Source organism: Rousettus aegyptiacus, unplaced genomic scaffold, assembly GCF_014176215.1.
Source record: "Rousettus aegyptiacus isolate mRouAeg1 unplaced genomic scaffold, mRouAeg1.p scaffold_m13_p_3, whole genome shotgun sequence".
Classification (NCBI taxonomy): Eukaryota; Metazoa; Chordata; class Mammalia; order Chiroptera; family Pteropodidae; genus Rousettus; species Rousettus aegyptiacus.
This window is the reverse complement of record NW_023416306.1, coordinates 13,774,244-13,918,422: the sequence shown is the minus strand read 5'-3', so window position 1 is coordinate 13,918,422 and position 144,179 is coordinate 13,774,244. Positions and strand designations below refer to the sequence as shown.

Genomic DNA, 144,179 nt, shown 5'->3' with positions numbered 1-144,179 from the left:
GCATTGTTATAGACGTGAAAAGATACTCAAGGTCACTAATCATCAGAGAAATAATTGAATGTATCACTAAATGTTAAAATGGGATAAGAGAAACTTTTAACCAGCCTCAGGGCCCAAGATTTAAGGAATGCTGGAAAGGTCCATTTCAATGGTCAAGAGACCATTTCATTGAGTCCTGGCCTCCATTTAGCAGATGAATACATTAGGACTTAGCTGCTTCAGATTCCCTGGTCAGAATTGTCTCAATAGGACCATGCCCCTCCCTCCAAGAAAGATTAGGACAGACGGTATAGTGATTCAAGTTTTTCCAAACGGTTGGAAGCTTGGCCCAAGCTACTTCAATATGTAGCTGCCTACCTGGTGATGAATGTTGTTACAGTGTTCATAGCACTTGCCATCCAGTACTTCTACAGACTTCCCTCTGACTCATTTCTACTCTTTGCTCACTTCTCTCTCTCTCTCATTCTCTCTCTCTCTCTCTCTCATATCAGTCTAGCTGTACCTCTGTCGAAGGGAAAAAAGGGGAATAAAGGGATGGTAATTTTATTTTGGTATCTGTAATACACCAGGCACTGGACTGTATACTTTTGTTTGTCTTTTCATTTAAGCTGCACGATAATGCTGATAGAGGTAAGTTACCACATTTACAAATGAGGAAATATGCCCAGAATTCAGAGAGTTGGTAGGTAAGAAAAGCTCATCAAATTCAGCTCCATCTGACTCCCAAAGTGTGTTCTTTCCATGTAGCCTCATTTATATCACTCTTCTCCATCTGTTCAATAGATGTTCTTGCTCCTTGTCTTGGGTGTGTAAGAAAGCGCATTCATTTAATAAACACTGAGATTCTATTATGTGCTTTAAAGAACTAAGGAATCAAAAATATATAAAACGGAGTGCCCACCCTCAAGCAGATCACAGTTGGTATATGCATGTATGCTTGGGGCTTGGAACTGATTAAGAATGCACATTAGTAAGTAAGTATCTTTTAAGATAAAATGTTTATTCATTCATTTATTCATTCATTCAGCGAATGTTTATTAAATACCTATTCTGTGTCAGGCATTATTCTGTGTCAGTGTTTATCAATCCTGGCTGCATATTAGGATAAACTTGTGCATTTAAAAAACAAACAAACAAAAAAGACAAAAAAAAAAAACAAAAAACAAAAAACAAAAACGAATCCCTGGCCCATTCAACTAATTCTATTAAATTGAGGTAGGGTGGGGCCCTGGCATCAGAATGCTTTTAAAACCTCCTAGGGAATTGTAATATGCAGCTGAGTTTGAAGAAACACTCTTCCAGGCTCTAGAGATGCAGCAGCAAACAAAGAGGTGAAGCACTCCAGGCATTCATAGGGTATGTTTTGTTTTTGTTTTTGTTTTCATTCAGATAGAGGAAGTGGTAGATAAACAAGGAGAGGGGAAGGTAAAGCTGGCATGTCCAGCTTGCACATAAATTATCTTGGGTCTTAAATTCAAGGCAATTTGGATGATTTAAAGCAGGGGGGTGACGTGAAGGCTGAAGTACCTTCTTGTTCTACATTTCTGTGATCAGGAAAACATTTCTATGGATTGAATATGAACCAACTGTTTGAAGAGTTTTGATCAGACTGATTAATACAGAGATTTGCTATAGAAAAGGAGCAGACTAACTTTTCTGAGAATAGGGGTCATTCATGTAACATAAGTTCACCTTCAGGTGACTGGGTCAAAAGGGAGTAGGAATTATTAAGTGGTTGGGTTTCACACTAGACCAAGCCAACAAAGAAGACTGAGTGAAAGTGGTTAAATCTTTCAATTTTACCCTTATTTAAACCATGATTTTCATTTTGTTTATGCCAGTAATGGCTTTGGAATCTGACAACTGTGAGTTTGACTTCCAGTTTAATTTTGACTAACTGAGTAACTTTGGGCAAATGATGTAATCTTTTAGTGCCTCAACTTTCTTATCTAAAAGAGGAATTTAAAATAGTACCCACTTTCTGGGGTTTCTGTGAGGGCAAAAGAAGATAATGTACCTTCTGTAGTTCTAGCTTAGAGTAAATACCTTCTTAATATTGGCTGTCATCCTTATTACCTCAGTGTTTGTTATTATGGCATAATTTGTAATAAGTGAATGTGTACAGATAAGGAGTGTGACTAAGTTTGCAAAAGCAAGGGAATACGTGAGTGCAAACAAACGAGGCATATGCATTTAATCTACCTTAACAGTTACTATACAGGAATCACTTTCAATACATTTGATAAAGATCAACTTCACATAACTCTGACAGGGTATATCTTTTTACCTTTTATTATAGAAAAAATTTTAGAGAGAAATTTATAACGTATAATGAACTTCCATGTACCCATCCTTCATCCTCAGCAATTATCAACATTTTTCCAATTTTGTCTTATATATGGATTTCTACTTATTTTCTATAAATCTAGGACATTATGCCATTTTTACTTACAAATATTTTAGTATGCTTATCTAATGGATCACTGCATGTGTATTGCCTGTCTGTCTGTCTGTCTGTCTGTCTATCTATTATCTATTTATCTATGTACCCTATCTACCTATGATCAGGCTGTTAATACAACTACAAAAATTAACATTAATTCTTTAATACTAAGGACTCTTTCATATTAAAATTTCCTCAATTGCCTCAGAGACATATTTTTTACACATGCTAAGTGGTATGAATTTTATCTTCAACCTCTCTCTACCTTCCTGCAAAATACCACAGAAATTCTCCAATTTTCAACTTGCAAATAGCTGGTTCCAGCTCACTCCAAAAGGTTTAGGAAAAGGTGACTTAAAATTTGTCCTCAGATTTTTGGAGACGTGGTGGTGAATGTGAAATTTAGAAAAATACATGCCCTTGGCTCTAGGTCTTCTCATTCATTCATTTGTTCATTCCAGGCATTTATTGGGCTATCTCTGTATTTTGCACTGCACTATGAACTATGGGTACAGAAATAAATAAGAAAATTTCTGTCTTCAAGGAAATTCCAGTCTAGTGTGCTTACTGAGGATGGAAAAGGAGGAATTGCAATGAAACGGTTCTAGTGCAGCAGGAAGTACTGAGTTAGAGGGGACACAGCGTGTTTTCGGAACATCTTGCTCTGATGAGAAGCACATGATGGGAAACGTCTAAGTGCCAGTTTCGCAGAGTCACTATAAGTGAGTGGCTGGGCAGGAAGAGAAATGGAGGAAGGACCATAAAGGCAGAGGAAATGGCATTTGTGAAATGCAGAGGAAGAAGAAATATGGGCTGATACAATTTCTTGAAGTAGTTCAATCCCTCTTGAACTCAAATGTGTGAAGGGAGAAACGGAGAGATTTATGGCTAAAGAGGATAGCAGGGCATAGTAGCCCTCACAGGCTACGCCAGAGAGTCCCTTATCTTGAAGGCAATCTTTTCGAAGGGCTGTAATGTGACATGATCATATCCACACTAGAAAGTTTCCTCTGTTCTGTGGATAATGATGGTGGTTGAAAGAGGATGGAAGCCAGACGCTAGGTGGTGGCAGGGACAGAAGTGATGAGGAAATGGAAAACTTCATCACTTAGAGCTTGGGGATGGAGGGATGGCCTCAGAGGTGTCACTGTTTTCTGAAGCCTAATCTCTCGGTGTTGCGGCTTCAGAAACTTACCTCTCCATCAAAGAGTCAATGGGGTTCTGTAGAAAACATGGTATATGGTGAATGAGTATATGATAAGGGAGCAGAAGATACTTTTGCCCTGCCTTTACTACTTCACTTTCTAATTGTGCCCTCATTCTAATTACTTGGCTTCGCTGACCTCTTGTATCCTCATCCGTAAAGTGGGACCATGATAGCTACATTCATTTCCTTAGAGTCCATGGGAGGATTAAATGATTCACACCACTTTGAAGCAATTTGTACACTCTAAGGAACTTTACAACTTGACATCATACTCTCGATTCTCTGAACCAGTCTCAAACCATGAATAGTACCTAAGGAGTATCTGTGTGGACCAGGCTTGGGGCCCTGGCAAATTTCGTTGCTGGAAGAGACTTTAAAATTCCTTGAAGGAGCTTTTATTGTACTAGCAAATCCAACCTCGGAATATCCTCATAGGCTATATGTTTGTCTGCAGTTTTGCAGTCACATCAGTTTCTGATTAGTTACAATTTGAGTGGGAAAGTGACTTTGGAAAAGACACGAGTGCTGTCAGCACACGAGGGAGGGATTTGAGAGACAGGGAGAGAGGTTGCTGTAACTAACCCCTCTTCTGGCTGGGACTGAGTGAATATGAAAAGTAAGCAGAAACTCAATTAGTAACCCCTGAACTCGTCCCATGTTATCTCTGAGAGCACACACCCTCTTCCAACCTATGCCTCCAAAGAAGCAGGCTTCCTGTCAAACTGTTACAAGGAAGGATGCAGACTCAGAGGAAGCAGGCAATAAAGCAATTCATGGATGTTTCCACCTCCCCCAGCATCTCTAATTCAGGGTTTTCTGTGAGGATGAGCATGTTTCTAGTTCTCACATCTTAAAAGGAGATAATCATTTCTATTATATTCACAGTTTTTTTTTTTCTTTAAGCACCTACTATGTGCCACACAAGCATCCCTTTCGAAGTTTTATTAAATGCTGGTATTATTGTCCCTATTTTACAAATTAGGAAACTGAAGTTCAAAAAGGCAAAGTAGCTACCAAGCTACTAAACAAAGGATCAAAGACTTCTTATGTTTTAACTCATTCAATTCTTAAACAATAACGTGAGGTAGCTACTATTACTCTGACCATTGTCAATTGCATTACCGCTCTTGCTTGTTTCTCTTTCTGCGGTGACTCTCCCTGTGGCAGGATTGTGTTTCTTGTGCACTGAAGACATACGTGGTGATGTGGAAGGTGCGTGGAAGTGGCAGGTGTCACTGTTGTGTAGAAGCTTTAATATTCTGAGTCTGCTTTGTCATATCTCTTTATTTCTTTGCTATTCAAAAAAAAACAAGGTCCCAGATTGAAGCTGTCCAGTCAACCTGGGTCTCAAAGTGAAGACAATACAAAGGAAAGTCATAGCCATATGTGGACATATAAAAAAGAATCCTGAGGTTTTAGGATCATTTGTTATACAGTATGGGACTTAATTAGCCTAAACCAACTAACACCCCATATGAAGAGAAATACGTTCAGAGAGCTTGACTAGGTGTTTAGTGATTAAGTGGTAAAACTGAAACTTGAAGTCAATTCTGTCCTACTCTAAACTGTGTGATCTTTACCACTATATTACTCTTCCTCTACAGTTCTGGTTCCATGAGATTTTCCTATCAAATGGGGTTCCAGATGAAGCTTATACCGCTGGTGCTTGGACCACTCTTGAGTAGCAAGTCTAGGGGATCTCAGTCAGTTCATCAGGGTGATGATAGAAAGGTTAATTAACATAGGACTGCATAGGGGTTAGGAATGCATAAACAGGACTGAGACTGGGGTCAGGCAAGCAAGGTGACAAGGGAGTGAAATCCGAGGAAGCAAATTTGAGCAAGTGTTGACTTTGCAATCTCTGGAACCTGCGAGAGGGTGCCTCCTTGTTTAGCTTGCCGCGTTCTGCATCTAAGTTGATTCTAACAATTAAATTTGAAACCTCAGTTAACATAGAGGCAGAGAGTATGCTCATATTTCACCTTTGCCTCCGTCCTAACGTCACTGATTACTATAACGCTGTTCCAAGGAGGATATTCTCACACCAGTACAAATACAGCCCTAATCAGAAAAAAAAGACTCAAAATCACAACATCCTTAAGTCAGCTTCATATGTGAAACAAATTGTTGCTAATTTTTGATTTATGTGTTTACTTCTAAAATTTTTCATTATCTTTTTTTTCTTATGTTCTGTCCCTTTATTATAGCTTCAAGTTTTTCCAAGCTCGCAGTTATATATGGTTTCTATCAAATCAACCGCACCATCAATATCCCTCAGAAAACTTCCTCCTAAAATTTTTTGTGCTATTTTTCCAAACTGGACTAAATATTTCCATAATAAGGTATTTGAGAAAACATTTATTTTTTGTTGTCTTAAATTGTATCTAAATCTGAAAGCAAAAGTTAAAAATATCCAGGGTCACTAATATTGTAAAAGAGAAACCTAAGAATCACCAACTTTGCTCCCCTTTCTGTGAGCCCTACCTGTTTCCAAGAAGCAGAAACCAATCCTATTATCGTAGAAACCAGCATCCCTCCTCCTTATTTTCAGTCTATTTAAGAAGATAATTAGGGTAGGTTAAAGAGATGGGAATTGACAGTTACCTGAGTCATTGCTGGCCTTGTGAAAAGTGTAATTTCCTTGATAAGTGGTTTTTCCTTTTCAAAGAAAAGAAAACTCTTAAGAAGGGAAGAAAAATGAAATTCTCAACATGCCCTGAGCCAGGTAATGCAGACACAAAGAAAATAACTCATAGGGATTTGGAAAGCCTAAAGGGAAGAATGACATATTCCTTCCCTAATAGATAGAAGACATAGAACTTGAAGGAACACCTGGTAAGAGATTGTGAGAAGGATTCATATTTATAACATACTGGGCAGGTCAATTCCTTCTCCAGCAAGTCTGCTCCGTGCCTGTCCTAGGATGTGGCTTTCTCACTTTGTCTTATTAGTCAGTAGTTCCAACTAGTCCTGAAAGCACTTAACGCCTCTCTCTTCTGATGCCTCTACTTTTATTTTCTTTTTGTTCTTCTCTCTCTCTCTGTCACTCCCCCCACTCTTGTTCTTCCTTACTTTTTGTTTAAGGGTCTGTCTTTAAACATTCCTTTACATTTATTATAATAGGAATCTCAGGAGGAAAGTTCTATGGATCGAATGCTTGGGTGCTCCCACAATTCATATATTAAAACCCTAATCACCAAAGTGATGGTATTTGGAGATGGGGCCTTTGGGACTTAATTAGGGTTAGATTAGATCTTAGGGGCAGGGCCCTCATGATGGGATTAATGTTCTTATAAAGAGAGGAGGATGCACAAGTTCTTTTTTTCCATGTATACACACCAAGGGAAGGTCATATGAAGACATAACCAGAGAAAGGGCTCTCAGCTAAAACCCAACCATGTTGGCTCCCTTATCTCACAATTTTGGACTTACGGCCTTCAGAACTATGAGAAATAAACATTTGTTGTTGAAGCCACCCAGGGGATGGCTGAGACAGAGGGAAGACTGATACAGGTTTTCTAACCCCTGTTTTGAAGGAGTGTCTCTCTTATAACATTAGGTCATGTATCTATCATTTGATGTTTATCTCTATTACATATAGTTGTTTGTGTGTTCTTTACAAAAGAGGCAGAATACTTAGAAGGAAAAGAAAGAATATACATATTCTACAGGCCTGGTTTAAATCCTGGCTCTGTCATTTGCTATGTGATCTTGAGCAAATTTAACTATGTTTTTTTTTTTTAAATCTGTGGTATGTCAACAACAACAGCAAGAATAATAATGGTAACAAATACAGCAAAGTCAGCAATAATTCCAGCATCTCACTGGGGTTTTGTCATAAATAGATATCAAATATTTAAAACACCTAGTGCAGGTATTAATTAACTTAATAAATGTATATCGAGTACCTACCCACTACGTGCCTGGCACTGTGAAAGGCACTGGAGATCCTACAATGAATAAGAGAGATATAGTTCATACCCTCATATTGCTTATGATCTCGTACAGAGGTTTGGCAAGCTTACAGCACAGTCTATGGTCCAAATCCTGCCCTTGGCCTGTTTTTACACAGTCTTTAACCTTAGATCGGTGTTACATTTTTTAAAGAGTTGTTAAAAGAAAAAGAAAGTAAATGAGACAAAGACTTGTATGTGACTTGTAAAGCCTAAATTATTTACTATCCGGTCTTTCGTAAAAGAGTTTACTTATCCCAGGTCTAATGGAACACATAAAAAGCATTCAATAAATGCTTTTCACACACCAGTTCTTAGTTTGGCATTTCTTGCATGGGTTTCTGAGTAATTTCTGTATTCCTTCAATTCACCATAGGCTTATAGTTGCCCTTGCATTGAAAGTCAAGTTTTTAACATGGTTACGGGCCCTTCATGGGTGAAACCATGTACTTTGCAGACTTCTCTAATTACACTCTTTTTATATTCCTGCCACACTGGATTTCTTTCTGTTCAAAAAATATTGCACATTTGCCTCGGCCCAGGACGTTGTTTCTCTCCACTCCCCTGAATCAGCTAGTTTACTTCCTACATATCCTCAAGAAAGAGGTCAGCTTCAAAGTCACTCCCTTTGGGAAAATTTTCTGGATCTCTTCTGCTTGCTAGATCAGCCCTATCTCCACCTCTTCCTGTTCTCTTGGTTCCTGATACTTATGGTAATATTATATTCTTATTTCTGGTTATTTTTTTACTGACACCTCCACAAGTTAGTTCCACGAGGGCAGGGGCTATACCTCTTTTGTTTATTACTTTATTGTCCATATCTAGCATCCCTGCCTGTTGCTCAATAAAGATTCGGTAAATAAATGAAAGAAAAAAAATGAATGAATGATTCAGTGTCATGTTTGTGGAAAAGAAATAGATCAAGAACCGTACAGAATTTTTGCAACATGGGAGTGCCTTCCTTTCCCAGAGAAATGTACCCCCAAATGGAATTTCTGTGTCTCCATTTAAATAGTCCCTTTTTCTCCCTATATAATTAATAGAGTCCCAGTGAGCTGTTTGTACTGATACATCATCTGCACCACACAGCAAAGCATTTGTTATGAAGCTATCTGGGCCAAAGCTAATGAAACATTTGCAAATGTCCTGATTTACAAAGAGAAAATCGGTTCACCTGAATGACAAGGTTTGTATGCAAGGGAAATATTCTTTGCAATTTTCTAGCTGTATTCTGGTAAGCCTCAGACTCCCAAGGAAACACACACCAGCAGTCCCCTTTACAAGGCAAAGACCAGAGATTTCCTTGGAAGTACACAAAGATTCTGAGATCAAAATTACTCCATAGGGATCCTCCTGTGAGCTTCGGGATTCCTGTGAGTCCTCTGAAATTATACACAAATTGTATGTTTGCATATGTGCACTGTTTTAGCAGGAGGCTTTTAAAGAAGAGGTTTTCAGTGGAGTCTATGTCATCCCAATAGTTGTGAGCTAGTGATCTAAGAAAATCCAGGATTCCCTTATCTTTAAATTTGTTAATTTTTAAAAAGAAGGTAAAGAATGAGGAGCCCTGACAGGATCTTTTGTATTTCTAGTCCCAACCTTCCTGATCCATTGTGCAGATGACAAGATTCAGATCAAGCTGGACAGATGACGTGCCCAAAGCTTTACATCAAGTAAGATACAAATCCAGGACAAAAATTCTGTCAGCCCAATGTCCTTTTTACCACAATCTACTGTCCACTAATGATAATTAATAATTAATAATAATTATTCTTTTCTTGTTTAAATTTTGCTCCATTTGCTAACCCAATTTTTTCTCATTTATTTATTCTTTCTCACTGTCCCATACTATCATTTTCTCAACAAAAAATTTTAAAACTATTTATCAGTTGTGACCAGATTATTTCTAAGAAGAATCTTGGCTTCAATAAATGGTTGTTCAATAGGGCTGATGAATTAGAAAATGGAATAAAATAGGAGAATACATTTATCTTTTTCTTTCCAAATGCATCTCTCAAGTGATAGTAATAGAATAAAAAAAATCACATAAATCAAGAACCAAAGAATTAAAGATAACCAAGAGAATTGAAGAAGAAAATAGGATACTAAATTGAGAGACTTCAACAAGTTTTAGAAACTGAAAATGGATACTAAGTGAAAGAAGCCAATCTGAAAGGCTATATTTTGTTTGATTCCAAGTATGTGACCTATTTTGGAAAGGCAAAACTATAGAGACGGTAAAAAGATCAGTGGTTGCCAGGAGTTAAAGAGGAGAAAGGGATTAACAGGCAGAGCTTAGAGGATTTTTAGGGAACCAAAAACATTCTGTATGGTCCTATAATGATGGGTACATGTCATTATGAATTTGCTTAAACCCATAGGATATACAACACCAAGAGTGAACTGTCATGTAAACTGTGGACTCTGGGGGATAATGATTTACCAAGAAAGGTTCATCCATTGTCAAAAAAAATGTCCCACTCTTGTGAGGGATGTAGATAATAAGGGAGGTTATGCATCTTGGGGGCAGGGAATATATGAAATCTCTGTACCTGTTGCTCAATTCTTTTATGAACCTAAAGCTGATCTAAAAAATAAAGTTCTTTTCTTTTTAAAAAAAGTGTGCAAGCCATTTGTCCATGTATTGCCTGTCGGCTCCAAATGCCGCCTTCACAGCCTTCTCTGAGATGAGGGAGCGAGTTGGGTCTCAAATCTCTTTCCTTTGCCTCTTGACACGATGTTACACTTTGCCAGCATAGGGAACTGGAAGGACACTGAACAGTGAAGGGCTTTTTGTTCAGATTCCAGTTTGCCCCTTTCCCAGGCTCCTATATGCACACAACTTCCACAGCACCCAGGTCCTGTAGAGTACGGTAGCCAGGGGTCAGTAATACGTGGACTCTCCTTTAGAACCCTCTTATGTGGTTTTGTGATGTGTTCTTAGATGCGGTACCTCTCTGTGGAGGGCTTCCCCACTCTAAAGAATAGATTGCAGTGAGTCCTGCTGATAAAACACCTCAGTGAGCTTCTCTATTATCCACTGAGCCATGGTACATCCTCTCCAGTGAGACCTCGATCTCGCAGAGGGGACAGAGGAGAGAGTTCTTCCTTGGTGCACTAGGGATAGTGGCCCCTACTTACTCTAGAGTCTTCATTACCTTTTATTAACCAATCCCATTACTGCAATGCCATGTTATAACTTATAATTCTTCATATTCAATGTTCTCTGTTAAAATTACTATGTGATTTCTGGCTCTTGATTGGACCAAAGGATTCTTGTAGGAGGTAAAAGATAAAAACATTAAAGAACCATTTTAGGAAGAATAATATACAGATAATAGAAATTCTATTAAAAAGAAAACAAAGAAAATGTTTTGAATTCAAAGATAAGAATTTTCAGATTGAAAGTTCCCAATAAGTGACCGGATCTTTTTTTTTTAAAAAGCTAAAATCCCCCAGTAAGATTTCATAATCATAAACTTTTATAACTTGATCTTTATCAAGGGCAAATAGAAGATTCTAAAACCTTCCACTTTAGATAGGGAAGAGCATCCATAAAAAACAATAAGAATTAGAATGTATCAATGTAACAGTAATGTTAATTTAATAGAATGTCACGAAAATAAAGATAGGCAATTGTTAACTCTAGTAAAAATACACTCCATAGTCAAGAAAGAAAAAGCAAATTTCATAATCATTTAGATAGATAGATAATATTAACACAGCCATTTTATTTAAATTAAAATTATATTATAATTATGTTTGTTTTATAGAAAGATGTAAGTGTGGATCGAAGAATGCCTAAAATTGATAAATAAAGCAATATTACTAGGATTATAATGTTGAGAAATATGGTGCTACATAATAGAACATAATACTAATAATAATTTTAAGAAATGAGGTTCCTTTTCGAGTAGCAGGAATAGAGAACATCATGATTTACAATAAAACTTTCTGGTCATTTTCTCAAACTATGGTCAGGTACATACTTTGATTAAATTGTAAAATAAAAAGTCAAATATAAACATTTCCATTGAGGAGTTAAATGAGATAATAAAGGGAACAAAGGGCTTAGCAGGCAGTTGTTATTCAGTGAGTGGTGGTCTCGGTATAATAATTGTTGAAGAAATAAGTTTGGGGGAAAATGCTGTTTGACTTCAAATTTAGCATTAAATTTGGACTATAACTTCAAGGAAAGTGGTAAAAGACAGGTAAAACTTGACCTGACACAAGTAAGCATATCCGTTCTTGAGATTATACAACTTTTTCTGGTATTCAGTTTTAGATAGATGCTATCGGCTAGGTGGTTCAAAAGAGTCAATGAACAGCACTTTAAATGAAGTCTTAGACAATATTTTGGCTGGAAAAGAAAATCAATCTTTCCAAAGTATACCTTTTTATACCCTTGACTCACAACTAACAAACCAGCAAATACTCTCCCTCATACCCACATAACAGTGACTACACAGATAATCTTAATAAGTATATGCATATTTTAAAACTGTGAAAAACTAAATCAACTTATGTGGACAGGTTCTATATTAACAAGATTCTGATGGTCTAATTAATAAAAGATTCAAAGAAAGAATATTTGGAAGACTAGATCAATAACAAGCTTCTCAATGATCTCCTTTCCAGGACTGAGGTCAGTTAAAAGCACTTTGCAATCATTTGCAGCTAGGTAATTGGCCTCTTTTCAACAGAGGTCAGGCATGGGCTGACCATATACCACAAGCATGCCCAGAATTCAGAGGTTGCGATGCCTAGAAATAAATGACTCACCAAACCTTTAAAATAGATTGCTAAAACCAATTTCATGCTCTTACATTTCAGACATAGCACCATACACCTAAAGCCAATCTGACGTAATGTGGTCAAGTTTTATCAGCCAGTTTCATTTAAAATTTTAGCAACATAAATGAAAGTTTCATTACCAAGTGGCATTTGCATAGGAATCTAAGCAGAGGACTCTGACTAAAACCCTCAAAAATATTTCTTAAGGAGGGAGGGAGAGAGGGAGGGAGGGAGAGAGGGAGGGAAGAGAGAGAGAGAGAGAGAGAGAGAGAGAGAGAGAGAGAGAGAGAGAGAGAGAGAGAGAGAGAGAGAGAGAAGATAGAGAAACAGGGATGGACAAAGAAAGTCAACCCACGTACGGTCAAGGATGCTGAAAGACCAAGTAAACTCTATCCCCACCTTGCTGGACATGAAAGAGTAGAACATTGCAATAGGCTCCATGTGACCAATTAGTGACAAGGATGAAATTTAAACGTGTGGTCTGGTAACCAGACCTTGGGATGATTGTGGTGAAAACTCTGGCCTAAATATCAGAAAGTTTAATTTCTCTCTCAGCTTCAGCCATAATTAACTTTCTCAGCCTCAGTTGCGTCATTCCTTTCATGATTTCAGTTTTCTCATCAAGTGAAATCATAATATGATACCAGTCTATCTCATAATATTGTCTTGAAAGTCATGCAAGATGATATACACAAAATGGTTTCGAAACAGTATAAAATTCCGTGCAGATTTAAATGATAGAAGGGCTGTATAAAAATGTCTATATAAAAAATTCAAATTTTGAGCAAAAATTAGAGCTTATTGGCTCATGTAATTAGGAAACCCAAAAGTACAGATGGCCCCAGGGAATGCTAGGTACTTAAAAAGTATCCAGTATCTGTTTATTCTTTATCTCTATTACCGGCGTCACCCAAAGTTTTGACTTACTTTTCTTATATCAAAGAGGTTTTCTATGCAATGAGTATTACTCTTTTATTTCCACTGTCCTGAGTGGAAATTTCATTTCAGAGTGGAGGGGTCAAACAGCATATATCTCTTTGCTTATACTAAGCAAGTTTGGTTATGTAGAAGAATGAGAGATCTTCTGTCAGCATCTGCTTACAAATTTCCAGGAAATGAGTCTAATTGGACAACTTTGAATCATATACCCACATTTGAGTCAATGCTTCTGGCTAAGGAGAGGGTTTATAATTAGTCAGAGCTGGTCTCATGAATGAATGACATGAACTACATACAGAAAGGGATAGAGAGTCAGCTCTTCAAAGTAAGGGGGTGCTTTTACCAGAGGAAGAGGCAAAGAAATACTGGAAGACCAATATCAGATGCCTATCATCTCTGTACTCCCAAGGCTTCCCATGAATCACTCCATCACAGAGATTTTCCCATTAGAATATTGTCTTTACTCTTACAGATTGCATACATATGCCTCATTCACTTTTGTATTCCCAGCATATATCACAAACTCTAACATAGATTACTTGCTCAATAAACAGAGATTTAGAAATAGATAAAGAAACTGTCTGTTAAAATTGCATAGTACTCTGTCATCCCAGTTATTCTATGTACATGTGTGCTTCCATCGCCAAATTCTCCCAGGTTCAAGAATGCTACCTGGGAACTCCTTCTTTATACAATCTATCAAATATTTAGTTGTCACCAATTGTGAGGAAAGCTCTACACAACAGTCTTCAGATGCTTCATAAGAGTGGATTCAGAATTACTTTTTAGTTTCCTAACTGGTAAATGAAAAGCTCTACCTCAAGAATCTTATAGCTAGATTGCAAATTAGAATATCTGATCTAAGAAGGATAATCCTTGCAAGCATGTGGAAAGTGTTGAAATAATCGACTTACATAAGACATTGAGGTTTAGATGCAAGATAAACTAAAACCAACCAGAATCAGTGAAAAGCTAGATGACCAAGAGGAAAAGCAAGGTTCTGATGAAAGCAAGCAGGAAGGAACAATTATATTAGGTCTACTCTGATATAGACGTTAGGCTCAGTATCTCATAACCACTGCCTTGTTATATCTCTCCCAGCCCTGGGAGATGGAAATTTGTAATGCTACTTGGCAAGGTACAAAACTAAGGCTCAGCAAGGTTAAATAAATCAGTGAGACAATGCAAAAAATACAAGGTTTATAACCACGCATTGATGTTTTTAATGCTGTTTCACTTTCCCCTATGATGTAATTAATCATACATGCATCACATTAGTCAGTGTACCAATGTAAAGATGACCAAACAGTATGTATAATAGATAGATAAATTATATAGACATTGATACAGATAATTATAAAAATGTTAATAAGTGATGGGAACTGATCATCAGTAATAGATTATAAGGATGACTGGGAAATGAAGACACATGAATATATAATTGGGTTAGATTGATAGATATGCATATATATTCATACAGGGATGATATCAACCCTATTTTGTGAAAAGTCAATTTGGCCAGATATAATGTGCTGTGGTGCGAAGATAATTGAGCAATTACGGGGAAGCCATGATCTGTTTCTACCTTTTCTTACTGCTTCTCTGGCCCTATGTCCTTGTCTTTTCTCATCCTCAGTTTCATCGTCTGTAAAATGAGAATCATAAATGAAGCCCAGCCTACTCTCACAGGATAGCTTTGAAAATCCTACAAGTTAATTGTTGGGGAAGTACCTTGGAATGTGTAACATGCTCTGTTTCCTCTCTGGGATTGACCTGGGTACTTTTGCAACTTGATTTGAAAAGAAAGTCAGTCCTATCTCAGGTCAGGAAATGGATTATTTTTTGAGAGGATTCATATGTTTGGCTGCACGTTTTATCAGGTTCCACATTGCCTCTACCCTGCAGTTCAGCTCATATCATCAAAAGCCACTCCAGTGCCTTCCATGTCAGCTTGTCTATTCAATCTCTTGCACCATCTCTAAAGCTAAGCTCAGTAACAGACCCTTTTTTGATGCCAGATGATCTGAAAGCAGGATGAAAAATCAGTAGGATGTTTTCCCACTCGATATCAATATGCCTTTAACCTTCCTTCCCTCTGTCCTTGGGGAAACATCTCACCTCACTGGCGTCTGCCCTCCCATACTTCTTGTTCGTTCACTCTTCCCTCTCCTCATCCCCCTCCTCCCACCTCCACCACTGCCTGGTTAGAATTCACGTGTCTCCCTTTTGGAGCTCCTGTGATAATATCCATCATACCATCTGCTGGATAGCTTTCCCCATATACAGAGTCCCCTTATTGCTATGGAGCCAGGAGACACAGATTTGAATCTTGCTCTGTCACAATGACCAATGCTACCTTAGAGAACTGATTTCACCTGAGTCTTGGTTTCCTTTTCTGGATGGGGGTGACAATACCTGTAGTGTTTTTATCCCCGACAAGCAGGGAATATTCACAATGAAAAGATCTTAGATGTTAAATCCTATATTTGAAGTTTTAAGTGGCAAGGAGTTTATTGTTTTTTTGAAATTAAACACACACATACACACACACACACACACAGAGCACTTTTTAAATGCTAAAAGTTACTTTAAAATTTAAAAATATTATTCTAATAATTTAATCTTAATAATAGCCTTATAAAGTATGTATTAGTAATATCCCTATGTTACTGATGAAGAATCAGAGGCAAAAAAAGGTAAAGAAACTTGCCCTCAATTATGTATTTAGTAAGTGTGGCAAACAAATTTGAACCTAAGCACTTGGGGTCCAGAAACTGTGATTTTAATCACTGTGCTATGTTACCTGAGCATCTCAGTGATCTATTACTAGATGGGTGTCATGTTTTGAATGTATATCATGGTGTACTCATTCAGTACTTAGAAGCAACATGCTAGGATAGGCTAGGTAATACCATGATGATAAATGAGCACTAACAGAAATTTATTTTTCACCCCCGAAGAGTGCAGGGAGTGTCTAGACAAACTCTTCAGGGTAGCAGCTGATCAGCTGACAACCCTGATACTGGTGAACAAGAACCCGATATTGGTGAACAGTATTAACATCTACCGCACCCATCACAGAATGCTATTCATCAGTTAAAAGTAGTGAACTAGATGGACACATTACAAAAAGAAAGACTATTAAAAACATAGTACTATATGAAGAAACGGAACATGATATAAAATTTAATTCCATTTAAATTTAAAATATGTGCAATAAAGCATTACACATTTTACAAGAATATGGAGAAGGGAAAGTATATAATGACTATATTAAAATGGATTTATTTGTATCCATCTTATACCTACATATATCCATTTTATATCTACCTATTTATCTATCTACCTATAGGTATATCCACCTATAGGTTGGTCTGTCTATCTATCTATCTATCTATCTATCTATCTATCTATCTATCTATGTATCATCTATTTATTTATATAAAGACAGAAGTAGAAGAAAAGAGTCGATACAGAAAGACACTATATGTTACAAAGAAATAAGTAAAGAGCTTTGCAGGGATCAATCATAACCATAAATCATGGACTGAGCAGTATGCTTAGCTCGGTCCTCTAAAGCAGAGGCTGGCACACTATTGCCCATAGGACAAATCACACCTGCCACCATATTTTGTAAATAAAGCTTTATTGGAACACAGTCACATTCACTTGCTTACATATTTTCTATAGCAGTTTTTGTGATACAATAGCGGAGTTGAATAGTTGCAATAGGGACAGATTACCTCACAAAGCCAAAAATATTTTCTATCTGGTTCTTTAAAGAAAAAAGTTTGCACCCTAGAGAACAGAGAAGAGAGATCACACCTTATTCTTTGTGTCAGAGAGTGTTCAGTCAAAAAAACAGAAGCCATTCTATGTATTCTATGTAAGGATGATTGTATATCAAAATTAAAGGGTTACCCAATCACTGGATGCCCAAGGAGCAAAGGTCAGGGAGTTGCGACAGAAGAATTCACCTTGAAACACAGAAATAGATGGTTCTCAATCATCCTCCATGACATTACTGCAATTCGTAAGAATCTCTAGGAAGTTCCTGCCCTGTCTAGGTATGCAGTAGTGAGAGTGTGTGGTTTTTAACAGCTTTCTGGCAAGCCATTGTAAATCTCATGACCTCCCAACGTATCTGGCGGCAACTATTCAGATACTGGCTTCTTTTCCCTTTTGCTTTCCAAATTTAGTGTCTCCCATTGCCAGACTTTAAGCTAGAACCATACTGTGCACACAGGTTCTAGGAAATGCAATTTGGCTTTTCCTCCATAATGCAAATGTGACCTTAGAAAGGATGGTAGTGATCTGAGTTGACAATCAATGGGTGTTGCTCTTTCATTTCCACCGCCCTGAATATGGTAGACGTGCAATAAGCATTTATTCATTCAAATGATATTCTGTTCTACAATGCTTTTTTCTGAGATTTGTGGACTTCTAAGAATACAATCCTTGGTCTTTAGAGGGTCTGAATAGATTCTGATATCCCCTCCTCCCATCACTGAGACAGAGAGAGAGAGAGAGAGAGAGAGAGAGAGAGAGAGAGAGAGAGAGAGTGTTCTAGATCTTTCAGAAAGGTTTAGACCTATCTTACCACTATATTGCTAGACTAGACTCTGCTCTTTAAATGCAGATGGCTTTGTCTTTGCTACATACCTGAGAACTTTGCACAGAGTGCGACACAGAGTAAGCTTTCAATGAATGTTTGCAAAATGAGTAATTAGAATAATGAACACACATAACGCTCTTTCTAATGAAAACAGAGAATTGTATCATTAATATTTTTAAATCTAGCTATTCATAGTTAATAACATACTCAAACCTTTGCATTAAACTCTCCCAGCCAAATCTTAGCTTAAAGAGATTAGATCATTGCACAGATAACACAGACAACAATGCTGTCATTCTTGACAAGAGAATGCAAGAGACAAGAGTTGGAAGGAGGAAGAGAGCAAGCCAAGAGGACAGATTCTGGCCCCTAACCTCTGCCTATCAGGTCGTGTTTGCAGAGCTTCGACCCAACCAACCAATGGAAGCTACATGCCCCCTGATTATTCCTCATAAATGTCTCTGCTACTTCAAAATCTGGGAAGTACTAAAAACTGAGAAATAACTGCTGACTCATGATCTCCTTAAGTCACACCCTGCTAAAGGAATCCTCTTAGCATCACTAGAATTTAGAGGTCATGGGCTCAAGTCTTAACATTGCCCTTCCTGCTTGTGTCAACACTGGAGAGTCACTTGACACATTTGCATTTTAGTTTTTGACCCTCTAAAATGGTTGTGATGATGGGTATTCTAACAAACGAGCAAAGAGATGCAAAATTATTCAATATAGTATTATATGTCGATAAAATGTAGGTTGTAAATAGCAGTATTTATCATGTAGCCCCCAGGATCCTCATATTTTAACTCTTGGCTTAAATGAGCCACTCAATTTTAACTCTTGGCTTAAATGAGTCATTCAACACCTAATGTGGAGACCCAAAAGGTCAATAGTTATTGAATAGTGAGCTGAAACTAATATCTCCTCTACAAACTGTGACACAAGCCAACATTTTTTTTTTTTTTTTGAGCTTAATAGCTTCTGATTAGCTGGCTTTCTCTCTCTTTTTCCCTTCCTATTTCCAGAGTTTATACAATTTCCATTGCCAGCTAAACCTAAATCCCTGAAAATCTGGACTAAGCATGCCAAGCACAACTCTGACAGTCACAAACAAACTCAGGATTTAGTAAAGACCTCTTGTATTTGAGCTAAGCGTTCATAGTCCAGGATTCCAGGAAGTTCCTAGACACTAACTTCATCTACCTCCTCCTTTCTCTAACCTTTCATCTCCTTGAAATGCATTTAGGTGGTTAGCAAAGGTCATAGTGTATGTAGAGAAGCCACAATTATATTAACAGGAAAATCTGCTTATTCTTCCTGTCCATCATTTTAGCAAATCTCTCTTCAGACTTCAGTTTCCTCACCTATAAAATGAAAATGATGTTTACTAGCCTTATCACCTTTGGAGGCAGTTATGGAAAAATTAGTAGCTTTTCTTGGGACATTAGAAAATGCTTTGTAGAAATGCCGTTTTAGGTGGAATTTGAAGGATAAGAAAGCAGTGACCGCTGAAGAAGGTGGGTAAGATTTTGCAAGATTTTGATATTTGCTACTGAAGATAGATCAAATATCACTACAGGAGAAGGTCAACAAAAGAAACACCAGAAATCAAGGCATAAAAAGATAAAAATATATGGCACATTCAGATGAGAGAGAACTTTGATAGGCTTGAATTTTCTGGCAATACAGAAGAGCAATATAAAAAAAGAATAGAAAATTATGAATAAGCCAAACTTTAAAGGATCTTGAATGCCATGGCAGGAGTATAAAATTTATATTATAATGGATAACTATTTTAAAAGAGTTTTTAAGATTTTAACTTTTCTTTTAGGCTTTTTTACAGTTTAACTTTTCTTTTAGGCTTTTTTACAGTATATATGTGTGTGTGTATATGTGTGTGTGTGTATACACACACACATATACACACACACACACTTATATCTAATCTTTAGAAAATTACTTTATTAGTTGTGTGAAAGATGCAATATAAAAGTATCCTCCAAAGTGTATTCTTAAGGCACAAATTCAACTGGTTATTAAATAATGTCACACATGCATACCTAGATACTAACAACAGGCATCATACATAGTCGTCATACAACAAATATTTGTTGAAAGAATAAATGAGTTAGGGTTAGTACATTTTAGGGTCAAACATGCTACTTAAGATTTTTGTTGTCAATTTTGCTTGTTTAAATCATTTAACTATAGAACTTCCCAGAGCATTTAATACACTGATATGCTTGGCATATCTCCGAGAGGAGGAAGAATAAGTGAGTTTTCATAACTTTATTTGTCAGGCTTCTTCTATCATGTAAGCCATGGGGACCAGTGTTCAATGAAAAACACCATGGGAAATGTTAGATTAAAAAGAGAGACTGTAGGCAATGAGCCCTTACAAGGTTCAATTTAGATAACTTAGGAAAGCAAGCATGACGCCTGAACTACAATAGTGCCAGATGGGTCAGGGAAGAAGAAAGGCTTAGGGAACACACTTTGAAAGTAACATGGGTGAGATTTAATGACTAAATGGATGTAAGGAAAGAAGTAAAAGGAAAAACCGAAATTATTTTTGAGCTTTTAATTAGGGAAATTGTGGTCTTGTGCTACTTACATCATTTGATCCCAAAGTAATTTATTTGTGGAAATCTATTAGAATTAAAGTATTCCTTTTTTTTTCCATTGCTTTCAAGAAGTACTCAAAAGTGAGAAAAATGAGAATTGCCTAGAATAAGCACTTACCTGCATGGCATAGATAGGACATAGATATGTCTGTATCTATCTATCTATCTATCTATCTATCTATCTATCTATCTATCTATATTATCATTATCATCTATCTATATCTATCATATATATTGTATATATATATCACATATCTGTACATATCTATGTGATAAATATTTTATATCCTTTAACCCAACATTTCTAAAATATGCGCACAAATGAGTAAGGTTATTATGGCATCTTTATTTATAATTTTTTAAAAATTTCCAAAAACAAATCTAAAAGAATACATTATTGGTTAAACATACCTGAAAACATTAATATAATAGAATACTAAGAAGATATGAAAAGAAAGGTCTTACAAGGAAACTTCAAAACATATTAAAGAAGAAAAACCTCCCATGGTATAATGTAAGTGTCAAAATAAGGTAGGTTATAAAGCAGAATATACTAACGAGAATTTTGATAAGGAAAATGATTGTATTACATGAATAGAAAAATGGCCACATAGAAACACAACACTATGTTAATAGTAATTTCATTCAGACAAGGAGCTAACTGTAATTTTTAGTTTTCTACATTGCATTGAATTGTTCAAATGCTTACATGGTACTTATGTGGAGAATTAAATTTGTATTTTTAATAATTTTTTGGCATAACATAATCATGATTGTTATTAGTATTGCTGGAAAATATATACTAATTTTGTCATTCAATTTTCTATTTTTCCTTCTGTTGGAGGAGGTCCTTAAGAGGATGTGACCACTAGTTAACCCACAAGCTGGACCTGGGCAATGAGGAGCTCTTTACCCTCTTCCTTGTCCTTGGAATATTCATTCTGCCCACTGTTTCCATAGCTGGAGCCATTTTAAGGACAGAACCTTGAGATGGCTATGTGTTGTTGAGACTATCTGAGCTGTACATGTGACTAAACCCCATTAAGGCTCCTATACAAACTTTTTAGATTCTGGTAGGCAGATGTGATCTACTCATCTTGTGAGTTGCCCAAGACAAGCCTAGCATGTAAGTTCCCTTTCTTATTTAAATTTCCAACTACCAATCTGGAATAGTTGGCCCCTTTCTTTGGTCTTTCTTATCCTCTGTGTATAGGGTCAAGTTTCAAATTTTACCCTGGAAACCCCTGAGGTTTGCAAGCCTTTCACTCATCCTTTGTCCTTCCTTTCTTCTTTCCCTTCCAACCATCAATTCAACCATCCACCCAACCATCCATTCAGTCAAGAAATACTGAGTGCACACTGTGTGCCAAGTTCTTTTATAGGCTGCTGGGACAGACAGCACCCTCTAGACTCTTGAAGCCACAAAGTCACTGGTGGAGAATCAATATCAACCCTTTCAGTATATTTCTGGCTTCGGGCTTTGCCAAAGGCAGGGAGCACATCAAACACAAAAAGAGGGCCATTTGGCTCTCAAGATATTTGTCAAAAACAGAGTTAGCTATGTAGGGAGAGGAAGAACCCACAGATAAATCTTTCACATGTATCTGGAGTAGCTGAGACAGGGCTGAGAGGAGGGCTGAGGTCTAATATCTTTGGTGTAGTGGGGAAGCAACATGCTGACAATGATAAGAAATTGGAATAAATTCCAAAGTGAGGACTGTGGGAACCCAAGAGAAATTACTGTAACTTGAAAAGTCATTGAAATCTTTAGAAATTTAAAGTTTCCAGAAGAGAAGGAGGTGTGATGATTTGAAATTTGGGATCTGTAGATAGAGATGACAACCTGACGATGGAACTTTTCATCTGTGTGCAGGTGAGTTTGCATGTAGGTAAATGCCTTTGGGGCAGGGCAGGGAGAGGGAGAAGGCATTGTAAACGGATTCACATTAACAGGTTAGAAGCTACAAATTTGGTCATGAAGAGTTCATCATAGAAATGTCATATATAATGAAGGCACTGAGTAAAACTTGGTTCTAAGAACCCTGAGATCTTGGAAAATTTGAAACTTGAAAATATCATTTCAAATGACTGGCATTTCTTTTACTCTACTAAAAGTTGCAGAAGTTTATTCTCTTGGACAGACTGTTCTCTTGTTCCACATTAGCAGCTGAAAGGGCTTTATTATAGACACACACAAAGCAAACCCCATCCCACCATTTTATATTGGGGGATTTGGGAGATAATCCATGTTAACGTACCCAAAGGTAAGCTCTGAGGTTAGTTGAGAATGGTAGGTCAAGGTAAAGCAGAAATGCAAGTCCAATCCTTCAATACACGCCCCCCCGACACACGCGCGTGCACACACACACACACACACACACACATGCTGTTAGCCCCTTGTCTGTGTCTAAGCTTTGATGGATAGAGGGATTTTCCAGAAACTGAATATAATGTTTAACAAAATATTTGCAAACAAAGCAATTCTAGATCCAAGCAGAGATCCAGTTTGTTCAGGTCAGAAGGGGGCCATTGTCTCAGCTCTACCCAGAAGATCAGTCACTTCTGAACTACTGGGTAATAGTTCCCTAGGCCCCCTAGGAATTCATAGCTTTTAAGGGGCACATCAGCTATGGCAGCTTCACAGAAAACAGGCACTGACAAGCAGGAGAGACAAATCAAAGAACCCTCTGTATGGTGACTGTGGCTGCTGGCCTGGTTTGTGAACAAACGCTAAGTCCTCTGAGAACTCCCGAAAACCATGAAGAAGGGGTGAAGGGTCATCAGGGTGGCTGAGCCATTGTGCTATAATTTGAGCACAAATGTCAGCATGGTTGCTATTGTCCTCCAAGGCTAGGAAAGATCCTAACTTATGAGTTATGTGTCTGGAGAAGTAACCAAGCCAAAGCTGCACTCCTGTTCCTGATGTGCCCACAGAGGCACACATGCCCTCACCCTAGATATGGCTTTTTCCATTATCCTTTCTTCTGTACTTGACAGTCAGACCAAGTTAGGGGAGATCACAAACTATTAATTCTTTTTTTTTTTTTTCCCCACCACCAGGCTTTTTTCTCTTTTCTGCCATCCTAGGAAGCAAAACTAGTTCTTTTACTTTTTAAAATTTCTTTCTCATTCAGCTTTGGAATTGGCTTGGGTGTTGGGACGTGAAAAGGAGAGAAACAGAATTAAAATGTAGGTCGGCTGGCAAGTTATTTATAAACTTCTCAGATGATAGGGAATGACAAGGGGATAGTCAGTCAAGCCCTTGGAGAGAGCCTAAAAGGTAGACATAAGAAAGGACAATCACTTTCTGTACAAGAGTCACCTCTTTTGGGGTCAGAGCCACTTTCCTGAGTTGCTGAAGCGGATCTTTATTTTTTCCTAAAACTCAACAGACAGCATCTTCAGAACCTAATTTGATTTTGATTGATTTTTGAAACTTGAAACACTTCTAAACTAATTTTCAGTATATTACTCTTGTCAACGCTTAAAGATTTTGTCAGGAGGAATTTGCTGAACAGACATAGTAATTTTGTTTCTCATTCTGGCATATCACCCCGAAAGAGGAAATCCAGGGAGGGGGTAGCTCTGTTACTACAGCTGCTGCTATTAGAATATACATGCAATTACTTTGCTGCTATTTGGGGGGCTTTCTCAAGCACTGTATGCTGTACCAAAAGGAGCTGAAAGTCTTGGAACAAGAATCACATGGGATCATCGACTCCTCTTCGATAAGACCTGGGATATAGAGGAAGGGACTTGAGGCCCAGAGAAGAGATGGGATTCATCTAAGATCATATAGCAATTTCATGGCTGACCTGGGACTGGAGAACATCTGAACACTTTTAACCTATTTCTCTTTCCACTCTATCAAGAAGCACAGAAGTCAAGTCACGCCTGCAGTGGTCATAGCCCAAGCTGGGACCTGTTAAATTGGGATCTATTAAATAAATACACCAGTGGCGTCATCAATGGGAAGAAGGGACATTGAATTGGAGTCAGTTTGCCAATCAATAGGTAATACGAGTCACTCGGAAAGCCCCGCACAATACTGCCCCTTACAAAGCATGGCAGCTTGTGTTAACAATGTCCTCCCTTTTGTCTTGACAGTCAGCAGATCCACCAGGGGTCATTGGAAATAGCGGTAATGTTACAAAATAATAACCTCTGCTCATGCAGGCATTATGCTGGGAGGGCTGTCAAAGAGCGGTTTTCTTTTACTGCTTTTCCCCACCCAGGGTGTGTGGCATATGGACAGATGGACGAGCTCATCTTAACAAATAAGCAATAGGGACAAACTGTGCCGGCTCAAACTGGTAATCTTTGCTCAAGGCAGGGCCTTCCAAGCAAACACCTGTGGTTGTCTGGGTAAAAACATTGGCAGATGCAAAGTGGGGAATTATTCAGAAAGGGAACAGAACAATAAAGATTTTTAAAAATATATAAACATACGAAGCCTCATAGGAATGGTAGAAGTTCTGGGAAAATAGATCTCTGGGATTTGGCTCATGGCAGATGCTTTTTGCCATGAACTCATAGAATTATAACATAGAATTTAAGTGAGGCAGCGTTTCCCAAATTATTGTTCTGGGACCTGCACCATCAGCATCACCGGACACTTGGTAGAACTGTAAATTCTTGGGCACCACTCCCTCAGTCTTAATAGATCAGGAGTTCTGGTTGTGGGGCCTGAGTATCTGTGTTTTAAGATGCCCACCCCCCGAGGCGATGCTGATAACCATTTAAGTTTGAGAAAATGAAATACGGAATGTGGTATAAAGCAGAGTAGCAGAAGTTAGGGCATCAACTCTTCCATCAACTCTCCTGCAGCTGTGAAAGTCAGTCAAGAATTATGATTATTAGAGCACACCTTCATATCATCACGCAGCTCACAAATATTTGTCAACTATTGCATTTTGTTGTTTTATCACTTGCAAAGTATTACTGGTAAACATTATTTCAGTTTTACAGTTGAAGCAACTAAGGATCCAAGAGGTACTATTACTTGTCCAAAACCACTAGAGTACTAAGTAGGAGAGGAAATAGAAGTCCTGGATTTTTGACAGTTAATCCAGTGCCCCGTTCCCTATACCCCACTGTTTATATTTTTCTTTTCTGTTGATAAGAAGTATTTTGCACCTAAATTTTCTGGATTCCCCTAGCATGTGGCTAGAGAGTATCCTGCATGTCATCTCTGAAGGTTAATAATGACTTTTGGAGTCATCTGTTGAGAAGGATTTGAGCATGTTTCTGGAGTCAATGGGAAAGAGTGCTATGATGGATTAATGATGTCTGCTGTGGACATCAAAGGGAGATGGTAGCATATGTTAACTATATATGAATATCTACTGCTTTCAAAATGATCTTAGTCTGGTTCTCACTCTAATCTTTGGTTAGGACCCAAAAAGTACAACATATAAAGGAGTAATATCTGGTTAGGATATCGGTCAAGCCGATGAAAAAATAAATGATTATTCTTACCCACCTTCATATTATCTCAATACCTATTATGGGTCATGTTAATTCCGACTAGATTTCTCCAATTTGAAGAGAAACTATCAAACAACAACAACAACAACAACAACAACAAAATAACTTCTTACTTCATCCCAAATACAGTCCACTGCCCTAGAAATCCATGCCTCTAAAATGCTGGACAGGTTCTTAATAACACATTTTTTTCATGGCAATTTCATGGAAAGATTTATATGTGCCTAGCCTGCCAATCCTCTTGAATAGCCCTGCTACTGTCCTCTTAGGAATGAATGGACACTTTCCATTTTGCTGGCTTTGTTCTCCTATCCTCTCCCTTAAAAAAAAAAAAATCACAAAGCAAACAAAGACAATACAGTCAACCAACCATAAATTCCTAAGGCAACAAGTGCATGGAAACATCTGATTGCTGTTGTTGGGTGTGAGTGAGTCACTTGCAAGCTCGGCCTCAGTTTTTTATTGCTCCCAGTTGCCACTTTGCACTGAACGAACAGACCAAACCTTTGTCTAAATCGTGTGCTAGAACAATATTTTCATTTCCGATAATGCCAGCAATGAACATTAGCTTTCCCTCTGGCTCTTGCTAATTTCTAGGGACTTCACAGCAAATTGGAGAAAGGCCTCTCCCCATGGAGGCCATGGTTTTCAGCCCCTGTTGGCTGCCGGGCACTGCTCTCCAATCATCCTCCTACCCTTTGCTAATATCATATCTGCAATCATTACTCCATTTTGCTGTGATTTTAATTAGAGGACATGTGGTATCTTTTAATATTCTTCTGCACATTGAGGCTCCTGAGCACTTGTTACCAACCAATGCCTCAATATAATTTAGAAGCTGTGGCTTCATAAGCAAGTCCTCCAATCTTTGGATATTAAATTTGCAAATTAATCTCTGCTGTATGCATCACTGGTGATTATCCTGGCCTAAATTATGCATCCTTCTTAAAGTTGGAAAACAACAGCCCTTCCCATCTGACAGTGGATCTATTCATATGTACTTATCTCTAAGGAGAAGTTTGTTTTTAACCCTCTATGGTTATAAATAGTGAATTCTGTTTGCTATCATCTCACACATGGCTATAAAAAGAGAAGACTGAACTTCTTAGTCCCTCTTGTGGCTTCCCATTGTCTCCAGGAAAAACCCAAGCCCCCACTTATCCTGACAAAGATAAATAGTTTAAATATCAAGTGAGAGTGCTATAATTCTAACTATATTATAAGAAAAGTATATATGTAGGGTCAACTCATAATTACACTGTGTGTTATTCCTTAAAAGGAGATTGTATGGTATAGTGGGATGTACACAGTCTCTGGAAACAGAGACTCAGGGTTATAGCCAGTATTCAATATTCACTAGTTGTTCAGTGTCTAGAAAATTGCTTCCCTTTCCTATTCCTCAAATTTTGTCAGCACTCCTAGGGTTGCTACAACAGTACATATTAGGTTCTCAAAAGGCAAACTTCCTTTCCCTCTAACTTCTTTCCCAAGAGGTTTACTTTTTGGGTCAGCCCCCAAGTTTAAAGGACTAAATTTAAATATAGACTTTGAGGCAATGGAAATAAAAATTCTTGGAGTACTTGCAGTTTTATTTTTGGAAGTAGGATTGGGAAGAGCAAATAATCTTTGTGGACTAAGCATAAAAAAGAAATCAAGAAATTAGAAAGTTGACCCAATCCCTCATATGTGGTTCTGTGGACTCTTCCAGTTGGGGATGGGATCTGTTCTCTTGGTTTAATTTGGACCCCTCAGCTCTGGCTTAAAAACAGACTGCACAGTTTAATTATAATTCTTCTCTTAGCAGTTGTGTTGAAGTGCCCAAATGAAGCCACTGTTTCATCAAATTACCTGATGAATTGCCTCCCAGCAAAGAAGAATGTGGCAATCTGACACTTTTTTTTGATTTCTGAAATTCTCTATAATACAACAATCAATCAGCAGTGGAAATCTGGATCAATCAAGTCTCCAGACAAGTATGGTCTGTCCTTAAACTTAGACGAAAGTATAACCAAAAAAGGGGGACTGAGAATTTAAACTAAAACAAGCCTTTGCTCCTGTGCTTGATAATGTGGGACACAGGTATACTTCACTCTCCCTGGGCTAAGCAACTCTAGGTTGATGCATATGCTTCTTTGGTAAACAATGCTAAAAATAAACAAAACATAGTTTAACAGCTTGCTCTAGAAAATATTTGTTTCTAGAATATAGGACTGTGAACTACACAGTTTACTTATCAAAATGAATACTCTAATAATCAAGAATTACTTCAAGACCCTCACCTAACTGTGCCCATCAATATCAGGCCACGATCTCTCCCCAACCCCAACTAATTTCCATTCTGCAATGCTTACCTCCAATTCGCCCATTCCAGACCGTAAGACTTTTTATATTTCTGTGTCCTTTACTGCAGTAAGTCTAATAAACTTGGCTTTCCTTGACTTTTCTAGTGGTCGTTTAGGGAATCGAAAGTAGAATCTATGAAGTACTTTATTATAAGACTAATTGTATTCGACTTTTAAAACTGTTTTCTGCTTTCTCATCTTTTAATTTATTTACCCAGGTATAATTTATTGAGTGCCAGGATCTATCCCAGGTACTGAAAAAAGACTATCCTTGCCTTCATGGACTATACATTCGAGTAAAAAAATAATTTTTTTTGAAGATGACAAAATTAATAGTTACATTTGTGATAAGTGTGTTAAAAAAAAAAAGTCGTCAGGTGCTAAGAAAGCATGTCAAAGGGGAACCTCTGTTAGCTTTGTGTGGAGGTATGAAAAACAGGGACAACATCCCTGAGCAGGTAGCATTTGTAGAAAAATAAGAAGTCCAAGTGAAGAAATGCAACTGACAGAAGTGAGAGCATGTTGAGTGGCTCAGTGTCAGAAGAAGTTTGGTTTGGAGTAGGGACCAAGTACATGCCAATCAGTGTAACCACAGACTGTAGGAGGGGCTGTCACTAGAGTTAAGCAAGGCTGGTTTTACTCAGATTTATCATATCTGGCAAGTATTTACACTTGTAAGTGAGTTGGTCCAGGCTGTTTTATCCAGTCTAGCAAATCCCTGACTCTAAGACATGCTACATCTCACCCCTAACATCTGAAGATTTGTCCGTGTTAACGTTTCCTGTTGTTCACTCTTCTGCTCCCTCTTCTACTTTTAACTTCTCTATTTTACCAAACTTCTTCAACCCCCTGTGTTTGCTCTTTTGCTATGTTGTATATGGGACATGGCCTCTACAGCCATTATTCCACCTTATTTGGAGCCTTCTTGGGGACTGGAGGAATTCTTGCCTTCTTGGCATTACATCCCTTGAAAATAGTTTTTAAAAGACATAGTCAATGAACTTTTTTTACAGCTCAAGTAACATAATGCATTATTGACTCTTCCAGACATAAGGTCCCCAACTGCTGCCAGCAGTAATGAAGGAACTTTTCCTAGTTCACAAGAGTTAATGGGCCTCTGGCCTTGCTCAACTTATTCCTGGAGAAGTTTACTCCCTGGGGAAATGTGATCGCCTCAATTGCATCCCAAGTTGAGAGGTGATTTCTGCTGCAGGAACATAAAGAGGGTGTATGTTTATTCATAAAACAATTGTAGCAGCTTGGAATTTGTTAGATGCTCATGCCGTTTGACAATAAGATTCATGTTCTTCACTCCACAACTCCGTGTTTTCTGTTACAAAATATAATGCAGGATCTTAAAACTTTATTTTAAAACACAGAACCTTTATGCACAATCAATTTTTATTCAGAATCCCAGTGTATAAAATAGACAACAGCCACGTAGCTGTGCTGGAAGCAGGAGAAGACTGAGAGCCAACATACGAGATACCCATGGTGCTGCTAACTGCCCCAGAATCACTGACAGACCCTAGGTTAAAACAATCCTGCTTGACTCTGTGTTGGAACAACATGGTCAACTGCAGAAGTCTAAAGCACTGCCACAATAAATGCTTAGACAGTCCCAACAAAATGATGCAAACTTTTTTATAAAGGCATATCCCAGCTTGCCAGAACAAAAAGGAAATCGCCCATTGCTGTGAATTAAGTTGGAACTACAAACGAGAGTAGAAATGCAAGCACTAACACTGTACCTGGGAGTGAGGGTGGTCCCTAAACTAGAGACTGGAGAGTTTAACACACACTTAGATGCAGTAAACATGACCTTGTGCTCACCAAGAATGAAGATGAGAATTGGTTCTAAGATCCACTAAAATGGAACTCCCTCATGGAAAGAAGGAGGTATATGAAACCATCCTTCAGTATAGCATAAATTTACGCTGTATAAAAACATGTAAAGAATAAAAACGTGTCCATCTGTCTCTAGTCTCTGAGTGAAAAAACATCCTCCAAGAATCTATGAAATTAAAATCATAATCCTGTTTCTTTTAGGCATAGGGTTTTAATTTACATATCTTTATGATTTGTGAGGCCATAAGCTTTGCTATTAACATCCTAATGATCCCAGGTCTGTGGTCCTTTTTAGGGCACCTGGAAAATTATGGGTTTTTTTTTAAAACGCTGACAGCACCTTGTCTTCCTAGGTGGTCTCCCATCCAGGTACTAACCAGGCCTGACCCTGCTTAGGGTCTGAGATCAGATGGGATCGGGCTTGTTCAGGGTGGCATGGCCATAGATGGCATCTGGAAAATTCTAACACAAATACTTTCTAGAGCAATATGCCCTCAACTCAGGCTGTACAGGAAGAAAACCTTAAAATCTCAAATCACAAAAGGTAAGAGGAAACGATCCAGCATGAACAAAAGGCAACAAATGTGAGAGCCAGCTGATTTAGATCTGCTACCACTTCAAGTAATGGAACCACATGATGTAAACTATAAAATATTTTTTAAAATAAAGACATACAAAGGGAATTAAAACCATAAAACATGACTAAAATATGATCAAAAGTAGCAGGTAGATAAAAATAAATATTAATATAGTCATTTGCTATCAAATACTTATCATACAGGTAGACTAGCAGTTTAAGAGCAGCAGCCAAAGAGAGAATTGAATAGGACCTTGGTTCCTCATCTGTAAACTATGTCATGCTGTCTCAGTTTCTCCCATGTGCTTGAAAATAACCAGGGCCAAAGAGACCTTGATCAGAGCAATTATTAATTCCTGCATATATTCGTGTAGGATGGCCCTAAATCATCCATTTAACAGAACAGCCTTCAAATTCTTTGATGTTGGAAGGCTTCTACAACTTCTCAGAAAAAAAAAAATGCCCATCTGCTAATAAACTGAAATGTTAAGGTCTTATTTCAGATAAGATTTTGTCTTTTGGTTTAACATTTCTAACTTTGGAACAAAACATCTTGTTTACAACTTGTTCTGCATCTTCTCTAATGGACAGAAGGTACATTATCTGGATGGATACATTCAATGGTTAGCAAAATCTCTCACTTTAGGATAGCAATCTGACTCATGCAAAAATACTAACTGTCAAATTTTATACTTTGCCGAAACCTAATAATCTCCTAAACCAACAGAATAGCAAATATTTTGTGCTATTTTATTTAATTTTAACAATAATCTTCATAATTAGGGAACTTCCCTCACTTTACAAGTAAGGAAAGCGAGGCCTGTAGAGGCCAAGTGAATTTCCAAATATAAACAGATTCCAGCCTTTAATATCAACACCAAAGCTCATATGCTCAATCATTATCCTACTCTATATGTCTTTCCTTGAACTCTCAAAAATGATTAATGCTTAATCAGGTTTAATGCCCGAAATCCAAGCACCTATGTTAGTGTTATAAGGCCAGATGCCAAATGAATTTGTTTTATTTTTACCTAATCTAGTGGTAAAGGGCAGAAACTAATCTACCAACTCCTACTAGGGTCAGCTGTTCTATTAAAACACAGCTGTTAGAAACTCTCAATTCACATGTAAACCAAGATTCAACTTAGGACAAAAATGTCCTTCTCCTCAGGCTACTCTAAGACTTCCTCAGCTACACAAAAATAGTGGTTGTGTTTAAGAACACTGAGAGCTCATCGCCAAAAAGGAAATAGTGGGACAAGAAGGACATGGGGATTACAGAAAGCAACTTCCTTGTCAGGGTAAATCGAAAGTAGCAGAAAGAAAATAGAAAGCATTGTAGAGAATTCTATGGAAGCAATACGGGGTGCAGAGAGGACTCCACTGAGGGGACAAATAATAAAAACTGATTCTAAGAAGTATGCCTATCTCCCTCCCCCCCCTCTCTTTTTTCTCCCACAGCAAATCGTTTCTTTGTCTCTATTCTTACACTACGATATCGCCAGAACCACATGAAGGAAGAATACAATATCCATGCATTTACCACTCTGTAGTCTTCCAGGTCTTGCTTTTTGTTGAGTTTCTGTCATTATTATGAATCTCATCAAGATAATCACTACTTATTCATTCAGCTACTATTTTCTGAGCCCCCTGTCCATGCCTGGTACGGAGCTCATTCCTTTAGATGCATTAATTCCTGCAAACCTAACAGTTCTGCAAGATAATTGTTATTGTTTCCCTTTTGCAGATAAGAAAAGTGAGGTTGAAAAAGTTTAATGTGCAGTTGAAGGACCAGGATTGGAAATCAAGTTCTTCTTTCTATGGCTCATTCTCTTAAATGCTAGGATGTATCACCAGTCTACATCAACAGATATCAAATAACCTTATCAAAAATGAAGCTATGGTAAATTATTTTAAGAAATGCTGAGTTAATATAATTAAACTGCTTAATACGATAATATGAATGCTAGATCTCTCAAAGGATAATTGAAACAAAGTATTTCTCGAATTTATTTGACTATAGGGTCTTTTGTCATAGCACATTTCATAAGAAAACTGTTCTGTACAACGCACATTGGGAAATGCTTTCCTAGACTGATATGTCATTAAACTAAACACCACTTAATTATTATTACCAAAATGTAGGTGCTCATAATGAGAAAAAGCAGGCAACCGACCCCGTTATAGAATATTATTTTGGCCAGACTTCTTTCTACCCGTGTATGTTATAAATCTCATGGAACATCTGGAGAAGACCTGTCTTCACGTAACTCCATGTTGTGTGAGAAATGTTAATGGCACTCACACTTTTCTTTCCAAGAAATTTCATGACTCTCTTTCTCACTTTTTTTTTTTTTCTGAAACACCACAGGAACGTTTTTATTTAACCAGAGACATTTAACAGAGCCATTCAACTGGTATTTTTCAGAGTGCTTTCCTTGAACTCAACTTTTACTGCTAAAATGTGTGAAAAAGTTACCAAAAAAGACAAATTTAACTTAATAATTTTTATCCAAATGAGAAAAAAATTTACCAAGCTTCTCATAAGTAGCTATCCATTTCTAAAGTAGTTGCCCCGACCTGGACCGAAGGTACAATTGATATTCACAATGTTCTTCTGTCTGCATTCCTCTGTATCTATCAGCTATGATTACCATGGAGATACTCAATAATGGAATGAAATGGGAGAAAGACCGATTGAATGTGGAAACATAGACAGATGTTCCCTGACAGATGTGGAGAAAGAGGTCCCAACGTTAAAGGGAACTGAGAGTACGGTCTTTGTTTAGTACTGGACCTACGAAACAACCTATGGGACCTCCTTGCTTTGTAATGGTCTATTTGTGAAACAGTAGGGTAAGAGGGAGAATTCTATTCATACCACCTTTTTGAGGCTTCAGAGTTCTCACAGATAACACAGTGACTCCTGGACCCTGGCATCATAAAATAATGAGTAAAAGTGACCCTGAAGATCCAGTAAAGTAATTTTAAACACTGTGTTCCATGGAGCCATAGGGGAGAGGCAAATGGATCTCAGGAGATAAAGGTTTCAAGCCCTCATCTTTCACTTTAATGAAAGCAGCCCTATGTTCCTATGGGGTGGGGGGCGAGGGGGTGGGTAAATTTCATTAATATAGAATTTGTAGTCAACATGGTATTTGCAGTTCTTTCTGTTGTCTTCATGATCGGCATCTAACACCTGAAATGTCAAAAAAAAATTTTTTTTTTATTGAGCAAGTACAGAGATATATTCAAAATAAAGGCTGGGAGAAATACAAGACAGGCTCAGGCAGGTGAGATCTGACCAAAGGAAGCAGAAGCCCCAGGGGCTTGTTCGTAACTATGGAATAAACCAGCAGGCAGAGGGGCAGCACCATGGGCATTTCAACCCCTGGATGTGAATGCCAAGTTCATGTGGGAAGGAGGGAACTGATATAAGTTGAGGGGTGGTCAGGCTGTGTGAACTGTCCTCACTTCGGGCCTTCAGAATAAGCAGTAATTATTGGTGTGTGTGTGTGGCGGGGGTGCATATTTATGTAGGAGACAAAGCAGAACCTAAACAGCCAGCAATTCTGGAAATATCAGTGGAAGAAGCCCTTCTTCTGCTTCTACAACTCACCCATTTCTTAATCTTATTGGAAAAAGTCGGAGAAAGACCTTGGTAGAAGGTTCTACCCTTAGAAGAGTCAGCAGCTAGCAGGAACTATCAGGTAAGTATAGTATTCTGACAGTTCTCCCCAACCCAAACCTGCCATGCCCTTTTGATATCACAGGTGTTACTACTCATTAAAGTTTTTGCACTTCTAATTCTACCACAACATCTGATTTCTAGAAAACCAAAGCTACCACAGCATCAGACAGGTGTGTAGAAATTAAATGTATAACAGAGAAGCTAATAAACATGGAGTATGGATACACAGGTGTGGTAGGCAGAACATGTGAATCTGTTACAAAATAAATTTAAAATAAGAATTCAATATCCAACTAAATTATAATTTGAATATGAGAGAGGATAATATTTATAGATGGACAAGGACTTATAGAATCACCAGCAAAACTATTTCTAAAGAATGATTAGATCATGCACTTAAAGAATAATGAATACAGAAGGAAATAATACTAAGTAATGTGAGTAAAGAAAAAAATAAAAAATAACACATTGGTGTCCAGATGAGATATAAAAAATACATATGTGTATATGTGTATTTTTATAACAATCCAGAATTAACGTTCCAATGCTGTCAACCAAGTGATGAGAATTAGAGACAAAAGCACAACTAAATTTTGTGTCTTGAATCGATGGAAACTATAGATACTACTATTTAATCTTCAATGTTGCTAGGGAAAAAAAAGCATCTAGTAAAAATTTAGGAAACCCCTAAAATAATAGAAACACAATATATAACTTCCAAACTAGAAGAGGGAGAAAGAGAACATTATCAATTTAACAGAAAAAAGAATTAAAAAGAAGAAAGTGGGTAAAGAAAAAAATTAATTAAAAAGAGAGCCAGTTAGATGCTAGACACAAGAATTATTCCTCTCAAAATAAAAGGGAAAAATGAATACAGAACATATAAACCAAAAAACAGTTTGAATAGATATATTAATATCAGATAAACTAAAATTTAAAAATGGAGAAAGGAGAACATTTCATCTCTATAAATTTAACAATACACCAAGAAGGTGAAACACTGATGGACTTTGTCTCTACCTAGCGATATAGATAGACAAAGTCCAAATGGAGTTTCTGCAAATTCAAAATAATTGTACAGTATACCGACTATATTTTCTCACAAAAGAAAGTTAGGAAAAAAAAAGAAGAAGAAAGTTTGCAGGTAAAATCTCAATATCATGGACAAAAATTCTTGTTATAAAAATGATTCTGTTGTTTAAGAACTTAAAAACCAATGGTTTGATCCTATGATTCAGATGAGAGCTGTTAAGAACTACAGACACTAACGTGGTTTGGATAAGGCCACGTGATGGTTTAGAACCCGGGTGTGCCAACACAAACAAGACAGCAAAATCCAGCTACTGGGATTCTTTATCAACAAATGCAATTGGAGAAAGTGTTTTTTTGTTTGTTTCTTTGTTTGCTTTTTTTTTTTTAAATATAAATTGTGTAAGGGTAAAACAGAAAATGAAATTAAACAAGTAAATAAAACCTAAACTGAGAAGACCCAGATTCTGCCGTCGGTGCTGTGTTTCAAATGGGCAATAAGGCCTTCTGGTTTTAAAATGAGTGTCAAAAAGACTCGAAGAAAGTTAAACACTAAAACACACACACACACACACACACACACACACACACACACACACACACCCCAGTGGGATAATCCTGTGGGATAATCCTGGATAATGAAGAGTGGCTATGAAACTGGAGTGCTCATGTTTAAATTAAAAGATCATTTTGCCAGTGTGCAATGCTACGAAAGCAGACATTTTTCCTTGTTAAGCTTCTTGGTAAGTCACACCAGTAAATTCTCATTCTTACTTTTTTCTCTTTCATGGACACCTTTTTCCATATAAGGCTCAAATTTAGATACCAGTGGGGTTAGGGTTATCAACAGTGTCACATGTTCTAAAAGGCAAAATAAATAAAGGATAAAAAAGGCAATTATCAATGGGGAACTATTACTATCTTGAAGAGAGATCGACATCAGAAAAAAGAGGCATAAGCCATGCCTTGGAGAGCTAGAGGAATTGGGGAGGATGCATAGGCAAGTTGCTAGATTTTTTGTTGGAAAAGTTAAGCTTAAGAGGGGATAAGGGAATGCTTCAGTTTCCTCACTTGAAACACAGGAGACTGGTTGGATTCATCTCTGAGGTTCCTTGAAGTTCTTTATACTTCCTGTACTACTTCTTAATTAATTGTGTTGCTTTGGAGTCATTTGAACATATTATGTAACCATTTTGCACCTCACGTTACACATGTGCACACATGCACACACACACACACACACACGTTTTATTTTGGGTCTATTCAGCATCAATATTCTATGAGGATGTCATATATGTCAATCATTTAATGAGTGCATTATACGCCAGGCATTGTGCTAAGCACTTTACTTACATTTTTAGCTTCTTTTCTATTCTGACAATAACCCTGGGAGACCTTTGGAGATTGATATCACTGTGCTCCTTTTTAAGGATAAAAAAAAATAAAGCTCAGTGCAATCTGCAGTATAGGGAAGGTCTGGAATTCAAAACTGGGTCTTTCTGGTGCTAAAATTTATCCTTTAAACAACTTGCTATGTTAGTCTGTCAGGTCACAAAATGGAATAGAATGCAATTCCTTTCACTGACATATGTTTCAGCTCTAACTGAAGACAACTCAGTGACCCAGACCTTTCTCTTAGATGATTGTAAAAGCCTTAAGGTGGTGTTCTCAGTGACAGTGTGTGAGTGTGTGTGGGTTGGGGGAAAGTATAGAAATCCTCATAGAAACTTTTACTTGACAATCCAGTTTGAAGTATGTTTTCCAGACATGTGTGATAAATAAATGTATCCCTTCCTCTTAAATGAGAATATCTATTGAAAAATATCATTAGTGTGATCATTGGACTAAATGAAAATTGTACCAAATGGGCTCAAATTTATATGGATACACACATTCAGCAATTTCATGGAAAATTGCTTCCAAAATTACATCACTAGAAGGGACCTCCATTAATAATGTTCCTTGAGGCCACATAAATTCCTTTAGGATCTTTTGCTTCGTGCAATTATATGCACTAAAAAGCATCCGGCTTCTTAGAGGTAGACTTAGTTAATAAAAACATAGTGGGATTTTTTAATAATGACTATAAGATTTCCGTGGCCACAGTAGATGTTCCCATAACCAAAGGAAGATATATTTCCAGAGAGAGAATCTAACCCAAATCTATAAAATCAAGATAGGGATAATGATAATAAATATTTAAACAGCATTTTACTGTTTTCTAAATGTATCTAACTCCATAAACTCTTGTAATTTTCAGAGCAACTCTGAGAGGTGGATAATGTCTTTATCCTTTTTGTAACAACAAGAAAATCGAGTCTCAGAGATGGTGATTGATTTGGTCAAGGTATAGTATAGCTGAGACTTGAACTTTTCTAATTATAAGAGGAAGGAAAATGAGATTTTTAAAATATTTATTGTGGATCAGGAGCTGGGTCAGAATTTTACAAGTTATTTCATCCAGTGCTTCAAATTATACTACTAATGGGCTTTTGCCACGAGGACAGAGAGAGAGAGAACATGCATGCAAGAAGAAATGAGTGCAAAAGCAAAAGTGAGAAAGAGAGGTGTCCAAGGTCACACATTCATTTCCCAATAAATATTTATGAATTGTCGTCAGGGACTTTTGGTTCACTAGATACAGTGATGAATGGGATAGACACATGGTAGTAAATGTAGGGGTCAGAATTTGAACCCAGTTCATAGGAATAGTAAGCTTTTCTTTTTTTCCTCACTGACCCACGAAGATCTTTTCTATCTTCCTTTGCCTTTCTTAACTAAAAGTATAGCATATCTGTGAAAGACCACATATGGGTATGTTCTTCTATTCTGCAGCCAGAATAGAAGACCAAAAAACGTCCAAATCCAAAATTATGGCAACAAGTGGGGGGATTTGAAGCACACTTGCAAGAATTAGGGATTTGAATTTGAGCTGGGTGCCTTGTTTGCGGTCCTCAGGTTGATGGCTTTTCTTCCTGAAAGTGAAAAGCAGACTTGTGCCCTCTTTCCATTGGCTTAGCTGCCAGGACATAATGCCTAACTCTTTCTCAGTTCAAAGGATAAACAAATGTAACAAGGATGGAGCAAGAACACCGCTATCCAGAAAGAACTATGCAGAAAGAGACTGTCGTTAGACTTTGTGTCGGTCTCCTTGAACCTCCTCTATCACAGTGTCTTTTCCGGTCAAAGCCCTCCAAATCTTAAGGTAGCATTAATAACACAATTCAGGAAACTTCAGGGGGGAAAAAAAAAGAGTCTTGTATATTTCTGCCTCATTGACTTCCCATCTCATTTCCAATCTCATCTGAAAACATCTTTTTCTCTCCTGACCGAATCTGCTAATTGCCCTCTCCCACAGCTATTATTTAACTGAAATACATGTGATCAGTTTAACAAGGGTATTTAACTTCATGGGGTTGTTGAGATGTTGTTCTAATAGATTTAGTTTGAAAATGTAAGTGGCTGAGGTTCTTAACTGGGCAGCGTCCTTATGAAAGCCCCATTAATCTTTTATCTAGGAAAGAGTTCTCTAGTCTTTTGAACCCATGACCCTGAGGGGTTTGGTTAAATTTTTAATTTATAGCTTATATTACAAAAATAAAGTCGTTTTTAGTTTCCAAATATGCATTTTTAGTATTTATTATGCATTTCCAAATTATACACGGTTTTCTTCCTCCCCAAAAGAGTATTTTATGACCTCCTCCCCACCCAAATCCTGGTTTCTGGCTTTGTAGCATTGTAAACCTGCACATGCTGCCTAAATATTTAAAGTTTTAGTTTTCTTGTCTTAAAATGGGGATTATATACTTATTTTGGTAGTTCTCCCAAAATTAAATAAAATTCTATCGAGAAAACTCTTTGTATAGTGAAAGAGTTCAAATCTCATTGAGTGGAGGTACATGTGTGATTCTTGGCTAATTTAAAATCAAAGCAGTTCTTATTACAAAAGAATGCAAATTGTATAAGCAATGAATCGTTGTCTGATTAATACTATATCTCCAGCACTTAGAATTATGCCAGGCACATAAGAGGCAATCAAACCATCTGTGAATGAATAAATATCTTTACAAAATGTTAGCAATTCTGTGTTCTAATATCCCTAACACACAAATATGGCAAAACATTCTACCTGGACAAGCAAAAAAGGATTGATTCACTATAAATCCTGTTGCCTTAGGATTCTGCCTAGAGAACCATGCTAGAGTCTGGATTACCCTTGATGCCATCCTTCTTGCCACCCACACACAGCAAGTGACAAAGTCCTAACAATTCTGCCTTCTACTTTCTGTTTTTCTTAAAATATTGCTGTTGCCATTGGCAGAGGTCGAATGGTTGGTATTCACCAGAACAGCAAGTTCTGTTGTTTGACGACCTTCTGGATGCCACTGGCAGTCACCCACTTTCTCATTCTGCAAATATTTGTGGAGCTTCTGAACTGAGAAAGACACTCTGTGAGGTTTCCAGGGAAAGCGATAAACCAGATATGACTTTTATCTTTTTATATTACCTGTATCTTTATATTCTAATGGATCTTGTTAGGACATTAAATCGATTCTTCCCTCTTGTGTAGTGACCACACCACTCAATTGTATTTACTGATTCATGGCAGTTAGAGTCCTCCACTCAGTTATATCTTCACCTCTCCAACCTCATCTCCTTAATAATCTATTAGGCTTTCCATCATGCATCTTGACACATAACACTCAAGTTCCTAATCGGACTTTAGTTTTTGTTTGTTTGTTTGTTTTAATTCCAAGAATATGTCATGCTTTTCCACACTCTTAAACTTAGTGTTTTCTCTTTCTGGAATTTTCTTTTCAAACCACTCTTGCCCCTTCTGTATCAGAAGTAACTGTAATGGTAATATCTACGCTTTGATTTCTCACCGAGAAACACAGTGCTAAGTGCTCTGTATGGGGGCACATATATGCACCCACACACCTGATTTCATGTTTAATTCTTAAAAGACCATTTTATTTATGAGAAAATTGAAATGGAAAATGGGAAGTTTATTAACTCACCCAAGGCCACAGTGATAGCCAGTGGCCATGTATCATTCCAAACCCACTTTGACTCTGAAGCTGGTGTTCTTAACTGTTCTGCTTCTGATGTGCATTTCTAGTCCTAGTCCACAAGCTCTTAGTCTCTGGAATGTTTTCTAACTTGTGTAGGCAAAGAGAGCAATTCTGCCTTTGATGTTTATTTTATACATATCTTTATTGTGGCAAATTTTGAATTTACTTTATATAAACATTTCCATGCATTATGTTTAGTAGTCTATCTCTGCTATTAGTTCTTCGATATTACTGATTTAGACTTATTCATCCCTATATTCCCTGAGTTTATCACAGTATCCAGTCAATAATAGGTACACAGTAAGTGGTTGATGAATGAATGAGCACTTGCTGTCAGGAGCAGAGTGTCAATAACAAAGAAATAAGTGAGAGAGGTAGGCAGCAGTACTGGAGGAAGGCTCTGCCCATTAGGCCATCCTGCATGGGTTTGAGCTGATTTGAGAGAAAACCCAATAAAAATATTGTTTGGATAATGGAGACAAAAATAAAAACAAAAATAATAATTCTGCTGTCTGTATTTTACAATTTTCACCTAGTTGTTCCAGCATTGCCCTGACACTCAAAGATACAGGTCAGGTCTTAGTTCACCTGGGCTTATTTGGAAAGTCCATAAGCTTGTCTTGTAAATGCCCTAGGGAGCAGCTAACCAACAGACCTTGGATGTTAACTCAAAATATAGCTGTATGAAGATTTAAAAAAATAAACAAAATCTACTGTGTTTTTTTAAATCAATGTGCTTTCCATTTTCCTTGGTTGCAATTTGAATCTTTTAAATTTAAGACAAAGTATGAAGACGATGTGCACCAATTTGGTCAAAAGGCTGGTTTAGGATTAATATGAAAAGCGCAGAGCCCATCGACAGCAGACTGATTACATAAATGGCCCCAATTCTTTGGCCTTCAAATCTATACCCTTTTCCCTATTGTTTTGAGTGCCTTCTACTCTGACTCTGGACCAGGTCACATGACTGGGCAGATGACCAACTGTCCTGGTTTTCCCTGGACTGTCTTGGTTTTAGCACTGGAGATACTGCATTCTGGGAAGCTCCTCAGTCCCAGAGAAATCCCTCAGGCAGAATGAACAGAATAATTGGTCACCCCACTGGTCAATGGTATGTGACTTATGTAGGAACTAGGAAAGAACTGGCTAGGTGGGCTTTTCTTCTCTTCTCTGCCTCCTCCATCACCATGAAAAAATATCCGGGACAGGCTGGGGATAAGGACAAGGGGATGAGAAACACAGAGAGAGGAGCCAAAGTCACTCCAGTTAGCCCCAACGAGAGCGGCATAGGTTTGCCGCCAACCTAAGGACTCTTAGGCCCTGTGAATAATGCAGGAATATTTTAGACATGGATCCAAGCCACAGATACACTTAAATATGCAAATACAAGCAAATAATAAGTATCCTATAAATTCTGTCTTCACATACTTGAAGGAGATCATTAGAAGAGAGAGTAGATTCATTTTTTTTCTATGCTAAATAAGTGAACTTAAGACTAGTGTGTAGACACTCTAGAAAGATATACGTAGATGAAATTAGATTTCTTTATGAGGAAGAATTTTCTAGCAACCACAGCTGTTCGAAGCTGTCCAAAGTTGGCTTCTTAGTGAAATAATGAGTTGACCATTAGTCATTAATGCAGAGTCTAGAAAGTGAGGTGACAAAGGTGCTATAAAGTATTCAACTCAATTGACATTTATTAAAGATCTAAAATATGCTGAGCATTAAGCCAAGCTCTGGGTTTTAGGACAGGGCCCTGTGCTCATCTCATGCCCGTAAAACTGGCCCTGGTTGGGGTAAGATATTCCAATCAGAGGAATCAGTGTATACAAAATCATGGAGATATGCAGAGGCCTGATGTATTGGGGTCTTGTTGGAGTGTGGTATGTGTACATAGATACAGTGTTTACATGGGTTCATAGGTGCTACAAGGAAGACGGCCAGTAAAACAGAAGTGATAGCGTAGTGGGTTTATATTGTGGCAATTTAGCAAAGCTAGTACTGAGTCTGTAAGGATTCCCTTTCATGACTAATCCATGGTTACTGTGAGCCACCAGAGACATTTTATACAACATTTGAAAGGAGGGAGTGGAGTAGCAACCATAGTCTGTTTTGACTTGGAAGTTGTGTGGAGGCACCAGGGGACATGGCAGGTGACCCGCATTGTTGCTGCTCTCCTGGCTTATCTTAAGGCATCAGCGACAGCAGAACTGCAGCTTCTTCAGCTCTTATCAGATCTCCTCCTTATATTTCTCCAGCTTCCCATGAAGAAGGGCGCCAGCATCTCCTGCCGGTCACCCCCACACCCCATCACATTTGAAGGGGTGCTGAGAGTCCACACATGTTCCCCTTCATCCCTGTGGGTTATGGCTTGTGTTTATGGTTTTGTTTTGTCTTTTTCTCCCTCACGTCATGTCTATTTATCTTTCTTGACCATGCAGACACTACTTTAGGCCACAGCACCAGATTCCAAAGAAACTATCTTACACAGATTATAGAACCAGCATCCAGAATTATCAACTTCCTGTAATATATCCCTGATTCCAGATCACTTTTAGTGGTTCCACTTTTTTGGTCAAACCCTGATTGGTACTGACAGACCCAAGAAAACAAATTGCACAAGAAGACCTTTCAAGGAGGTAGACACCAATATGCCATTAAAAGCAGAGGCTATGGAGTCATACATAACTCGAGTTTCTAAATCCGCTTCTTCACTGCCACTGTAGCAGTTGTGTGACCTTATTTTGTATGATTGGAAGCCTCAAACATGGGTCCCAGTGACCTTCACCTCCTGTTATGTATGCTCTTGTATAGTCCCCTCTCATACTGTACCAGGGTTGGTGCATGTGACCAATAGAATACTGTGCAAGTGATGGTATTTCACATCCGAGTCAAGGTCATGAGAGACACTGCAGCTTCTGCCTCTTCCTCTCTGGTTGCACCCTCTCTGGAGGAAGCCAGCCACCGTGCTGGGAGGAGGGGCCCAAGTGGTGAGGTCAGTCTCTAGTTAACGACCGAATTTCCAAGCCAGACCTCCAACCTCAACTGAGCAGTCAGATGACTTCAGTCCTGAGTAACATCTTCACTGCAAACTCACAGGACACTCTGAACCTGAAACACCTGTCTCAACTGTTCTAGGATTCCTGACCCCGAGAAACTGTAAGATATTTATTGTTTCAAGTTGCTAAATTTGGGGGGAGGGGTTAGTTTGTTATGTAGCAATAAATAAACAATAACCAATACAATAAATAACCATTTAATTTCCTCGGAAGAAAAGTAAGGATAACTATAATACCAATCTTATTGGATTATTGCCAAGATTAAGGACAAAAATGTATACAAAGTAATTACTGCGGTGTTTTGTATATGATTAATGCATAAATAAATACTATTCCTGCTGTTCGCATTATTATGGTTGTTATTATAATCTCTTCCAAACTTAGCATTCTGATTCCTTCACTTCAGGCAACAGTGATAGGTGCAACTTTCATTGAGGAGGTGATATTTGTATTAGATCTGAAAATATATCCTTCATAAGTTTACAGTGCCTGCCACCCCAAAATCACTGGGTTGTGTAGTGTGGTAGGCATGGTCAGGGAGAAAAATGGCTCCATACCTGGACTCTATTAGAGTTGGTTTTCTCAGTGCAAGGAGAGCCTATTCTTACTCTAAAGGAAGAGTCCTAACTTGGATTCAGAGAGAAGCTGACAATATCGGCTCATGTAGGTCCACCAGTGGCCCAAGGGCCGAAGAATATTAAAGGTTGGGAATTAAAATCTGATGCCTGCCTGCTTGGGAAATTAACTCAGCTGGTGATGGAGAGTTATTGGAAAGTTACAAGAAGCATGGACACCTTCCCAGCACATGATGGTGCAAACAAATTGAATGGCATTTAACATAACTAATTGTTAATGAAATGGAGTATTAATTGTGTTACATTAATTCCTTCCCTTCAGGAGTAGCTGCTTGCTTTGACTGAAAGTATTTGCATCTGAATAATAAAACATTGAGATTTAAAGGGGTTTTCTAGATGAGTGAAACCCTCTACAAATGAGGAAACAGGATGGGAAAGAGTATAGGTATATAGGCAATTAATAGTACTGAATTCCTATCCTGTTCTTTCCTGAAAGGGTTCTGGGGTAGGGATGAAGGGAACAAGAAAATTAGAGTTCTTTGATTTCCTAAACAGTATTATTTAGTAGTTATGAGCACAGATATTGAATTCCCACAGGACTAGATAAAATTTCACCTTCACTGCTTGCTTACTACATGATTTCAGATGAGCTAACTTGCATTGAATAAATTACTTATTTTCTCTAGGCTTCAGTTTTCTCATCCATAAAATGGAAATAACAACATGCATTTTGTCATAAGTATGCAGATTCAAGAAGTGTTTGGCCTACAGAATGTGTCCTATAAACTGATATTTCAACATTATTTTATATGCATATTCTCACTGTTATGGCCTGTATACTAGGCCGAAATAGAATATGTACATATTGTTGAGGATGTTCACTCAAATCATGAGATTTTCTTTTAAAAAAGTTTATTTTTTTTTCAGTGAATCAAGTCTAATTGCAAGATATGAAAAGTTATAATATGCCCTACATCAAATGACACCTTCCTGTTTTGCAAAAGCTTGATTGGTTTCTCTAGGTTGGTTTAACATAATAAAGAAAAAAAAAGTCCAGAGGATACTCAAGAGGAAAGGAGTATCCATCAGTAGATATCAAAGGTCACTTCTTTATAATTAATAACGTGCATCCAGTGTTATTCTGAGCACTTGATCTTTAACAACGTGAGGATTAACTCTCCACTGGTTTTCTGAGTCCCACCATCTTTCCTTTGTTCTTTGCCCCTTGGCGAGACAACTTCTTCAGGAATGTGGCCATCTTCACCCTATCAAGGTTCCCCCATTCATGTTCTTTTTCTTTGGGAAATAATTAAAATTCAGGCTTAGTCAGATTGTCAAGATACAGGGGTATCTAGCATGAGGGAATAGGAAGTATAACAGACAGCAGGCGGAACATGAAATAAGGCAGGTGATGTTACAGAGGGGTAACAGAGAAGTAGAAGCTGGGAGCTGGCTCAGACAGAATGTAAGCCACTGGAAGGATTAGTGAGAAGTCTGGATTCAGTGCAAAATAATTGAGTCCTGGAACATTTACAAAAGCAGAGGCTCGAAAACTGGGAAGCAAATAAGATAGTGCTTGGGAATGTAATGGTCCAAAGCAGTACCACCTTGCTGTACCACCTTGTACCCATTGTTTTAAGCTAATCATCTGAAGGGAAAGATTACAACTGACTTTGTTGAAGGCTCAGTAGATATTAGAACTATTCTTTACATTACCTCAATTTATTCATCAGACAACTCGAAATAGGCATTACTTTTCCTATTATTCAGTTGAGAAAATGAAAGCTGAAAATACCTGGTCGTCCACAGTTCCATAATTACTGAACACTGTAGCCAGGATTTGGATTTGTACTTTATATAAGTATAAAGCCTGAATTCTATCCACTATGCAAGATTAGGGTTAGTGTACAGCTATCATTACATATAAGAATCAAGTAGCTCCAGTTTGACACCCATGTGTAGTGACAGAATGAGAACCAGCAAGGCCATCTTGTAGTAGGGTAATACTCTTCGTTGGGTATTCCTCTAATATCGTGATGGCCAGACCTTCTATCATCACTCCAAGATGAGAAATATTTAAAATGAAAGCTCAGCATTTATGCAAAATTTTTATTTATTTATTTTTTTGAGAAAGAATAGACTATATTCATTTGTGTGGAATCCAATACATTTTTTGTTCATATATTTTTTTCATGAAAGTGATGAAGTGGTAAAATATGTTTAGAAAAGTTTTGAACATAGATTGGATCAAGACAATTTAACTTCACTCTCACTAGGTAAGTGATGTAAAGGATACTTGATCAGTTTCAAAAGGCCCGAGTTCGAATCTTAGTTCTGCTATTAACCAATGGTGTGCTTTGGGGCCCTGCCTCGTTTCCCTGTACTTACTCATCTTCTCCTTTAAAAGGTGGAACATACCTGCCCTACCTAATATTATAGAGTTGCTATGCCAGAGAATGTGATATGTGAGAAATACTGTTTTAAGCTTACTGTGTACATGTAGTGGTGGACAAATTTCCTTTAGGAATAATGGTCAAGGTCACCATTTGCCTAAAACTAGAGGATGTCCAGGAAAAGAGAAATTGGTTCTTATACTCTACATCTAGAGCCAAGAGAACATCAGTGCTGCCCTGTGAGAAAAACTGAACTGTAAGTCAGAGTCTCTGGGTTGCCTCTCATCTCTTGCACTAGCAATGTGACCCTGGACAATTATTCCTTCACCTCTCTGAGCCTTAATTTCCTCAACTGTTAAATGGGAAAAATAACCTAAAATCTACAAGATTACTTCTCAACCTTGGCTGAAAATTAGACTATTTGAGGGTATTTAAAAGCTTGATGTCCTAGAAGCACCCCATATTAATTACACCAGAATCTCTGAGGATAGGATACATGTATTGGCATTTTAAAAACTCTACAGGTGAATTCATAACATAACCATATTTGAGAACCATTGATTACTCCAAGGGTTTTAAGGTCAGCAGAGTCCTTCAATGTACAATATTCTAGTATTTTGAGGGAACTTCTGTTTATTTCCATGTTGGTCTGTCTCTAATTCCTTCGCAGAGTTATGTCATTGAGAATCACACATACTGGCTATATTCATTTCCTAGGGCCGGAAGTACTACAAACTGAGTGGCTTAAACAGCAAAAATGTTTTGTCTTACAGATCCTAAGGCTGAAGCCTGAGATTAAGGTGTCAGCAGGTTTGGTTCCTTCTGAGGAATCTGTTCCAGCCTTTCCCTTAGCTCCTGGAGGTTTGCCAGCAGTCTTTGGTATCCGTTAGTTTGTAGAAGCATCACCCCAAGCTCTGCCTTCATCTTCCCATGACATTCTCTCTGTGTGTGCATGTCTCTGTCCAAATTCCCCCTTTTTATAAAGATGTCAGTCATCGGATTAAGGACCCCCTTCACTACAGTGTGGCCACATCTTAATTAGCAATGTCTGCAGAGATTCTATTTCCAAATCAGCTTACATGCCGAGGTTCTGGAGGTTATAACTTTATTACGTGAATTTTAGGGGGACATACTTCTATCCATAACACCAGGATCTAAATTTCGGCAATTGGAAAAGGCATGGTTCATGGTTGGTGACCTTGTGAAACCCCCAAGGCCGGTTCCAAAGAAGGACTCATTCTCATGTACCACAGAGCACCTTCCTATCCTCTCCCTGAGCTCCAACCCCCACACTTGCCAGGTCTTAGACTTCTGTGTCTCCTAACTGTCCCCTCATGTCTCTTCCAATGATCCCTTGTCAATCAGGGAGACCCTGGCCACCTCATTTGCCTGTTTAAGAATTTTCCTTTAAGCATCTCGGCCCCCCTGCCAACCACCTCTAGTTATTAAAATGCAGCTCAGGATGTCTCACTCTGGCTGTTACATTATCATTCCTCGTTAGAGACTCCTCCAGGGCCTTAGACATCCCTGCACTAACTTTATAATTACAAAGTCAATTTCTAAACAGACATTTGCAAATAACTCAATTTAAATACCGAGATTTGCAAACAATAATTAAGCAGTAGCTTCTTTTTTAATATCTCTATATATAATTAATGCCTGTGGGCTTTTCATTTTACCTTGCAACTGGGTAGTTTGCAATTGTTTGTTGAGCTAAAGTGTTCTCGGAAAGCAAATCAAAGCACTGGGGAGATTTTGGAAGTGATTGAAGATAGGGTTTTTCCTTTTCCTCCTTCATCCCTACATCACCTGATTGGCTGCACTTTTCATCAGTTGGGATTATGATAGGGGAGGGAGGCTGGAGAGGAATAATTTTCTGCAGTAAAAATAATGACAACACAGGGTTCTTGTCTAGCAATAGACTAACATGGCTTCTTAAGATACACAGTCAGGGAGTCTCTCCATGCTGGAGGCCTCAGCTGCCTGTGATTTCAGTATCACCTGCATAGACAGCTTTCTGTAGCTCAGCTTTCATAGTGCTTTCCTCTGGTTTAAAAAATCTGCAATGGATCCCTGTCACCTGTAGGATAATATCTTGACCCTGGCATTCATGGTCCTTTACAATCTGGACTTAACTCACTTAAGAAGATTTCTGAAAACCTACTAGATGTTAAGGAAAATACGAGGTAACAAATTCACCCTGATAAACAAGACATAGTCTCTTTCTAAGACTAATGGGACAGAAACCCTGAAATAGGAAATTATGGATGATCAATGTTAGAAAAGGAAAAGTAGGAGGAAAGCTGGGCTGATTCTGGAGACTTGTGAATGTCATTTTAAGAAAGTGATATTTAAGCTGAAATCTTAAGGCTGAGGAGGAATTAATAAGATGAAGATTGAGGAGGAAGATTATTCCAGGTAGAGAAAAAAGCCTATTGGAACTTATTAAGATGAGAAGATACAAGGAGTCTTTGAGAAAAAAAAAAGTTGGGCCTGAGTGGTAGCTAAGTAAGGAGAAGGTAGAAATGAGGTATAAGATGAACCTAGCAGAGAAGCATGGACTAGACTCTTGAAAGCCTTGTAGGCCAAATTAAGAAGACTTGACTTTGTCTTAAGGACAAGAGGGAGTCAGGGAAGCATTAGAAGAAGTGCTAGTGCTGTCTGGCTTATGCTGTCTGGGCTGTGTCCTCAAGCCACGTCAGAAAAACCTTCCAAGATAGTTGGATAATCTAGAAACTCTTAATTTAAGTCTGCCTTCCCAGGCTCTCCTCCAACAAGGATGTTCTCCCCACTATTCCCAGCCTGCATAGTTACCTCAACCTCAAAATTTTATTCAGAAGTAATAGGCTCTTTGAAACGTCTTCAATCCCATTACAACTGATAGCTCTTATCAATGATATGCATATAATAATGCAACGGTATGGATGCATATTACATATGCAACTCTCTAGTTCAACTTACGATGCACATATTAATAGTAAGAGCTTTCATTGTTTTCAAGTTAAGTGTATATATATATATATATGTCAGCATGTTAGCAAATATAAACATGCAGCATGTTAGCAAACATAAAGTTACAAATGATTTATTATTATTGTCATCAATTTGACCAATATCACAAGAGTTTTTCAGTGAGAGTCCTCACAAGAACTCTGGGATGCTTTGCCTTCAGAATGTCCTCAGGCATAGTCATGATGCCCCTTCTTCTATTGGCAATGCCATTCAATTTATGTCAAAACAAAACAAAAACAACAACAACAATGAAACTTCTGCAGAGCTACCCCTCAGGTAAGCAAAGCCGACTGAGCTCTACATTTCCCAGAAGCAAGGTCGAAGCTCAAAAGTGCAGAGCTCATGAGGGGGTTGGAATCATTGATAGCTCTTGTCAAGGTGCTGACATTCTCAGCTTAAAATACAGATAGAGGAACTCCACTAACCTGTAGGACCTTGTTTCACCCTTTGCCTCAGAGATAAATGTTCCCTTTCCCCCAATATCTATTCTCAGTAGAAAGGCAGATCCAATTCAGGCTCAGGGTCTGGGTCCTAGAAAAATCAACCCTACTCTATTAAGTACATAGCCAACCTGGGGAAATCAAGGGTATAGCCAGTTGAGAGACCTTCACTTCCCCCTTGAATCTTTATTGTGGTGGTTCACACCAGTCATCACCAGCAGTACATGACCTTTGGTGAGCCACATATTTCTCAATTCGGGATATGAACAGATTATGAATAACCTCTCCAGTCTTTTCAAATAAGGATTTTGCCTTTGTAGGTAATGTGTTCTGGAGGCTTTGGTATTAATTTCTCATGGTCTTTTCATAGGAGGCCCATCCTCTCTGGGAGGGTCCTACATGCTGACAGGAAAGAGATGCATCAACTGTGAACACACAGTTCCCTAAAATCCTTAATTTGTCAGTGTAAGAGTGAATTATGATTGATCTTCTCTAGTTCCGACCCTCATATCTATTCACTTGAGCTGCTGGCTCATGTTCGAGATACAACTGTCTGGGGTAATCAGATACTGGTTCTGATTAAGGTAACTCTGAAGCTATTTAAAAAAAAATCTTGGTAAATAAACAACAATAACAACAACAACAACAACAAAACAGTAATCTTGATTCTTACCCCAGACCAATTAAATCGGAATTTTTGAAAGAGGCACACACTTGTCTTTATCAGTCATCAAAAGATTTTAAAAGGCACTCAACACAATGAAATGAGAGCAGGAGTATCATTCCAGTTTTCCATAATTTTTGGTAGTTTTGAACCAACTCCCCCCCCCAACACACACACACTTTCTGGTTTCCTTTCATGGTTTTCATAGAGCCCATGAGCGCCAGAATGGGGACAGAAATTATGGGAGGATCATTGTGGCCAATGGTTATTGCATGCCATTGAAAGAGTCGCTTAAGTTTTCTGGGGCTCTATTCCCATATTTAGTTGGTCAGCTTAGATAGGATTATATCTCTCTCTCAACACTAACATTTTATCCTACGCTTTTACATTTTATTCTTTTCTATTCTTCGCCCCTCTTTACTTCCTCTCTCTGTATGTGCTTTTAAAGATTTACTTTTGAATGAATGGAGAATAGTCATTTTAACCCCCTTTGCACCTACCTTTTGTCCAATTTTAAAGGTTCACAACAAATCAGCTGTGGTACAGAAAAGTCAACACTCATAGTTCAATGGAAATGTCCCAGTTCCCTTTGTTAACTCGGACTCCGTTTACATCACCTTCCCCACGGGGTGTGAACTTGAATTTTCCTACCCCTTCAAATTCCTCTCACCCTTCATCATCCAGCTAAGATTTCTCTTATACCATCAACATTTTCCTTGACCACTCAAGCCTTCTTTGAACTCCTATTTCTGTGGCCAAACAACACCATATATATTTGAACTTTAAAACATAACATTTACATACAGTTTTCTATCCTTTCGTTTTGGTGTGTATGTTTATGACGATATCAGAGCCTTGTGAACATTAATTATAAGATGCTAGCAAATAGAAAATCCATTCTTTTCTTCTGTTTTCACTCCTCAAGGTGTTAAGCTCAAGGTTAAGTAGCAATGTGCGCTTAAAATAAAATTTGAGAATTTACAAGTTTTTCAACTGAGAAATAATCTATTTTAATCTCCACATTTTACACATAAGGAGACTAAGTCTTAGAGAGGAAAAAAAAATTTAACTCCCAGTGAGTTAATAGCTGAGATTGACTAAAAGTTTGGTCTCCTCAATCCATTTCATTTTCTATATCATTTGTTGTTTGGTTTATTTCTTTGATAGTTAAGTATGCCCAAAATCCTCAAAAGTATTGCCACTTAGTCCACTGTAGATCTACTTTTGTATTGCTTAAAAGAGATGTAGCTTATCAAGATGCACTCTTGATGTCTTTCAATAGATCAGTTTTAAATTAATATGTTATTTAGTCCACATAGATGTCCCCTTCATTAAGGAGGCAATAACAATATAAGAGAAGGCACTTGAAGCTTGGAATCTGAAAATTTTCCTTCAGTTTCCTGTTTGTTTTTTTTACTAAATCTATGAACTTAGGCTCACTATTTCTCTTCTCTGAATTTACATTTCTTCATCCATAAGCAGAGCACAAATATCTTCATTTAACCAAATTCTTTAAATTATGGAAGAGGTAATGTTTGCTCTTTGTTAATTGTGATGAGCTACAGGAAAATCAAATATGGCTTTTTCACTATTATTAATAAACAAAATAAAGTATAAAAAATATAACCACCAATTAGGGAAGCAGCACCCTAATTTTTCTGCTTGAGACTTTACTAGGCAGGCACGAAACCATCATCAATACTGACGACAATTACATATACCTCCTTTCTTTTCCTATGTGTGTGAGAGACCCATAACTTAAAATGCTTGCTGCTATTCAGCACAAAAACAAATAGCATAGCAGCCCTGGCCGTGATGTATTTCAAGAGCATAACTTAGACTTGCCACTATTCTGTTAAATTATGAATATCTATCACTTGATGGAGTCAGTGCTTTTATTTGGAATAGGGAAGGAGGGAGGCAATGAGGTTGGGGTTGATGAAGAAAAAAAAAACACTAGAAGATGCAGTTGCTATAGCGATTAACAATGGGTATCCTTCCAACAGGGTTTAGGGATGCTGATGCAGCTAAAACAAATGTTTATGTTTGGCCACAGTGGAGACGGTGACGGATTGTGGGGCCTTGGCCTTGAGCCTTGATGTAATCCAATTCTAAATAAATCATAAATCTAAGTGCAGACTGGTAAGGCAAGAAGAATACCAATTCAGGCCAAGCAGTAACAAGCAGGCAGTGGTGACCAGGATTGATTATGAGGTATGAACTAGAGATGGATGACAGGAGGAGGACCATGACTAGCCTTCAGGGATGTACTTCTTTCTCTTCTAGCCTTAGTCAACCCCTGACTGAGAGACCACTACTGAATTAGCCACAAGGACAGGCATTCTGCTGCCTCCTGAATTTTCTCAGATTATGATATTTTTCATCATGAAAGGTGCTGAATTGCTAATATTTGGGCTAATGTCATGAGTCCCTCACTTGGAAAGACCCAAAGGTCAGCCTGAGAGCCTCTCACAGGACTAATGGCTGCTTAGAGTGAGAGGATACTATAGTTAAAGCACTTGGAAATGGAATAACCATTAACTTGTGTGATGGAGTACTGGAGACGAAGGCAATTGTTAATACGTAATGTTGACATTCTTCCTCATTTTCTCCTTCCTAAAAGAAAGAGGCAATGAGTGAAGGATTACATGGAGAACCCAAATGCTAGCTTTATGTACATTGAGAGGGACAAAGTTACTCTTTGGAGAAAAGGAAGGATATAGAAGGTAAGTACTAGGATTGAGAACAGTATTAATCATTGTGGGCTGGGTGGGTATGAAAGAAGAATTTTAGCAAGTTTGGAGAGAAGATGGGGTATTTAACAATGGTCAAAAAAATTAAAGAATTGAGATTTCATTAAATTTTGTTGTATTTCAAAAATTCTCTATTTGAAGAATTACAAGGGGTTACAAAATGAGATGTAAATTTTTTTCAAATTTTTCAGCTGTCAGAACAGATTTTTTTTTTTTACAAATGCAACACTGTACTAAAATGGAATAGCCAAACATTATTCTGGAGGGACACATCTGGGATTCGGAATGAAAAGTACAGAATTCAGATCCAACTCAGATTAAATCATCACCCTGCACACTGAGCCAAGAGTGTATTTTCTTCTTCATGGCTACCAGATTAATGGACTAATGGCACATGGGATAGATGTTGATCCAACATGAGCAACAGTGGTCCTAAGGATGCCTCTTCATTGCCAGAGAGATACTGTGGACTCTACTTTGAGGTCATAATTACAGTATTTGGGTTATACTATAATTACGTTCACTAAAATGAGGAAAGCTAAAGAAGATTATTGTGGAACACCAGATGCAAAGACAGACTTAACATGCAAGAGATTTATTGGGAGAGGTTGCCTGTGAAGACTAAAGGGTGGGGAGGAGGAGAAGAAAGGGAGAGCCTTCAGTCTGGGATGCAGTTCTGATACCAGGAAAGAAGAGAGAGAAGAAAGAAGATTCAATAAGGACAGTCTCAGACTGCAGTTGTTTAAGGAGGTTTTGGGAAGGGCCACAATCACCCATTAGAAGAGTCCAACACCTCATAGGAACAGGCTGGCATTAGCGCCTTCGTTGTGCTCAGTCACTGGCTGGGAGCGCCACACATGGGGAAGTGTGGTCTCAGAGGTGATGGGTCCAGTGGTGCCATCTGCCAACTAGATTCTCCAAATCAGGCAACTGGAGCCACACATCCCTATGGCTACCATGGTGAACTTTCGGCTAGATATATCTAGTGTTTTAACCCGGCTCCTATGGCTGTTTAATATTTTAAAGAATTATAGACTTCTCTCAAGGGAGAGGTAGTCAGTGGATGACATAAAGGACTAATTCAAGGCTTTTTCCTCAGCCAAATTTTTAAAATAAAATCCTTGAGAATTAAGCTGCAGCTCTGGGGTATTCCATCAAGCACACTTTGAATGTTACGAGCTACAGTATGATAACATTTTATGTGAATTTGAATTCTGCAAATTAGAAATACCATCATATAAAATATCAATAAGTCTCACATTATGCACAATATTTAACACTATGTGACTCGCTTAAATTAAAAACAATTCATTAAGAATTTCATAATTTTCAAGTTGGCTCAGTGAGTTTTAAACTGTGTCTTTGATAGGGCCGCAGAGCAGCATAATTCTAGCTGTTAAACAGGAAGACCTGACACCCTGTGTCAGGATCAGTCTTTAATTATGTGATGTTTTTAAAGTTATGGTCTTTGTGCAAAAAAAAAAAAAAAAAAAAAAAATTCGTGAGCCTTTTTTTTTAATCCACAGAATTTGACAATGTCCAGGGATAACTATAATGGTGATCTGAGAAAAAAAAGCAAACAAATGAAACATTTGAGTTGTAGATAAAACTTGTAGCGAACCAGAAGGGGAAGGAAGGAGGAGAAATGTTGTCAATTAAATGAGTCCGTAGGGTCCAGAATTAGGATTTATTTATGCACTCTGTGCAGTCTATTTTGCTAGTGGACTGTTTGACAAAACCTTTGAGAAAGAGTGAAGAGGGGCTGGAATGTTCATGTCTAGCTGCCAGGTGCTCACTGACAGGACAGGGACTTAGAAGCTGTGTACTTTTCCAGACCGAAGGGACTTCTGCAGCTGATAATTGGGCAGCAGGTGGTGGAAGGTGGCCTGTAGGACCAGAAATTACTAGATTAGCCCAGCGCAGTAGCAATTTATAGCCAAGAGTTTCAAAATTATCTCAGACTTCACCACTTATATGAGATGTCTAATTAGAGAAGGGGAGTAACGGGGTTGGGGGAAAGGTGATTATTGTGTCTCTCTGGAAATAAATCAAATAGCAGAACTCAAGATAATGGAACTGAAACTATCGATAGATAATATATAAGAACCTGAAGGAGTAACAAACTTCTGAATTTAGACTCCTCAAAATGTGACCCCGGTAGGAAGGAATAAGTGGTTTCAACTCCATCAGCTAATGCTTCAGATACAACCAGAAGCTGCATCTCCTAAATTGTTTCTGCTGTGAGAAAATGGAGAAGGTTCCTGGGCATTCTGTAGACCCAAGCATGAAGGGGAAGCTGTCAGAGATGAACTGATGACAAAGAGGAACACCAAATGATCCACTGTAGCTGTGGGACCACAAACTTGATGGATATTCTCTCTCTTTCTAAGGAAGAAGAACCAGGACTGGGAGGTGACCAAATCTGAAAACCAACAGGGTCATTAATCTGGATTTGTCTAAGTTATTCACATGTAGGTTTGTTAGATATAACTTTAATGGATACAGTCAATATTCGGCTCTTAGAAGATCCCACTGGACCCTGCAGGAGAATGAGAAGAAAGGTGAGTATGAATGAATTCAGGCTTGGATGAGAAGGGTCTACAAGTGGCACAAATAGATGTGTTCCTTTCTTCAAGGAAGGTCTTAAAAAATCTCACTAAAGTTTATAAAATACAAGTATTCAGAGCTTCCCTTATTCTCTGCCTTGTAACAGAGCAATGTTCAGGGTTAATGGGTGAAATAAAGAACTGGAATAAAGACGAGATCAACTTTTTAAACTGAAAAGAGTAGAGAGGTAGTCTTAGGATAAAATAATAGATGGCAAGGAAACATGGCAGAGTGAGAGACATCCTCAGATCTCTCCCCCTGAAACAACAATAAGCTCAACATCTAAAACTCAACAAAAAACACCCAAACTATACACCAGTATGTCTGAGAATGGGATCTGCACATAGGAGTTATCACAGGTCAGAACTTCGGGTATTGGGCCATGGACTCAGAGAAATAAAGAAGCTGCTTCTGGCAGCCACCAGAGCACTTTGCAAGAGGAGAGAGAGGGCTGGAGGTGCATCGACTTCCTTGATCAGCAAGCCTGGAAGTGCCAGAACTTCTAGCAGCCAGCAGCAGGGCCCAGTCATCAGGGGTTAAAACAGGGAAGCAGGATGGGACCGCAGAGAAATAACAGCTGATTTTTACTGGCCCTGGTTGCAAAACCGAGGCTGAGATGCAGCTCCCAACTCCCAATCCAGAGGGCCCTTCCCCACATACCCTCCAAGACTGATCACCACAGAGCCCCAGGGGAATCTGAGCAAAAGCAAATCTTACCAAAACTGTTGCTAATACTGACAGAGAATGAAACTGAGAATAGCAAGTGTGATTAAATGTCTACAAGAAAATAAAAAAAGACATTTAGGTTTTATATAAAGCACGGATTCAAGAAGCTTATATGCCACCTACTGGAAAACAAAAGAAAAGCACTTTCTTTGAAGCAGACTAAAGAGAGACCTTTATAGAATAAATCTTCTTTCTGGGAAAACAACAGAATACACTTCCATTAATGCCCAGGCAGATAAATAGTCCATTAAACACTATGAACAACCAACAACCAAGGTGATGAGACATCTCAGAAAGAAAGAGAAAAATCTCCAGAAAATAAGCTTACAGACATAGAAATATACAACTTAAATGACAGAGAATTCAGGATGGTGCCTCTGAAAAAACTCAGTGAGGTCCAAAACAACTCAAATCAACAATTTCAGGAATTGAAAAAACAACTAGATGAACAGAGCGAGGAGACTGAAATCCTCAAAAGGAAATAAATAGAACTTCTGGAGATGAAGAACACACTGCAAGAACTGAAAAATGAAATAGCAAGCTTAGGAAATAGAGTCCACCAAATGGAAGAAAAGATCAGTGATATCGAAGACAGAAATCTAGAAATAAATCAGAAGGAAGAAGAGAGAAACTGAAGAATGAAAAATAATGAAAGAAAAATACAAGAACTAGCTGATACCATCAGGAGAAGAAACATAAGAATAATGGGCATTACCGAAGGCAAGGAAAGGGAGCAGAGACTAGAAAGCACTTTCAGACAAATAGTGGACAAGAATTTCCCAAATCTAAGGAATAAGCTGGAACTTGGAATTCAAGAAGTCAATTGAACACCCCAATTATCTCAACCCCAAAAGGCTTTCACCAAGACACATTGTATTAAAGTTATCAAAAATCAATGACAAAGACTGAATTCTCAGGGAAGCCAGGGAAAAGAAGATGGTAACATATAAAGAAAAACCCATTAGATTATCCTCGGACTTCTCAGCACAGACCTTACAAGTTAGAAAGGAATGGAGTCATATATTTAAATTATTAAGTAAAAGGAACTACCAGCCTAGAATAATGTATCCAGCTAAGCTCACCTTTAGATATGAAGGAGAAATTAAGACCTTTCCAGCCATATGAAAATTGAGGGAATTCTCCACTACAAGGCCTGCACCACTACAGGAAATACTGAAAGGTGTCAGTTTATCTAAAACAAAATAACAAAATAAAACAAAAAAAATACATAATTAGGAATAAAGTGACTATCGGGCAAATAGAAGCAGAGGAGTTGTAACCCTTACTAAGAACAGGGCATTATAAGCTTAAATAGTAAGAAGAGGATTGCTACAGCAAGATAATAATGAACATTCAGCATACATAAGGACAAATTGAGATAACAATGACTGAAAAGGGGAGGATTCAAAGATCCAAATTCGCAAAGGGGAAAGGAGATAAGGCACACAGAGAAGAAATGGACGACTGTATGTATGTATTCATACATATTAAACTATTCTTTTCATATTTGTAATGGTAACCACAAACCAAAGATTCAGAACTGAAGTATATAACATAAAACAAGAAGAACCAGAAGAGAACCCACAAAAGCCAACCAAAATAAAGAAAACAAAAACACAAGGACAAGGAAGAAATGGAAACACTAAACTACTAGAAAGAAAAAGATAAAATGTCTATAAGAAGACCTCATAATTCAATAATCACCATGAATGTAAATGGACTGAACTCACCAATAAAAAGACACAGAGTTGCAGAATGGATCAAAAAACAAAACCCAACCATATGCTGCCTCCAGGAGACACGTCTCAGCTCCAAAGACAAATATAGACTTAAAGTGAAAGGGTGGAAAACGATATTTCAAGCAAATGGCATTCAGAGAAAAGCAGGAGTAGCTGTGCTAATATAATATCAGACGAAACAGACTTCAAACTAAAAAGGTAAAGAAAGATATGGAGGGACACTTCATAATGATAGAGGGAATCATGCGCCATGAAGACATAGTACTTATTCATATCTATGCTCCCAATCAGGGAGCTCTGAAATATGTATAGCAATTACTAGCAGAAGTAAAAAGAGAAACAGACAAAACACTATCATAGTAGGGAACCTAAATTCCCCACTGTCGGATATAGACAGATTCTCCAAACAGAAAGTCAATAAGGATATAACATCCTTAAATGACACATTAGACAAACTGGACATAATTGATGTTTACAGAGCCTTCCATCCCAAAACAGTTGCTTATACATTCTTTTCTAGTGCACATGGACCATTCTCAAGAATCAACCACATACTGGGACACAGAGGTAGCCTCAACAAATATAAGAGGGTTGAAATCATACCAATCAAATTCTCTGATCATAATGCTATGAAACTAGACATCAACTGCAGAAAGAAATCAGGAAGAACCACAAATACATGGAGATTAAACAACATGCTACTGAAGAATAACTGGGTCAGGGAAGAAATAAAAAGAGAGATCAAGAGATACATAGAAATGAATGATAATGACAGTACAACATATCAAAACTTTTGGGACATGGCAAAAGCAGTTATTCGAGGAACGTTCTTATAATTACAGGCCTATCTCCAAAGAGAAGAATGAGCCCAAATAAACAACCTAATGCTTCATCTTAAAAAACTAGACAAGGAAGAATAAATGAGGCCTAAAGTCAGCAGAAGGAAAGAAATCGTCAAAATTAGAACAGAAATAAATGAAATTGAAAAAAAACAATAAGAAAAATAAATACAAGGAGCTGGTTCTTTGAGAAGGTTAATAAAATTGACAAACCCCTGGCTACACTCACTAAAAAAAAAAGAGAAAGAACACAAATAAATAAAATCAGGGATGAGAGAGGGGAAATTACGACTGACATCAAAGAAATACAAAGGATCATGCAAGAATATTATGAAAAAGTATATAAAAAAAATTTAATAACCTAGAAGAAATGGACCAGTATTTAGAAAAATACAACCTTCTTAGACTGAATAAAGAAGACCTGAAAAATCTGAATTGACCAATCAGCAATAGGAAATTGAAACAATCATTAAAAACCTACCAAAAAGTAAAAGTCCAGGACCAGATGACTTCACCAGTGAAATCTTCCAAACATTCAAAGAAGATTTAAGACCTAGTCTCCTCAAGCTCTTCCAAAAAATCAAAGAGGAGGCAATACTTCCCAACTCATTCTATGAGGCCGATATTACTTTGATACCAAAACCTGGTAAAGATAACACAAAAAAAGTAAACTATAGACCAATATCTCTCATGAACACAAATGCAAAAATTCTAAATAAGATACTAGTGAACCAAATAGCAACAAATGAACAAGGCAAACAGATACTCATGGACATAAACAATGGAATAGTGTTTACCAGAGGGTAGGGGTAGGGGAGGAGGGAAGAGGTAGACAGGGTAAAGGGGGTCAAAGGTGAAGTGAGTAAACAATGGAATAGTGTTTACCAGAGGGTAGGGGTAGGGGAGGAGGGAAGAGGTAGACAGGGTAAAGGGGGTCAAAGGTGAAGTGAGTAAAGGGGATCAAAATATGAAAGCTGAAGAAAACTGGGCTCTGGGTGGTGATCACACAGTAGAATATATAGATGTCAAATTATAATGTACACCCCAAAATTCTATAATTATATTAACCAATGTTACCCCAATAAACTTAAAATAAAATAAAATAATAAAAGAAGGGTAAAGTTCAGCATGGGGTAGATTTTGAAGAGTTTGGGGCTTTTGAAAAGAGAAAACATTGAGGGGCAGCTGCTATTCATTGTAAATTCAAGAAAAATACATAAAGAAAAATTATTGTAAGGAGTTTATCGTTCTCTTGGTATTATGCTTGGCATTCATTTTTCAATATTATTAAATATTTAAATAGCCCTTATGATTTTCAAATATTTGTTCATGTGAAGTTAGAGTTTCTTCTGAATGCGACGGTGTGGTGAGGCAGACCCTATATTCTGGCTTTATCTCAGTTATGCCGGCGCGGCGTATAATTGAATGTCTATATTTTTCCAATGAGAATTAAAGTTTAGACGATCCAAATTCCACTCTTAACTGAAAGTATTCACTCTAAATTAAAGGAAAGTCAAAATATTGCAAAAGCAAGTCAGCTGTATAAAGATGCAGAAACAGGATTGGAGTAGAGACTGCAGGGGTTACCAGGGATTTAAAATGAGCCCAAGGATTGGAAAGACTGAAAATTCATTATGTCCCACCCACCAGCCAGTTAGAATCTACCTCACTGGTGAGCATGACAGATGGCCACCTACCCTTTGCTGGAACCCTCTCAGTGGTGGAGACATGTCCACTGGAGCAGCCGGTTCTGTGTTGGACAGCTGTCATCATTATAATGTTCTTGCATTTAACCTAAATTTGTCCTTTGTGATTCATAATATTGATCTTTGTCCTACCCTCTAAGTACAGTAGAACATAGATAGTTGAGGAGTTCCCATCATTTACTAGCTCTTGACTTAGGGCAGATTCTCAACATGAATAAGAATCAATTTCTGCATTTATGTAACAGATAGGATAATTCCTAAATCATAGGTTTATTTCGAGGGATAATATGATAATGTGTAGAGTGGATTCAACACAGTACCTTAACATAATATGTTCCCAAAAATATATTTTTTTAAAAAATTACATTTATGATACTAATGAAAATGCTACCAGAAAGTCAAGATCGATGCCAAAGGAGTACAGGTTATCTCTTTCCCATCACAATTCACCTTTCTGAGCTATGTTGCTTCAAGTGGTAATTTTCCGTCTTGGAATGAGTCTCTGACCCTCTAAATTCTGATTGTTGGTGTCTGTGGCCTTGACTTAGCAATCTGGTTCTGGCCACTTCAGTCCTCAAGCTTTAGTCTCTTTGTTTTCTTTTCTTTTTTACTACACCAATCCTTATCTCTGTGCTTCTAACTCAAGTCCACTAAGTGGCCAACTTTTTTCCCACCTCACACCGTCTAAATGGAGTATGAACAGAGTGCTGGAATGATCAGTGATAAGGACTGAGACCTTTCACTTGGTGTACATGACAAGAATGCTGTATACTCTTCATGTTCTTCACAGATATGTTCTGAAACTAAGTGAATAAAGTTTTTTTGTTTCTTCTAGAAATCAACTGGGAGAAAGTGGGGGAGGGGTGGGAACAGAGATGTCCTTTCTGCCCTATAAAGGCATTGGCTTTGAACTAAGAGAAAGAGTTAAAAATGGAAGGAGCAGTGATTAAGCAAAACTTGTAAGGCTTTGAGCTAAATCTGCTTTGAAGTCTGTCAGGTGAAGTTTCAGTTGTGGACAGTCTCTTGCCTCCAACAACCCGCAGTGGACCAAGGTACAGCTTGGATCCTCACTAGGTAAGGATAGCTGTGTCATATGAAGCAGAGACATTGAGAAGACTTCTTAAAGAGGTGAGAGAATAAGTGGACTTTCTCCTAAATCCATGTGAAACATCACTCTGGTCATAAAGGGGCTGAAGAATACAGCAGACAGGCTCAGAATAACTGGGATCTGAGCACTAATATTAATGTTGCCATATTTGTGAACATTGATAAGGTGTGAGATATTTGGGTTGCAACTATAGGAATGAGTGCGCTCTGTAAATACGTTGCATTATTGAAGGCAGGTAAAAATAAGAATGAGAACAAATCAATGAGCAAAATAAGAATATAAATGCTAAAGATCTATTGTTTAAATAAACTCCAGGGATTAGTAATTTTCAACAATGCCATGACCATTTTCTGAGATTATTCTACCTTCCAGGAAATTATTCACAACTCTGCATCCATTGTCCCACATTGACTTAAGTGAGGTTTAGAATAAGGCAAAAATGAAGTTCAAAAGAAGACATCTAAAACACTCAAAAAATAAAATTGAAGATCTGTGGATTTTTAATCATTAAATACAGATTCCCTGGGATGATATAAATTTTCAGTGGTATGATGTCATAACTCCACCTTATTTCAAACATTAGAAAACAATCTCTCCTCTGGAATCAGGAATCATTACTAAACACTACAATAACAGTTAGCACAGGCATTGAAGAAGATAGTGTGTATATTCTGCAAAGCCTGATTAAGTAAGCTTCAAGGACACAGAAATAAATGTATTGTGATCTATTCTCTGCAAAGGGCCTGATATATTTAGATTTTCATTAAGATGGGCTGAAACACAAAATATCTTCAGTTATGCAGGAACTGTAATTAACCACCTCCTAAGATTCCTACTTAAATCAATGCTATTTTCCCCCATATTTGGTTAATTAAACTGTCAGCCTCTACTGAGGTATGTACATGGTCTGGGGTGTGTGGATAGTTTTGGCTGGCAACATCCAAACTTGTCACTTTTCTCTATAAAATAGCCTCTCTATTTTGTCTATAAATGTTCATCTTTTAGGTAAAATACACCTTTAATCAATAGCCATACTTTAAAAATATATTTAAAAATTAAGGTAAAGAATGCTGAAGAAGTGAAATGGTTACTGAAAAAAATTATAAAAAGTTTTTGGAGTTAGAAAGACCTAAATCTAAATCACTTCTCTTTCAGGTGACAGTTAACCTTGGGAAAGTAATTTCTCAGTTTCTTTTTCTGTCATATAGAGGTAATATTAATTGATAGCTCAAGTATCATTGTGAGAGACTAGAGGTGATTTGGGGGTAGCACCAGACACATAGTGGATATGTAATAATTAGTTGTAATTGTTATTTTCATTTTTAATATTGCTATTATCTTTATTCTCATTCTTCTAGATTGCAGTCAAATATCAGAAAGGTCTCACAATTCCGTGCATGAGATGACCTCCTGACTCTAATAACATTGATATGTCCATGTTTTGAAAGCATATTAACAATTTGGAGAACATCTGACTTGTACTGCCAAGACAAAGAAGGTAGTGTACATATAGCTCTTTCTGTCCTGCTGTTCAGCCTGTGCTTGGAGACTATGTTGACCCTACCTGAGCATCTCTGGAGACTTCACTGTAAGGACCCTGTTCAGTTGAGCTGCTTACTTCAGGAGGCGTTGTCATTTGCATCTCTACCTGGGTGATGACAATTGTACACCCAACCTTTCCTTTCCAGATGTTGCTGCCCCTATTCACCCTCGAAAAATGCACAAATAAATGTAGGAGACAACAGGATTCAACACACCAGAATTTGTGTTTAAAAGACAGATTTTGAAATTATAAAAATCTGCAGTCTAATCCTGAATTTGCTCTGATTTAGCTGTTTAATTTGGGTATGTAATTTGATGGCTCCCAGACTCACGTTTCCTTTCTTTAAAATGGGAACAGTATTTACCAGGGGTCGTCAGTGGGGACCTCATGAACTAATGTAAAGGAATGCTTAGAGCAGTGTTTTTGTATATAGTGAAAGTGTAGTGCATATTAATAGCAGTAGTAATAATGAGAAATGATTATGTTAACCATAATTATTATTTGTATCATAATCAGTTCAAAGTGTCTGAAGCAAACAGCACGGGTTTGGAGAATTGTATTGAAAACTGAAGTGGGAGAAGTAGGCAAAGGCCAGATTATGAAGAGTTTCACAGAGCCAAAGACAGCAATGGAGGATCATTGCAGAATTTTATAAGGAAGAGTTTTAAAAAGGAGAAAACTTGGCCTTCCACTTCTGAAAGATTGCTTCGCCCCGGGGTGGATTTTAAGTGCCTGCAAGCCCAGAATTGGTCCATTCTTGTGACCCACTGGTGTCCCTCTTCTGGATGTGTCATGAAGAATTAAAATGTGGACAGCTCAGTCAACAGAATGTCTGTGAAATTAATGAACCCCTTTGCCATCAACACCAGGTAATTATATCTTTCAATTAAACCAACTCTCTAGCTGTCTATGATGTTATAAATTAACTCACAGCCTTACATCTTTCTAAATAGCCAGATCTTTTCAGGCCTCAAACCTAAGAGGCCAGAGATAAAGAATGAGGTCAGGGAAAGTAAATGAGGGGCCTCATTCAATTTTCTTTTGCTAGTCACAGAGAGACTCGAGTCTCTTCCCTCTCAGCTTGACCACCAGAACCAAAAATTTACTTTTTGTGTAACTGATAATAAGTTTGGGCTGTATATACCTGAGCAGAACTCATGGCTCACTGGAAAGGGAGAAATGAACTAATGAAATCTAGTTCATATAAATTCAATCATTCGTTAAATTTTTGAGAGCCAAGAAATTCTCTGGAGTTAAGAAATGATGCTCGGGCATGGGCCATTTCTGCTGTGGAAAAAAGTAAAAAATATGGTTTAAAAAACATTTAGCTCACACATATACATATTCATTAATTCCTTAAGGAGCAGACAATTTATCAGTTTTGAATATGTGCAAAGTACTGAACATCATAATAAGAAAAGTATAAGAAGATTTAAGAAGATATAGCAGAGGTTCTTCAACTGAGCTAGGGCTCAGAAATCACATTTACAGAGAGACCTGCAGAGTTGAGAGAACAAGGGTAAAATATCAGTAGAATAATTAGGTCATATTCGGGGGGAACAGGAGACAAAGTTCAGTCGAGCTGGAGCAGAGAGTAAGATGGAGAGGTGGCATGATGAAGTAAGAAAGGGGCACGCTAAGTAGTGTCCCATAATGAAGCTTAGGAAATAAGGTGACCAAAGGGTACAAGTGCTCAGTAATAAGATAAATAAATTCTAGGGATGAAATGTACAGCATGGTGACTATATTTAATACTGCACTGTATACTTGAAATATGCTAAGAGAGTAGGTCTTAAAAGTTCTCATTACAAGAAAAATTAATTGGAACTATGTTACCAAAATTATATGGCAATCATTTCGTAATATACTTTACATAGATCAAAATTTGTGATGCACGACTTAAATTTTTGCAGTGTTATATCAGTTATATCTCTATAAAGCTGAACAAAAATTTTAAAAATTAACTTTTTAAAATGACTATTAACTTCCTGGTTTGAGTTACTGAGTAGTTGCACATTTAGGTCCTACTCCTGAAAAACAGTCCCAAAAGTAAAGGTAACAGAGCTCCTTAGAAAGTAAGTGGCTGGCACTTATTGCAGGTCTGTCAAATGATGGATGATGGGGGCAGAGTGTTCTTTGATAATCTGCAAACTAAACCCAAACATCAGAACTGCAGGTTGTAGACCTTGGTCTTCTATCCAGTAATGAATAACGTATATAAAGATATATAAACAACCCAAGAGATTCGTCCAGAAAATACAAATAGCATTTTCATAATCCTTACTTCTTTTTCTCACCCTAAACAATGCTCTAAGTTCTGATTTGGAGATGAGAAAGCATAAGTTAAAGAGTTAAAATGAATTGATACAAACATATTAAGCTGGATCTTCTTTATTTTATTCTCCTGTGCTTTCCACACAAACATGGAACTGTATCACTGGCCACAGATATTTAGGGAGCTTCTACTATGTATGCAGCTCTGCTGTGACCTATGAAGTTTAGTCTTGGCAAAGCCATGATTACATCAATTGCTCAGTCTTCTATGCTCCGGATGACAGGAAATACATAGGAGCAATCGATAGTTTCGTTCATATTTCCTACAGTAAGGTGAAACGAGCAAGTCTTCCTGGAATAAAAATTTCATAAAGCAGCATGTGTGGCCCTCTAATTCCATCCTCAGAACACTGATGTAATTTGTTCTTATTGCTTAGTTATTCCAGTGGTCATATCTTTTCCTATTACTTATGGACTGGCACAGAGAAATCTGATCTTTAGGTCACTGACCCCAGTGTCATCCTCTATGACTCCAGACTCTTTCTTTTTCATTAGTACTTAACTCTCCAGAATTATCTAAGCTCTAATTTCTATATCTGGCCTCTCAGAAAAAAAAGATTACATCAGGCCAGAGTGGGTTTATAACCTCTTGAACTTCCCCGTCAATTTTGATGGGAAACTCAATGAATGTTTTTACTGGACATTTTATAACCCAACACTTGCTGGAGCAAAATGTGGTAGTCTAGATCAAGGGCCGATATTCTGACTACTAATTTAGATAAAATGTGATGAAAAGCAACAGAAAATAACCTAGGAAAAAGAAAACACAGGAAAAATCTTCAATCTTCTTTAAATTCAAGGCTTTGAAGTCAGCCATATCTGGGTTGAAATCACATTTCTTAACCCAAAGAAGCTTAACTCTCAGCTTTTCTATCTATGAAATAGAGTTAATAAAGATTACTAATTACAATATTGTATGTGAATCCTGATAAAATATCCAGCAGATACGTAGCACAATAAAGGGATGCTGGTTTTTTTCCCTGCTTTTCCACACTTTGACTTGATCTCTGCTATCCAGTATTCATTCACCCCCAGTAACCCTTAAAAGTTACTTTGTGAATTACAGTAATAATAGTGGTTTAATTACAAACTTCTACTAATTTTTTCCTATGAGTTTAATAATATAAAAATATAATTGGCTAATATTTATTGGGTATTTGCTCTGTGCCAGGCACTGCACGAAATGTTTCTACGCATTCATCACTAGAATGATTATAATAATCAGAAGATTATAACTGCTACTATTCCCCATACCTTATTGTTAAAGATGAGAAAACTGCTTCTCAGAAATGTCAGGTGAATTATTTAAGATCTCAAACTAAATAATCCAGAAAATGGGAACCATAGATGTTTGGGCAAATTTATACTAGACAAGCTTGGTTTTTAAATATACTTCAAAATAATATACTTTTCTTTAAAAATTTCCTATAACTAGAATTTTTTCCTAATTCAGACTTTACTTTTTTTTAACTCGCAATTTCACATCCTCCGTGCAAGTCAATAAACATTTTAGAGAATACATTGATGAGGTTATTGTAAGGATACAACTTGCTAGTCTCCCATAAGCCAAAGGAAATGACTGCATGAAAGCTAGTTACTTGTTTCTCTTTTCTTTTCTTTCCTTTTTTCTTTTCTCTTTTCTTTTCTTTTTTCTTTTCTTTTCTTTTTTCTTTTCTTTTCTTTTCTTTTCTTTCTTTTCCTTTCCTTTTTTCTTCTCTTCTTTTCTTTTTTTCTCTTAAGAAAAGGCAGGATTTGTATTTATTCTAGGACAATATCAGAACCTAGTTACCTTATAGGACACGTGTTGGGTGCAACCACAAGTTTCAGGAGCAGATGCTAAACAGTGCATGTATGAATTAGTTCTGGGAATAACTTCTGCTCAGGGTATAAAAGAAATTAGGAGGTGAGTCAAATTAAAATTGGGCAGCAGGCGTATGCAAAATGGTACCCTTATGCCTCTTTGTCCTACTGTGCATATGTGTGTATGTGTGCATATGTGTACTGAGTACACATATGTACACACACACACATGTACAAACCATCTCTACTCATGTTTCTTATAAATGTGTTCTATACTCTAGACAAGTCAAAATGAATTTTTCTTGACATTTAAGGCACTGGACTACTAGACATTACTGTAGAGTTTTGGTCCCATTTAATTATACCTGATGGATGGAAGACCTTAAGAAATTAACATTTCCCCCTTTTAATACTGTACCCTCTGAAAGGAAAACTCTGTGCAACACATCCTTGAAGAGTTGGGGGTTATGCTCGACACTCTTAAAGGTGGAGTATCTATTCATCACTTTGAATTCTTCTGCATGGAAAAATTGTCTATTATCTCCAATTTGTTATTCATTCATTCATTCACATCAACATAAATTTAGAAATATTTATTTTATTCTTTCCATTATAATCCAATCCTACTTTGGTTATTCAAGTTGTTCAAACTTTGACCTTTGAGAGTTCTTTCAGTTAGTCCCTGTGTTCCTTTGACATATACCCAACATTGTGCTTTATTTTGGCGGTGGGGGGGAGGGGCTCAGAGGAGGGGGGTGAGGTTTCCTTACTTTCCAGCACTACGATAGTTTACCTTTATTTATGCTATCACTAATACACTTCTTTATGTAGGTCTAATTTTGGGGCCTCCATTATTTCCCATCTCTCTGAAGAACTTATTTTAACTTTTCTTGGAGTGCCGGTCTATTGGTTATGAATTCTCTCAGTTTTTAGTTACTTATGAATACCTGTATTCTTTATTCACTCTTGAAGGAGAACCCAACTGGACATGTAAATGTAAGTACATGTTGTTGTTTTCTTTAAGCACTGTAAGTATTTCACCACACTCTCTTCTTGCTTGCATGGTTTTTATCAAGAAATTTGCTATAGTTCTTATCCCTGTAACTAACTATACGATACTTTTTTCCTCTAGCGTCTTTTATGGTTTTCTCTTTGTCTTTGATTTTCTGCAGGTTGAATATTGTGACATTGTGGTTTATAATAAGAAATACATATTTAGTCTTTGTACCTATTTCTGACACAGAGCTCCTAAAAACCTTGAAATTTCCTAAGTGATAAAAGTATTAAAGGCGTCTTTTGTTATGTTAATGAAGTGACTTTTAGAATGCCCCTATGTCACTTAAGGATGGGCCTTGGTTGCCAGGAAAGCCAACAATGGGATTAGAAGATTGGAACTTCTCATCCCAACCCTCAACCTCTGGAGAAAGAAGGGGCTGGAGCTTGAGTGGAACCACCAAATGGCCAATGATTAAATCCATCATGCCTTCGTACTGAAACCTCCCTAAAAACCCCAAATGGCAGGGTTCAGACAGCTTTCAGGTTGATGAACACAAAGTTATGGGAAGAGTGACATGCTTGGAGAGGCCATGGAAATCCCATGTCCTTTCCCCATACTTTGCATCTCTTCCATCTGACTGTTCCTGAATTATTTATTTATTTATTTGTTTGTTTGTTTGTTTATGATAAACTGGTAATCTAGTAAGTAAAATGTTTCTCTGAGTTCTGTGAGAAGCTCTAGTAAATTAATCAACCCGAGGTGGAGGGCATGGAAATCTCTGACTTACAGTCGAAGGAACAATATGAGCTAGAGACTGGAGTCTGAACTCTACGGAGGAGGTCCTGGGAACCTCAAATCTGTGGCCGGTTGGTCAAAAGCACATGTGACAACAGAGGCTCGTGATTCACATGTGAAGTAGTGGGAGCGCAGGATGGGGGTCAATCTTGTAGGACTAAGTCTGTGCCTGTGCTGTCTGATGCTATCCCAGGGTAGATAGAGCAAAAAATGAGTTGAATTGTAAGACATCCAGCTGGCATATCCCGAGAACTGCTTGGTGGAACAGAAGAACACCCACACCAGCACATTGGAATTGGTACCAGAACACTCCTTTAACTATAACTAGAGGTGTGGGTGTTTTAGGTATTCATTCCTCTATTCTCTGTGAGATTCCCTGATTTGTAGTTTTCTGCCTATAATTAATTTTTAAATTTCCTCAGACATTAGTACTTCAAATATTTTTTTCTACTTTATACTCCCTGTCTTTTCGACCTGGTAAGCCAATCTTGCATATGTTATACCTTTTGAGACTGTTCTACAGTTCTTCCATGCTCTGTTATGCTTGCTTTTTGTTGCTATTGTTGACATTCTTTTTTTTTTCTCTCTCTGCAATTCAGTCTGAGAAGCTTCTTTTGACCTATCTTCAAGTTCATTGATTCTTTCATCAGCTGAGTTGAGTCTATTGATGAGTCTATCAAAGACATTCTTTGTTTTTGATTTCGAGTATTTTCTTTAGATTCTTTCTTAGAGCTTCCATCTTTTGATTCCATCACCCATCTGTTCTTGCACATTGTCTACTTTTGTCACCAGAACTCTTAACATATTAATCATAGTTATTTTAAATTATAATTTTAACATCTGTATTATATCTGAGCACAATTATGACACTTGCTTTGTCTCATCAGTTTTTTTTTCTTGACACTTAACATGACCTTTAATTTGTTTAAAGTTGAACATGTATCAGGTAAAAGAAACTGAGGTAGGTAAGCCTCTAATATAAAAATTTGTGATCACTGAAAGTAGTATCTGTTTCAGGTTTTCTGTAAGTATAAATCCCAGGAGCTTCCAATCTTTCTATTGTCTTCTTTTCTTTTTTCTTTTTTTTTCTTTTCTTTTTCTTTTTTTTTTTTTTTTTTGTCTTCCTTAATAACTTTTATCTCCTCTCTACATATTTCTCCTTTGGGAAAATCATTGTTTTGCTGTTCTTTCTGCTGTGATCCATTGATATTATTCCACAGTCCTTCCTGCTTGAGTGGTTTTAAGCTGTGGATGAGGGAATAGTATTCTATAATCTTCTGATTGAATCTCCATATTTTAATAAGACTGTGTGTATTGGAAATGCGACCTTCACAAATATTCGTTCACTGGTATAACTTTTTCTTCCCTTCAAATGACCCATATTCCATACTTTGGGTGAGGCATTCCCAATACATTTTCATGTACATTTGACCACTGTTTACTATATATTTTTTCTCCAGCTTATGAGATAGGAAGGCTACGGAGGTAAGGAGTAGAAGGAATGTTTTTCCCCCAACTATGATAAAGCTTTCACAAAATCTTTTCTTCCTGTAGAGTAGGCCTTTGTTGTGGAGAAAGCTATGAATGTATCTCACAGTGATTAATCTTCCTCTTCTCCTGCCAGAGCCAAGAGAGGATCTTTCTCACATTTTCACCCTGAGAAACTGATGTGGTTCTCAAGATAAAGCCTGTGGAACATGTGGAGAAGCCTCTAGGACTACAGAAATCAGGAGATTCTCATTCTTATGCTAATCCACACTATCTTCAGATACTCATCAAAATGACCATTTATTTGCTCCTACAAGTTTATGGCTCCAGCAGCTTCCCCTCCAGGTAAGCAGGACTTGCTTATCTCTCTCTGTACAAGCCAGTCTCTCCAGATTCGGGGGTGAAGGTTTACCCTGCGACCTCCATTCTCTGCTGATTCTAAAAGAAAAGTTTTTGATTTTTAGTTTCTCCAAGTTTATCTTGTTTTAAGAATAAGAACATTGTGTGAAACAAAAACATTCATGGCTGAAAGCTTTTCTGGAGAAAAAAAAAAGTGTGTGTGGGAGGGGGGAAAAGAGGGGTTGGTTTACTGGGCTAAATGCTAGCCAGAAAAGGACCAGGTCCTGAGGCATGGAGTCTGAGACACCAGCAGCAGGACTAGACAGGGAAGACAAGCATGTCTGCTGTCCAGGATTTGATGGGCTCTTGTATGCAAACAGTTTGGCCAAAAAAAAAAAAAAAAGATGTAAGTTGTTTTGAAGGAAATTTCATTGGCTATAGATAAGGGGGAAAGTTCACACTAAGCCAGAAGCAGAGCTGCCAGGGTGTTGGTGGTGCCTGGGGGTTGGCTACTCAGCTATTTTCTTTAGATAACAGGGGAAATAGCCCACTAGGAGTTAATTCAAATTTCAACAGACATTCAGGAATGTAAGCAGTCTTTTGTTGGTTTTGCCCTGCAGTTGTTAACTGATTAACCTCTCTTGTCTCTTCCTTCTACCCTCTGCCTACAGTAATTTAATTTTGGACATCTCAGAACTTTCTCCTTGTCAGTTGACTTTCAAGCTCTTTACATATTGGAGCTGAAATTGAATGTCTGCTCTCATTATGCTTTTAAATTGCATTTCACAGAAAGGAACTTTTATATTTTTAAGGGATGTGCTGAGTTGGGTCTGTGATTTTGTTGTTGTTGTTGTTGTTTTCCTGTCCCTTTTTGTTGCTTTGTCACCAATGTTTTGCAATTTTGATGAGGTTTGATGGGTGTAGATAGCACAGACACAGCTATCCTCAATATTTAACATTGTGCATGGAACTAAGTACATGCTTGATAAATCTATGTTAAATGAGTGAACTGAATCAAGAGAAGGAAAAATATCTATTATTAAAATCAGAGTCCTAGTGAAGGAAGAGCAAATCTTTAGCATCGAAAAACTTTCAATGCGATACTGACTCGAATAATAAAGATGATGGAAACAGTTATACTCTGAGCATTTACTATGTGATATTCACTGTGAAAGAGTTGTAACACATTAACTCAGTAAGTACTAACAAAACTCCCATCATACACCTGAAGAAAGCGAAGTCCGGAGAAGTTCATTGAACTGCCCAAGATTTTATAGCTAGTGAATAGCAGTCAGATTTTAATCCCATTCTGACTTTCTTTTATAAACTCTACCCTTACCCTATTACCCTGTACTACAAAAGTCCATCACCATGAGCCACAGAATTTGTTCTGAAGTAGAGAGAACATTGTAATCATAGAACCAGCTCAAACTGGCCCTATCCTGTTTCTAATAAGATACTGTGTTGTTTTTCAGAGACAACAGAACAAAACTGCAAAGAAAGCATGCACAGAAGAGAGAATTTTGGCCTCCAATTATATCTAGAACCAAAGTTTCTCACCTTCTATGAAACCAATGAACCAGGACATGACCAGAAACTAAACACTAGAACACTTTCAGAAGTAAAGGGTCCATTGTCCAGGAAGATCCAGTACAGACGCCCCTTTACCTTATCTTACCATAAATGCCCAGTCTCCTACTGAAACCTGCCCTGCCAACACTTCTAATGTAAGGAGGAGGCAAGAGAACTAGAATATTAAATCAAGCTATGTTCAAAGAGTGCAATATGCTGATCAGCCCTGTAGCCAGACAGGGAGGAAACCTGCAGATCAAAGGAAGACTTCTACTGGGATTGCTAACATTGTGCCACCCCTTGAAAGATAAATAGAAAAAACAGAGTCTTTAAGTGGCTTCCTACACAAAAGAAAATCATTCGTTTCCTATGGCTAAAACCATGGAGAACATATAGATCACAGGCTGAGAATTGTTAGCAGGCCTTTCATACTACATACTCACATCTTTTCATACTACACACTCATCCTTTCTCACTGTTATGTCCATGTCAGAGAAAAATGGGTAAACGAAGTTTTTAAACTGTAATTCACAGGAACTAAAGAATGATATATAAACTGACTTGCCCAAACACTTAGGCTTCCTCTCAGTGTCTTTCTCTCATCCATCTCGGTGCCTTTACTCTGTCTCTCTTGCTGTCCTCATCTTTCTCTATTGTCTCTGTCCCTCTAAGTTTCTCTTAGGCTCTCTCAACTCTCTGCCTCTAAGAAACCACCCTCTGTCTCTGGAGTGTTACCCCTTCTCTAATAAACTGTCCTTCTGACTTTAACTTTGGTGTGTATTTTAATTCTTTCTTACGCTCTACCAAGAACTCTCTTCTCTCTGGGCTTGAGTCCCACCCCTTACTTGGAGGAATCTGCTCTGTCCTACATCACTTCCACACACCAGCCTGCTCCCCTTAACCCCTTAGACCTCACCCCAAACCCTGCATCAGGGAGGCAGATTTGGGCTCTGCCTCCTGGCTTCTTGCTGGTTGACCTTGCATTTTTCTTTTCGTAAAAGCTAGTGCCATAGTATTTGCTTCTATGCACACCAGGGAGCCAGCCCTTGATTTGTCACAACATCTGGATAATAGAAAGCTGTAGTTGGTAAAACGTAACTGTCATCTCTAGCTGCAGGTTTGGTGTGGTCAAATGGGGTGGCTAGGTATAGTGTATAGTGAACTCTAGAATACTATAGACATCAGCATTATCATCTTCTTATCTGGAAAACTGGCTGGAAAAGCAAGCACGTACTTCAAAAGATTCATAAATTTATATATTTCTTCAACAAATACTAATTGAGTCATTTTCAGTGAAATTAAGATAAAGCAATGAACAAAGCAGATAAAAATCTCAATGGTCAGGAAAGGAGGAAAATGAATTTCATAAGTGTAGTTGCTGGTACCTTGACATATATGGTGGTGGGATCTTATGGACATTCTTTACTGATTGTGGCAAAAATTAAAGTTTTTAAGGAACTCTAAAAGGCAAGATAATTAAGCCTAGCTTCTAGCTTAGCACAACAAAAGTTGATTTCTTGCTCAGAGCACATTCTCCGTCAGTTAGCGTGGAGGCTTTGGGAAGGAGGCTGGGATCCACAGCATTATTTAGGAACTGAGGGCTAATAGAGGAACTGGAATCTTCAGTGAATGGCACCAGAGCTTGGCCTGAGCATTTATATCCATCTAACTGTTGGGGAATGAGATCATGCAGGATCTTCTCCATAAAACCACAGAGGATTTTATGAGCAAAATCCTCTATGTATTTTTAGGACAATATTTAATTACCTGGGCCCAATTAACTGGAGGTAAAATTGGAATATGTAGTTTTCCTTGTGCCCAAAAGAAAAACAAAACAGGTTTGGTAAATGCATAGTATTGTCTGTATCTCAAGAACCAAGTGGGATAATCTTTGTAAAACACCTTGCATTGCCTGGCACATAATAAAACTTCAAAAAATGATAGCTATTACTACTACTAGGATTTTAATTTGTTGGAATATAACACACATTTATGGAATTCAGGTAATTACAGAATGGAACATTTTGTTCTGCGTCAACACATTTGATTATAAGAATAGCAATACCATATTACATTTACATTACATTTTATTGTTTATGAAGCACTTACATAGATATAATCTTATTTTGTTTTCATTTTTCTCCTCGGTGTTCTATGAAATAGGTAGATAATATTCCTATTTTAAATAAGATCACACATGGTGAGAGAGTGGTATTATGGCCAAGATATTACAGCCAATAAATGATAGAGGATTCAAATCCAGATTGTTTATTCTAAGGTCAAGGTTTATTTCATCTTACCACGTTTCCCAAATTACTAAAATCTATAGCTGTTCTCTATTATTGATAGCTTGACTATGAAGGTAGCAAAATTTGGGCTGTATGTAAGTTCCCAAGTTTGTCTTTTCTTAGTATCATGAAGTTCTTGATAGTACATTTTTTTTTTTTTTTTTTTAATTTCAGGAGGATACAAAGTTCTAGAGAAATGAACTGCTCATGAAAAGATTGGGTACTATACGTTAAAGAGAACTTTGAAAAACTGCATCATGTCCAAAAATAAATAAATAAATAAGAACATGAGATCTGGAAACAATGGTAAATAAGTAACTTGTGGTAAACTGTTACATAAACTGTTATATATTTATGTAGTAGAATAAAAGATCAAGGAAAAACTCAGATATTGCATTCAAGTAATTTGAAAATCTTCAGAGATGGGTGCGGTTCTGCCCTCCTCATAGTTATCACTGTTTTTCTATCCTAGGTCTATGAATCATTTAAGGATATGTTTTCTATCTTTAAATCTCTACGGCTTAGTACCATGCCTGGCACAGACCAGAAACTCAGATGTTGGTAGGTGGGCTGAGCATATTTTCAAAGTATAGAATACAGCCATTAGTTAGACAAGCATAGCACAGCTGCAAATGTCAGCTGTGTAAATAAGAGATATTGAACAAAACGTGCTGTATGCTAATAGGACAGAGTAGTTTATGAGGTAGTGTGTTCCTCTTCTCTGAAAGTAAGTAAATGCATATCCATAATTTCTGTATGAATTGGGAAACTGCTAATCAATTTCTGAGACCATTTCAATGATAAGATTCTTTCAACATCTGACAGTGTCATTTCATGAAAGACACAATGTGGAACGTGACCCTCCCTTCTTGCACCCACAGCTGAGGGACTAACAACGTCTGACAAACTTCTCTTGAGGAAAGCAAGACACCTTCCACCAGGTCTTTCTTGACTGCCTCACTACTAGCTTCTTATGTTCTACCTGTGGGCTCCATTTTCTCTTTCTCACCACAGACAGTCTCATTTCCCTCGGGAAGATATCTAATTATTTTTGACTGCCCCACGGGTTTCTCTGTGTAGTTTCTTGGCCTTAAAGACATCCGTGAGGTCTCCTCATGTTGTTACAAAACTTAGTGTGACAAAATATCTTTCTACTTCATTTTGAATAAATACGTCCTAAATTTCTCATGTTGACACTTCTACCTCTGCTACTTCTGCATCCCCACATAGGTGAGAATAAAATTTTTGCTTGATATTCCTAAGCCATTTTGAATGAAAATGCACCTTCTTTGGCCACATATTGCCATTAATAATAATCTATTGTGCTCCAATAGCAGTCATCTAACATTTTCCAAGTAGCCTCCGTACGTATTATCTCCGTTCCCCTCAATAGTCTTGTGAATCATACAAGATGTCTAATTAGTTCCATTTGACAGATAAAAAATGAAAGCAGAGTGAGAGAAAATGACTAACCCAAAGTTACCCAGTTCATTACTGGAAATTCCAGAAACAGAATCCAGAAATTATTTCTGCCCCCGTGCTTCCTCCAGTTGCACGCTACCTTTTGGGGTTGCTTCCTTTTGATTTTCATGATACCTGGTGACATGACATGTCTCCACTTACTCTCTCATCGAGGTTTTTTTTTTTTTCTCTTCCCTCTGTCATCTTTTGAGTTGGGAAACATTATATATTGATAGTGTAATGACAGGTGAATGGAAACAGAGACAAATTTGACACGTCAAGTGAGAATCTGTGCATTTCTGTTACAAAGTTTGGCTTTAATGAAAATAGTGTTTTCTGTCCTCACTAAATGATGGTTGGAATTTTCATTCTAGGCATCAGCTACATCCACTGGGGAGGGATAAAATGGGCAAGCTCTGGAGGAATAAGGGCCTACTGATGAAGACAGTCCTCAGATACTTTCTACAGTCAGCTCCTACCTATTTACTGGAACTTCTCAAGCTGAAATGTTTACTTATCCTTAGATTATAACCACAGCACAAGTTGTGCATCCTTAGAAAGAAGAGCATGCAAACTCTTACACTGAGAGGTGGGATCTGTCTCAAAAGACATGGGCTCTTCAGTGCCCAGAGGATGGCAGTGTGGATTAGGCAGAAAATATGTAATATGTAATATGTAGTGCAGCTGACAAAGGCATTGGTCTCAGTAAGACCTATCATGCTGTCCATGGGGCTGATGGAATGTCAACACTGGCATTTAACCTGTGGTCTTACATTCTATTCATTGATGAAACCACAATTAACTTTTTTTACTGAGCCTGTCTTGACACTTGCTTATAATGATTCCTCAGGTGTTCAAATAAATTACACCCTTTGTGATTCCACCTGTGACAAAACTGTTAATTTTGTTTCTGATTCACATCTTCTTTGTCTAGACATGCCTACTGTTAAAAACTTGAGTTACTTTATACTTCACTTCAGATTCAACTTCGGTGTGTAGCTCTTAATTGAGCCATTTTCTCATTTGGAGAACAATCACCTACCAGTATCAAACATAATGCTGGGAGCTGGAGACCTCAACCCCATCCACTGCCTCCTTATGCAAAGTGGAGCAAAGCATATTCCAGGTTAGCTTTTGTTATGATGCCTAAATTCTCCAAGGTGATCAGTATTTAGAAAATCGAAACTAAAATAATTCATAGACACTCTAGCCAAAATAAGCTTTAACTTTGTTTTCCTCATTTGTTCCCTTTCATATGAGATTCTTTCTTAAAATAATCATGAGACAGGACAATGGGGAAAACACAGAGTTTGGACTCAGACAAACAGTGACCTAGGTATCAATTCTGTATCAATTCCTCATTATCTTTGTAACCTTTGGCTACTTTGTCTCCTAATGCCTCAATTTCCTCCTTGTTAAATAGCTATGTAACACTTACTTTGTAATATCTTTGACAGTTAAACATGATAATTAATAGAAACTTCATAATGCAGAGTCAAGCATATATAGTAAGTGCTCAACAAATGGTGAAAGATCTGATGTAATTCCTTTACTGTTTTTCTCTTCAGGTAGTCATAACCACTTTAATATTCAGGGTACACATTCAGTGTATAGTTTATTATTTCCCCTGCATTTTACATTTATAATCTTATTTTCCTCTCCTGGTGGGGACCTATAAATTTTCTATTCCAGTTCCTTCTAATATACTTTCAAATATTTATTTACCTATATGAAAGCCTGAAAAATATATGGCTTATTGAGTGGTTATATGACATTTAAACTAAGACAAATTGTATTATGTTATAAATATTGTTTTCACAATTTTTTCCTTAACATCATATTTTGGGGAACAAACTATATCATCACATATACATAGAGTTCAGTCTTTTCTGCTCAGTGCATACTATAAATCTTAGGTATTTGTTTTATTTTATTAATCCGCTCTCTTATTGATAGAACATAGATTGTATACAACTCTTTACTACCAAATGTGAAAGAAAGGCAGTGTACAATAGAACACACAGCTTTTCATGCACCTGTAAAAGCTTCTCTGAGACCTATACATAGGAGCATAATTGCTATATTTTAGAGTAGGGACAACTTAATGAGACAAATAGAACATGATTTTTTTTTCTAAAGTGGCCTATTAGCTTATCCCATAAGCAGTTCACGAGGGTTCCCATTTTGACCTATAATCACAAGCATGCGGGCTCATTTTTTCTAATTGTTACCATTCTGAGTGTTTAAAATCACGTCTCATTACTGTTGTAATTTTCATCATTCTGATCAGTATTGAGATTGAGTATCTATTCTAAGAAAGCAGTCTTTCGACTTTTTCCTCATGTGCTATTCAAATAATTAGTCTACTTTTCTTTTGAGTTTCATAGTTTTTTTCTTGCTCTTTTGCAGGAATTCTAATTGATTATTTGTCAGTTATTAATTTGCTCTTTATCTTCTCTGAGTCTGGCACCTGTCAACTTTGCCTATGCTATCTTTTGCTAAACAATTATATATAATTTTAATGTATCCATCAACATTTTCCTCTGTGGTTTATGATTTGGGGGAGGGGAGCTCTAAATTTTAGAAATGCTTCCTAATATTAAGGTCATAAAGATATCCACCTTTTAAACTTTCATTACTCTATCCTTCTCATTTAGGAATTCAGTCTCTCTGGAGGTCGTCCTTGTATAGGATGTGATGTAAAGGAAGGCTGCCTTTTTACACTGTTAAGGTCGTTGACTTTGTGCTTCCTAATTGTGGAAAGAGGCATATGGCGGACAGTATGAATGGACAGGCTAACCATCAGATATGAGTAACATTTCTTACTGTAACCTAATCTAAATCTAACTATAGTTCAGTTCTGATATCCAAGTAGCTTTGACGACCTTGCAATTTTCTTTATAATTTTTAGTATGTTTACACCCCTTACCAATCACGTGGATAAAAAGAGCTTTGAACTAAGTATCAAAATACGATTCTGTGCATCATCTTGGCTACTAGTTGTTCATTTGTTTGTTTGTTTGTTTTTTGGTTGTTGTTTGTTTTAAGTTAGGACACACATGCACATACACAGATATTTATAATGCAGGATAATGGAGGAGATGAGAACAGGTTTTTAGAATCAGAAAAATCTGAACTCAAATTTTAATTGTGATCCAGTCCCTCATTATTCCTGCCACCTTTGGCAAATATGCCTTTTAGGCCTAAATTTCCTCATCTGCAAAGTAGCTAGCTATGAAATACTTACGATGTTTTGTGACAGTTGGATAGGCTTCATTTACTTGTTATTAAACTTGTGATTTTGTTATCTGGGGCCATATTAGACTTTTTCATCATTATTTATCCAGCAGGCACCATAATGCCTAGCTTACAGTAGGTTAATATTTCTTTATCGAATCATAAGGACCAGGTCCAAATTCTAGAACATAATTCACTTAAAATTTTTTTCTTCTGATTTTCCATTTAGTAGTAATACCAACTAATGTGTATAAAACGTAAACTCTATGACAGATACTGTTCTACATCCTTTGCCGACTTAATTTGTTCTCATAGCAACCTTCTGACACAGGTATCAATAATAACCCCATTTTACAAATGAAGAAGCTAAGGCAAGGAGAGTAGGTAACCTGTCCAAGGTTTCATAGCTAGTAAATGGCAAAGTCCATAATGAACCTTATACTTTGGCCTCGAATGTTTATGTTCATAATCATTGCAAAAGGCTGTTTCTTTTTAGCATCTGAATATGTCTATAGCATTATTGAGGGCTTATGAGTTGAGTGTGATTATCAGCTCTGTCTCTCACTAACTGGATGATCATAAACAAGTATCTTAACCTTACTGAGCCCTGGTTTTATTTTCCACAAAATAGGAAAATAAATCACCCAGATTCATGGAGCTCTTGTGAGGGCTAAATGAGATGATCCACATGAGGTACTTAGTACAATGCCTGGTACATTAGCATCGAATACACATTTTAATACTTGCATTTTTATAACTATGGATTTCATTTGCCTATAATTGAGAGAGCTCAGTAAAATATTTCACTTATTTAGCATTTAAAAATCACAATGTACATTCAAAATGTAGCATGATCAATTACTCTGAAGTAATTTCAGGTCTGCTAAATGATGTATTTCAAGAAATGCCCCTATACCACCATCTCCACTCTGAACATGCCACTGAATATATTGGTATCTAATATACTGATGTCTGAATATATTGGTATCTAAGGAAAGGTCACTTGTCCTCTCAAAAACTGAGTAAAAGAAGGGAGTAAACTAGATTCTCTTTTTGTCTTTTGCCTACTGTGACCATCTAACTCTGAGCTTTTAATGTGGAAACCCAGGTCAGTTGAGTGAGGGTTTTTTAGGGTTAAGGAGCAATGGTGTGAACTATATACATTTAATTCTATTTTTATTCTTATAAAAGTAGATCTCAATATCTCTCCATGCTATTTCTTTCTCCTCTTCTCCTCCAACCCAGACCAAGGTCATCTTGTTCTCTTTGGAGGCCCAAGCCTCTTGCCGCTGGTTTAATGTCTGTTGCAAGCAAAGAGCGAGTTATTGAATGTGAAGTATCTGTCAGCCACTAAAAGCCTGTGAATTAGTGTTTCCTTCTCCTGTCTGTCAGGCAGCATACTTTCATCATGAAATAGCGTATCCTTGTGAAAGGGCTGACCTGCCACTAATCTGCTCTGCTATGCTAGGCCCACTACCTCACCTCCCACCCTTGTCACCATGACCCCAGAGAGAAGATGTCCGATCTGCTCCATACGGGGCCCTCTCAGATTCCCATGTCATCATCAGACTTCCTCCAAGTCAGAGGAGGTTTTGAAAGGAAAGGTTATTCTTAATTTTAAACCTAATCTGAATTTTGTGTCAAAGAACATTCCTAACACACTCACACTGAGGAATCTTGAATCTCCCTACTTTCTCTGCCTTTATTCTTCCTGTCTCCTACATCGGCTTTACTTTGGGGCCATATGAGTCTATATACTCTCCCTGGGAGCGTTGAAGCACATGGCTGCTCTTGGTGCCTTGCGTCATTAAGTCCTCTTGAGAATAGATGCTCTGCAAGTCATTTGCACTTCAAATTAGAACTTCAGTTTATGGCAGGTCAGGATTTTGTTTCATGTAAAGAAATTTCGGGAGTCATTGAACACCTACGGCGGGTACTATTTTGAGAGAAGAGTATTGATAAGTTGAGGGGTGACTAGCTATCACATCATTGTCTGTAGTCATGTAAAATCTTGTAGAACTTTGTATAGCAGTTAATAGTTTTCCAAGCATTAGCTGGTCATTTTCTAATTTTAATCTAATTTTTTTGTTTCTTGAGAAAAGATTGAATAGGTTTGCTTTCTCCATTTTACAGATTTCTAAACTGAGGCTCAGAGAGGTGAAGTGACTTAGCTCACAAATGATAGGTACAAGGACATGATTCCAAATCTTCAGCTACCCAGCCTGGTGCTCTTTATTTCTATAGCATGGCATGTTTGACAGACTTTTCTAGAGTACATGCTACCTTGCACCCCTAGAACTGACCGTCTGCTAGGCAATTATTCTAAGTACTAGGAAAGTAAGAATCGGTCATGCTGGAAGCAAGTATTCTAAGCTCTTTCTCTGTTTTGGGGGATTATTTGTGTTATTGGAGAGAGGATACAGCACTTAAGAATTCAATATTTCCTAAGGAGGCTCTCAGAGCATTTTTAACCCATGTAGACACCTCTCTAGGTAGAAGAGACAGTAACATCAGAGATGAGAAAGCATTGTGCTAGATAAGGTGCTGAACTGGTTGACGAAGTTAGAGACCTCTAAAAGTAGAGTGAACATAATTACCCACTCACAAAGGCCTGCAGCACGTACTGTTAATGATGTATAAGCAACTGACACCATGCATCTAACTTATGTGCAGTTTCACCAATGGCAAGCCATTCTATTGTGTTAGGTCAAACAGTAACGAGATAAATCTATTTCACAAGACACAGCACAGAAAGTCAACAGGGCACTAAGAGAATCCATTCTGACATGGTCAAAAGCTGAGAGTGAATTTATATATTCTGATCTACCTTTGGTATTAATATTAACTGGATGTTGGTAGGGCTGCTACTTTTGAACTGCTGCCAGTCTTTGCTTTATACCAGAGAGTTACCACAGTCTACTGCATCTACTCGCAAGAATTTAGCACTGACTCTCAATCTAATCTCGCAAGAGCATGCTGGATTGCCTATTTAAAATGCAGATTCGGACTCCATTTCCAAAAGATTCTATTTCAGTTTTACTCTACATTTTTCACAAGTGGCCCAGGTGATTTTGATGCGGACAGTTCACATTCCACATATTGAGAAACAGTGCTTTAGTATATTGACCTTGAATTAAGTGATATATTTCAGTGAGGGTTGGGGGAAGCTTGTTAGACTTATGAAATAATATTATTAACTTAACGTTTTACAAGATTTTTATACATATTCTCTCATGTAATACTCAAATCAACCATGATTTCAGTAAAACAGATAGTTTTATCTTCATCTTGATTTTCAAGTGATAACTCAGAGAAATTAAATGTTATGTCCAAAACCACCCAACCAATAAGTACAAGAGATAAGAAAAGAATGCAAGAATTCTTCCTTCTAATGTTGACTGTATGTTCTCAATCACCTTTAAAATATGCTTGGACTCAGGCTCAAAACAAACCAGAATAATGGAATCAAGACATGTTTAACTCAAGCTTTAGTGTTTTCTGAAAATCTTCCTTCAAATGATTTGAAAGCAGAGGTGGGAATTATTAGTGTTCAGGTGATGGCCCCATGCATGTAGGTTTGGGCCTAATATTCAAGAGCAGGAATTTCTTCCATCAGGGAGGCCAAGTGAACAGATCTCAGCTTTGGCTAAAGTCCAGCATAATGAAGTGACTTTGAGCTCTAGGGATAGTTGTTGACCCAGGCCTCCTCTGGCCTCCTTTTGTAAACGTTGTTAGCTGTAATTAATGCTGTTGCTTCTCTAACTCAGAAAATTTCACTGCTTCACCAGTGTTTCATGTAAAGAAATTTAGGCATCCTTTCTTGGACCCCTTTCCTGCATCTAAAATATGACCCCTGAAGAGTAGAACTGGGAGGAGCCATTATCTTTTCGCTTCTAGGGAAATAAGAGGATTGGTGGCATTTCTGTCCCTTGCCTTCTCTTCCAACTTTGTTGGAATAGAACCATCATGGCAAAGGTCCATGTGCCAATGGACTGTTCTTACACTTTGTCTCTAAATGAATTTGTCTTTTCTAATTATAAAAGCAAAACATGCTAATTATTTCTGAAATGCATACAATTCTGACAAGAAAATAGAATAAGAGCAAAATGTGTTCCTCAAATCCCACACTTTTAATGATTATATGAACAGCTCTTTAGATATCTCTCTTACTGTGTATAAAACAAGTATACGCAAAATACTTCTGACAAAAATTTTGATCACATTGGAGAAATGCCTGGCATCTAATCATTGCTTAATAAACACGTGTTGCATTTGTAAATATACATACGTAGTTATCTGTGACCTATGTCTCTACTTATCAAAAATTCTTAAACAACTTTTTCTGCATTTACATATAGGTTTATATCATTCTTTAAAAAACATAAATCCATTGAATTGATTTGTCTTGCTTTACTCAACTAATTTCCTATCTGAATAGTATCTAGGTTTCTTCCAGTTTGTCAATATTTCAATTTCTCTCTCTCTTACTCTTAGGCAAACTGTTCTTTATAATTTATTTCTATAGTAAGATCATTGTGTTAATGGATCTACACATTTTCAGTTTGATCTATGTTGCCAAACTGCCCTCCAGAAATGGCGCTCCCATTTATACTCCCACCAATATGCACTGTCATTTTTAAACAGTTTCTGCTCCATGTTGTATTGCAGCAAGGACACCCAATGTGTCAGGGGGTAAGTGGATGTTAAAAGCAATGTCTTTCCTCTCAGTCTGTCCCTTTAAGACAAAAGCCAAAAGATGTTCCACAGAAATTTATTTTATTTTTCAGATTCAGCTAGTGGCCACTTAGAATCTAGAAAGTAAGAAAACTAAAACTAGGCTTTTGGGACACCATGCTTTAAAAAAAAAAATTATTTCCACTGTCTTGAACCATCTTTAATAGAGTATACTGATAAAGGAAAGGTTGCAGTGGCAGGGAAATGAGTATATTACATTTTTTCCATGAAAGTTAATTTCAATTTTTATGCACATTGGATGATGGCTTGAATCTGAACAGAAAGGAGAAGGAATCTATCAAATAGTTGTTTGACCTTGAACAATATACTTAAGTTTTAAAGCTATTCATGCATGGAAGTAGCAATGTGAAGTTTTCAGTGGGGTGTTAGTATGAAAATCTCCCATGATAAAGCCCTCTGGTCTCTTAGCGTTTGGGCTTTGTGGGAGAGGGTTCAAAATTAACATCTGTAGTATAATCTGAACTCATATGCTTGCTTCAAAACTTTTCTGTTAATCTTGAGTAGTCTACTTTAGTTCTCCGAGGCTTTTTTTTTGTCCTTATTGGGAAAATAAAGGACTGATAATACACACCTCAAAAGTTTGTTTCAAAGCTTCGATTAACTGAGGCACATAAAACCCTAGAAGAATGTTGAGCAAATTCTGAAGCTGTCAATAAATGAGGGTATTGTAAATCATTTGTTAAGTAATATGTATACAAGAGCAGTGCACTTGAAATTACAAGGAGTGAGTTAGAGTTGGAGTTTCATCACTTACCAGATGCATGGCCTTCAGCAAGTCACTCCATTGAGAACCAAGAAGAGCCAAAGAAAACCGAATCTTTATTTTTCCTCTTCTGTAGACTGGCATTAATAGAGTATGCTCTGTCCATCTCAAGATATATTGGGGAAGTTTAGAACTGAAATACATAAAATATGCAAAAGTCTGTTAGAACCATCAACTTCCACAAAAATATGAAGGATTTAGAATTACATTTCCAATATAACCATTGATGATTTCTTCCATCTCTGTAATTCCAGGATTCCCCAGTTCTAAAATGTGACAAGAAGGTGGAAGGTCTAGGCTCACCTGTGCTTATATGTTTGTGGGAATACATGTGCACCAGGGACAGAGAAGGAGTTAGCAGGCTGCTGTGGTTACAGACAGGATGAACTCTAGGATCCTGTTGCTTACTAGCTACGTACATGTAGGCAATTATCAAAATTGTCTTGGTCTAATTTTCTTCATCTGGGGAAAAAAATGTTCATAGAAAATGAATTCATGCTACTGTGTAAGGTTATCATGATCATGAGCAAGCACTAAAAAAACTATCATTTATTGAACATAAACTATTTGCCAGACACTAGGTTAAGCACTTGCATATTCTCTCATTAAATAACTCATAACACTCAATGAGGTAGATTATAGTTCACGTTTTTCAGATGAGAATAGTGAGGCTGACAGAAAAGAAATAACTTGTGTCAGTTCATAAAGCTGGTGAGCAGACACAGATAAAACTAATCCCAGGCCAGTCTGACACACAAGTTAGGGAGATTAACCACTGTACTTCTAAATAATGTAGATGCAAATTTCTCTTTAGCCATCCACTCATAAAGGAAAGCCTATTTCAGAATACCCCTGTTTATTCCCCATGCTATAAATAGTATAATCCATATGTGTATATATGTATGTGTGTGTATATATGTGTGTGTATATATATATATATACACACACATACATATATATACACATATACATTCAGGCACACCTTTTTGACAAGCTTATGCATGGATAATTTCAGGCAATAATAGCAATGTCCTCTGAATCTAGGATTGGGGCATAATGTGTACTACTAGAAATGGGTTAGTCACAACAAGAGTTGTCAGGCTATGAAAGAAATGTGATGACAATGTCTGTGTAATTGCTTTAGATAATGAAGATAATTATTTCAATTGAAGAAGTACTCCACTGAATCCCTAGCTCAGGGCCTTGCTCAACATAGATTTTTCATAAATAATTATTTATTCAATGACTAAATTTTTATATCTTGAAGCACATTTAATGCTACCAAGCTTAAGGGCAGAGAAATTGCTGAAATAATCCTTCAAAAGGATTAATGATTTTTAATGACTTCTAGACTCTTTATTTCATTTCTTCTTCCTCTTAATAACCATTGCATTTTCATGATATAAAAGGTAACTTGGTGATTGGGAAGGTAGGTAGAAGGAAGTAGTACACTCATGGAATGGCCTTGGCCATTAGAAAGTAAATTTGAACAAGAAAAATAATTAATCCTCAAGACTTTAACAGTATTTAAGTGGTTTTCAGGTGAGGAAAACAAAATAAGTACTAAAATATCCCAAGATTGATGAACGTGTAATTAACCTTCAATGTTTTTGAAACATCAACTTATTCAAACCTTCTTGCAGGGCACTTAAAGACCCTTGAGTAACAGCTTTTGGGATTGTAGAATGTTCCAGCAGTATGCTTGGTTTAGAATTAAGCTAACATGTCCACTTATGTGTCAATGAAAGAAAAGAATTAATAAGCTTCTAAGGGTTTCCGCCCCCCCAGCCCCCCGCCTCGCCCCCAGTCAGGCAACAGAAGACTATGAGTTGATTAGTATCTACCACAGTTTCAATATCATATTTGATAAAAAGGAGGTATTTTGACAGGAACTGACCCCCCCAAATAAGAAGACAGATTTACTTTTCCTCCACAGATGACTCAAGCACAATACATGAACATATTTTCCCCCCAATGCTTGTATGTAATTTGGACCAGGTGTAATATTTTTCCTCCATTTAGAAAATAAAGTAGTCCTTTGTTAACTTCCAGTTGCAGACATAATCTTGTTTCTGTGATTAAAATTTAGAGCCGAGTACAATAATCCCAAGGCTGTCAACTCTTGACTAATTTAGAGCTTTTCCCCCTTGAATGGTGATCAAGTTTTTATCACAGATGTTTATCAGGGGACAAGGGGATTATGGTCAATTGACTCCTTTTTGCTTCATCTTCTCTCTCCCTTGTAGGTCATGTTTGTTGACCTCTGTAAGGTGGGCCTCAGGGAAGAAGCAGGAAAAGTGAAAGCACACACTTTGGTGGCCAGGATCATTGTCATCTGCACTTGGCTCACACTGAAAACTGTTTTTGTTTGTTTGCTTTTCTATGGGAAGTTTTAGGGCTTCTAACTGGAACTTCCTTCTATAGTTGACCCATAGTTTGGGAGAGATTGGGAGGGGTAGGTGCACACTTTAAAAATTATCCTTACTAAATTCATGCTTTAGGGTCTCTTTGGTCTCTAGGGTCCTTGTAGAAGCAGAAGTTGGTAACACTAGCTTAAAAAACTGGGTTTCCAATCCTATAGCAATCCCTATAAATGGTCTACCATCTCTCTTTGAAATGCGGGGACTGTGTGCACCTATAGGTATTATCCTGATCCTTAGGCTCTTAGATGAAACTGTGAGGAAGAACGTAAAATTTTAATGACTACTAATGAGAGTGGCTGTTGTGAGTGTTTTAAAGATCCCTTGCAGTCTATTTCGAGGCTTGTAAATAATTTTTTAAGGACATTTAGGTCATCACTCTACTTTCTATCTAAATAGTTATAAACTCAGTGCTTTTTAACTTATTAGAGGTTCAAGCATCTCTTTTGAGAAAGTGATGAAAACCTTAAATATAAACCCTAGGGACACAAACATAAGCACTGCTTTTTTTTTTTTTTTTTTTTAAGAAAATTTTGGGGATGGGGTTTATAATACAATGACAACCGAAGGCCCATCCATAGACTCTGTGCATAGACTTTCAACCCTGACTTGGCTGCCCTTGTTTCTTCTCTGACTCCTCTCTTCCTCTCTTCCTTCCTTCCTTCCTTCCTTCCTTCCTTCCTTCCTTCCTTCCTTCTTTCCTTCCTTCCTTCTTTCCTTCCTTCCTTCCTTCCTTCCTTCCTCCTTCCTTCCATATTTCTGTACCTCCATTCTTAATAATTTAGCCTAAGAGCCATTAGGTGGGGCCATAACAAGGAAGACATTTGTATAGGATAATGGTGGTACCTGGGAAAAGGAGAAAGATCGCCACACAAAGAAGCACCCCATCATATTTTTGATTGATCAAATATGGAAATATATTAAGCATAATGAGAGCCAAGTCTCTTAGTGCTGGAAAAGGGAATTACAAATATGGAAAGGGGAAAAACTATAATAAACTCTGTGGTGTTGGATTGGAATTTGTGGAATCAATATAAACTTATTATATTAGTTGTATGTTGTTTCTGTGACAAATTACCACAATGTAGTGGCTTTAAAAAAGTTGCAAGTTCAATAGAGTTCTCATGGGGCAAAAGTTAAGTTGTTGACTCAACTAGATTCCTTTCTGAAGGCTCTAGGAGAGAATTCCTTCCCCTGATTTTCCAGTTTCTAGAGGTCACCCGCATTCCTTGGCTTTCTTCTATCTTCAAAGCTATCATTTGGAGGTCAGGTCTTTACCTTTTATCACTCAGACCTTCTATAGTCACGTCTTTTGATTCTCTTTTTCTGGCTCCCTGTTCCATTTTTAAGGATTCTTTCTACCACATTTGGCCCACTGGGATAATCCACGTCAATTTCCCTATTTTAAGATCAGCCAACCTAACATAGTCACACACTCCAGAGATATGAATTTACTTTTTGGCAGGGAGAGTAGGAGAGAAGGTTTCTCCCTACTACTATTGTGATGTTCAATATGTGGATAAATATATAGAGAAATAGATATTAATAGAGGTATAGGTAGAGGTAAATGCGTGTATATATTTCTTAGCTCTGTCCATTGAGAGAATCTAGGTACAGCAACACCCCACTTCTCCTAGGGTTATTTGCTCTTGAAAGCAGACTTTGAGACAGAACACTTAGTAGAAAGTACTTTGGGAAATCACATTTATGGAAGAAAGGAAAAAGAATCAGGATTGAGCAAAGAGTAAAGTTAAGCTGGTATGCTGATCCAACAAAGGCCTCAGGGGACTCTACGGGATCTGGAATTGGGATGGCCATTCAGTGTCCCTGAATTGGAGCAAGGATCTCAAGCTTTCAATAATAAGTCTTTTATTGCAGGAGAATCTCTAATAATATATAGCGTGAGTACCTAGGAAAAGATAGGTTGGTTAGTTGAAGTGTTGCTTGAAAGTGTTTGACAGCTAAGGGATATTTGGGGCAGCACTCCCAGAGTGGCTGGCATCTGTGTGGTGTATCATATCATTCACCAAAGTGAGCACATCTTGTACCCAGATCTTGGTTTTAAAATTCCATTCTCCACTAAAAGGAATGAGGGATCTCTGGAAAGCTGGTTAATTCCAAAGCTGAGGCAAGAGACCTAAAAGATAAGCCTAGAACATCTTATTGTGCCAACAGTAAAGTAAAACTTAGAGAATCATGAAAACATGTTTTATAAAAAGAGAATCTGTCTTTAAATTGGTCTCACTGGCCAAATCTAAGATAACGTAAATAAAAATAATAACAAATTATAATACTTTGAATGAAATAGAAATCCACGAGTTCATACTGATATAACTTAAATGAATAGAAAACGAGAAGAAAAAGCATCTCATTATAATAAAATGCCAAGAATAAATTTTAAACAAATGATGAAATTTTTAAAAAGACTATTTCAACCATCAGAGTAATAATTAAATCAGGCAAAGAAAAAATAAATACATGCAAAAACTAGTGGATAAAAGTCTGAAGATGAATGTGATGTTTATATATCTTAAAATATCTCCTTGCAAAATACTTACTTACTTCAAAGGGAAAAACGATAACTCTGTAAAAGAGAAACTTGGCAGAAACTATCTTAATCAAGGGATTAAAATTACCAGTAATACTTCAAATTGAAATTGTGTACCACTCAATAAGATGCAATAGAAAGAACACATCGTTTCTGTCATATTTCTCCCCCCAAAATGCACAATTTAAATCTAATTATGAGAAAAGATCAGACAAATCCAAATTGAGGGACACTTTATTAAAAAAATTTTATTGGCTTTCATCTTCAGAAGTAGCAAGATTATGAAATTCAGGGAAAGACTGATGAATTGTTCCAAACTGAAACAGACTAAAGGGACATGAGGACTACATGTAACACTCGATGCTAGACTGAATCCTTTTGCTCTAAAGAATATCTCTGGGTCAATTGAAAGAAATCAAATGTGTTCTGTGGATCGGATAGTAGAAAATAGATAGCATCAGTGTTAATGTCGTAATTTTTATGGCTATACCATGACGATGTAGGATAGCACATAGATGTAGGGAAACATGTTTAAGTATTTCAGGGGTAATGGGACAAGATGTCTACCACTTATTCTCAAATGACTCAGAAACAGGGGGAAAAAGCATTGTTCTGCAACTTTTTTGCAATTTAAAAATTATTTCCAAATTAGAAAAAAGCAGTCACTTCTGACACCTTTTGAAGAGATTATCACAAACGGTAACATGAAGAATTGGGAAACTCAGTGTCACACAGCTAGTTCTTGGCATACCTGGAATTATAACTCTAATTACTAATAATTTAAGAAAGACCTCTTCTCTGTCAGATATTACCAAGTTAAAAAAAAATGGGTGGGGGAAGACAAAAAGGAAAAAAGTAGGAATAAACCATTTTCTCTACTGTTTAACCTAATACTGAACTTGATTACTTTGTGATGGCTTTTTGGGTATGTTCAAGTACAATGATAAAGAGAAGGCACTGATGAAATGTGAAAGTATTCAGTAACAGTGTTTGATTCATGTATCACCCTTATCCCCCATGCTATGGATGGAAGGGTAATTACAGCCCATTACCAAATTACTTGCAGTTATCCCTTGATCTTACAGTTAATATAGTGAACCTTCATTTGCATAAATGTTATTAGCATCTTTTACACCACACTTTGATCTTTTTTTTTTTACGAGTGACTTACCTAGTTAACAGATAACAACTTGGAAAATTTTCTTTCTTTCTTCTAACCATTCATGAGCAAAATTTATTTTCAGATCTAGCAGAAGATTTGAATGAGGAGTTACAGCAAAATAGAGTATATAAGCTGCTAAACTATTAACTTTTTGAGAGTAGAAAGAGACTTTTATTTATCTCTGTATTCACAAATCCGAGCATAGCACTTGGCGGACATTTGGTGCATTATATTTGTCATCTTCCCATGACAATCTCACTGACAACTCAAATATTATCTGTCCAATATCAATTCATTTCTTTAACAATTCCAAAATCTTCTCTTATTTGTAAGGGCAACATCACCAACCTATATATTCAAGTCCAAAGCCTGGAAGTCATCCTCAAAAGTATCTCTCCCTCTTATCAACCACCTACTACCATATCCCATCAATTCAAACTCCTAGATACTTTTCAAATTCATCCCCTCTCCCCAGCTCCCCATATACTAGCTTCGTACTACCATCATTAAAGCATGAATGATTTTAATAATATTCCAACCAGTCTCTCCACATATGTATTTATTTTCTTTAATCCTTTCTTCATACAACAGTTTTCCTTTTATAACACAGAACTGCTCTAGGCGACCCATAGCTTAAATCCCCCTTGATTTCTTCTTAATATCCTTCAGATAAATATAAACTTTTAAACCATTTCCTTCATGTAATATAGTCTCAGTCTATTTCGCTAACTTAAACTTCTTGTTCTGATATCTCTTGCCACACTTTATGAGTATTTTGCAATGATCGTGCTTCCTGCAATGTTCTTACCTGCACTACATTTAATTCATACATGTGAATCTTATTTATCCTTTGAATCTCAGATTATCAATTACTTATCTTCCAAGTGAACTTAAGTCAGCCCCCATATTTTGTTCTTACTGAAAACTGATTTTGTTTTATTTATGGCAACTCAGAGTAATTAATTATGCAATTTATGCCTGTCTCATACTATAGATGAAAATACTCTGAAAGAAAGAAATCAGATTTTCACTACATATTCTCAGTATCTAGAAGAGTTATTGACCAAGGAGGTTCAATAACAATCTACGTAATGAATGTATGAATGACCTAAACATCAGAGATGTAGTCATCAGAAAAGATTAAGGTTCTGGTCCTAAATGTGTCTCTAATTTTCTTCCCCCATCATTTAATGGAATCAGTTACATGATGGTATTGGGGTATAATCATGGACTCATAGATCTAGAGAGGCAGGTGATAATGCAAAGGAAAAGTCTCCCTCTGTAAATATACTTACATATTTGATGCTATTACCCACACACTTCCTTTAATTTTCAGCTATAGTAAATGAGCTGTCCCTCCATCCCTTCCATTGTACTGACTTGAGGACATCACTTTCTCATTGCCATTTTTTTTCTTTACTAAACCATTACCATCACCATACAGACATGCTATGTGAATTTTTTCACAACATGAAAAAAACCTCCCTTGTCATCATACCCGATGTAATTACTGATGGATTTTCTATTCCCTGAAAAAACAAAAAGTAAAAAGAAAAAAGAATTCCCTAGCTTTAAAATCTTTCCAAATCACTATACTTGAATTTTAGTCACCAAAACTCACTGTAATCACTCTTTTGTCAAGGTTTCCCATTATCTCCTTATTACCAAATGCAATCGTAATTTCTTAGTCTTTGCCTTGCTCTGTTACCTGGATATAGTTGATCTTTTTCTCTGAAGCACTGTTTTTTCTTGATGTTTCTACCTACCTCACTGGCTATTTCTTTTTTAGTCTCCTCTAGTGAATCCTCCTTTGTCCTAATCAGAAATATCAGAGTTATCCACCACTCCGTATTTAGACTTTTCTCTGCTCTATTTACCTAACTCTGTAGAACGTGTATTTTTTTTTATAGTTGCATAGTTTTAAATATCTTCTATATGCTGTCAACTTCCAAATGTTTGTGTCTAAATCTGATATTTTCCATGAACCCTATTTCATATATCCATATGAGTCATCTATTGACATTTAGATGTCTAATAGATATCTCAAAATTAGCAAGGCCAAAACCAAACTCTGGATTTTCTTCCCTAAATCTTCCCCTCCACATTTATAATTTCAACAAATTACTCATTCTTGAAATTGATCAAGTCCCAAATTTTAATGTCATAATTGATTCAGCTTCCCTTTCTCATGTGTCTTTCCCATACCTAATTAATCACCAAATTCTCTTAGTTCTATCCTTGAATTATCCAAAAGCCAACCGTTTCTCTCTAATTTGACTATAAGTACTCGACAGCCTCCTAATTGGTCTCCATGGTTCTACCTTGATAAGAAAAGACTGATAATTTGAACGCTAATAAAACTAACTTTTTTTCCTTATTGTCAAAGAAAATATGGCTAAAGATGGATTAGTACCAAGAATATATAAATAGCTTTTACAAATTATTAAGAAGACAAACCCAGTAGAAAAAAGGGGCAAGAAATAGAAGCAGGAATTTCACAAACGAATAAATACAGCCAATAAAGCGATTTTTAAGGTCATTTCAAGGTTGAACTTCATCATATATTTTTTAATTGACACAGCAATTGGAAATGTTCCAATGGTGGTTGCTGGTTTTACTGGGTCCTTGAGTGACTGTGATAAAGAGAAGAACTCTTCTCCTTGTCACCAGCCTGAAATGGACTTGTGGCAAGAACTTAGTACAATTAATCTCTTTTTACTTAAGTCACCAAGAATTTGTGTCTGCTCACTAATGCAGAACAATTAAGCATATGTCCAATGACAGTAAACAAACAAATAAATAAAATAAAAAAGTGGCAGAATTAATGGATAGAGTGATGAAATCAGTGAATTCTAAGGGCAAATACCGTTTCTGACAAAATGTTAGGTAGAACAGGTAACTATAAATATATCTTTGTAGTCGTGGAAGACCTCTATAATAATAAATTTGATCAGAAACCTCACTGGGGTAAATAAGAAGATTGTATTGATGTCTACAATCAGAGTATTCAAGTATAAGAAAGAGTAAGTGCAGAAGCCCCAAGGCCAAAAACAAGCTTAGCTAAATTGACAGAAAGCAAGGATGCTAGCATGCTGGGGTAGTATGAGTCAGGGAAGCCTGAGTTGAAGTACGACAGGCAGTCTGTGGTAGAGTCATAGAATGCCTTCGCAGACCACATTAAGGATTTTAGATTCAATTGTGAATGAATTGAGAAAGCATTAAATAATTTTAAGCTATTGTAATCTGAGTTATTTTTAAAAGTATCAGTAAGGTTGCTGTGTTGAAATTAGACATTGGGGTTAAGATGGAAACCAGTTAGGAGGCTATTGGGTGGTGGTGGTCATATTGGGGAGAAACAGTTGGATTCTGGATTTTTTAAATATTTTTTTTTCCTGCCTAAATTCTTATATATGTGAAGTTATAGCGATGTCCAATTTCATTCTTTTCTACATAATTAACTATTTTATTCAGCTCAATTAGAAACAGTCTCTCTTTTCTCCAATGATCCAATTTACCACTCATACATTAAAGTTTCATATATTTGTATATTGTATATTTGCATGTCTTACTGAGAAAAGATAAGAGATCCACACAGGTGGTAATATTTAGGGCAGAGTGAACTCATCCACTAGTGAAATATGGCCCAATAAAAGCTCTGAATTCTAATCAATCACATCAGTACTACTTTTCTCTTAGGAAGGGAGTTATTAGAAAGATAGAGGCAACAAGCATGAGAAGATGGGGCAATGATTCAGAACAAACAACCTTGGCACATGAGTGCAAAAATTCATTTCTAGCTTCTTCTTTTGTTAAGCTGAGTCTATACTTTCTGTATTGGTAATGGATCTAAGTAATTGCCAGGGAAGAAGGAAGAAAAGGAAATGTGATATGGAGAAAGGGGAGGAAAAAAAAAATAGAAGACTTGACCATTTATAGGATTATTTGATAGTTGTTTCCTCCTTCCCGCCTTCTTTAGTTCCCAGATTGCAGGGGCATTTAAAGAGCCTCCGATGATTTGAACTTTTCTTGCAATACATGGTTCTCTTTCTGATTAAAATGTACTACCCTCATTTTCTCATCCTCTTTAGTGCAATCTGATAACTTAGTTCATGCTAATATGTTAGTGATTACAGTTGTTGGGCCTCAGAGTGAATAGTAGACAGGCCCTGAACTAGGAGTCAGAAGATCTGAGCTTATGTTCTAACTCAAGACCAAAGTTGAGACTCTTGCTAGGTGAGTCATCAGATCTCTCTGACCCTTACTTTGCTCATGACTAAAATGGGAATAATATTCTTAGCTATTTCTATGAAATAATAACTGATGTTAAATTACTTTGGACTCTGCAATGAGCTTCCAGAGTTCTAAATTCTAGCTACGAATAGGAAACATGTATGAAGCTTTTAAAAATATACAACGCTGAGCCTCACTCCAGACATTCTTTACAAATGGTATGTGAGAATCTGTATTTTTAAAATAAATTTCCCAGGTTAGTGAGCCTTGTGTAGTCTGCCAAATTTGTTGTTTTTAAAGAATTTATAAAGGTGTATTATAAAGGCTGAAGAAATGAGGATGCTATATTTAAAGATAATTGCATGGATGGTTTCTTCTTCGGCTGATATCTTTATAAAAAATTTTGAGTTCAGGGCAGCCTGCTTCATATCTCAGAAGAGGTGACACTCCACAGCCTGGTGTCATTTCATGGGTTCGGTCATTCTGGAGGTCCTGGATGCTGACTTCAAGACCTAGACTGAGAGCATCTGCTTGTCCTGAGTGTAGGGCAGAGCTGCAGAATTGATGTTGTCTTTTATAGTGTTCCCAGCTTTGAGACAAGCTGTAAGACTTTTAATGGACTTAAAAGCCTGGCTCTGATAAAGTACCACTTAACACAAATTAACAGGACAGATGAATGATCTCAGAGAAATAGCATCTTCACTTGGCTTTTGATAGACTCAGAAGTTGAGAAACATGAACAAGGAACATCAAAGGTGAGAGGTCAGCTGAGATAAGACGCTAATCCAGTTGTTCCTGTTTTAACTTGTCTCTCTGATAATAATTCACAGTCATTCACTCAACAAACACTCATTGCGACTCTAATCTAATCAAAACATGCTTTTAGCCACTGAAAGCTTATTTCTTGTCCTCAAGTTGCTTATAAGCTTGCTAGGGGATATGAGGCATGTGCATACATATTTTTAAGCAATTTTAAGAAGTGACAATATTCTGAAAGGGTCATATTAAGGGAAAGATGATACCAATTTGGGTGGATGGAAATGGAGGAAATTTAGCCAGAAAGTAGAAATTTGAGCTCTTCTTTAAAGGAGTAGTAAGTTTTATAAAAATAAAATAAAAATTAAAAAAATCCAAAATCTCGCTCAAATAAAAAGCAAGGCATATATACTTTTTTTAATGCAGAGGTAAAGGATATATGTTCTCTAAGGCAAAATGAACAAAAACGCTATTGACAGTCTTAGGTAGGAGGTGGTAGTGGTGTTGGTTGGTGGAAGGAGGAATCTGCAGAAGATTCGAGAAGAGTTTATAGGAAGAAAGGGATGTCATTTAATCTAGATCTGGGAATAGGAGTGAGATCAAAGCAGACAGACCTATTCATTTTTAATGGAGAGGACAGGGGGAAAGAAATTAGAGATGAAGAAAAGATAATTGGTATCACTATAATTTTTCATAGTATAGAGTTTATGGTTTGAAGTAAGGCTTTTATTCTGAAATATACATGAATAAGTAATTTTGGTTTGCCTTTGCTTATCTTCATGATACAGAAATCTTTGTTTAAAAGAGAAAACAAGAAACACATGATTTTAACAAATATATCCCTTTGGGGAAAATCTCCTGGTGCTTGCTTCACTATCATGGAGTTAGTAGATTAAGCTGGAACAATTTTTCTCTCTTTAACAGTCTCAAAATAACTTTCTTTAAATGGCCCAGGGCAGGCATGTGAGGCTATGAGGAGGACTGGCATGAGCAATGGTGACCTGGTAATTGAAGTGGGAGGAGTGCTTTGCAGTCATGGAGGTGAAGGACGTGCGTGGTCGATTGTGGTGCAGGAGTTAGGGGGCCTGATTCGTTTTATAGTTGCACTGGCGGAGAGGGAAACTGAAAAAAATAAATGAAGCTAAGTAGAGGGAGGGAGGCAACTGGATGCTCTAAAAAGTTGTAGACTCAGGTAGCTTGGATGGACTTTAGAGATTACCTAGTCCAACTCCCAGAGTTTATGATTCTCAGTACCAAAGGCTAAATGACAAATTTAAAGTCACAGAGCCAGTTAGCCATACACCCTAAACCAAGACCTAGGGCCATAATCTCTCAGTCCAGCATTCTTTCCATTCTGGGTTTTAGGAGAAGAACAAGATGGAGGAAAAGAGGGCCTTTTCTGGACTTTGAAACTGTCATTAGCATGTGACTTGTGTAGGTGCACAGGATTCCACACTCAGAAGGTTCCTATGTTTGGTTTAATGCCCCATTGTTGCTGTCTTGAAAATCTTAATAATTTTGAAACGAAGCGCTTCATAGTTTTATGTTGTTTTGGATCCTATGTTGGACCTGCTTGACCTACCAATTTGACTTCATGGAGCCAGAATGTTGAGCCAGTGTGAGATGGCTCCAGTAAGTTGCTGGCCATATATGTGTACACCTTGCACCTGTAGGTTAGGAAAGCGGGGAAGTGGTACAGCTGAGGCTCAGTCATAACTTAGAAGAGTTTTGTCCAACTTAGCCAGGTTTTGGACAGGCGTTCATGGCTAAGCATTGCTTTTCTAAGCTTTAGTCTGCGGTACCAAAAAACCTATGTTGCTAAGATTCTGCTCAGTGGTTTTACAAAAACTAATTTAACTTTCTGAGCCTGAAGTTTTATTGTTGTTAGTGGTGGTTTTTGTTGTTTTATAAAAGATAATTAACCAAAAAAAAAAAAGCCTTAACTGGTTGCAATGATAATAATAATAATGAGCAATGATATTGTAACCCACATGACAGGACAAAACTATTATTAAGGCAGTTCGGTGCTAGTACCTCTGTGGCATTATGAAGCTCGGCAGGTAATATAGTCATTGAGAGTACAGGATTTGGTGTCAAAGAAACATGAGTTCATATCCAATCTCTTGTCATTGAATTCCTGTGACTTTGGGTTAATGACCTGAGCAGTCTGAGTCTTTAGTTGATTCATCTGTAAAACTGGACACACAACATATTACTCGGCAAGGTTAATTTAGGAACTAAAATGAGATAGTATAAGTAAAGTACTTGACATGGTCCTAACTCATAGAAAAACCTATTAAATGCTAGTCATATTACTAATATTAAATATTGACACATTTGATTTTGATTCATCTCTTAAGTACTGAAATTCAGAGCCCCTTAAACTAGATCCTTATTCCTGGGCTCTGAAATATTTCTCAGACTTTCTAGAAAGATTGGTAACTATTCTGAGTAGAAGGCGAGGAGGCATTTGTTTCTACCAAGTGGGAGCCGTCCTCTTTTTAGATCCAGGACTTTGCCCAGTGAGGCCTGCTATGCTTATTCACAGCAGCCAACAGCTTGTTCTGTCATGCCCAAAAGATGAATTATCATACAGTCCCCTGACATTTCACTCACAAGCTGTCCATTCCTATACCAAAACCTGACTGAGACTGTGGCAGGAGGTATGGGGGAATATTTAGGATTGGGGAGAGGTTGGGTTGGAAACAGATGGTGGTTTGGCAGAGTGATTAAAACACAAGATATCTGTTTTAATGAATTGGCCACCCAGCAGATAAAATACTGCAACAGCGAGTCCCAACTTCTCGGGCGGTAATTGCAGTCTTATTTACAGAGTGCATTTGCTGCTGGTAAAGTCATTCATTTTCCTCTTATCATGCACTGTTCCCCTGAACGGCATGGAGTATAGAATTATAAGGAGAGTATGGAGACACTTAGATAAGTGAGAAGAAATAAATTGATCGATTCTTTCCAAGGCTTGTACCATTCCAACCTGGAAGAGCCACTGACCGGTTGAATTTTCTGTGTGACCTTTGCTGTGTCACTTAACCTCTCTGGGTTTCCTTTTCTATGTCAGAAAAGTACAGCTGACAGTCTGGTCTCCTAGCTACCTCATGGTAAGTAAAGATGAAGAGATGAGGTGTAGGCCATAGTTCGCTTTAGACCAAAGATACTACGGTAACTATTAAACTGAGTTGTAAAGTGACCAGCAGGAAACCGAAACAATCTAATATGCAACTGTTGACCTTCAGGCTCATAATGATTTTTATACATTTGGAAGCTAATATTTCCACCTGCAAATTAGGAACTATTATGTGTAATAATGATTTAATGTCCTCCACTTAGCAGGAGGACAAGAAGAAACCCGCTGACATTTCCCTGCCTGCAAAAGCTAATTTGGAGTTGTATATTAATTAACTGTATTGATGCAGAACAAACCAATTGGAATGAAGAATCCCAGGTTAATGCTAGTCTTTCTGGTTTGGTGGCTGAGGTAATTCTCCCTGAGTTTGTATGATTCTATTTTTTCTTCTATAAGTACACTAACCTTAAAATGATAAAGTTGTAAATAAACACTCTATCTCATATCTTTGATATTTCCTTTATGAATCTCAGCTTCTTTGTCTTCAAAATGGGAATTACTGAATGTATTACAAGGTTATTGGAGATCAAGTGTAATAGACATAAAATACTTGTTAAATTATAAAGCACATAATGCTAGTTATCTAGTCATTCTATTATTATGATTGTTATCAGCTTTTCTTTCTGTGAATTTTTAAATAAAATTGAGTGAAAGTAAAGGATTAAATAACTATGTTAATATTTAAAGGTACTTTTTAAATGACTTCATAAAAAGATAAAGCAGATCACAAATATTATGCAATACATGAATAAATCAATTTTTTAAATGGTTGTATTGTGGCACCCTGGTGAGTCTTAATCTGTCATGACTATCACAATTAGTGTCTTAATAACAATTAAGGTACAAAAGTTTACAATAACTTACTTTTTTATGATTACTTATATAGAAGTTTATACATCACATTGCTACTCATTTGAAATTCCAATATATTTTCTTGAGTAGGTGAGAAAAACGTGGATTTATAGTTAATTGGATAGCTCTATCATACAACCTGAAGAAGACCCCAAGAATGCGTTCATGTTAACACTGAGAACTCATGATCTAATCAGTTCAGTGAGTTACATAACTTTGAAGACCATTGTTTTCAATTATAACACTATAAAAATTCTAATGGGTCTATTAGGCTGAGAGGGTAGTTTTTATCTGAGAAGAGTTTTGATATAATCTTTCACATAATGATAGTTTGAGAACAAGAACAACTTCTCGCTCATAAATCATGATGGCCATAAGTCACAATTGATATTTAGTGTGCTTTCTTGGCAGCTCAATATTCAGATATGTCAGCTTCACAAAAGTTGGCTGAAGAAAACTAAAAACACCAAAATTAAATCAAATGACTGGACACTGTGCATTAGTTCCATGACTTTGTAGCTACATGAATTGAAAGTACGCATTCAATATCTCTGAGTCTTAGTTCTCTGAAGTTTAAAAGGTAAATTATATAAACCAATGAGCAGAATTTTGGTACAGATTAAATATTACAGTATGGGTTATTACAAAAAGTAGCAGAGTACTACTATCGTTACCAATAGCATTATCATCATGTTGTTCAGTGATATGTTTTTGATGAATTGGGTTTAATGTACAAAAAGTATTGTGAGGGGATATTGGGTGAGTGAGGAGAGAATGGCTTTGATAGGTAACAGATGGGATGATGATTTAGAGTGAAGGTATGTTACCCAGTGTTGGCTCTTCAGAGGTGGAATTCAAACTGTGTTTTTAGACATTTCTTATTCTAGGTGACTCTCTTTCATCAAAGTACAGTTGCCCTCATGGGTTCTATTAAGCGATAAATCTTTCAGTCATTCCTGTAAAGGAAATGAGGTGAATAAGAGAAATTCAAGCATCCTGAACTGTTGTTGTTGTTTATGATATTCTCTTGTTTCTCACTAAACTCCAAGTCAAGGGAATTTGGTTTAAATAGTATTTGTTCAATTGTAATAAACTGTCTGCTTGGGTTGTAAGAAAATTTTTCAGATATTCGTCCAACCAGATAATCACTTCCTTCTCTATGACGTATTTCATTTCTAACCCACACTTATTATAATATATTATAATTACTTATAAGCTTAACTGTCTTCACTATTAGATTATAAGCTCCTCGAGGCATGAGCCATAATTAAATTATCTTTTTCTTCAATGCCTACTACTGCACATGTAATATAATGGATACTCGAGTCTTATTTACTAAATGTAAATTTATAGGATTGAGCATTTGCTGGCTGTCACTCAGAGATCACTGGTATTTGGGAGCAGAGACAAATAAGAGACCTAAATGGGATAATTCGAACATTTAATATTGGCTTCAATGTCTCCTCCTTAAATTGAAAATAAAATTAGCTTGCTCTAGACACAGATTTAAAAATTAATTACAATTACTTCCCACTTTTCCAGGAAGAGAAATATAATCTTGCAAGCCATGTGTTCAAAACAATGTTCATTAAAATTGTCAGAGAAAGCCATGAGACAAGAGTAATTGTTATATAATAATTTACCAGCATTTGTTATCAAGTCAGATGTAATGGGGAAAATATTTTTAAGAGGGCTCCTAGGTTAAATTTGTGAAATAAAATGCAGCATATCAATCTCTTAGAAAATCCCAGTGCACATTAGAGACCCAGTGAAGTCCTGTATTCCCTAACCATTTTTTACTGCTAAATCAATTTTTTCAAGTAATAGACCAAGGAGCTTTACGAATCAAATTTTATAATGAGAAAAATCAAGGAAACCATGAGTAAGTAATGTGCCAACTGACATTCATGATATTGAGGGACAGGGATAATGTGTGTGTACGTGTGAATGTGTGTGTGCGCACTTACACGCTTGTGTGCTACGTTACGGGAGGCGCAACTGCTGGATTAAACAAACTTGGAGGATTTATGATTTCTTTGTATAAGAAATAAGGCTGATGAATAGAAACATTTCAGTAAGTCTAGCATGATGTCCTAAAAATTATAAAAACAGATTTTGAAAATGTGGCATGCTGTTACCACATCTTGTAGAGATATAAAGCAAAATCTTCCAGAATACCAATTGTATGCATATAAAGACCATCTTTATTCTATCTTTAGGACCTATTACAGTGTTTGGTATGTAATAGCAACTCAACAAATATTTATCAAATCAGTGCAAACATACATTAAGGTCATTACATTCTCTGGTCGTAAAGTTGCTCGCTTATCCACCAGACCAAAACTTAATTATCTTTCAAGGCCCAGATCCAAAATCACATTTCCTCTTTTAGTACAGTGGGAGGAACCAATAAATATCTTCTGCATGATGAAAAGAATAATAAAAATTATTATGGATACCATTTATTGAGCCACCAATTCGTGCCAGCCTTTCTAAATAGTCGTTCTAATTCTTACAACATCCTTAAAACATATCGTGTTGCTCCTGTACCCCATTCAGGAAAACAGGGTCCCACTAAGGTAAATAATATGCCTAAGTTTACATAGTTAATAATTGATAGATCTGGAATTAGAAAATGGTTTCTCTGCTTCCAGACTGTGCTTTTCCAACTACACCATGCTGCTTCTCATGCTTTAAGAAAGCAATGTAATACACTTTTTTTAAACAGGCATCATATGTATTATTGAGCAGCTGTGTGGCTCTCCAAATTGACTTGTCTTCCACGCTTCATGGAAAATAGTATCTAATCCATATTAATTATAAATACATAATCCTATGTCTTAAATACTGGCTAGTTGATGAGTAGTGCAGAGCTAATATTTTTAGTCAGTGATAAAGGTTAAAACCTTGACAGGCAATCATATCTTAGCAAAAAAAAAAAAAACAAAAAACCTACAATATTAATACTGTGGTATTAATTTAAGATGTTGAGGGGCTTTAGAAATATTTGGTCCCATGTTTCCTAATGCGAGTACAGTCTGAGTTTTGGGCAGGAGTGATCTTTGTTTTGTAGGCCTGAAAAGGATTCGGTGTTTGCCATCCTTGCCTTTTCCCCTGCTCAAGGCCAGTGGCACTACTGTCATGATGGTAACCAGAAATCCCTCCCCCTGTGAAAGTAATTCTCCCATGCATTTAAAATACCCACTTTGAGAAGTCACTGCCGATTGTCCAAATCTGCATGGAGCCTCTGGGTGTAGAGATTATTGGTGATCTACGCCATCTCTTTACACAGTAAGGAGCAGAGCCAGAATTGTTCTACGTAATAATAACATCCACCACTTACTAAGGACCTGTGAGCCAGGCCCTATATTAAGGGATTTACGTTATCATTTTCCTTGTTCCTATGCAGGTATTGTACTTATAAATACAACAGGTAGGTAAGTACTGCACTTTGATTTAGGGCATGGGTTATGAAGTCAGATGGTCCAGACTTGAGAACTGTCTCTGCCACTTGCTAGCTGGGTAAACTTGAGATAGTTGATTTCCTGGTGTATTGTTTTCTCTGGAAAGTGAGGATAATATTAGTGATGACTTCCTAGGCTTGTTAGGAGGATTAAATTAGTCAATTGTAGGTAGTGTTCAGACTTAGATGTAGCACAGAATCAGTGTGCAGCATGTCTGACCTCTGAGGACTATTATATTGGTTTCCCAATGCTGTATTGGAAGATACTGGGAATAGAGAAGAAGCAGAAGAAAGACTTCTAATCTTGAGTTTACATTCTAGTTTTAAAAAAAAACATTAATAAAATAGTTTCTCACTATGATTGTGTAAGTGAGTGTTCACCTGATGAGATAGGTGATTTTGAGTCAGTTGTGTTGAGATGACAGTAATCAATTGTGGCTAGAAAGGTCAGAGAAAGAGTTTTAAAAAAAAGAAAGAAAAAAGAAAAAGAAAGCTAGAATCTTACCTGCCCCTGGAAATATGGGTAAGGGGTAGATTAATGAAAAAAGGGAAGAGGGTATTGGATAAGTAACAAAACCAAAGGTAGGGTGTGTGTGGGGTTGGGGGGAATGAAGTGGCAAGTGGAGGTCAGTCATACCCATAGCAAAGAGCAAAACATAATTAGAGAATAGAGCAATAGCAAATATTAGAATGTGCAACAGATTTGCAGCTGACTCAGGGGAGTTCCAGTTGCCTCCTTGGAGGAAAGAGCTTATCCATTCACGGCCCTTTAACCATAATCCCAAGAATATTAAGTGAAGAGTGAAACTAATCCCAAAATACTGAAGAGACACTAATTGTTTTAGTCATTGTGGCTGGTAATTTGCGGGTAAGTTCAAAGGGTTAGATTCCTTTGCCTAAGAAAAAAAGAAAAGAGCGACGTCAGGCAGAGATGTGATGAAAGGCCTAAAAAATTAAAGCAGTGAGGAAAATAAAAGGAATTTGGATGATTTAGCCAAAAAGAAAAGACGTCTAGGTATGACGAAGGTAGAGAGTGGAAAGAGGAGGGAGTTTGATAAAACAGAGTGTTTAAAACAGATTTCTTTCTGCAGAGTGTGGTAACACAGTCCCTGGTTATATGGGATATGTAGAATAATAGTGAAGTGGTCTGTATTCTTAACAAGCTTACACTCTATAAGAGTCTATATAAAGAATGGGAATACATCACTTGCATAAGAAAGAAGTGATAACTACTCTGGTAGGTTGCTAGAGAGAGAAACTGTAACCAGTTGGAGGGAGTACGGTGGGTTATCTGCCCATTGAGGATACAGAAACAGCACTGTTCCAGAAAACATGCAATAGGCATTCGCATCTTGATTCTGTTCTGTAGGAGCTCCTTCAGCAGATACTGAGCAGTGTTTTCTTCCTTTATAGGACAGTGGTTTTTGTTAGTTTGTTTTGTTTTGTTATGTTTCTGCGTGTGTTGTTTTGTTTTAATCCTTGGTTACACATTAGCGTTGCTTAGAATGCCTTTAAAACGGACCAATACTGAGCCTTATCCTGGACTATTTAAATGAGATTGCTGTAAACTTGGGCAAGGGCAGTGTTATAAATGCTCATTCTCATGAGCCAGGGGTTTGTGATCCCTTTTGCTTTGGTTTGCTTATAAGAATAAGGAAGTTAGGTTAAGTAATCTTTTAAAGTCACAGTTCCTAAATTTTGTCTTTCTGCTTATTTCACTTTCTCATTTACAGATTACTTTCTCCTTTTACAGGTGAAGAGACTGAGATTTAGATAGTAAATGTGACTTCCCCAAAGCCAGGCAAGACAGACAACCAGAGAGTAACAGAGTCTGAAAGGGGACCTGGCTTCTGCTTAATAATTCTATGCTTTCCTCCTCTGTCACTGAGACAGTCTTCCTTCTAGATAGATTCTGAGATTGTTACCAAGGGGAAGAGTGCAGTTGAAGGCTTAGAGAATTGGTGAAAGTAAAACCTATTTTGTCAGCTCTCGAGAGTTGAATTTTGCATCAGTGATAGCGCGGTAGGGTTAGCAAACTGACGATCTGAGTAGCAGTGTGATTCTCCCATTCATTCCCAGTCCCATGTTCTGCCCTTAAAGAGGTAATCAGGCTTGCGCCAACGCAGCCAGAAGTCCGGGCGCAGAACAGCGGAGAAACGCCTTGCTGCTCCCCTAGTTGAACAGCAGAGGGAGACAAACCTCAGCTATTGCCCTAATGGGCTTTTTGACCAAGTTCTGGTTTTTATTTTATTTGAAAATCGTTTTTATTAAATATATCTATCAGTGACCCTCACCTCAGAGTTACAAATAAGATTATATTAAAAGTGCTGCAGGGAGACTTGGGTAAGTGATCTCCGAGTGACAAACTCTGGAAGGAAGGAAGACAAAAACGCTGGGACCCAGCAAGAAATGGGCGGCACTTGTATGGTCATCAATTACCAAGACGGAGCATGAGAAGGGAGGGATGTGCACCCCTGGGCAAGAGGGGTAAGAAGGATGCAAAGGAGGAACATGAACTAGGTGTCAGCAAATATGTTGCAACATCTGAACTCATGCTTTAATGGCCAAGGTCAATCTGATTTTTCTTTCTCTTCTACCTTTTGTCAAGAGATTTATAAAGTAGGCACTAAATACACGATAGTAGGCTTCCAGAGGTCAGGGCTGTGTCTTAGGTCTACTCCTGCATGACAAAAGTTGAACACAGTGCCTGATCCACGATAAACACTCCCCATATATTCGATTCTGTTGAATCCATACACGAACACCTTACTATCAGCTCAGGCAGCCTCTCCTTAACAGTGTTGTCTTAAACTACCTAAATATTCATATGCTCCATCCTCGTAAGTAAGCACATTATATATTTGTGTGCTATCGGAGCTGAGCTGCAGTCTACTTAGCAGCACATGGTATCTTGTTCTCCTATGGTGCGTTTTGTTCTTAGTACTAGTACTGCTCAGTGTGCCTCTCATCTTCTATGATCCTTCAGATAATGTGTTTCTAAAGAAATCACCTTTATTCTAGGCAAAAATGGCTCCCAGAGACAGTGCCAGGGGTTCTGCCAGCTTGTGTTCATTTTCACAGCCTCTAAACAACTGGCAAAATAACTTCTGATGTAGCAGCTGTTGTAATGTTCCCAGGCAATTCAGGTATTTTTGCATAGTATTGGTGCATTGAAGATATCGTTTAGAGCTATGAGCAGTATGTAATTGTGGATACATAGCATTTCTTCATTCAACAACCATTGATGGTCAGGTATATCTTGATGATTAAACTTACCTTTCCATTAGTAAAAATATTGCACTTCAAAAACATTAAGTCTAAAATGTATAATGGTCACTAATGGAGAATCCTTCTCTGAGCTATTAGTGGTGGTTGGGTAGGGAGGGCTCTGCAGAAGACCAGGCTTGTTTAGGTTTTCCTCGTTTATTGATTTGTTTCTGTTTTGTTCTTCATTGCTTTCCCCCAGGAGAGAGCTGTGACGGAAAGTCCACATGGTCACATTTAGGAGAATAAATTCATTTTGAGTCCATGAAAGTGCCCTTCTCTCCTTCTCCCCACATACAAGACCTTAGAAGGATGTGAACAGCCCTTAGAAAAGTGTGTGTGATTTCCCATTATCTGAGAATGGGAATGAACTAGGATTGTTTGGAATTCAAATGTTGGCAAGTTGATACTATTCAAGTCTTAAGAGATCCTTGGGAAAAGAGACAGTAGTTCATATTTTTCCAGAGACAGAAGCATAAGCCAAATGTGCCTTATAGTTAATGAGTAGGCCAGCTTTTCAAGGCAGCATACAGGAATGAAAGAAGCAAAGACCAAGACATGCAAATTTAAAACTCTCGTAAGGAATACCTAGGGCTCGTTTTAGCACTAAGGGAGTAGCATGAGCCTTCTTTGAAGATCTAAAAACCTGTTCAAGGAACTGGACCAGCAGTCAACCAACATCTCTTGAGGGCCCGAGCCTCTTTCTTCTCACAAAATTGTGTGTGATGGTCACCAACAGTGGCTGACTTCTGTTGAGGAGGTTGAATTTTCTTTTGAATTACGTGGCCTCCAAATTTCTTCTACCATTCAGGGGAAGTGAGAAACTCTGAATGGAAAATACTGTGGGGGCCTGAGTCTCTATTATTTGAAAATTAAGACGGATTTCTACACATCAGAATTCCTGGTCTGTAGAAGTGTTCATATTGGATACAGGTAAACTTCGAGGCAACTTGGGTAAATTGAAACTTGTATTCATGAGGGTGAGCTTACATTTCTGTCTCTCAACGTTCTCTTACTGTTTCTTAAGTATTACTAATTGTGTCACATTTTACCTGTAAATCCTTATCTTCACTTTTCACTCATATTTGCTGTTGCTGATGGCAATCTTTTTTTATGAAATATGTTCATGCTTTGAATTCTATGATATCAAACTCTCTTGACTGTGATTCTTCCTTTCTTGCCTCTCTTTGTTTTGCATTATGATTCTTTTGCTGCTACCCAAATTTGAAGTTGTCTGTGGCCATCCAACCGGATGTGGACAAATGGCATTGTGTATCTTCCAGGTAGCGGCTTTTAGAACCCTGCCACAGCAATTGGCAAAATGCAAGTGGCAGTTCCTCTATCATGCTGGATCCTGGACTGAGGATGACATGGAGCTGAGCCCTCAGCTGATCTGAGGTAGATGTTGCTTAATTCACTGTGAATTTCAGGCTGTTAATTGCTGTACTACTGCTTCCCCTATCCTGACTGATGTAGAAAATGCCTAAAAATGGACGACAGCTGCAACGAACTCTGACATATGAGGCACTGACCTAGCACTTGTCTGACAGGTGGTAAGAGAGCTGATCAAAGTTGGAAAGATTGTATTTTCTATTTTGCAGAGGTGAAACACTGGGCAAAACCCTCACCTGTGATAACTTAGGAAGAAAACCATGAGTGTATCTTATGATCTTGTGGATCTAGGAGAAATAGCCAGGAAAGAGAATTTAGTATTTCTGGCTCCATCTAAAAATATATTGAAAAAGAGATAGTTTTGAAGTGTGGCCCAGCTGGTAAGAAAAAAAAAAAATGGAAGGGAATAAAGGTAATTCATTAATTCAGGGATTTTCAGAATTGGGAAAAGAAATTACTTCTCAATACCAACCAGCAAAGAATGAAATCCAGAAGACTTTTGAGTAGTAAGGGCTGATTAAAAATAAGACTTACAGCAAGAACAAAAATTAAAGATAAGACCTTTATACCCATTGATATAACCCCTAAAAAGATGAAAACATTAAATATATTATGCACAGTAATCTATTCAACTACATGCACAAAATAGTCAAGGAAAAGAGTATGACTCTAAGACAAGGGTCCCCAAACCCCAGAACTGGTTTGTGGCCTGTTAGGAACAGAGCCGCACAGCAAGAGATGAGCAGCAGGTGAGTGAGCAAAACTTCATCTGTATATTCAGCTGCTTCCCAGCGCTAGCATCACCACCTCAGCTCCACCTCAGATCATCAGGCAGTAGATTCTCATAGGAGCTCCTATTCCTGGTGCCTAAAAGGTTGAGGACCACCAATATAAGAGGCCAAAAGCACATATAATTAAGTTGAGAAAGAAAGAGAAGAAAGGGTATCACGAAAGTGAGAAAATAAAGAAGTAGATAATATTTAAGAAGTGAAAAAGTATGTCCTAATGAGTGCTCTCCAGCAATTAAACAAGTTGCCCTGAAAATATTGTGCCATTTGTTGTTGGTTTGATGAAACCAATGCTAACTGGATGACTTTGGAAAGTAGAAGGGAGCAGTGTATGGTATAATTCATTGGGTGAAACTTTAGCAGAATTACTTGTATCATTCATATATTTGAAATTCCTAGCCAGGCACAGAGCTAAATTATTTAATAAACATAATTATCCTTATCGCAGCAAATATATGAGACTCCTATTACTTCATATGACTAGTAATATTTAGAGCTAGAATTTGAAACTAGGTTTTTGAAATCTTCTAATTCATGGCATTCATGAGTCCATTATCTATAGGTTCTGCTGGTTACTATTTTCTTCTCCACCTAATGGTTTGTATTAATGAAATGGCACAGAAGATTCATATTCCTCATTGAACAGTATTTTACAGAAAAGATGTGGATGGATCTAGCAGAAGAACTTTTGAAATCCAAATCAGAAGACTTACATTCTTGGGCCATTCTCATTTTACTGTATGGCCATGGGTTAAAATTTGAATTTGTCTTTTGATTCTCTGTTTCTAAATTTGTAAGAAAGACGCTGCCGTCTAGCTCTGCCTTCCTCACAGATTTCCACTGAGGATGTGATCATATTTCATGAGTGGACTCTTCATAAAGAGAATGTAATCTGCTGGTAAATGTTTCCGTTAAAATTTACATAGCTCACAATGAAAATATTTAAGAAGACATGCTTGTGATATAAATTTCGTGTCTGTCATGCTTTAGCAGACTACTACTTCCCTTTGTTTCTTCTCTTCAGCAAAGCAAAATGCAACCCCCAAGATGTCTCAGTTTGAGGAGAAGGGCTCTTTCATTTCTCAGTACAATTTCTTGTCCATTTGCTTCCTCAGCAACATCTGATAAGGCTCTTCCCTCTGCCAAGTTCTTAACCCACCTTGGAGAAGGTGGCACTAAAATACTTCATTAGTATTTATTGAGCAACTTTGGGAAATTTGAGTAGAGTGGAGCTGTAATTTAATACTTACAGTAAGTATGTAAATTGGGATTTATTTTACAAATGAAGAAATCAACATCCAGAGAGATTAAATAGCTCCTCCAAAGACTCATGACTTCTATCAATCTGACCCTGACACCTGAATTATTTCCACTATGATGGACTACTTTCTCTTCTCCATCAGCCATCCCAAACCTATAGCTCCATTGCCTGTGATCACTCTTGGAGACTGTATCATTGCAAGGTACCTAGTTACCCTAGTTATAAGGTCTCCATAGATTCCTATGGCCCATTAACAGGTCTTAAGAGTAGTAGCGACGCATCACCATGAAATTCAAACAGCCTGGACTTGAAGGCCCTCCGCTGTCCAGCTCCAATATAATTCCACACAATGACTACTGCTCTCTTTAACACATTCTACACTCCAGAGAATAAAATTCCAAATTCTCCCCCAACTAGAACAAACTTCCTGTGAACTGAATTATGTTTGCCTGTCTTGTTCAATGCTGAATCCTTAACTCCTATAACAGTCACTGTCACAGAGTAGACACTCAACTAATAGATGTTGATGAGTAAAAAAAAAAAAAAAAGAATGAACATCCTGCTCTAGCTTATCTCTAAAAATCATCTGAAATGCCTTATATCTGTCTGTACCTATATAATTCCCACTCAATATTTAAGGTCTAGTTCAAAAGCTACGGCCTTCATCTTTAAATTGTCAGCCTGAAGCAACATAGAAATAGTGTCTTACACTGAATGACTTCAGTAAAAAATATTGATTTTTGTTAGTTCTGAAAGTTCAAAGATGGCTGGTTTTTCTTTGTGTCCTCACATGGCAAAAGAATGAGAGAGCTCTCTGTGGTCACTTTTATAAGTGCACAAATCCCATTTATGATGGTTTCACTTAATCACCTACCAAGGTTCTGCCTCCTAATGCCATCGTATTGGGGGTTAGGGTTTCAATATATGAAGATTGGGGAACATAGATATTTAATCCAAAAAGGTAAGTGAATATATAAAATTTCTAATACTAGATTGGCTTCTATGGGCTGAGATGTAAGCAGTAGCAACACACTTCCAAATATCTGTCACCACTGAGTTCTTCTCTCTAACTTCATTTATGGAAAACTTAGAGTCAACAGGAAGTGATCCTCCCGAGATCACACAGACTAAACAAAATCCAGGCCTCTGCCCTCAATACAAGTGCAATATTCTCTTCACTTATCTAAAGAGTAATCAGTTATAAAACTTTAACACTCTTGAGTGCAAAGAGCTAATTATTATTTTTAAATGCATACAAAGACACATCTATACTATGTATTTCCATAGGTCACCATGTGAAAAAGTGCAAGTGGGAAGGAGCTTAGATATTAGATAGCTCATTGAAAGGCAATCCATCTGTATATGTGATAAGAATGGTAAGAATGCAGCTAGAAGTAAGCGCTCTTTTTCTTTTTCTGACACTACCTGAAAATCTTAACAGATATGGTGACTGATAAGGCTAAGAGCAGTAGGAGTCCAATCCAGTTTGTTTGACTAAAAGGATGAAATAAATGAAACAAACTTTTTTTGAAGCCCAAGCAGCAGTAATCCCTCTTGTATATGCTTTAGTGAATTTGGCCTTCCAGATATAGATTTGTGAAGAACAAAGCAGCCATGGAGATGGGAAAACCAGCTTTACAGGCAAAGTCTCAGAAGGAAGGGAGGGAAAAGGAAGAGAAGGGAGGCACTGTGCAGGATGGACCAGGGTATCTACCGTTCATTGCTTTTGTTTCTTTACACGCAATTCTATTGTGCCCCCATTATATTTATAGAATAATAATATATTGCATATGAAAATTGTAGGTTACAAGGTGATACTTTAAGATACAATCTTAGGTATAAAAACGTGTCAGTTCTGAAGTGCTATTTTTAAGTTATGTTCATGATCTCATTTGATTCTCACGACAATACCATGGGGAAGGTATTATTACCCTATTTTAGGGAGAATATTTTATACGCATTCTGATATTATAAATGAGGAAACTGAGGCAGGAGAAGTACAATACAAGTTCAAGTACAGTACTCTTTCAACTGCATTATGACACCAATCTAATGGTTTTCAGATTTAATCTTGAAATGAGTAGGCATTATTTTAACTGGTTTTAAAAATGTCAAATTGACTTTTGCCTCTGTCTCTTCTTCTATCTGTCGCTTTCTGTATTCCCTGTGCCTTCTCTATTCCCCTCATATTCTCTGACACATATGGTCTTTCTCTCATTCTCACATTCGTTTTTTCTCTTTCTGTCTTGCTTGTCCTGGCTCTCATTCTGGCTTCCTCTCCATCTATTTTACTCTCTCCTCAGTCTTTCTATTTCCACTGGAAGAAATTAAAGTATAAGGTTTTTATTTAATCTCACTTTAAATGATATGATATTGAAATTTTAAAAGATTAGTATTGCTTGTTTTAGGAGTCCAGAAACAAAGAAAACAGGATCTCGAGATGCTTTTATGCCCTAGAATATGTGATAATAATTATGATTTTCTACATCACAATTAAAAAATAAAATAGGCGTGATATATGTAAAAGCACACACATACAAACTCCAAAGAACAGAATGATTACAAAGGGGGGGGGACATAATAAGCCCCAATGAAATAAAGCAAAAAAAGACTCAAAATCCAATGATGCCTTCAATATAAACTGATGCGCCTCTAAACGCATTTTATCACATTAAGTCCTTTTAGGTTATTACAATAAAATTTGAGTTGGGTTTCTCCACTTGTAGGTTCCTACTGATATTTTTGATGAGTCAGAATGGCATCAAGAGCTAGATTTTAGTCCATGGTTCAGAAATTCCTTATCAAGGAGTTGTAGAAGTTTAAATAACACTGATCTGTATTTACAGAACTAAAAGGAAAACAGAAATAAAAACAAATGTACTATGATATTATATGTGGGATCTAAAAAAAAGGTCAAACTCATAGAAACAGAGAGTACAAGAGTGGTTTCCAGGGTGTAGGGTTTGTGGGAAATAGAGATAGGTTAGTAAAAGGGTACACACTTTCAGCTGTAAGACGAATAAGGTCTGAGGATATACAATGTATATCATGGAGACTATACTTGATAACACCTATTGTATAACTGAAATTTGCTGAGAGTAGAATTTAAATGTTTACAAGCACATGATAAAATAAACATACCATAGATCTCTATCGCTTTTTGCTTTACCACGAAAGGTAGGCTACCACTGGAGGCAGCTAGCCAGGGCTTTAAAATTCAGTCATACAAAGTCACTGGCTTTAAACTGCAAAGAGGTAAAGTTTGTAATTTCTGGCCCATGAACAAGGAATATACCTTCCAATTGTTAACTGTGAAGCAGATAATTTGGGGTTCTCTTCTGCCATCCCTGCTCCCACTTCTTGAAAAGAAAAGGCAACAGTCAGAAAAGACTCAGTCCCTAGTTCTGAGCCTAACTTCTGCTCAATTGCCATTTGCAAACTGAACCTGTCTATACCCAAACTTATGGCCAAAAAGCTGTGTCTACAGCATGGGGAGTTGCTACACAATTTACAAGACGTGACCAAAGAAGAACAGATAAGAATCTAGTGCTTCATGTTACAAACAGAATTTCTAAAAGTAGAAATGAATATCATTCTTTAGCAGAATCTCTAGGTCACCAGATATGATAACTTTCCAGTTGATTGTTAGTTACATCACACCTTCAGTTCTGTTCATTTTCTCCATCAATGACATGCAAGATTTTGGGGGTGGGAGGCAAGGGCGGTTTCACTCATGTCATTTATGAGTTATCTTTGCCAGCCCATTTTTTCTCTCTACATCCTCTAGAACTTGGAACAAACACTCTGCTAAGAAACACTATGGAAAGAGCTGTAGCTGGTTAGAAGTATGAGGGCGAGATTGCAACCTGAACTTTGGGAGTTGTTTTTATTCCACAAGCTGCTATTGTCTTAAGTACTTATGATGTGGCCTGGAAAAGACAAATAGTCTTCTGAAAATATCTCTGCAGGAAGAGCCTTCTCCCCAGTACCTATAAAACATTCATAACACCTTCATTGTGCTGTAAATCCTTAGCAGGAATTGATAACAGTGTATGAATTTTTAATGTAACATTTATAAATGGTTATTAAAACTATCCTTAAAGTAAAGTGTCAGTTTATTTTTAATTAACTGTTGGCTATTTAAGTTCCCAGATGGCCTGAGGAAAGACCAATAGACCCACATGTCAATTATACTCCCTCCTTTCTCATCTTTAACCGGTTGTTGCCTGTTCTTATGAAGTCCAATGCATGTAAGCTCTCTAGAAACTTAAAGAACTGCAGACAGGGTCTCAGGAACATTGAGTTTCTTATAAAATAGCCCTGGAATCTATGTCAGCTACCAGGGCTGCCATAAAACTGTGAGGTAAGCACTGCCCATTCCGAATCCTTACATCTTAAACCCACCTCCACATACCTATTCCTAGCGTGTGAGAAAACTGGGGCAAAGAAGAGTGAAGGGTACATTCCAGGACAGTAGACTGAGGCTTAGGATTCCAATTCAGGCTGACACTGTACTTGAACGAGCCTGAGAGAATTTCAGCTTCCTGAAATATATTCTTTATGTGTATATGTGTAAATGTGGGGATGATGCAAACAGCTCCATCTCTCTCAAGAGATTGTATCAAATTAAAAGCATCAAATTAAAAGTGAGGTATGAAAATATTTTATAAACTATAATAAGCTATGCACAGATGTGGTTTCTTCTTTTATCATCTTCCAGTTATTGGACATTGTCCTCACGGTCTCCTGGCATAGACTTTGTGAAATTTTGAGCACATTGCTTCTTTTTAAAACCTAGAAATAAGGGAAAGCCATTTTCTTTATATGCTTTAGAGTACCGTTCTTCCCTAGAGCTGGAAAGATTATATCACCCAAGGTACAAATTCTGTGTACATTATCCCCTGAGAATGCCTATGTGGCTTCTGATGATACTCACAGGAGCAAGTCCCATTATGCATTATCATTAAGAAATCCAATTGTAAAGAAGGTCAGTTTGGTTCCTTTAGAGCCTCAGATTTTTCCAGATGTGTGTTCTGTTGATTCCCACCACAATGCACACCATAGACTGTTCTACCAGTTACTTTGGTTCTGATTTTTGCTTACATTGTACTACATGTCTTGAGAAGGACAACACAACATTTCTGCCTTTCCTCCATTTGCCTCCAGACAATCCAGTTTAACATGGGAATATGAAAATCAAGGAATCTGGCCCTCACAGGAAACATGAGAGTGCATGTATTTGTGAGCACATGTCTGTGAGTGTGTATTTGTATAAACATTCAAGTGTCTAATATTAGATTGGAGGACTCGTTAATGTTCTCTACCAAATGAAAAATTAAATCTATGCATGCACCCAAATTTCTTAAAGTAGCATTCAAAACCTTCATGGTCTAGCCTGGGATCGACTTCTGGGTCCCTCTCCCACTGCCCAACTCTCTCACTTGGGGTTCTAGTAAGACTGAATTATTTATAATTCCTCTTAATAAACCACACTCATTTTATGTTTCTGAGAATTCGCATGTACTGCTTCTGCCAAGTGTATTCTTCATGCCCTTATATATCTATAGAACTTGTAATCATTCTTTTATATTCCACTCAGTTCTGTTCTCTGGGAAGTCTTCCCTTCCCATATAACCCCTCTGCTCACTTCCATTATGGCATATATTACATTGCATAGCAATTCCTTACTTACATATTTGGTTCCTTCATGAGTATGTGAACTCTGTGAGAGCAGAGTGAATGTCTTATTTATCTATTAGTCAGTTTTAACACAGTGCTAGACACAGAGAAGATACTCAATAATCACTTGTTAAATAAGAAAGTTCAGATTAAGTTTCAATGTAGGCTTTGCAAGTTCTACTCATCACATTTAAGGGCAAAATGATTAATTCTCTTTTGTGTTTTGCTATTTAGTATTAACAAAGAGCTCAGGCAAAGCAGGGATGAATCTTGTCTTGACTCTAAAATTTGATACATGACATTAATTTGATACATGGCATAAATATTTTTAAAAATATTTTTTTAAAGTTATTTACCCTAAAAAAAATATTAACCAAGAGTTTATTGTGTGGACAAAAATGATGATGTGTTCATCCAATTTAGATACAATAAATTTAAGATGTTTGCAAAACATGACTTCTAACTAAAAAAATGACATGTTTGGTGGGACTAGCTTGGGCTAGACTGTACATACAAGGCTTCTCTGAGCATAATGTGACTAAACGCTTGTGTAAAGAGAAATAAGCATGGAAGAGAAAACCAGGGACTTGGAATTAAACACAGTAGCCTGAACACAGACTTTTTCCCACTCTTTTTCAAACCCTACTAAAATGATAGTGACTAACCAAAAAAGAACTAAATCTACCCAGTAAAAGAGAATTTAAAAAGAGTTGATTGATTACAAGGAATATCAATAGAATTGTTAATGGTAAAAGCCTATAAGTGGTGAAAGGCTTAGTCCATCAGAGAAGCCTGAGTGACTGGCATCATGAAAACCTGGAGAGAGTCATGAATTGAATGTGATCTGCACCTATGAAGTAGGTATAATTAGTGGGACTGGAAATAAGGTTGGTGGAAAGTGTATATGAGGCTCTGGCAGACTCTCAGAAAATCTCCTTCAAATGCATCCTATTTCTTTCCAAAATAATACAGAAGACTTAATCCCTTAAAATGTTGAATCAGGGGGACTCTAGTTTCTAATATGAGGCTAGACAAAAGGCAATGCAGGGAAGACAAACATATTGATTGAAAGTTTGCTCCTACTTGGTTTCCAGAATGCTGGAAACAAAGATTATGTTCTCTAGACATTCATATCATGGGAAAATGACTGGTCCAATAGAGAAGACCTATGTAAGAAGACATCTGCCCACATAAAGGCCAGGTCAGTCGGGCATGGCCCTATCACCTTTTAGTGAAACCCACAGATGACAAGGTGTACCCTTACATAATGTTCTGAGGATAGTGAGATAAACAGATCAGATAGATAGATAGATAGATAGATAGATAGATAGATAGATAGATAGATAGATGGATGGATGATAGAGTAGATATAAGATACAGATATAAAATTAAAGGTCATATAAAAAAGAGATAAAAACAAATATATCTTAGAAAAGGAATTCTAAGGAAATATAGAGAGCAAAAAAGAAATATATAATTTCTCTCCAAGGAAAAATATAATATTCCTTGGAGAGAAATAAGATACAAAAACAAATGTAAAAATGTTACAGAAAAAGAAAAAGAGATCTTGAAAACTGAAAACATGACAGCAAAAATTATATATATAATTATATAGGAATATAAATATATAACATATGCATATATATACACACACATCATTATTTATTTTTATATATATATAAAATTATATATATAATTATATATATATAAATCATATATATTATATATTATATATTATATATATAATATATATTAAAATATATATATTTTATATATAATTTATATATATTTAATATATATATAAATTATATATATTAAAATAAAAATTTTATATATATATAAAATTATATATATATATATATATATATAATGATGCAATGTTAAGGTCAAGGAAATTTCCCAGAAAGTATATATAAAATAGGAAATAAAAGACAGCATAGAAGATTAATACGGGAAGTCTAATATCTGACTAAAGTAATTTACAGATAACAGATAAAATGGGAGGAATATATTTACCAAAGAAATAATTCAACAAGGGCCCATGGCGTACCCAGTATATTAAAGCATATCATTATACGATTTTGGAACATGACAAATCAATCAAATATTTTTAAAGTTTCCAAGAGATATAAAACAGATCACATGCAAAGGACTGGGAATCAGAATGGCATTAGGTTTTCTAAAAACAATATTGGAACTTGCCAGAGAGTTGAACAATAATTTAAAAATTCTGGAAGAAAATTATTTCAAAACTAAGATTCTATACACAAATCATTATGTAATATTACTAACAATTATTTGGACATACAGCTAGGGACTCAAAAACTTAACCCCTATGTACATTTTATCCAAAAAAAAAAAAAAAAAAGAGGGTGTATGAGAGAGCAATCCAAGAAAGAGAAAGACAAGGATCAGGAAACAGGGCTTCCAACATGAAAGACCCATTATGATGGCCGAGGAGAGTCCTAGGTCAAATGCTGTGAGCAGGCTGTAGACCAGTGGTGCTGATTAGCGGAGATAGAGGGCTCCTGGCAGATAGCTACAAGACAAAGGTAAAGAAAGGAAATCAATGCATTACTGTTACCTAGGACATTTCAGAACATTAGGAAAAAGGATTTGAGACTGAATTAATGATAAGAACATGGAAAAGTCAGCCTATGAAAAAAATGAGTCCACTGTTAATTTTAGGAAAGGTAATGAATGAGTATGTATGAATGTACAGACACACACACACGCACGCACGCACGTATAATCACAGTAGGCTATATGCTTCAGCTGTGAACTATATTTATATCACCATAATAATATAAAGTATGAATATAAATCTAATATAATATTGATGTAACTATATTGGGAGGATGAAGAATTTTAATTGGTGGACCATGTAAGAGAATCAAATTCTTTTCTTCAAAGTATGACTTCAAGATAGCTAAGCATTTTTATACACAAATAAAACAGTATACTCTTCTGTCTTAGAAATATGGAGGTAAATATTTGAAGAAACCATTTAAAAATGTTATAAGAACTCTGAAAAAAAGTGCAATAGAGGACTACTTATTTTTAAAGCTTGAATGACTGACTTTCTAAATCAAAAACATTTTGATTAAATACATTAATAAAGAGGGAGGTGGGAAACTTAGGGAAGCACTGTATCTAGAACAGTAAAGAAATTACCAGAAGGTGAAAATAAATAGGATTATAATCAAACATTCTTATAAGGTGGAAGAGAATGAAATTCCAAAATAAAAAAGGGGGACGGGGAGGTGAGGGTAGAATTTAACAGTGAGAAATGCTTCAGAGATTCAAGTAGGAGTGAAGACTAAACATGGGATTTGACTACTAAAAGACCATGGATAGCCATCAAGAAGGCTGTTTCAGAGGATCTGCTTCAGATTCTGGCTGGGAAAGGTTTTCAGATAAAATTAAAAATGTAACCTCTCCCACCTCAGACTCTTCTGCTTGCAGATCACTATTCATCTGACCCAACTCAACCACACTCAGTCTCTTATGAGAATTTTTAGATCTTGTAGGTAAATAAAAAGTAAGGTAAGAACTCTTAGTACTCTAGCCAAGGAATGCTGTTTCTCCCAGGGATCATCCCATCAAGTGTTTATTCTAATTTTCCTCTGCTTTGTGTAATGGCTGCAAAACAAAATAAAAACTCAGACAGGAAAACCAAAAACCAAAAGCAAACAAACAAAAACAATGAACAAAAGAACAAAATGAAACATGTTTTTTTCCCTCATGGGACACTTGCTCCATTTAGAGCAGAAAGGCACCATCAGAAGAAACTGAAGAACTATAGATGGGCATGAACATTCAAGTGATAAAATGTATAGTTCAGACTTGAACTATTATAAAGGCACATGAGAGCTAAAAGAGCTGGGAAGCCCCATAAAGGAAGTCTAGTCTTAAACTAAGACTTGAGGATATTATACAGTGATAGAAGGGAAAAGATGATGAAGGCTTGCAGAGATAAGTTTGCTTTAAGAGATAAGTTTAGATGTGTTTCTCCAGAAACATAATCCAATGTTTATAAAAACAAACTTTCTTTCTGGGTGAAAGTGAACTTATTCTTCTTCCTGAGCTCAGACAACAGTAGCATGATTTTGGACAAACCCAACTTCCTTATATCTAAATGGCAATAATTATACTTGCCTTAGATAATTAATGGCACTGAGGACTACATCATATTGCGAGAGGGTGTTTCTGAATTATACAATGGAGCAAAAAAAGCAAGCAGGGATGGGACTTCGAGTGTTGGACTTTGTGACTGTCATTGATCATTTCATTCATTTAAACTGAATCATTCAATGCATGTGTGTTAGGTTCTCAGGTTTTGGAGGGCAATGTGACAGATATATTGCACCAAGTAAGACTGACATTATACAACTAATTACACAATCAATTGTTCAGTTCCTTATTATGGCCGCTAGCAGGGTTTGCATTATCCAATTTCCATCTACTTAAACCTCTCGTGCCCCAGAGCTCTTGGAGGAGTCATCACACACCGAGCTTTCATTCCCTGAACATTCTCTGCTTCTTCTCTGCTCAGAGACTTCATATATTTCTCTCTGTGTTATTCCTCTTCACTCCCCTTCCTCCTTCAGATCTCAAGTAAAATATCGACACCTCAGGGGAGTTTTTCTTGAAATCCCAGTTAGAGTTGGGTCACTCTGCTCTCCTAGCGTCTTATAATGCTCTGTTGCAGCAGTAACCGGAAGTGTGAATACAAATTAAATATGAGATCTGTTTAAATACTGTTTTTTTTTGTTGTTGTTTGTTTGTTTTTTTTGCTAGAATATATACCCCAAGAGCACAAATATTTTCTTTTTTACCATTGTAACCTTAGGACTTAGTATATGATGCCTGCCCATAACAGCTTTCAATAGACATTTTCTAAATGACTTGTCAGACATATGTAAAAGCTAGTTTCAGAATGTTGGTCATGGGCAACAATTTATGTTCATGAATCTCTAACTTTCTTCAATAACCTGTTATAGGTCCATCTTCTCCATATCTATCTCGCCATCTCTGATTTTATTTTTCTATACTTACAATTTTTTAGTTATCGCATAAATGTCGCACCCAGAAATAAATTACATAATCTTTGTCCACTGTCATCAGTAATCAAAGCCTTTTTGTGTTATTTTTCAATTTATTTATAAAATCAGGGGGTAAGAAGGAAGGCTAGCTACCCTAATAGGGACACTTATTGCAGTATAGAAATAACTGGTAATTATGCTCTCTAAATGAACTTGACTCTATAGCTGGTGTCAGGTTTTGCTAAGTGCCCTGAGCCCAACTGAGACTAATTAGTCCTGCATTAAATATTAAAGCTTTCTGACATGCAGGTTTTGACGATGACAGAAGAGAAGAAATCTTGTAACCTAATCTGTACCCAACAGGAGTAATTTATGTTCACTTCTTATAACAAAAGAAAATCCAATTATGTAGCTGCCTGGAAGATATATTTAAAGAAGTTAATGTAAAAAAAATTACATAAACACACACACACATACATACAGAGTACATAGAATAACAAAAATGTCAACAGATAGTTCCTGTTTGCCATAATCACATCAAATGACTGTTGACTGTTCTCCTATAAACTTGTGTTTGCAAGGGAAATAGCTCCTTGCCTATAAATGTGTTTAATACAGTGTAGGAGTCCAAAGTCAGCATGGATCTTTGGATGGTAAAAATATAATAATGTCATTTTCACATAAGAAAAGACTATTGTATATAGACCTCATTTATAATCCATCATAAGACCATAACTTTTGTTCCTTTAATAATTGAACTTGTGAAGGGGTAGCTGGCTTTTTCTCACATGTGAGGAATAGCTAGGAAATCTAGGCTATACCCTAGCTCCATCTTTAGCTGGAGGTGTGGTCTTAGGTAAGTCATAGAGTCCCCTGGGCCTTTCTCTTTTCCTTTCCATAGATTGCAGTACACTCATCTCTGAGGGTGTTGGACTTAAATGAGGCATCACAGTGTTTTTCACCATCCACAAGTAGCAAAACTTCAAACAAATCTTAGCGTGTGGATGTTGAAAAAAAAAAAAACGACTAGTATTTTATTTGTACAACTAATATTTTATAAACCCAAATGTATGTTGCTTACTTGTTTTAAAGCTTCTTGGTGAGAAAAAAGTTTTTCATATAATATTTTTAAATGATAAAGTTGAAATATATACCAAGGTAGAAGTGATGGCATAATAAATCCTCAGGTACCCAGGACCCAGATTCAAGAACTGTCAACTTGACCAATTCCGTTTAATCTCCCCTCCCCTACAAACTGATTTTTTTGAAGCAGATCTCCCTCACTATATCATTTAATTTATAAATATTTCATACATTAAGAATATGAAGACTCCTTAAAAATTGTGATGTCTAACTAAAAATTAACATTAATTTTTAAATAAAAATGGAGATGGTTATCTTGATGAACAAAAAAATGAGGCAGAAGAGATTTCGAAGGTCCTAATTGCTAGGTCAACCTCAGAATCCTATTTGTTTTTAGGTATATTTTTATGGTAGAATATAAAATCTTGATAACATAGAAAAGTACTTTCAAACACTAACAACCTTTTAGATATGCACTGGGCAATATTCAGCATGTTTTACAAATAAATAGAATTAGCAAAAGAACTTGAATGCAACTTTTTACATTTAAACAAGTTAAATAAGTAGCTAAAGTTAAGAATAACAGATTTCTCATTCTGTTAATATGTGGCTTGTAAAACTTGGTGTGAATGTTATTTATTATTTTCATCACTCTTATAGTTTTTAGATCATCAGATGTTCCATAAAGACCTAGGATAGGACTCTATACAGAGTATGTCCTCGATAAGTATTTATCATATAAAAAAATGAATAAATAACAATGATATTTTAATCAACTATTTGTGAAACAGTGAGACATCTATTGAAAACTCTTGGAAAGCCATTCTGAAAACCACTGGAATCCTAATGATCAACAAAAAAGTCTAGGGACAATGAAAGAATTAAATAAACCCGAGTATACCTTTATTATTCTTTATTAAAGCTAGGTTACTGGATGTATACGTATCCCCTTCTCTAAGCCACTATTTGTTAAATTTACCGATATTTGAAAATAAAGAGAAACTATAAGTAGGGGACATAAAGAGAGAAGAAACAAAGGAGATGGTTCCAGAGAAAAAGTATAAGAGCATTATACTGTAAATCAGGAGACCTGTGTTTCAGAACCTCCTTGGCCACCTGAGACTGTCATTTTCATCCAGGGGATACCAATAATATAATGTAAGGTAATTAAGGGTGAAACAAGATAACGGTCCTTGCATTTTTCATTTCTCAATTCTGTGATTCTCAATATATGGGTGGTGGGAACTAATGAAATAGGCTTGAGGAAGGTGCCTCATCGGGGAAAATAACTAACGTTTCAGTAACATTTTAAAGTCCTGTCTGAAAACTTGGGGACAACTTAGGGTTGGCTTCCGCCTGTTTCTCCAAATCAGACTGCCATACTCGTGTAAAAATAATTAGAATGTGGGTAGTCGTTGAGCTCATTTGGGCTGCACAGTAAGGAGAGTCTTTCTGAGTTTCTTGGAAGAGAGAGTGATTTCCCCATGAAAGGCAGCATAATGAACTTGGAAGATGTGACAACCCTTCATTCCCAGGCTGAGTGCAACAGCTTTCAGAGCTACACTTATTTATTTATTTCCCCATTTTCTTCCTCTACCCCTTCCATAGACGCACATTATGAAATTATGGAAAAGCCATTTTCTATCCAAAGGCAGCTGGTTGCCACGGGTTACATGAGCCTTATCTGTCCCCAGGGTGATTTTCGCTGACTGAAACCATTACAGGAGGGAGGGGCTGAAGAAAAAAGGAAGGCAGGAGAAACCAAATCCTCCACTACTCTGTCCTCTTCTCCTCCAGAAATGGGGCTATTCGGGGTGTGTTAGGATGCCACCTCTGAGGCCCCAGTGTCTCCTGGAAGCCTGGCATGGAACATAAACTTCTCTGAGTCGAGGTAGTCAGAACAAGATGGGGTAAGGAAGTGGTCTATAAGGTATCTGGAGAGAGATCTCAGATGAAGAGATGACTAAAAAGGTCACAGTGTGTTGAAAGATGGGAAGCAGCTCAGTAAAGATTCTCTCTCTCTCTCTCTCTCCCTCCCTTCCTCCCTCCTTCCCTTCCTCCCTCCCTCTCTCTCTCCCTCTACCTCTCTCTCTCCCCATACTAATATTTTTAAATAATAGCAAAGCAAAGTTAGTAGTATAGTTTTCCATTTGATAGTGAATTTCTTCCACATCTCCTACTCTTACCCCCAACAAGAGCTCATCCAATCTCCGTTTGAATACCTAGACTGACAGACAACTCACTCCCTCATAAGCATACTCATTCTAAGGTTATTTGCATAAATATTGATAATGAAATCTAATATTTATTGCATAATTGCTACATCTTAGACTAATTGCTTTCATTTTATCCTCATAAATAATTAATGAAGTTGATATACCTGATTCTCAGATGAGAAAACAAAAGCATAGGGTCATATGTCAAGAAACTAGAGAGGCGCGAATTTAAATCAATGTTTGAAGGACTCCTAAGTTTTGCTTCTACAACTGCTATTCTGCCTATTTATTGCATGGTTTCTCTTTCTCTCTTTTAAGATACGTATCTATGTTACCTCAATTTCATGTTTTCATCCCTCTTACCTTCCTGGTGACCTTCAGTGTTCCTTCCTTTTGTAAACATCTTTCTTAAATTATCATTTCCTGAACTGTTTCTTTAGTCGAGGTGACCTGGTCCCCTAAAGGAGTAGCCTCTCTTCTTTTCTCCATCTTCTGCTTCTTAATTCATCCCAAAGCAAATATATTTTTTTTCTGCTCTCCACAGGTATTATATTCCTGAAACATATTGAGACAGCTGAAAGCCTCAAGCCTATTTCATCCATGCTGCATTTAACTTATGCTTTTCCCAGCCTCTACATTTTTTAAGCAAATGGTGTCAGCTGTTTATATTTCTTCATATGAAATTTCATCTAATTGGTTAGGTTCATCATTCCAGGTTATGAAAACCTCTGTAGATACTAATTTTTTCTTGTGACATATTTGTTTTGACCAAAAAACTATTACTTAAGTCATGTCACAAATTAAAATATAATGATATTTATAAAAAATGTAGACAAATGTATAGTCTTATGTACAGAAATATAGAACCTACATGAGACATATATTTCTCCTTCTAGATTAGCTAATAAAAAAAAATTAGAACAGGACACTAAAAGAAGATGCGCTTTGGGGAGAAGGTTGAATAAATACATAATTAGTGTCCAGCTGCAAGGCTGGTGGCACTTAGTAGGGTAGTTGAAGGCCTACTAGGCTCCTAACCTTAGCTGCAAACATCAGAGCCTCTACTGATACTGTTTATATAATGCTAGGTATGTTTTTAAATTATTTTTAAAATGAGATAAACATTAATCCAATTAGTAAAAAATTAATAGCACCTACCAGATAGGTGTCAAGAGATTAAAGAAAATCTACAACATCAATTTATGACACAAATTTTTATTGTCATAGTTGTTGCTCTGACCTCATGGAACTTACAGTCTAATGCGTGGATAAAAGTAAGTCCACAAAGTGATTGTGATAGGTACTATAAAGAAACATAATTGAGTTTTAAGACAAAAGAAAGTAGATGGAATAATTTAGATTAATAATTACATAATGTTCTTCTGAAAAGATAACTTTTGATGTGAGATCTGAGAAAAGACTTTTTCTGGTAAAATCCTTTAAGGAAAAAAAAAAAAAAGGAAATTTAAGGACTTGGAAATGTAAGGACCGAAATAGCTGAAGGGCAGTGAGGAGGTTGGTGAGATGCAGACAAGGCTAGGTCACAGGGGGCTTTGCATAATAAGTTTGCATAGTCTTCTAAGTCTAATGAAAATCTACAGAAGGTTTTAAGAAAAAGATGTGCCTTAATTAGATTCATATTTAAAGTGGATAGTTTTGGTAGTGATGTAGAAATAAAGTGAAGGAAATTAGGAATGAAAATAAGGAGATCAGTGAAGGAATATTGCAGGGTCACAGATCAAGGAAGAGAGAGTGCAGGCTTAGATTTGAATAGTACTGTTGAAAAATGGGCAATATCAAGAGCTATTCTACAGGAAGGATCTCCAAGACTCGGTTTTGGATTGTGCGTAGATGGTGAGTGGTGAGTGAGGATCATGTCAAAAAATGATAAAACTCCAATAGTCATATTTTTAAAAATGTGTAACCTTAGGAAGGAGATAATATGCACACAGATAAGGGAGATATAAATCTAAAGAGCTTTGGGGAATACAGAAAGAGCCCAGTTTGTATTGGAGGATATCAGGAAGGCTTCACAGAGGTGGTGGAATGTATGGCTGTATTTTAGGATACAGAGATGAAAGAGTGAACACAATTACAACTATACAGATATGTGAGTACTTCCATCTCTATAGATTTTTATGTCAAGAATTTTATATTTTTAAATGCAACATTTAATGTGCAAGTAAATATTCATTTTTATATATTTTATAGAAAGATAAACTTACAGCATTTAAGTACTCAGTAGTACACAATCTGTATAAACAATTGAATCTGTTTTGAACCTAAATCTGTTGGACTTTAAATTTTAAGTTCATAATTGTAGCATCTGTCCCCTAGCATTCTATGGCTTATTTTTGTTTATACTCTCTAACATAATATGTATCGTTTCTTTGCTTTTACTTATCTCTACCACTAGAATTCTAAACTCTCCAAAGGCCAAAATTTCTTTCTTTCATCTAACACTGGATCCTCAGCACCTGAGTAAAAGCATATACTCAGAGTTACTCAGTGGGAGGAATAAATCTGAAAAAATGGATGCTTCTAAACCCATTTTCCTCCCACTAACCAAGGGTTTCTATTAAATTCAAGTATATCAGTTTTAATGCCATTGATCTAGTTTTACCAACTCAATCCATATTTGATATTACCCTGCTTTCTTTTTATTACCTACCCGTCAGTCAAAAATTTTTTTATTATTGACCCGTGTGCTAGGCTCTAAAGTGACTATGAAGACACACAAGACAGACTGTGCCCTCAGGGAGCATATGATATATTTGAAGACACAAGACATAATTTTTTGAAAGGTTAAGTAATACTAACACAGCAATATAATCAATATCACAAGACTACATTAAGACAAAATTGAAATGCCAAACAGAACAGTAAGGGTAATAAATATTATGGGAGATAAGAAGAACTTATTGAGGATGGAGTTTATTTGGGCTTCATAAAGAAAAAAACTTTCATTGAGATATTAAAGATAGGTTAAGATTTTCTAAGGTAAAGAGAAGATATTAGGATAAACCAGGCAAAACACAAGTAGAAGCAGAAACATAACGGTGAATCAAAGTAAATTGGAGAGATGATGTATAGAAAGGACTGTCTGGATCAGCAAATGGGAGAATAAAAGTTTCTGGAATACCATGCTCCAAATGTGAGAACTGAAATGCATAAAATGAGGTTTTCAAAAACATCTTAATATTTTGTTCTGATATGGGATGACCTATACTTTTCACTTTTGAACTACTTCATTATGGCAAGGTAGGTAAAAACATATAGCTCAACATTGTACATTAAGAGTAAGAGGTAAGTTTTATCAAGGAAACTAATGAGCCAAAGGTCAGAAAAATGCCCTATTCTGTCAACACCATGCAGAGAAGGGTCTAGGGCCAGAAGGATTCGCTGGAAACACAATCGGTTTGAGTCTTAGGGAGAACACCTTGTTCTCTTGCTACTCTATGGTGTCAGAACAAGGGCAACTTTGAAAGAGATTTTCTTAGGAGGCATTCCAGGGCAAATACCAGCTGTGCAGGAATCTGTTGAGAAAAGCAGCCTCTAGCACCTAAGATGTTGACAAACTTTAGATTTGAGGTCCTGGGCAAAAGGAGTTCCCTGGTCCCTCGGGAAACTGGAATTAGGCACCTGCTTTCTTGCAATCTGAGTCTTTAGGGATAGTCCCCAAAGCAAGGCTACTTCTCTCTCTCATCAACTCTTTGATGAACTGAGCATCTCAGACACCCTCAATGGATGTAAAAGAATGAATGTTGATTGGTTGATTGATTGATTTACTGATTTACTCAAAAATGTGTATGTTGTACTTTAGTTTTAAAATATTGTAACTGCTATGTGCCAGACACTAATATAGGCATTCAGCACACATCAGTGAATGAGACAGAGCCCCTACTCAGAGATGCTAATGAAATAGGGGGACTTAAATGCTATGATGAGGGCTATGAGAAGAGCGAGCACTGAAAAGTAGGGGATAGACACCTAAAGTATAGTGACATCTAAACTGAAATTTAAAGATGAGTTGGGATGGACTATGGAATGGAAGAGGTTTCTAGAGAGAGAAATTGGCATGAGCAAAGGTCTAGAGGCGAGGAGGCACAGAGTCCATTTGCATTCCTGCAAGTGATTCACTGGTGCAGGTAAATAAGGAGAAGGGGAGAAGGAAACAGGAGCCAGGTCATGAACGTCTTCAGGTCATGTTAGAGAATTTGACTACTGTTCTAAAGAACCCTTGAAGGGTTTTAATCAGGAGAAAAGAATGGTCAAGCTATATTTTTAAAGGGCCTGACCTCCCTGTTGGAAATACAATGTGAACAACAAATGTGAGCCACATGTGTGTTTTAAAATTTTCTAATAGTCACTTTTTTTTAAATAAAGAAAACAGATCACAATAATTTCAGTAACATATTTCATTTAATACAAAGTATCTAAAATCTTATTGTTTCAACATAAAATCAACCCAAAACTTATTAAGTAATATTTTATATTCTTTTGTTTGTACTAAGGCTTCACTATACAATGTGTATTTTATACTCATGGCACATCTCCAATCAAACTAACCATATTTCAAGTGCTCAATACTCAAAGATGGCTAGAGGTTACTCTAATGGGCAGTACAGGCCTAAAGACTATAGGCTAAAAAAAAGAGTTTGAAGTAGAGAATGGCTGGAGGGTGGGGTAAAGACAAAACTTGAAGAAATTTTGAAATATTGTGGGACAGACTCAGGCATGAGTGGGTCCACATTGGGTTGGTTTTGGGCAACAGATCTAGCTAGGAGGAAGCCCAGATATTGGGTAGAACCAAGCACTGGACAAGGACCAAAATCAACAAGATGCTTTTGTAATATCCATCTGAAATTTGCCTACAGAAGGCACCATATTACATTGTATGATCTTGAGCAAATTTCAGCTTCCTGGAATGTCGTCATAGCAAGGAGAGGGAATAAGAAGCGGGAGTTATTTCTGGAAGTAGGCTGTTAGACAGGCAGCAGCAAAGTGGCCTCTCAGAATAGACTAAGAACCAGGTACAGGATTGGGTCTCGTGGCAGATCTTTGGACCCTGGAAGGCAGAGTGTTGCAAGACTAATCAGAAAGCTATCTAGAAAAGAAAGGTGAGGCAAGAAAAGGGGAAGTGTCTTTTCATGTTTATTATTATGTCCAAATAATGCAACCAAACATAACTGGACAGATCACAACAACCTATGCAAATTTATATGTGAAACCACTGCTACCTCTCTCTCACAAGCAAGCCCCCAATCATCTTATGACAGTAATGGATCCCCACTGTAGTCCAGCTATAGTCTGTGATAGCATCACCTGAAATCTACTGAGTTTGCTGCCCTCACATTGTCAAAGTGCACATTCTTACTTCTCAGGCCTCGGATGCTTTCAAAGCCTTCCCTGCTGAGGAGGAGGAAGGGACCACAGCCTTCCCTCTGTGTTGCTTGGAGTTGGAGGGGAACACACATCGAGGCTGTGCAACTGCAGAGGAGTTGTAGTTGATCCAACATCTCTTGGTTGACAAACAGAGCCCTCTCCTTCACAGTGGGCACACATGCTAACAACACGTTTTGGCAAGGACAGGTTTAATTAAGTCACAACCTTCTGGACAGAACTACCTCTCCTTTTATCTTCAGACCCTATTACGCAGTCTAGTTTATCTCTCTAGAGTCTTTCTTGATGCAGAAAAAGAAAATTTCTCTCTCAGGAGATCCATACAGTGTACCCTCTCCATCACTTGCCTGTTTCCAGTATGCATCTTTCCCCATGCCCACTGGTAGTTTTGTAAATATCTCAGACAACCCACAGTTCCAATATGAATCCATAGATCTAGATATAGTCACATGCCATGTAATGATGTTTTGGTTGATAATAGGCTACGTAAACGACAGTGCTATATCATACAGCTTAGGTGTGTAGTAGGCTATATCACCTAGGATTGTGTAAGTACACTCTGTGATGTTCACATGAAGATGAATCACCTAACAACTCATTTCTCAGACTGCATGCCTGGCATTAAGCAGTGCATGGCTGTAGATGCTTCATGAATGGAAACCGAAGTAAGATCCTCAACTCTACATGCCAGCAGAGTTTTAACCCCAGTCTTGCTCCAATCAGAACACCTGGAGGCAATTTTATTTATTTTTTAATAATCCACCTTTCCATTTTATGCACGAGAAAACCAAAGTTTGTGATCATCAAGTAACATGTCTGATATAAGAGTATGGCAGAGCCAGGAATCAAACCTCAGTCTGCCGTACTCCGTAGTCTGTTACTTTTCTTTTGAACAACTCTGCCTTGGTATTTGGGCCACATGGAACAAATTGAGGATCCACTCGGCAGAATTGGGACCCACCACAGTTATGAGGTCTAAGAAGCCAGTCCAAGGTTCAGGATCAGAACTGAGCCTCAAGGCCAAGGCAAAGAGAACAGTAAAAGAGGGACTGAATTCTGAGTTTTAGAGTATACAGATAAACTTCTACATTCTTCTACCACCAGATGAAGTCTGGAAGGTTCATGATTTAGTAAAAAAAAAAAAAATGATTAAAATCTCAGCTGGCCTCCAAAGCCAAAGTATTTGAGTTTGAATACTGGCAACCTCACTTGCTAGCTATGTGACTTGGGACAATTTACTCAAATTCTTAGTGGCTCAGTGTCCTCATCTGTAAATATAGATAAATTAGCACCTGCCTCATACACTTGTTTCAGGGTGAATATCTGTTAAGATTTTAGAAAAAGTGCCTAATGTCTCTGCAATGCAATTCTGACATTAACTATCTGGAGTTATTACAGCCTGCGCGGGCTAAGGGCACAGTCTTCCAAAACTTCCCTTACTTCCGGCACCAGCCATACACTCAGGGGTTCCTAAGCTTTTCTCCTACTGACCAACAGGCCATAAATTCGGGAGTTTCCACCACCCCTTCAGGTTGAATAATTCTCTAGAATACCTCACAGAGCTCGAAAAAGTGCTCTGCTATGATTACTGTTTTACTATAAAGGATACAAGTCGGGGCCAGTCAAATGAAGAGACACATAGGGCGAGGTCTGAGAGAGTCCCAAACCCAAAGCTTCTGTGTCCTCATGATGCATCGCTTTCCTGGCAAATCAATGTTCATCACCATTCCAGAAGCTCATTTGAGCTTCAGGTAATCACCTGTTAGACTTCCCGGCATGGCCATCCTATACCCTAAAACTATTTTGGAATCTACCATAAATTATCTCATTAGCATATATTCTGTTGTGATTCAAGAAGCCCACCATAAATAAATCTCAAAGCTTTAGAGGCTCTCTCCCAAGAACCAGAGATCAAGACCAACAAAATTCTTTGCTATGTAACAATATGGTATTTAGTAGGTGCTTTCTGTAAATGACCAATTAGTAATGTAGGTTTTGTAGACCCTCTAGTCTCTGTGGCATATTCTTACTTTCTTTTTCTTTCTTTTTTCTTTTCTTTTCTTTTTCTTTCTTTTTCTTTCTTTTCTTTTTTTTTTTTTTTTTTTTTTTTTTTTTTTTTTTTTTTGCAGTCCTATAAAACATAAAAGTCATTCTTAGCTCATGGATCCTACAAAAACAGGTCATGGGCTGGATCTGACCCACCAGTCACAGTTCTCTGATCCCTGACACACACCATTGTTAAGTATACCACTGTATACTACTAATATAAATAAGTATTTTTTATTGTTATGGGAATGATGCTCTTGCTGCCATCATCATCATCATAATTATCACTGAAGCAGGAGATAGATTTTCAAACAACATGGCAGTGAAGCTGGAGGAATTCGGCCACAATGTCCTTGTAACTGTTTAGGTTTATATTACCGCGTGAGACTGGAGCTATTCCAGCCACCTGAAATTCCGGGTCATATTCTGAGATAGACAGCCTCAGCTATAGTTTGGAAATAAGATGTACAAAGAGAAATAATTTCTGTTTTATGCATTGTCTGACATTTTATGTCTTGTTCTATTGTATTGGTTCGCTGAGTAACTTCATCTAAAAGGGAATGGCATTCTGCGAGCGCTGTCTGTATTGTCAAGAAAATAATTTTTAAATTCTCTGATTACCACTTTGGCTGAGAGGTTCTTCTCTTCTGTCTTTATTTGCCATTTCCCAGAGTGCCCTCTTCGCACTGACTATCTCCTGCTGAAAGAAAGCTCCATTTCTCACTTTGCTCAGGTGAAAAAGGAAATAACCATGAATTAGACTCCAGTGTGTTTCACTCTTATAATTCTCGGGGCTGGAATTGGTACAATAGGATCATTAGCAATTGCTTACCTCAAGGCTCAAATAAATTAGCATTAATAATGAAGAGGGGAAAAAAGAAATAGTCCTTGAGATGCTGAAACTGCTCAAAATTTTGGCACGGGACTCTTTGCAATATTGACTAATGAGCAAGAACCGGGGAAATCATTTTAAAGATTTAAACCAGTTGTTTTTTAATTCATGTGAGTATCAGTCTCATTTCATTCTTAAATATTTGCCTTCCTTCCCAGAAGCAAGATTTGCTTCAGGAGTGGACAAATTATGTGGCATTTGTCTAAAATGATAGGTCTAATTATCGCTCTAAAATCCTAAAATATTTTTAAGCTCTCACGAAAAAGTCAAAATGCAAATAATTCATAATGATTTTAAAATTGATTCGAGGTCCCATTTCTCTCTGCTGAGACTGGGAGTGGGAGAAGTGAAAACTAAGCAAAAAAGAACAGACTTCTTTTTATGAGGGTACCTCCTGAGCTTTTTGGTACTTGGACAAGAGAGTTTGAGAGGGTAAACAATACAGTAGAGAAGGCAGACGATGTTCAGTACAAAACCGAAACAAGCCAAATAACACCAAACACAGAGAGAGTGAGAGTGAGAGTGAGAGAGAGAGAGAGAGAGAGACAGAGACAGAGAGAGAGAGACAGAGAGAGAGAGACAGAGAGAGAGAGAGAGAGAGAGAGACAGAGAGACAGAGAGACAGAGAGACAGAGAGGCAAAGAAAATATAGGTAAAATCTAAAATATGTTTCTGGAATCTTTATATTTGTAAATGTAACTTAAAAATATGTTCAGGGCAGGTAGACTTTCCTTAACCCAAAACATGTGCTTATGTAGAAATGGGAGTAACAATCATTTTGTAAGTCACAATACATGCTCGTTGCATTAAGAGTGCATTCTATGCTGAACCTAGTGGTGATACTTTTTGTTAAAGCAAATGAATGTTTTAAAAGGAGCCAGCAGCTCTACAGTTTATGTGGTTTATTAGAATAGTTGTCTGTGAAGAAGAGGTTGCCTAACCTAAGAAATAGCTGGGCAGTTATCACTGAGGGCAAAGTAGCTACTGTCGTCATGGGGATGGACTGACCAGGGTGGGAAGATGTGGGTGTGAGAGGTGGTTAAATCAGAAGCAGTTGAGAGCAAGGGGGCATTCTCAAATCTCTGTCTTTACATAGGCTGTTTCTGCTACCTGAAATCTCTGTTTTCTATTTCCCCAATCTGTAGTGCTCAACCTAAACACATCCTTTAAGACTTATCTCAAGCAATATTTCCTTTGCAAAACATTCCCTGCAGCTTCCAGCTTGATTTATGTGTTTCCTCTTCCTTTTACTTTCTGTTAACAACTAGTCTATGCCTCTATCATAGTGCTTATAACTGGATGGTATCTGTTGATTCTTTCGTCTGTTTCCTCCTCCAACCTGCTTCCATGATTTTAACCAAATGTGCTATAAATTCAACACTCAATAAATATCAGATAAATGAATGAATGAATGAATGAGAGAATGAAGCTTTGGCTAGATGAAGAAATTCTTCTACTCCCTCAGGTAGCAGTCTGAATCCTGGTAATATGAAAGTAAGATTTCTACTAATGAGTTCATGCATATACGAAGAAAAGTCTATGTTGCATTAATTCCCAGGAGAATTGATAGTCATAACTCTGAAGCTGTGTTTTGGACAAACTAACCAGTGAGATAAGCAGAGTTTGTACACATTGCTTTTCTACTTTTTTATCCCTTTTTGGTCCCTCCATTAAATGTCTGACCACTCAGGCCTTCTTAACCCTGTCAATGTCTACTTCTCTAGCTTTCCAGTAGAGTTTTGTGTGAGTGAATGTCATAATGTTATGTAGCCATTCTTGAGGTCATAAGAGTTTGTTGACCTTCTGAATCACATTTGCAGATTCTCAGAGTACTGGATGTCAAACAAAAACCATATGTGTGTGTGTGTGTGTGTGTGTGTGTGTGTTTATATAGTTATATAATACTATAGTATTTATATATATTCAAATTATGAGATTGTTTTCTACTGAAAAATTTTAAAACTATTCTAGATATAGTATATATAAATATATATTTATGTATTTATAATATACTATATATAAATATGTATATGTAAAAAACATATATATTTATACTATATATCCTGATATTTCATTATTGAGAGGATTAGTACTTATTTGCTGAAATAAAACTATAGCAACAATTATCTAGTGGTAGAAGATGATGGAGTCAGTTTTAGAGATAGTTGAAAAGTCAAAGCTAGGCTGCTCAAATAATTGAGTCCTGGGGAGAGTGGGTGGGGTGGGATGCAGAGGATTCAAGTACCTGGACACCTACAGGCATTTCCTGAATTCTTGTCTCTCCAAAAATAAATGCAAAAAATAATAACAAATGGATATGAAATTACGGGAAAGTGTTTTTAAAAAAACGATTTAATACTAACATTTACTTGTTTTCACTGTCTCAGTTTTGTTATCCATAAAGTGGGAATGATGTTTGTTTGTTTTTTCTCTTCAATGCATAAAAGACGTGCGGTGAGATCCAATAATGAATATGAAATTATTTTGTAAACTGTTAGATGTCACCAAGACTGGTAGAATTATTAACTTCAGTCCCTGCTCTCTGCCAAGAAAACAATAATTGAAATTGTGGTCCTGTAATAACAAATGACAGGGAGCTCACAGTAACGTTGTTCCAAGCACCAGACAAGTCATACAGGATGCATCTGGATAAAATTAATGAATCACTAACGTGGAGTGAAACGCTTATGAACGTAACAATAGGACACACTAAATAAGGTATCTGCTGTTTGTTCTTTTGGTGGCATAGATGGAGAACAGAAGGATTAAGCCTACTTCTTGGTCTTTAACAGACACTGAATTGATTTCAGTGTGCAGTTTTCACAGCAGGAGAAAATCTAATTGAAAAACCTGGGGGAAATCCTCCAAGTTTCCAATCTCTAAATTTGGAAAGTGGAATGAGGTCAGAGGATGCCATTGAGATTCTGATTAAAGATATAAATTGTATACACCCCCTCTAAGGGTTCTGCACCCAATTCCACTGTGGGAGTGGGGGGTCCCCATAGAAACAAGTGGTGCTCTGACACCACCTGTGTGTTCTACAGTTCAACTCAATTCTGATGCTATCTACCTGGAGATGGCATCAGATCCCATAACCTAAGGGCTCAGTCCTACAAGACTGTCCTCCTCTCCCCACACGTCTAATGCCAATCATGAGTCCAGGTTGTCACCTGGGCTCCTCTGACCAACTGGCTATAGAGTAGAGGTTTCAATGACCCCCTACTTGGGCCAAATTAATTTGCTAGAACAGCTATTGGAGTTTAGAAAGACATTTTACTTACTAGATCACTGGTTTATTATAAAAAGATGTAACTCAGGAACAGCCAGATGGAAGAGATCCAAAGGGCAAGGTATGAGGAAAGAACTCGGTGCGTTCACGCCCTCTCCAGGTATGCCACTTTCCCTAAATCTTTATTTATTGACCAACTCAGAAGCTCTCCAAACCCCATCCTTTTGGGGTTTTATGGAGGCTTCATTATATAGGCATGATTGAATAAATCATTGGCTATTGATGATTAATTCAACATACAGCCCCTCTCCCCTCCTTGTGAAGTCAGGGGGTGAGACTGAACGCTGTAGTTCTCTAATCAGTTGTTTGGTTCCGCAGGCAAACAGCCCCCATCCTGAGGGACTTTTCAAAAGTCACTCATTAACATAACAAAACACCATGGTCACTCCCAACCTTAGAAAATACAAGGGTTTTAAGAGCCTTGTGCCAGAAATAGGGAAGAAGATCATATCTCTGTTTCTTATTATACATCACAATATGATGCCCTCAAAAATAAGCATCATATGCACAAAGTTTTCATATATTTTCAGGGCATTTGTAGATTCCTTGGGGTCTTTGGAGCTTGAATTAATAGTTCTTATGGTCTATTATAACTAGTTTTCACTTCTGATGAAGAGAAGGCACAATATACTGAGTGCTTCTGTACTATACTAATCCTGCTCATGCACTGTATCTCATACAAGTCTCACAGCAGCCCTAATAGGTAGGTTTTGCTATTTCCTCTAAATTGCATATGAGGAAACTGAGGCTCAAAGCAGTACAATGATTGACTCACGATCTCACAGTTTGGAGGCTGGAAACTGAAGGAGAAATATCTGTTTCCAAAATGAACAAGGCAGAGCGGAGGGATTTCTGAGATGATTTTAGGATCCATGTTGCTACTGAACAGAAGGGGCGTAAGTGTCCCCACCGCCCTGAGGAATAGGGGCTGCCTGGGGCCCAGAAAGATGCACAAGTGACTACACTGCATGTCCATGCTGCCCACAGTAATGCTCCCAGGAACTGAGCCCCATTCTTGATTTCTTCAGGCTCAGCTCTGGAAAGGAGAGGTCAGGAATGCAACTGGCTTCTTTAGTTGTATCTCTCCCAGGAGGTGTGACAGGCCATTGGATTATGACTGTGGGTTGGGAGTAACAAAGCAGTCAACCTCTGAATGTGGAGAGGGCATCCCCTACGTCTCCGAAGGGCCCACAGGTTGCAGGCGGCACTCATTTCACAAGAAAGCAAGGTGTTGCCAGAGGAAGGACAGATGGTTCCAGTCACCAGTTATTTATTTCTATAATTAGCTGCATGCTGTGATCTCAGATCATGGAGAAATTACTACTTCCTATGGAATCCCTCTCATTATTATGAAAGAAATGGAAATTGAAAGCCAAGAAGAGGATGTTTTTTGAACGGTTACTCCCCAAATCTCTGGACTTGCTGGGAAGGAAAGTGTGGTCTGGAGAAATTATCTGAATCAACCAAAAGGATTGAGTTTAAGTACAATTCTACCATGGTCATGTGTTTTCACATAGAATTTACTCTTTCTGGGTTTCATGCTCTTCATCTAACAAATATTTTGAGAAGAAAGTTTGACTATGTATGCGACAAACTCCTGTTGGCTATACATGATTATTAGGCCCATGAAACATATGAAATAAAAGATCCCTGAATTCAACATATTAGACAAATAGATACAAATCTGAATCAAGGCATCCCCACTTGTTACCTAAGTAACTCTGAACAAGTGACTTTAAATCTCAGTCCCCCACCATCTCTGTCCATAAAGTAGAAAGAGGTAGTGTGATAATTTAATGAGAATACACATGCAATATTCCTAGACCAGTGGTTGGCATAAAGCGGGCACTTGATAAACGAGCATTAATTTTACTTTTTGAGAAGACAGAGACCTAAATATTTATAATGAAATATTTATCTACTGTATCACAGAATAAGTCTAGTGCTAAATTGATCTGAGGCAATTTATCTAAGACTATTGAGGATATAAAAGGAATAATTACTATTGGTAACATTCTCTGGTCTATGTTTGAAAATGGTCTCTTGATCTGGAAATTAACTTGTAATGATGTCAACCTCTGTAACTAGCCTTGTGGATTCCTACTTATGCCTAAATCATCATCCCTTTCCATATTCTCTGGCCTTGTATTGCTTTAGAAGTGAGATTAGAATTTAGAACGTGTCAGCGTCTATTTCTGATATACTCCTCAGAATTAGCACCTAACACATCTTTCATCAAACAACAGGGTTTGTACATGTAGAGATAAATTGAATAAAAAAGAGCTGTTCTTTTCATGCGAGCCAAGAAAGGGAAAAACTCACAAGACAGGAAGAGACTGTCTGCCCACTTATTTGTTCATCTTAATTGATATTTTCAAGGCAGCTTTCCGCTAAACAGCTGCAGGCGCTCTGCATGTATTTGTTGCAAAACCGCCCAATGATTCTGTATGGTACAAAAGGAAGAAAATAGTCCTAGTAATAGCACCTTGTATGCACACTGTATTCCACGATGACAAAGAGCTTCCTCATTTGAATCACAACAACCCAACAAAGTGCATCCAGGTAGAGTGAGAAGAAAATTAATAACACAGATTATAGATCATACCTCAAACTCACCATGACTAAGTTCTAAATACCCCTCTCCCTCAAAACCTGATGACCCCTACTTTAGTTAATGGCACTCCAGCTATACAGTTGGGCAAGCAACAACTTTGGAGCCATCTTTGATACCTATCTTTACACCTATACTAACTCTGGATACAGTGGGTAGGATGCATTAGAGGGAGGACAAAGTAAATGTGGAATGATAAAATAGGATTTGCAAAAACCTAAACATAATGTAACAATGGCTTAGCTTTAGGGTATTAGTGATGGAGATGGACAGAAACAGACAGAATTGGTAGACATTTTCAAAGTGTAAGTAGTGTGTCTCAAAGCTAGGATATGACAGAACTAGGTATCTAACTTTAGTCTTTGAACCTAATTCCAGTACAAGTTCTTCTCACTTGCTATGTAAGGCATGTCTTTTAAATGGAGACATACTTTGACTAGAGACTATAATTTTCAGTATTTTTATAAGTAAGATAGGGCTAATAATAGTACTTACCTCATATGGTTATTGTGAAGATTAGATAACATATATAACAAACTTAGCACTTTGCTATATACATACTGAAAGCTCAATGACTATATGCATATAAATGTTATCTATGTTCCAATATTTTATAATTGTAATTATGAATATAGTTTTAAAAGACAAAACAACAGAGGGCAAACTAGAACTGCAAGATTCCTACAGCCCTTCGGCATCGGCTTCATGCTTTCTCATTTTACTGAAGTCGGAACCCCAATCTGAGTCTTCGATCACTGCTCCCCACCTACCACAGATGATGAGAGATTGTAAAAGTACTTCCATTCTGCCCAGTTTTCTAGGGTGTGCATGCACGCATGTGTATGTGTGTGTGTGTGTGTGTGTGTGTGTGTATGTGTGTGTGTATTTCAGATTAATTTTGTGAGATGAGCGGAAGATACTGCCCTGAATTGCCTTTGGAAAAGAGCCTTACTTTTCTTGATGTAAGATATATTTTTACAGCCTAATGTGTAGGTCTGAGTAATTTTCTGACAGGTAAAATACTTAGCTGTGACCGTCCATTTTTTTCTTCCTTACATCCCCTTTTTCTTGTCCTGTTAACATCTGTCTCCTCATTTTCCGGAGGCTTGGTGTCTCACTGCCTCTCACGGACCTGCCGGCACCTTTTCTGCCTCTCTTCCTTGCACCTTGTTTGATTCTTATCCTGCTAAATGTAGAGTCTGACTCTGAATTTTTTCTCAGGCTTTGACCTCTTAAGTCGTTGCCTCTTAAATCAAGATATGAATATCCTCTAGGAGAATTATGGAGTAACGGTGGGGACTGAAAGCCCAGTACACTTCACCAGTGTGCCACATCACTTTAATTGAAAAGTATTTAACTTAAAATATGTACATTTTTAATGCGATGCATTCAAATAAAATGCCAGGTCTCCTATTTATCAGTTTTGTGACCTTGGGATATTTCTTACCCATCTAATTGCAATATCTTATTCTGCAAAATTCCTCCTAGAAGTAAATAAACACATGAAGCACCGATTATACTGCTAGGCACAAAGACTTGCTTAAAAAGCACTGAATTTTATTTTTACTTTAAAAATAATATAACTATCTCCGAGTTACAGATGATTATTAAACTGAGATTCAGGGAGACTTAATTATTTGTCTTAAATCAGAACTGATGAGTGACAGACCTGAGACTTGAGCATCATCTGGAAACAGGTTGGTCTAACTACCAGAGCCATGAGCCAGAATTGCTAAGCTATATGTCATATCAATGCTATGCTTGGGTAGTCCCTTTGGGCATAGCTGAATTCCAGGCCACCATCAAAATCCCAGACATAGTGGGTCCTCAATAATACAGGGGTTCTATTAGGGGAAGTGTCTGTGAGAGAACTTGGAATAGAAGTAGGGGTATGCTGAGAGCCATCAGACCAAGATACAAACCCAACCCCAAGTGAAGGAAAGGGAAAAGGTAGCATTCCATGTTGCGGTGCAGTTAAAGGGAGGTTCAGGAAAGGTTACCCATCTCTGCCAGAAATGCGCCCGCCCTAGCAACTCTGCTGTGCTCAGTCACTGGCCAAGAGCAGCCTGTGGGAAGTGTGGCCAAGGCAAGAAAGCAGGGATGGGTTTCAGGGCTCTACAGCCGGGGCCTCCATCAACTACCCTCCCGGAAGGTGGAGTCCTGTGAGGTACATTCTTATGGCAACCACAAATACTAAACTGAGGTTAGTATACATCTAACTGTCCTTCCTTTGGTTATTTTTTTATTCAGTCGATATTTACTACATGGTTCTTCTCTGCTAGGATTAACAGTATAACAGGAATATGAAAGTGAAGGAGAAAGTACTTGCCTTTTAAAGAGTTTGTATTCCGGCAGGATATAGACTCACACACACGTCACTCCAGCGCACTTCTGAGCATAGGATAGACGTGACCCAGAGTTCCGTGGAAACACAGAAGCAGGATTAAGTATTCCAGGTTTGGGGGAGATGGAGAAAACCAAAGCAGATGTGGCCCTTGTCAACTCTAAGAATTTGTGGTTATGAGGAGGCAAACAGGGGGAGAAGGACGGTCCAGGGAGAGGAATAAATGGAAACTCGAGGCTTCCTAGAGGTTTAACTATGATGTGATAATCATAGGCAGTGAAATAGGACATGTGGTTAGGGGCCAGGTTACAAAGGGCACACAGTAAGTTGAACCCTGAATTAGGGCTGACGACGCCGAGAGGTCGCATCGTGTAATTAGGCCACAGTAAATTTACACTCTAAAGAGAGAGGTGGCCAGGCAGCTCTGGTAATCGATAATAACAACCCAGTATCAAAAATGTTCAAGAAACAATGATATTCCTGAAGAGAGTACTAACTCCAGCCTGAAAGAAATGGAGGAGAAATCAGGAAAGGTTTGTATACATAAGCAGCAGAGCTTTGAATTTTATTGTTATTTCTTTCTCTTTTGGACACTTTAAAGGCTGATATCGAGTCCTCACTTATGAGGGGGAAACTTAGTAACAGAGGCAAATGTCAGACAGACATCTCTCCTGATTTGGCAACATTTAAATCAGGTCATGTCACGCCTAGGCTTAAACTCATGTGTAGAAAAACATTCAAGCCCCTGACCTGCTGTTCATGGTCTTATGTGATTTGCCCCTTGTCTGCCACTCTACCTCATCTCATAGAATTCTCAGCTCCAGTCACACTGGGCATCTCACTCTCTCAAACACACCAGAGTCCCTCTGACTCTAGAAGGCTGAAGATGGAAGTCACCTCCACCAGGTATGAACATTCATTCCCCCAGAACTTTGCGAGGCTGAGTCTTTGACATTAGTGTGTCATCTTAAAAATAATCTGTCCATAACCACACAATGGAGAAGGGTCACCCAGTCTCTCTTCATTTTATCAGCCCAATGTATTTTACCATAGCACAGATTACTACCTGGTAGCACATTTAAAAAAACAAACAAACAAACAAACAAAAACTTCTGTGCGTATTCGATTATTGTCTACTCCCTCTCCCCACATGTAATCACCTTGAAAATCTCATCTGCCTTGCTCACAAGTATGTCTGCAGTATCTCAAATAGAAGGAATCAACATGTATTTATTGAATGGATGAAAGAATAAATACGAGAAAAAAAATAAATGGAGCACCGTCCTCATTTCACAGGTCCTCTGCTCTTCTCGCTGTTTCTACAGGCTGCAGGGAGGAGAAAAGCAATCACCAAAGAGCACGCTTGCTCCTGAGAAAAAGCACACTTTGAAAAATGAAGTGTTCCCTGTCATTAGCTTTCAGTCAAGCATCCCATCAGGAAACTTTTGCATCGGGTGCCCGGATTGGACCTTGAGAAGGGGCGCCTGTGATGCAGACGTGGCCCTCCTGTGAGCTGGAACAGATGGTCCCTTCACACACATCTAAATAAAGCTGTAATGGTGTTGGTCCGCAAACCTCCGTTACAAAAGAGAATGTGTTCCTTGGATGTTTTGTAAAAATCAATATCTACAGTGCCACTCATTTTCATTTTAGAGACAGTTTATCCTTTCTTTAGAACATCTCATTAATGGACTGCCATCCTTTCTAGTCCAGTTTGGTAGCAGCAGACCCCAAGAATACTCTACCTGCTCCACCCCCACCAAAATATCATGCACATTCTGTCAGGGTTATCATAGTAGGGCATCATTACCATAACACATCCCTCTCCCTCAATATCTGGGTAATGAGTCGCCTTTGATTATCTGATCAAGATAGAGAATTACTCACAACCTGTCTATAATTAGGCTGTGCTCTGATTAGCCAATCGATGGCGTAATCACAGCTGATGCCTTAGGCCTGGAAACCATTTTGGAGAAATAAGTCTGTGGATTGTTTAGAAAGAACGTCTAGCAAGACAACCACAAGGATTGTGCATAACAAGAGAAAAAGGTGGCGACGCACAAGAGAAAAGATTGTGAAGTATAAAAATAAAGGCAGAAGGGTTGTTTTCTCATCTATTCAAGTTGTGGGGATTCAGAAGAGCAACGTGCAGTACTCCCAAGGAGCCAAGAACACAGGTGAGGATGCGTTAGCATTCTCCTAGTTTGTTTAATTCCCTTTCTTCCTCATTCCACCTAAGTTTCAGGAGCTTTGTGGCCATGTTTACATTCACCACTATTATAGCCCCATCGCTAAGCACAAAGTATAGGGATTAACCAAGTTTTCTGAAATAATAAACAGATGCATAATGAAGGTTGATACTCAAGTGAGGATTTAGAGTTGCGAAATGATCATTAACATTACATCGAGGAACATAACCTGAAGAGCAGTGAGAAGAAGCAGAGAAGCAGCTGGTGGCTGCCCACCTTTCTCAGAACTGAGAATGCCATGAAGGCCTTCGAAAGGTGAGGCACGGAGGACACGGAGAATTTTAGGTTTTATATTGCATTAGCTAAAAGTGCCCTTTCTGTAGTTTCCTGATTGTTGTTTGTTGTGGTTAGGATTTTATAAAGACCTTGATGGATCTCTATGTTTATAGTCCCATGGGTACTACAGGATGGTATGTGGAGGTGAGTGGGC

General features: G+C 37.3%; 1 pseudogene; it reads right to left on the bottom strand.

The window, feature by feature from the left end:
• Nucleotides 1–30,577: 30,577 nt before the first annotated feature.
• On the bottom strand, nucleotides 30,578–30,696 carry LOC118600723 (annotated as a pseudogene).
• Between the last annotated feature and the right edge of the window lie 113,483 nt (nucleotides 30,697–144,179).